Consider the following 144,179-nt stretch of genomic DNA (forward strand, 5'->3'; position numbering starts at 1 on the left):
AGTAAGTCTATGCTATTGTCTGGGAATTATGGTAACTTTAGAGTCACATGTGAAGATCCATGTTAGAACTGATCTTCAGCAGCCCATGCCTTCCGTTAGAGGCGACTAGCGGGATAGAGTAGTCACTGGGTTGACCCATTCTTTACAAACCACCGCCATGTAGCCGATATATTGCCGAGTGCAACTTTAAACAACAACCAAACAACCACAAAACAGAGCTTCCTATAAAGGCACCCTGGACATTGGCCTCAGCCCTATAGGATATGGTCAGAATAATGTATGTACCTTATTATCGGGGTCTTGATTTATGAAAAGAAACAGTCAAACATGAAGTCGGTCAAGGGCTTACAGTTATTTTACACGATCCGATCGTGCTGCAACTCGATAAGGTTCTACAGTCGAAACACTTAAGCTAACCGCCGTGCACCCGGAAAGTACCTGACACAATTCTTTATACCAGGTTCAAAACATTTGATGTTCTGAAAATTAGATTAACATGTGTGCTTATATTCTATTCCAACTCTTCTGGATTTACCCCAAATCTTGTAATAACACAAGCTTACCATATCTTTGTACGGTTAATACCAGATCAGTGAGAACCAAATCTCAGCCATTGAAAATGAACTGAACCTCCGCAATTTCTACCTCACAAATCAAACACTTTCAATACTTAGTTTCTCATTACTTACACAAACAGATCTCAATGTATATTGCAGTAGCTAAATGCAACCAGTCTAATCTTGTTAGATTTTAAAGGAAATTGCAGCAATTTTAACCTCCAATAAATCAAACGGTTAGCCAATAAACAAGCCTTGTGTGGCGTATGGGAGAGTCTTTTTCAGTAGTTGGGCTGTGCTTGGTTTAATTGTAGAGAGGCTTCGGCCCTGCCTGGAAGAGTACATTTTGACAGACGAGCATGTCAGGCCCGACCTGGGGGTCAGGAAAACGTCGGGCAGATCCTGACAAACGACTGCCTCTCCCCTGGGGGTAAAGCTGTCGAAAGCTCGACTTTAGACTACCACCATAACATGCAGCTACCAATAACCAAAGTTTTACACGTTGAATAATAGTAACTCGTTTGTTGTGTTTTTAAGACGCCAAATTGAAACCCCGTTCTTCCGAAAACATGTCAGTACGGGACATTTCTATCTACACATTCAAACACCTGGTCTTCTGCAAACGATACTTGTAAAACATGGCGACTAACGGATACGTGTGATCAGGCTTCACTTACTTGGTCGTTGTATCCCAATTGCGTAGATCGATACTCATTTTGTTAATAACTGGATTGTTTGGCCCTTTGACCCGATTATTTACAGACCGCTGCCGTGTAGCTTGGACGGTACATCATAATCATCATGGGTAGGTTAGTTTTCTAAGGAGTTGAACTTCGCAGAATACTCAAGAGTGGTAATTGTGTAGATAATAATTGTGTAGATAATAATCTGTTCTTACCTATGGTAATACAGGTTCTGGTTGTAATGACAGAAGTAGGTAACCTGTAAATGGGAGAGTCCACTGTTCAAATCAGCAGACACAACATATGCCATATTTGGGATTTCACTTTCTTGTAAAGTACAAATTCTAGTACCTTTTAGTTATACTAGAAAACGTACTAGAATTTGTGCTTTACTAAGAAAGTGAAATCCCAAATATGACATATGTTGTATTTGACCACTTTCTAAAACGGCGTGTAATCAAATCAATAGATAGTTTGGTATAATAGGGATCTGGGAGAGGGAGAGGTGTTCCACAAAGTGATTTGAACACCACGTAACTCTAATAGCACCTGTGCCAAGATCACTTTGTCCCCGGATACACACAACCAAGGCTGTGTTGAGTCTCCGTGTGATATATCTGTCATAATGATAAGTGTTGTTGATTCAGTGTCATATATATCATATCAATTACCCAGATGAATCATGTATTGATGATTTACATCATATTGATCATCTGAATTGTCCTAATCGTGGAAAGGATCTTAACATATAAATATATTCAAGCATGGAGAACCCTCATTAGTAAGTGGTATGTAATTCACTTGCAAACTGTCGAAAGTGCATAATGTTGTTTCCCATTAGTATTCAGAGGACGGTAATGATGTACTAGGTAGTATATGTCGAGTGGGGGTCAAGAGTAACCTGGAAGCTTGTAGAACAGTATAGCTAAAACCAGCTCAGAAAATATGTTTCTTGAAACATGACTTAATTCAATAAAAGAGTGAGCGAGTTACTCCAGGATGATATCGGTATGCCGTCATGCCACACGATGTGGGCGACCTTTGATACATCTAACCAGAGGAAGACCTCCGTCACCTCACATTTTATATACTGGCTGATGTTTAAAGATCTATGGACCCTGGTTCCATGTGCCGACAATGGTCAATGTTTTGTCATCAAAATAGAACTACCGCTCTATTTTCACACCATTTGTCATTCGTGTGCAGTGTGTGATTTCTAAACCTAGTTAATTTTACAATATAATTACATTTGTTTTATTTTTTTCGGTTTCACCGTGAATTTGAGCTCAGATTTCTTAATCTATACATAACGATTCATAACGGTAAATGTCATTGTAATACTTCAGAACAATTTAATGTGCCCGCGATATAAGTACTGAACATGTCCATCGTGTGAACATTAAAATTTGCAGATACTGAACACAAATCTTTATCAAAATGTGTCTCTACATACTTTTCCACGCAAACCGTGGAAAGGGAGGGGTACGGAGATTAACCCACAGGGTGAAGACGCTTGTTGGGATTCTTAGCTAATCCCACTTCAAATGCTTTCTAAACCCTGGCCTGTGTGCGTTATACCTCATAGCTATCGCCATAAAATATGCATGACTTAATTCTTGCCTTCGTAATACCTGTTGTGGTTTGCAGTTGACCTTTTTCTCTCGGTGTAATGTTTTCAAAGATTATGCTGATTTTTGTGATACTGATGAGGGTCAAGCTGTCTGACATACAACGCGGAGCGATGTATAATGGTATACCAGATGGCAGAACGCCAATGGTGTGTTTTTTTATATGAAAGTTATTCATCAGAAGTAAAGTGCAGTAAACTTATAGCGAACTGTGTTTTGTTTCCAGGCCATTGCATGTATATTACAGTCGACATGCCTATAATGATAATTGAATGGTTTAATAGTTGTGTAACTGATCGCAATCAGTCAGATTTTGTTAATGAGTCGTTATCCAAGTCTATGGAGCAGGAGTTCCCCAGAGATTACGTTTAGGCCCATTTCGTTTTATTATGCATATAAATGAGATAGAAGATAAACTACAGTGTATAACTCGGCTCATCAAAGGGCAAACAGGTGACAGAAGAGATGAAAATCTAGAATTATTAAGTGCTATGTCACATGTCTGGTTAATTTCTTACAATCTGGAAAAAAATCTGAAGCTATAATATTTACTTCAAAAGACGGCCGAAAACACATTAATTTGAAGTTTGAGAGCTGCGATGTAAAACAGTCGATTTTCATAAACGTGCTGGTTTAGAGGGAGCTGGCATCATCATTTTGAAAACATTGACAAAAAACATCGAACATTTCGGAAATTAAAGTTCCTATTAAATATCTGTCAAAAATATATACTGTAAGGCCACATCTTCAGTACGCATGCGGAGTATAGGATGGATGTTCGATTGAACAAGCCAACAGATTGGAAAAACTTCAACTTGAAGCAGTTCGCAAATTAACATTATTTTATGAAATTAAAAAAAGGTCTGGCGCCTTGATTTCTTCAGGGTTTCTTTCCACCTGAAGTAGCAACCAGACACGTTATTTAAAAACTCCGATAGTTGTAGCATACCACGTAACAAGACTGAGGTACACAACATCATGTTTTAATCCATCAGCAGTTAAAGTGTGGAATAGTATTCCCTTAGTAGTTAGAAACTGCAACTCTGTTGCACTGATTAAATCATATATCCATGTGCACCTATAATACTCATATGGAATAAGGAAGTCGAATGTTTTGCGCACTCGATTGCGATGCATGGAGAGCACACTTAATTATGATGTATTTGGAATAAATGACGCATCGTTACTTTCTTGAATGTCCTTTGTATACTGTTGAAAGACGTAATTTGGTACAATGTTTAGAAAATATAGTTAACAATAGAACAGTAGATTGCTATTAATCCTAACTTACATGCCACTGTCTTTCAGGGATCACTCATCGTTTCGCGAATACATTGAATGATCATTTTCATAGTGATTCACAAACAATCCAGAATCGTACAATGGCGTATCAATTTTGTGAAAAACAACAACAAACAAACAAAAAACCACACAAACAAACAACAACCCCCAAACAAACAAACAAACAAAAACCAAAACAAACAAAGCAAAACAGAAACTATTTTCAAAATTTTATTCAGGTTCAATCTGTGTATTGTTATGTAGATTAATCAGTGACCTTCAACATCTAGGTCAAGGACGACCGCTCTGACAAAGAAACACAACCAGACAGTACTGCATTTCAGACAATAATCCGCTGCCCCTTACATTCTGTGTATAACACCAGATGGCACATTTATACAGTACAAGAAACAAAACAAAAATAATAGAGTTAAATAGGCATATTTTACGTGAAAATTGATATTTCCAAGATTCTACTTCAGACACAATAACAGCACTCAGTGCTTGTGACATGCCTTGAAAATAGCATTTAAAGGAATGGTTTAAATGACCGTTTGTCATTATTTTACGATTGTCATTTGTATCACAATACATGGTAGATGAAGTTAAATGTTATTTGGCACCATTCACATTCACGTAACAATCTGGAGTACAGAATCACAGTTGTGTAATGGATGTAGATAAACAAAAGAGCTAGGGATATTGCTTGTTTTGTTATAATTGCTGTATGTCTATTGCGATTGTTTTTATTGCAGGTGATTCATTTGGCATGGCATTGAAATAATATAAATCGCTCATCAATGATCACTGTTACTATGATCACTAGTTTTACCGTGAATAAGATATAATATTTTTATGCATGCCGTTATCTACACCGTGAACACAAAAAGCTGTTATGAGGAGATAACTCTGCATGCTTCAAAACTAGCCTTCTGATTTCTGAAGCAGTCGCCACCATCCGCCCCTTTCCGTACCCTGCACGCTTGTCCCGGGACAACACGAGTATAGTTATCATAATCATGATGAAATATCAATTACTGGATTCTGATACGGCTATGAAACGCAACTATTTGAATAATGGCGGCACTGACATCAACTCGAAAAAAAATTGAAAATATTAATAGAATGAACCTGCGCCATCTGTAATGTTCCAGCCATATGGTGGCATTGAAGGTCAGTGTTTGTTCTCTCATTGTACCCATGTAGAGAATCGGACATAGGTCTATTTATATAGATCTACATATTAACCTAACCAAAAGGTACCTTGAAAAGAAAGGATTCTTGACACAGGCCAAAATTATTCCAGTGAGACATCAAACTGTCTTTTCGTTCTCGCGTGGGTCATTACAACATATGTCCGGTAAAAATATTTTAATATATTGCGTATTTTAACATAAGAGTTGTCTTTTCTTGTCGCCATTGCACCACCATGATACCAGTGGGGAAAAAGGTGTAAGAACCATTTTGAACTGTATATCCACGAAGAGGAACAGCGAAAGAAATATAAGGAAGACTGCACTCAAACCAAGATACACTTGTATCTTGCCTACAAAGTAGAGACAATTAAATAAAATTGGATTTTGTTAAGAAAGTGTTAAGAAAACCCACGTCACTTACACAGAACTGAAATGGAAAAAGACAATGTGCAACTAAAACAACACCTGACAGAGCCATACATAACAAATGTCACACACACGCACACTACGTAATACTCACAGAGAATCACACGGAACTCAACAACAAAGTCAATTCAACTTTCATGGCACTGAATATAGGACCTAGCATCCGACTTAGGAGAACCTTTCGTATTACCTAGGTCAGGGTATATTACAGGAAAAGGCACGTGGCAGCCTTAAAGATGAAACACAGTTATTTTAATATTATTTACAAAACAACAATATGTTCAAGTTATGTACATTCAGATCTGATCCAACTCAGTCATAACTTCGATCAGTGATGACGCAATGTTCTTTGTCTCTGGCAGTAGGCAGCCCTGTACAATGTCATCTAATATCTAGTAACCAGTTTCGTATATTACGATGCTGGTAGACGCGTATATTCTGTTAAAACGAATCCAGTCGTAACCTGGATCGCTGTTAATGAATACCTGTAGTCAGTTTAGACTTGTCCAACTGTTATACCATTAGTGCTATCTGCGTTACTGGACAGCTATTCTCGAAATGTTCGTAGCCTAACGAACTTCTTAAGCCCATTCTTAACACATTGGCTACGATCAAAGTTAAGAATTCTTAGAGTTACGAACGTTTCGAGAATAAGGACCCTGGCCATGAGAATAACCAGCATCTAGAATAACGAACATATATTCTCGAATAGACGAACTCGAACCTGTTAAAACACACGGGAACTAATTATTTTGTCTTCACCGTCTACTTATGCTTACCAGTTGGAATTCCCGTTTTTGTCACGTGAATGTGGGATTCCTGACGCTAGTTATATTGCTTGTTTGTACGGATGATCATTCGGCTAATTAATCCTGACAATTTTGATATGTACAATGTATCTTTCTTACACCAATATAGACTTTAATTGGCTGCCAAATGGAATGTCAGTCATGCAGAAAGACTGGGCACAGTCTTTTCGATCTTGAAATAGCCAGTACACACGAATTTAATAACGGTTACTTGTAACGGTTTTTAACGGTTTTTTGTAGGACCAAGAGAAGTTTGAAAAACTCATAAGACACTACAAGTTATACAAGCATTTGGTTATTTCATTTAACACATTTAACACATGGATTCTACGTGAATGGAAACAACAATTTAATTTATTTTGTAATAATAGTTGGAAACAATTATGTTTATTTTTATGTCGGAATGGTTTAGGGAGTTGCATATTTATGAGACATTTCAGTACATATTACGTGTTAGCACTTTAAACCTACCTTTACTTTCACATATATACACAATTATCATAAATATCAAGAAGACATTTAGAATCAGAGGCAACTTTACATAAGAAAGCAGAAAGCTAAATATATTTACATATTACACACTTAAAATGATGTTTGTTCCGAAGTGAGGATGCAAATCTGTACACATAACACCAGGTAAGATAGTCATAAGCTTGCATGAACAAAGCATTGCCAACAATAACTGCAGAATTTCTGCTGGTGGGGGTCATGGCTAAAACACAGTTTTCATACAGTTCGCCTGGGAGAGTCCGGTTGGTTGAAGACTTCCAGGAGCAACACATATTTCCATGCAGTCGGTTGAAAAATGATACCGTAAGTTCTGAAGTGATGCCAATGCTTTCCAGTCCGGACGATCGATTGCTTCATGGTTTCAAGAATGCTTGGTTACTGCTGAACTTCTGTGACAACTATCAGGCACATTTATGGCTAGAAACGGCATTCATTGGCACTGGAATCACACTAGTGATACGTCAATATTAGTTATCCTTTAACCACCATGAACAAAGACTCCAGCTAAACTCAGTCTGCAGCAAGTATTTGGTGATGCAAATGCTGGTAGGTCATTTTTGCCTAACGTCTAGAAATCCACTACATCAAGATAACCAATACGTAGATACGTAGTTGAGATAATATCTACATGCACTCTGGTGGGCGTTTTCCATTGTCTATCCTTGTGCAGGGATGTTACAATCAAATCAGGACATCTGTATCTGGGAGAGATCATCTTTTCCAACACATGTGTCTTACAGTTTAAGACGTCCGACCTAGGTGTGTTAGAAGCAGCCCTTGTTTGCCTCAGACATAAAGACGGTGTTGATGGAAGGGAGGGGACCAGGGTCACCATAGCTAGTGGCCATGTCGTGGTCCCCAGCCATCATCCCAGACATGCTCAGGAAGTCCTCGCCCAGCTGGTGAACAGGCTGGTGAACTGGAACAAAGGAGGTTAACACTTGAGGTCGTGGAACCAATCACTGTACGAAAACTAGGCCAACAGTGACGTGCATAAACAGATGGGTTGCTATATCAAGTGTTGATACGCAAAGAAAACAATCCAACGGACCTTGATGATATTAAACAAATAATTTAATATATCAATGAACAGTTGATAGGAAAAGTAAATTATTCAACGAACTTTGACGATACCAAACAAACGGTCTGATATATCAATGAAAAACAGTTGCTGATAAGTAGAGGAAATTATCGAAAGCTGATCATATGAAACAACTGTGCTGATACATCAATGAACGTTTGACAAATATAGAAAACCATCAACATAACCCTGACGATATCAAACAAATGATCTGATATGTTGATGAACAGCAGATAAGTACATGAAATTATTCAACGAGTCTTGATTTCAAACCATTGAACTGATATATCAGTGAAAGGTTGACAGGTAAAGCAAAGTATGCAACGAGCTTACTTTGACGACATTAGACATCAGTGATGATATATTAATGAACAGTTAATAAATAACGGGAATTATCCAACAAATATTGACAACATTAAACAATTGTGTTGATACATCAATGAACAGAAAAGGAAATCATCCCAGTAACAGCAAACCTTGACGATATTAAACAATTATGCTGAAATATGAATGAACAGTTAATAAGAAACGGAAATTACCCAGCCAACCTTGACAGTATTCAACAGCTATGATGATATATCAATGAACAATGATAAGAAAAGGAAATAAATAATACATGATGTCCACTAAGGTAAGGCAATTACCAAAAAGAACCTTTTCGATGTTAACACCTGTGCTGACACATCAATGAACTCTTGATAAGTAACGGAATCAAACCAAATGTAAGAATGTTTGTCTCCACCTGAGATATGCGTGTTTTTAATTCCTACCTGCGTGAGGTGGGGTGTGACATGTTGCTGGGCTCCCGTTTCCATACATAGAAGTCGGGTCTTTTGATCTGTGGTTTCGTTCCAGGATGTAAGGCGGTGCATCCCCGATATCTGCTGGGTAATGATTAGGTGTGGGTCTCTGTTGGATCACTGACACGTGCTCTACAAGCTTCGGCTGAGGGTAAGACGGACCCCCGAAAAAATCTGAAAGGTGTAAACATTTTGTTTTCAAAGAAATAAATACTGTGAATGAAACATCGTTAAAGTGAACGAATGGTTAAGACACGAAAATATATCGTGAATATATCGCATATATCAGCATATATTGTAACACATTTTGGTGGATGAGCGGGGGTGTTTGGTTTGATGCTGCATAGTGAAATATATAAGCTGCATCACAGTGTCAGTTCAATGTGTTAGCGACACCCAAAATAATGCAGATTGTAGTCGTAAAATATACACTCTGGCACTTAATGAAACAAATACGACAATCCATCTGACCAACATATCCTAACACAGCTAGGGGACATAACTCTGCAGACACGAAGCGTGTCAGCCAAGTCCCCAGGTCCTGGATCAAGGCTTTGGAATATTCATTATGGCAGGCATTCAGATAAGGAAACGATAAAAAACACAGAAAGCCTTGTGTTTGAAAACCGTTAAACTACGGTAAATTTTACCAAAATTTCTATTCATTTTTAATTCGTCAAAATATACATATATCCATGAAGAAAATATCCACAGTGTTATTTCTTACCTTGGTTCTGGTAACCGCCTGGGTTGTTGAAAGCGGAAGTACTTTGTACAACATTGAATGCACTTCCGCTTCCGGTTGAACTATTGTTATGAGACGAGTAGTTTGACTGGCTAACTGGTGGGTATCCCGTCATGCCTGAAGGTGGGTAGTAGGCGTCCACGGGGAACTGCTGCTCCGGGTAGCTGTACGGCTCCATGTCATTCTTCAGGCTGTAGGGACTAGAGTTGTAGGGCAGGGAGTTGGGGGGACCCCTGAATGCTGAATTGTAGGATCCTGGGGGATAAGTCACCGAACCCATATATGGTGCGTTAGCAGGGCCATAATCACCGTGTTGAGCTGTAATAACGTGGCATGAAAAACGACTGTTCTTGGATTAAAGTAGACTGAGACACGTCGTCTGTAAGCTTTTGCGATCAAATTTCTATCCTCTGTTGCATCGGTATATGACATTTAATCAGACATAAATTTACTACGCATGATACATTATTTGGTTTACAGTTATACTAGATTCAAGAAGATGTCTTCGCCTGTAACATCCGTATTGAATGAAACTTCAAAGTAGTGGAGCTGCATGAGGAGATAATAAGTTTTATTTATAGCAAAGGGATTTACAAAAAATACAAATCCCAGGCTGCTCGACTCTCGGCTAATTTTATTTGTGCCGCATACAATAATATTAGAGTCGACTCTACTCGAACCAGTGATCAATATAGCACCGATCCCTTTCACACGTAATGAACTAAGTTACCAAGAAACCTGGGCCCCGTTTCTCAACGCTCTCGTAAGCCTGAGATCTCGTAACCTTTCTCGTAGCATTCGTACCTCCTATACTGAAACATAGGAAGTAGTGATGCTACGAGAAATGTTACGACACCTTTGGCTTAAGAGAGTTTTGTGAAACGGGGCCCTGATCTGTTTAATCGGGTCTTACCATAAGCATACGTTTCATATGCAGACTGAGATACAAACAGAACAAATACAAGTGATGGTTTACCTAGGTATGCGTATGACGGCCCACTCTGCGACGTTGGGTTGTAGCCCATGTTGTTCTGGTTGATGACGGAGCTGCGGATGGGGTTGACCACGATGGGTGAGATAGGAGGCGTCAACATCTGGTTGTTGCCGGCAGAGGCAGTCTGTAAGTGGAAGAACGTGAGTGGAGAAAAACTTCGAAGACGTTCCACCTTTGTGGTGACTGAGTGAATATGGTTTTATGCCGTTTTACCAATATTCCAGCAACGGGGCACATCTGCAACTGGCTTTACATATTTTATTCACTGAGTGGAGTCGAACACAGGACTCTGGTGTACCTGGCGAACACATTAACAGCTGTGTTGTCCAGTCACCCTTTCCTCAATAGTGGCACATATTATTACTTGATCACTGGACAGCATGGAACGCAACTAATCTTGAATCGGCATCGATAACAAGAACGTTTCAAATTAAATATCTCTCACAAGGCGATCTCAGAAGTAAGAGTGCATTAGGCGGAGTGTTAGTCGGCTCCGGATCGAAGAAGACCACGTGCACGTAATGAATATTTAAATAATGTTTACGTTTACCCCTAATTAATACACACTATAAGTACACATTTACCATTCATGCAAGAAACTATTTTGCCATTTAGAATGTGGTCAAATGCTAGATATGCCATATTTGGGATTTCACTTTCTTAGTAAAGCACAAATTCTAGTACTTTTTGGGTTGAATCCCATTCTGGGTTCGTACCAGCTCTCACGACACACGACATATAAAGGCCTGAGACTACATTTACCATGGAGGTGAGAGAACTAAGATGAGGCGAGATTGGGTAAGGGTCACGGCCGTGCATTGCGTTGTAATGTCCATCAGGGTCAAGGTAGTTCTCGCGCTTCACACTTCCGGGTCTCGAGGGGTTGTTCCTGTTTGGATTGGCAACAAAACACGTACTTGGTCCTTGCGCTAGAATAGGTTTCGTGCCTTGATCATCTGAAATATCATTGGACAGATCGGTAGTACTGCGATTGGTATTAGATGCTACCACGTTTCAGGTGAGTAAACATATCAGACATCAAGAATAAATACACCTTTGCTACACTTTCATGTAAGTGTCCAATACCCCGCTTCGTGTAAGTGTCCACTACCTGGCTTCATGTAAGTGTCCACTACCTGGCTTCATGTAAGTGTCCACTACCTGGCCTCATGTAAGTGTTCACTATCCAGCTTCGTGTAAGTGTCCACTACCCACCTTCATGTAAGCGTGCACCTACCTGGCTTCATGTATGTGTCAGCTACCCAGGTTCATACCCCGGCTACCTGGCGTTGTGTCCACGACCCAGTTTCATTTAAGTGGCCACTATTCAGCTTCATGTAAGTGGCCACCATCTGGCTTCATGTAAGTGTCCACTACCCAGTTTCATTTAAGTGTCCACTACCTGGCTTCATGTATGCATGCACCTACCTGGCTTCATGTGTTTGTCCAGCAGTGTCTGCAGCTCTGCTTCCTTCTCGTTGTGGAGTTGAGACTCCACGGCCAGGAGGACATACTCGTCCAGGAGCATCCGGATTAGGTGGAAAGAGCCTGTCATGAAGTATATGATTACATGCACATGAGACGGCAGTGTCTCAGCTTCCAGCTCGTACTTTCGACTTAAATACTGCGCAAGTCTTACAATTGGGCAATATGACAATCCTAACGTATGTTTACTTTAATTCTCTCAGTGCAGAGGCGCTCATCTCGTCATGACGTATCGAGTTAGCTTAAATGTCACATTTTCACGTAATTGTTGCAATGGCATATGTCAGTCAGGAGACGTGTGCTGACATCTATGTTACTACAGACAACGTGAGATAGTTTTAGTGAACTTGTACTGCTCTAACTTAAGATATCAACAGATGGATAGCTACACTTGGCATGAACAGTGCCTGATAGTGTGTCCTTACCGAAACTTTGAGCGTTGTTTAATGTCAAGTTGTGCATGACTCTTGCTCCAAAGAAAGACCACTTTAAGAGAAATTCTTGAGCTCGTTTCTTAAAGGATCGCCCGTTTTGTTTACTCGGCTGAAATATAACAAAGGTCTGTTTGAACACAAAATGGTTGTCGCAGGTAAGACGTAGAGCTACCTGAAAGGTATGAACACATGATGATTTGGTTTTACTGACTGTTGGGTCATTTTGTGTGTTACTGGCAGCAACATACCACCGATATATTTGCTGTTTATAAGTGTGAAACCAACAAGCGATCACCAGAGTGACACCTCCAGAGTACCCAACTGTTTGTGTCAGACAAAAGTCACAAGGTGTGGCTGACCTGGGTACGCTACTGTGAGTATCAGACAAAGGTCACAAGGTGTAGTTTATGTGGGTACCCCACTGTGTGTATCAGAGGGTACCCCACTGTGTGTATCAGAAAAAAGTCACAAGGTGTGGCTGACCTGGGTACGCCACTGTGAGTATCAGACAAAGGTCACAAGGTGTAGTTTATGTGGGTACCCCACTGTGTGTATCAGACAAAAGTCAGAAATTGTGGTTTGTCTATACCCAGATGTGAGTATCAGACAACAGTCACAAGGTGTGGCTTACCTTGGGTACCCAGCTCTGTGTATCAGACAACAGTCACAAGGTGTGACTTACCATGGGTACCCAGCTCTGTGTATCAGACACAGACAACAGTGACACAGTGTTGTTTACCTTTGTACCAGCTCCGAGTATCAGACAACAATCACAAGGTATGGATTGGGTGCCGGGCTGTGACTTTGTGTGGCTGATATTTCACTGACATGGTGCATCTGATGAAATATCCACAAGATTGACCATTTTCCAAATCAGAACGCAATGCATGCGAAGTAAGTAACCGAAGCGGACGTAAAATCCCCGCCATGTTGACAGTTAACCCTCCAAAACTCGGGCACCGTTTATGTGGACTTTACACGAACCATCAAGGACCCTCTCAAGCTTGAGGTTTTGCGTGTACAAGTGGCAGTTTTTTTTCTCATTCTCCCTGTCAGATGTACGACTCGATGGGATATAAGGGCTAAAGACGGGCGCCAGGTCCTCCTGAGACCCACTTCAAGGGATATTGGCGTGCATGCTGTTCTATAAACAGGGACGTTTATGACATTTAAATCAATATAAAACTTTTGTTTCAGCCCGAACCAAGACTGAACAAGCTATATGCATTAAAGTACGCACTCTGAGATAGTAAGTACTAAGGACTACAATAGACGTACTGGGTGTTCCTATACCGGTATGCATGTCAGTTAATTTTATGAACTGTTGAACATGATGTAAAATCATGAAATGTTTAGATGCATATTCGCGCATTTACACCGATAATTAATTAATTAATTAATAATTACCATCTTAACATCTATAAGTACCATAACAACCAATATTTTTTCACGTACACATTAATTTAGTTTTTACGTTTTATATTCCAACAATGTCACGGCGTTGACACCAAAAATGGGCATCACACACTGTACCCTGTTCACACACGAACGCTTTAACCACTGGACTACAATACCGTCACCACGTGCATATTAATATGAAATGTTGGTGAGTATATCTTTTTAAAAATAAAAAAATAAAAAAATATTGTACATTGATGTGTATATTCATGTATTTTCAAAGAATGAATACATCGACTTTGTTTAGAATATCTGAATATGTGAATTGTTAAAATGGTATTGATGTCCATGCGTAATGCAGCTGTAACCACAACCGTCGTCATATGAGCGAAATATTCGTAAGTACTAGGTGAAACACCATCTCATCTAAAAGAATTACCAGGCGCAGGCCATGTATAATTTCTTAAATATTTGGGATTTGTAAAATATGAACATATGTTGAGCAAATATATACGTCAGTATTTCAGATTTTAGATGCCACATGCCATTATGTTGTACCTAAACGTTTGTTTTTTTTATTTCGGCGAATCGCTTAATAGGCGACCTTAAGTGGCATTTAGAACTTGGTGCGATGAAAGGGTGGTTGGGGAAGGGGAAGGGGAAGGGGAGGGGGTTGGTGGTGTTGGGGTGCTGGGGTGCTGGGGTGCTGGGGTGCTGGGGTGCTGGGGGATGTTTTACTTCTTCATTACGATATATGTATTCAAGTACACACACACACACACACACACACACACACACACACACACACACACACACATGTTTGTAATTTCTTCAACAGTCACCATTATCCTTACAAGCTTCTGATAAAAATATTTTAAATGCAATGACCTGTTTTCTGATCCTTACAAACATTACTAACTTTGAAGCGATGCATTGTGTTTTTGTGAAGTGAAAATAGTATATTGTCAGCTTCTGAAAAAAAGGTCTTCGCTTTATATTGTGAACCCTGTTTTAACGTTCTTTCCCCATAAACAGCACAAACAAAACGAAATTTCTACCAAGTAAACCGCATTTTGAATTTTATGAAATGTTTGAAATGAAAACCACTTGAATATAATGTTGAATTTGGTATAATGTTTCAGTGTCAGAATAATTTGAAATGCTGATGTTCTTAGTGACGTTTCACACAACATAAGGGGTAATATTTATTCGCCAGCTTATACTTCCTAAATTCCACTCTTTCCAGTGCAGAATATCCCCCTCGCCGATTTAACAAGATTACGCCCCTGTGTCATCATATCAATAGCATCCTGACTGATGGCCGCGGAACACCAATACCAGAGTCGCGAACTTGAACATGAGTTATCACCCACACGCCATGCCGAATGACATAATCCCTTCATACCCCAGACAAATCTTCTCCAACAAACCAACGCTGTGGAATACGATATTCTTAATACACACGCGCCGTATGCTCCAACTAAGAATGCGATAGTTAAAACGTGAAAACAAGTCGGCTAAATTCGAATAATGTCATGTCTTAACACTTTAGCAGTTGCTTGTCGATCATGGACACTCGAAACAGTCTATCTGAGCCCGATTATGCTTTGGAGTTTTTACATGTACAATGACTCCCTCTATCAATATTTGACAACGGTATCGAAAATATTCAGTGGCTTTTATAACCCTCCGAATTTGTTTGGCGCGATTTAAAACTCCTGGACCATCTAAGTCCTCTCTAAAAGGGTCTAAGTTGTCCCCTTAAAGCCAAATTAGGAGGGTTGGTGTAATCCTTTAAATACTTTACTTAAAAGCTTATCCTGTTATGGGTGAGATACATATAAAATCACGCGTCAGACTAAGACCGCATTGGCCTACCTAATGGACTGGTAAGTGAGTTGTGTAGATGTTCGTTTGATAACAGTGACAGCGCTCCTTATTGTTCAAATATCAACGTTGCTTGGATCAAAGTAACAAAAACAACCCAAGTATCACTTGTGTTTGTTTAAGACCTGAGTTATTCATTTGGGGAATAAACAAAACATATAATTACCATTTGCGTTCCAGAATTCCAGAACAAAGGCTTTCACAACAAGGAATATACAAGAGACATTCGATTTGCTAATGATGTCTTTGCACAAGAAACACTAGCAGTAGGGTGTTAGGCGGGATGATTGATTGGTGATCATGTGGATTAAAAAGTGTCCATCGGCTACTCGGGTAAAGATTATTAGCCATGTCTGTGATCATCCCCTTTACTATTGGAATTACCATTTGATCTCGTTGAGGTGATTAGGGGTGGTTGTGGTTTTGGTTGTCTGTTCATGGTGATGTTATAGTGGAGGTGTTTAGTGGTGGTTGTGGTTGTGGTTGTAGTTGTGGTTGTAGTTGTGGTTGTATGTTCATGGTGACGTTATAGTCACCGTCATGGTCACTAGTCAATTTCACTTAAACAAGCCACAGAAAATGTCAGCTGGTTATTGTGGGGCAAAACCCAGAGACAAGTGACCTGTACATCAGTATTCAGTAAAACCAAATATTTTCCAAAATTCAGCCTCCGATTCTTGTATATTTCACTTTGAGCATAACACTCCGATCTCACTTTTGAATCTTTAAACCCCTATGGCATTTTAGTTTTGCACTCATCACAAAGAAAATAAATCACACATTATGTATGGCTTTTGAATAGTCAGTTCAAAATTACTATGACATTTCAGGACGTTAAGAGTGTGTACATGTAAAGGTTGAACTTGGGGCTAGGGGTGGGGTTCGGTTTAGAGAGGTGAGATGTCTATAAAGAGAGCGTACCTTGATGACCTTCTGCTCCACCACTGTGTCAAGCCACTCCGTGAACGCCTCTACGGTAGCCTGTTTCCGTAACAATTCTTTAAACTCTCGTAAAACTGAAACAAATATAAAAACATATCCAAACATGCACGAAATTTACCTGGACTGTCTAATTATATGTTATGGGAATATTTGTGGACTACTGTGTGTGTAGGTGTAGGACAGGGTTGCCTAATCTATTCCTTGCTCCGTACACAGTTTGCCTGCCATTGTTTCCCCAGAAAGTGACCTGTTCTTCCACGAATTCCCCAGAAGGAGACCTGTTCTGCGATTAATTCCCCGGAAAATGACCTGTTCTTCCACGAATTCCCCAGAAGGAGACCCGTTCTGCGATTAATTCCCCAGAAAATGACCTGTTCTACCGTGAATTCCCTCGAGGGAAACAAAATCTACAAAGAATTTCCCAGAAGGTGATATTCCTATCAGGAATTAAAGACCTATCCAATTCTAGCCAGTAAAACATCATTGTGTGTTACGACAAAAGACTGTTGAGCTAATCCATCTGCAGTGGTATTGGGGTACGTATCAGAAGATGGTGCCCTCCCTGGATGGGATTCAAATAAGCGTTCCACATTCAGCCCCAGATCCATTAATGGGTTGCCTAATCTGTCATGGACACTCCCCAGGGCGGGTGACCTATTTCAAGCGGGAAGAGGGGTCGATGTAGGGGTGTGGTGTTATAATGAAGTCGTCGTGAGACACAGAAATTTTCAGTATAGTCAAACTGTCTGTTTAACAGCAAGGAATAATCACTAATTATTATTTTCTGAATCAGAGTCAGTTTGCGAACAAAGAAAGAACAGGAAAGAATGCACACAAGAGTGACAGTATTTTAAACGTACAAATATACTTACTCTCTCGATACTTACATTCAGCGTTCACTTCCGTCTCCTCACCGTCTTTAGAGTTATTAAGAGCCTGCGAACCGATGCTGCTGAGATCGATGCGATCAATATCGGCTATCGATTGATTGACTAGTTGAGCGTCGTACAGGACTGGTCGAGCGGTCTGGGGGGTAATTATTTGAAAGCATGACTTGTTTGTTGTGTCAAACATATACTCAAGAGAAAACGTGATCTCATTACTTTTATGTTATTGTAATATTTAGAAGCATAATCCAGACTAGTTTCTTAGAAGCGCACAGCAACAGCACACGTTGATATATAACGGGCATACAGACTGACCCCATGAGCATCACACAGACTTTTGTTTTTCTCAATATTATTTCAAATATCTAAGAATTGCAACAACTTTTCTTTTGTGAAATGTGAAACCTGAAGTGCGACTTTCTTGTGTACTTCATGTGACATCAATCCAAGAAGGTCGATGATCTTAACATTTCATCCGCAAGGTCAAGGTTATTTGGTTCAAAGACCACATCCCAATGGTGCCGATATACACATTACCATACTCGATGATTCCAGAATATAACTCGTGTCTACGGACTTAGCGACGACGTAGATAAATGGCTCATGGAGAAGATGAGAATCATAAGCCTAAACGTTATGACGTTGGAAATATGACGTTTTTCACTTTGTCCAGGGATATTAGAGTATAGTCACTATATCATTAGGGAATGAGCGTTTGAGTGATTGGTAGCGTGGTTGGGTGAGTGAGTTATTGAGTTAGAGAATGTATCAGTGAGTGAGTGAGTGGTTTACGGAGCGTTACAATAATACAACACTTAATGAAGCGGAACTAGAAGTGCTGCGATGAGACCAATGACTACAATTCGGGTCTGACAAAACAAGAATCATAATCAGGCCATCATTCGATTACGGCGCAGACAATCTTGGCGCCATAAACAACTTGGCCCAGTTCGATCGACTAGACTCATTCTGATACTAAATTCTCCTCGTGCAGCAACGGAGTAAGGGACATGTGTGATTCACCCATAGTTCCATTACTGTAGATAAAGCTGCCCACAGTTGAAAACAGCTGTGTCATTGCTTTTCAGACCTTGGGTCCAAGCTGTGATTTGAAAGCAATTACAGAAAGTTAAACATGAAATAAATGCACATTTGCTGATAGTTTTTGTTCTGAACTGTGATAGTCATGTGCACGGAAGGAGTTTCGATATGGCTTCCTGCCGAAGTTATTACAATACCCTCCGAGTACACCGATCCGTGCCACGCCTGCAACAACTTTATAATGGACTACGTGGTGATTCTTACTTGGGCAAGATGGAGAAATGATGTTTGTCGTTTCAAAGATGAGGCGAATCTCCTGGCTACCGGAAGTTTGTTGTTGGCGAGGACTTCGGGAAGGTTTTCTAAAGACGTTGTTACCCAATTCTCCCAGTGCTTGGCGAAATTCCTGATATCGCATAGCAACCTATGGGGAACAAAACATGTCTATGAGCAAATGATGCAACCAAATAAAACCAAAATACAACCAACCTCTTCTGACATAATATGCAAGTCACATTCATTTATAGGCCCGTCTCCTATTCTCGCGGGTTTCGAATTCTCGCCGTTCTCCATGAGATCTGGTGATGCTCACGTTTTCTGCCGAGATCGCCAATGCGCGATACTTAGCGGTTGTTTACATCACTGACCGGTAACTTGAAAGTGACCCAAGTCTGCCAATGATAAAAATTTTGGAATGTAACGAATATTGGTGAGCTTTAACCAACTTGGACAAATAATAACTTTCCGCCGCCCTTTCCGACAGGATTCCTCTTCCTTACACTTCATATCTGTACTCTCCTAGTATTGCCGCGAGAATGGGAGATGCCCCAGCAAGTCAGTAGCGGACGACCTTGTTCTTCACCGAGCTCAAAAGTGGTAATAAACCTGATTGATCAAGCCTTTGTTAGATGCAGATGTTAGAGGAGGAGTCTCTTCATTTAAAAACTACAAGCATTCATACGATAAAATCTGTTTGTATTAATTGTTTTCAGCCGATATCTGTAAGTACCGCGAGAATTGGAATCGCCAGTATATACGTGTCATTATTAAAAAAGCACTTATCCTGATCAGATACCAGGATCTGCTGAAATGCAATTTGTTCCTCGATCAGTGTATACATGTGCGGGTATCCTTTCCAACTCCCTGGGGAGTATACAACATGTGTTGTCTGGCGCTAGAGGCTTTTGTATTAGAAACCTTACTTATGGGTATCCAGTCCCACCTTGGTGAACAGTTGCACATATGTGTGAAACGAAGCAGCCACGAGGAAGGATCGCAGTCGTCGACATTCTGGAAACCTGTGAAAACCTAGTTACCACCCGTATCCAGGTAAGTATAACAAATTGAATATTATTGCTTACGTTTCGGGCATTTCCTGCATGGTAGCCGGGATCAGGACTTCTGTTAAAACCTGTAATAAAAAGTTATCGGTATGAAACAATACCAAGAAATGTGTCATATAGATTTAAGAATAACGTTACAGAAAACCAAAAGTAGTCTCATCAGTGTTACTCGCGGTAAAAATTTCAAAACTTTAAAAGAGACACATAGGTAGTTTAAAATTACGTCACAGGGGTGACATAAATGATGGAGCTCCCCGACCTGACACATTTTCAGGTGAAAAGTTGCCGTGTTTTGCATGTGTTTGTGACGCGTGCGATGGGCAGTGGCAGTTTTTCGTAACGTTAGGCTTCTGATAACGACATGTAATCTCTATTGATGACTCAGTCGGAATCGTACAATAAACTCTTGGCAGAGATTTCTTATGAGTGCATCATGATGATAATTATTTTCACTATTCTTTCCAGATCACGTTTTTGTGCCTTTTTGTTTTTTTAAAAAAACTAACATTATTATACAACAATCGATCATGACGAGCTCAAGAAATTCTTGCTTGGATCTTCCTGTTGTGTACTGCTATGCTGGAAGAGAGAATGGTGAAGAGTTTTTGAAAAGTCCATTGTTGCATCGTTTGGGTGTCGCGATAAGGACTGACCTTATACAAGATGGAGTCACACACACAGATAATGTCAATGATGACGGGGTTCTCCACCAGAGGGAGTAGATGTTCCGGAAGTCCCTGCCAGAAGTGCAACAGGAAGTTCTGAATCTGGAAGAAGATCGCGCAGGTTGAAGAAGGAAAATATACATAAATCTTATAATATATAATTTCAAGGTAATCACGGTGAGCTATAACAGAATGTTGTATCATCAGTTAGTTATCCATCGAATGTTACCGTATTAGTCTCTTTTAGTTCCTCATTTGAGGTCATCTATAATGTTTCCGAAAATATGATCTTGACACTATGTATTCCTTCAATTTTAGGTGTCGGATGAATACCAAACCAAATAAAACTTTATGGAATTTCGTTTTACGAACGTTTCTAATAGGAATAGGGGTGGCATATCCAGTCGTCAAGTTGAAAATATATATAATGCTATGATTAAGCATATAATTATAAATATTACAAATTACAATGTAAATATTTACGAATTACGTATAATTATAAATTTTTACGAATTACAAAAAACAAAGAAAACCCATTCTGTTTAAGACATGCTCGGTTCATTCTTTGCCAGTTAGCATCTAATCCCTGTATGTTCAAACCCTCAGTTCCGAAAGTAAAAATTCATTTTTTATATAATGAAAGAAATTGTTTTGGTTACCCAATACAGTACAACTAAAACACATTACGTTCATGCATATTACCAAAGTATATGCCAAACATAATTTATGAGAATCGTATTACATGAAGGAAAATTGTCATGCATAAATAATTTACCTACTTATCATAACCTGCAGTGTGATATGTAAATATATTCCAGATAATTCATTTTCTTTGGGGATATATTGCTTGCAGAACAACGTCATAAGAGGATATATTGCAACTCTAAATAGCTAACGATAGTGGCAGGTATGGAAAATTGGACGCCGCCCACTCTAAATACCCACAAAATGGATAATTTATTACTATTTGGGTAGAACTCAAGTAAAACTGAGATTAGAACGGGGATGTGGGGGACGCTTGTCCCGATATTTTCCCAATTAATCAACCCCAGTGTGCAAGAGGTCGGGTGATGCTATCTTTTCTGATAATAAATGGCGTCTAAAACGAACCCGGATTAATATCGGGCGATTTGGTTGTTTGCAGACTTGAGCAGCATGTAATTATTAAGAACCATTACAGTGCGGGGCAGATGCTGATGTCAACAGCAGTTGCAAGGAACATAGTATCTTTGGACCATACATCAGCAGGTAGTGTTGAAAAGTGGTATTTTTGTGGCATATTACTGATGTGTACTGATGATTTATGTGTAAGTGTGGAGAGATATCCTGAATGGACGAATATTTGAATCATTACTGCAGCACGCAACCATATTTTACTCAATCGATAATGGGTGGTTAATGTATAATTTTTCATTTTTTAGGATAACTAGACATAAACATATTCTTAAGATGATTAGCTAAAATCTTATAAGTGACCGGTGGGTACCCGGTGGGACAAGGGAGTATGGGACATCTGTATGTATAATATATTCACCTTAGCGGCAGCTTAGCATACATAGTTACAGTTTGTGTATCATTCTCTACAGGGTCCGTAATCATGGTCATCATCGCGATCATCATCATCATCATCATCATCATCATCATCATCATCATCATCATCAATTGGAGCGTAAAGTGTCCTGTACGTCAATCAGTTACTTGTTATTATCTAACAAGTAATATTTTACATAGCTTTGTCTTTGCATCCCTGAAATCATTCTAATTTCGTACAGTGCGTTGTCACTTTAGGCCATTATACCCGTAATACGCTATATTAAAAAAGTCTTACCTCTTCAAAGTTTGAGTTTATTGCCGTATCAAGGATACATTGACAATGGGTTTTATACATCATAATAAACGTCTCCACCTGCAAAGATGGGAATGGTATATTGATTACAGGATGTATCACAGAAGAGGACAAACACATGACTAAAAACACGAGCAACTATCCACGACTTGGGGTCAAGGTGACACATACATGTATGTACATACGATCAGCCAGATACCAAACCTGATCCATAGAACGACTCTCAGCATTAATCTGGGAATAAGCCCAATTCATGTTCATTTGCTTGTTTGTTTGTTATTTAACGCTACACTCTGCTATATCCCAGCTATTTGGCGGCGGTCTGTATATACTCAAGTCTAAACCAAACAATCCAGTGATCGACAGCATGGACATGGATCCACACAACTGGGATACGGATATATGTGTCTGACTACCAGACCTGTCTGTACTTGTGAAGACCCGGGTTCGATTTCCATATGGGTACAATGGTTACAGCCTATTTCTGGTCTTCCCCGCGGTGATATTGTTGGAATATTGCCAAAAGCGGCGTAAAACTAAATTCACTCCTTCAAGGTGTTGCTCTGATAACCAAATGACAAGACACTGGCGTATCGCCATTACGGCTTTAGATTCGCCCCCGCTACAGAAGTGACGCAACAAAGTGTGTACAGTGTATCTACATTAATCCCTCCACTATCGATCTAACATCAAGGCAACATGACAAGGGAGGATCGCGAATCTACGTAAGCGGACACGCAACTCTGTGCACGCGCGCCGTGCCTCGCCGCTTCTTTTCTTATCAACGTCCACATCAAAGGGACGGCTAGAGTCTTCCCACGTTGCCTAGGGTACGCACTGGTCGCTGCCGGACCGTAGAGAATGTGGTTGAAGCTGCCAAATCCCTACTTAAATCGCGTGCTTAAATATCACGGTGGGAAACCGTCACCGTTGTCACGCTTCTGGCGATTCCATCACAGGGACCTGACGTCCAAAGACAACGTCCAAACAAAATAACGAATAGAGGAACGTATCTATTGGAGACGGGTTCTCTCATTGCCAAAGGTCGACATGTTACAGAAAAGGTCAATGAGATTCCGACACATTTCAATATGGCGGACGATTTGCCTCCACAAAAGTATTATTGTCTCAAGAAGAGTAAACAGAGCCACACAGAGCAATTGTTAACCCATTATAGTAGCATTATGTTTTGGTAATGTTCTAGGAATTGTCATCCAAGGCATCCATACACACCCATCCTTCATGATAATTAATGAGTGAAGCATGTGAACAGTTTATCATTGACCTATATAGAGAGACACACTTTCCATGTTTCATGCTTGACACTTTTTCTAAATATTGATTTGATTAAGCAATGAAAAGACGTTATAGCTGCTGCAGATCGGAAAGAAAATGATTGAGGAAATGTTCCATTAGCAGATACCCAATCCTCTCATATACAAATACTCCCACACCCCACCTCGGCAGGTACCCTCCCCTTTCATCAACAGATAACTCACATCCCCTCCCCCACTCCTCATACAGATAACCGCCCTCCCATAGGCAGATACCAGCTCCTTCCCATCTCCAGATACCGACCCTCCCATATGCAGTTATCCTCCCCACTCATCATCAGATACCCGCCCCTCTCATCAGCAGGTATCCGCCCTTTCCATCAGCACATGCACACCCCTCCCATCAGCAGAAACCCTCCCCCTTCCCCATCCCCATGTTCCGGCAGCTCACGGCTCCGAGGAAATTACAAACCAAATAAATCTCCTAATCATCACGGCACCCCTTGAAAACAGCCTGCCCATTGGGCTCCGTCTAAATAACGCGTGTTTGTCGAGGCTTTGAAGGTGCTCTCGGCATTTCAGACTGGGAATAAGTCGGGATTTTAGAACAATTAATAACAGCGCGGGGACACTTGGTTTATCAATGTTACAATAAATGAGAAATGAACCACGCAAAATGAAGGCGGTGACGTGACTCGCGGTTGGGGAAGACAGACATAAATTTACTACTTCTTGAAATTTTAATGGATTGTGCGGTGAGGCCTGTTATCTCGCATATCATTTAGTTATTAATTTTCCTACAGTTATGTTCCTAGTCTCTTTAATCATTGCAAATGGAATTAATATCCCCGGCTGATTTCTGTGTGAGTTCGTGAATGAGTGATGGCAGATCCAGACACACTGGATTAAGATTGATGGTCGACTTGTACGGCCATTTGAACACAAATGCACTTAATATTCGTTATTTGTGCATTGCATGTTTGGTAAATGACTGCGTCAGGTGCTATTGCATGACATAAGGATAGGTACCGGGTTGTCGTCCCTGACCTTTTGTCAAATGAAATTAGAACGGTTTCGGTTTAATATTACGCCGGGCATAATAAATGTAACACCTCGTCTCTTTCACATGTGAGTTCAGTTTTACGCTGTTAGCAATATTCTAGCAATATCATGCCGAGGGACACCAGAAATGAGATTCACACACTGTTCCCTTGTGGGGAATTGAACCGGGTCTTCGGTGTGATCAGTAATCTACCCCACCACCCCTCTTTAACAAGAAGAATAAAATTAGCATTCTTGAATTATTCGCGGTGAATAACAAATCATCATCATCACCATCATCACCACCACCACCACCACCATCATCATCATCATCACCATCATCATCATCATCATCATCATCAACAATAACAACGCCGCGGTCGACGACGAAAACAAAAACATTCAATAATTAAATCTCATGACGGTGGTGTGTAAATATTCGAGTGTGGCAAAACAAATCCAACAGCTGACACTTAGAGAATGGGATTACGCCATTGGGCGCACCAACCAAGAGAGCGAGTCTGACCATCCACTATGTTAGCTGCAAACCAATTCTAACTCGGATTTTCATGCGTAAGTTGTTACAATGTGGATTTCATAACCGGGAAACAATGTACATGACATGATTGCTCTAATTTCAAAATAAAACATCCGTTCTTTAATTGGTTTTACGAAATGAATATTTACTTAACAGAAAGCTATGAGTCTAAAATAGAAATGATGATAATGAAGTTCTTGCTTACCTTCTCGCGCGGTATAGAGAGGGGAAGAATGAGGAACCGAGCGTTGGGGAAGTCTGGCAGGAGAGTTCCAGTCTTTGAACTTAAGGAATACTTCCGGGTGAATCCGCCCTGGAACATGCATTTCAAATTGCGATTACATGTTCTGCATGCATGTAACTTTGAAAACTTTTTTGTCTACTTGATGCGTGTCTGTTTGTTGTGGGAGTAATGCAGATTATAGACGTGCACTAGAAAAGTGAGACATCAATCCCCCACTCCTCATCCAGATACCCGCCCTCCCGTAGGCAGATACCAGCTCCCTCCCATCTGCAGATACCGACCCTCCCATATGCAGTTATCCTCCCCACTCATCACCAGATACCCGCCCCTCTCATCAGCAGGTATCCGCCCTTTCCATCAGCACATGCACACCCCTCCCATCAGCAGAAACCCTCCCCCTTCCCCATCCCCATGTTCCGGCAGTTCACGGCTCCGTGGAAACATTATGAAATATAATCATGTGGCTAATATCAAATTTTCTTTTGTTGTATATCCATAAAAATTGCCATCGTTCTTCATCAACTCAACTTCTAAAATGTTCATCAAAGAAATTACACTTCTGAGTTGATACATGCACCAGTGTGACATTTCCAAATTTAATTGACTTACTAAGTTTGAGAACCTTCCCGATCGCACATTCTTTTTTCTTGTAACTTTCTTAATTTTCCATGAAAATCGACTTAAGCCATACACAGTAATTATGACATCATTGATGTGCATACGTGTTCTACGCGCCCAGAACAAAGAGACGATGTATGGAAGACAATGTTGTTCTCTTTCATATAAATACTCTCACTTGAATTTCCAAGATGTCGCGCAGATATGAAATTGTATAGATTGTGTGCTCGACTGGGTGTGTATGTTACCTGTTTCTTTCGAAACAGATGAAAAAAAATATTTACAATGTGTGGCAACAGAAACCAAAATATGTTTAACTTACAAGAAATTAAGCGACGACTGGCGTAAACCATTTGGTTTAATTTGCCTTGACATTTTGTTAAGCATTACGAGCACCTGAAAATGTCTTTATATATCTTTGATCTACAGGTAGTTTTGTCAAAGTCACGGTGCCTGTGCCTGCGGGTGAAAAATGACCCCTTACAAGCAAGTTAATGGTTTAACAGCAGTGCTAATGCGTTGCCTCTAGTCGACAGGTATGTACAAGGCAGTTGGTCAAGCAAATAATTACTGACAAGTCTTGGTTGCTAGTATCAAAATCAAGTCATTATCTAATCTCGCCGGGGATTAGCCTCAACTTGTACATCTTCATGTTGACAGATTCTAGAAAAGCTGAGCAAACGCTCTTCAGGAGGGTTTAAAATTCCTCATCCCAAAACTTAGATGATGAGAGTTGGTATTTGACTTCAGTTGACAACGGTAGATCAACACAGCGATCAACACCGAAATGAAAGTAGAAGGAATTAACGTTTGACTTGATCAACCCAGATTAACATATCTATTTAATCTAGGAGTTATGTATACACATGAAAACGATGGAAATACTTCTCTTTCTCTGTTTAAATTGTAAATAGTGAGCAGTCAGATCTATACACCTGCTCTTAAAGATACTCTAAAGCTTAAAATATATATAATGATATTCAAATTCTCACATATAAACTGTGTGTGTCAGTTCTTTTGTCATTCAAAAAAAGGTTATGATGACTTTATTTTTATTTTCTAAAGTTTCAAGGGCAAAAGCTATTTAAGTGCAGTTGTCGTTTTGACGCCAGCACGCAAAACCCCACTTTTCTCCCCGGGTTTGTCTTGACAAGTGGGTTGTGTATTTACAGGAGATAACAATCGGTAAAGTCATCTCATCATAATTTTTTAAAGCTTATGTTTATCAGTAAATAACAAAAGATGTTTTTGTTCTCCTTGAATATTTTTTGTTCGGTTATTGTTGTTATGAGATTTTTGGTGATTGTTCAAATAATATATATCATAACTATTGTTGTTGTTGTCGATATATTTAAGACCAAATAACCAAAGTAACCATTTAAATGTAATACACAAAGCCCTTTAGATTGTGTTTCAAAATCAAATATATTGATGTTATGCAAAATGCAAACTGTTTCAGTCACAATTTTGTAGTGTACAGTAATGTAGTTTACTAATGTTTTAATCATTTCCGAAAATAAGATAATTCAGTTTACAATTCTACCAAGAATGTAAATATATATGTTTATCAAATAGTTAATAAATAGCATTTGAAAAAATATTGATCGTAAAATGCCTCCGATTTGATATATTTAGTGTCATATAGTAACAAATCGAATGTCGAGTGTACCCAGAAAACCAGCGGTATAATTTCAACCAAGTTAGCGTTCATCACACAATTACGAGAAGTAATAGATCATTTTGCTTCTTAATGTTTCTAACTTCACAATCTAGTTCAAACCATGAAAAGTACAACTACAGAAAATTATCCTCTACGACTTTCATATATACATATCGTAACAATCTTACGAGAAATTATTGCTACATTCTTAACGCGAAATAGTCTTATAGAATTGTTAGTACACACAGCTCTGATTATTATTATAATCATTATGGGGTATTTATACATCGCAGTATCAACGCAACTTGCTCAAGGCCTTGGTATTTTTTATTATCATTTTTCTTACTGCATATGTTGTTGTTGTTGTTTGTTATAGGAAAATTTGAAATTAATTCATGAAATGATTTCCTTAACGGGACGTTGTCTCTGGAGGTCAGAGGTTCTTCTACTGCACAGCTTCACAGCGCTCGTACATTCTCGTCTCGCAGTCGTCAAATCACGTTCCTTGGCTGTCGGCGACACCACCGTTAGTTATCACAGAAGAAAGTGATGCTTAATGACAAATGACCCCCTCCCCGAAATTGATCCCTGCTCCTTGCAGTCTCAGTTTAAAGTAACTGCTTATCTTGTCTCCACTCCAACACACTCAAGCCCAGTACAGCACTAATTAAGCCTGGAGTTGAGGGAGGATTAAAAGGATTTGACTACTTTGTTAGACAAATCTGCTTCTTGATTAAACAGCAATACCTTCTGTATAGGACTAGGTGACGAGGAGTGGTAGAGAAAGGTTTTCGGTTATACAAAGATTAAGATGTCTGGCAAAGCTTAAATAACATTCTGTCATCAATATACGAGACGAAAATCGTAAAAACCGTCTATATGTGAATATACATCATTTTTGTAATTACATCAGTTTTGATTGTGACTGAGAATGTCAAGAATATTGTGTCGGTATTGTCAACACACCACAAATACACTTTATAGGGGAATAATGAAAATCATAGAAAATCTAAATATTTTGTTATCTTGAATGATGGACGTTAAACAATGTATGCTGAGTTACATTTAATCGAAATGTAGGGTATCGTTACTACCAAGGTGTGACTGAGTGAGTTTAGTTTTACACTGCTTTTAGCAATATTCCAGCAATATCACGGCGTGGGACACCAGAAAATGGGCTTCACACATTGTGTCCATGTGGGGAACCGAACCCGGGTCTTCGACGTGACGAGCGAACCCTTTAACCACTGGGCTACCCCACCGCCCCTACTACCGAGAGATATATCCTAAACACGCCCTAAGACGTTTTGATTGTGGCTTACATGTCACAAATATTGTTTGTATTGTCAACACACCACAAATATACTTTATAGTGGGGAAATATTGAAAATCTTATTAATGTTTGTTTATCAAAATTTTGATACCCAAAAATACAGCTTGAATTGCCATATTAACAACTATACCTAAGGCGGAGTTTAATCAGGAATCGCTACTGGCAGTGATAAAACCCCATAATCCTTAGAATTCTGGACGTGAAAATACCCGCTTCTGTGGTCTGTCAGCATAGCATTTGAAACTGGGATATCAGGATATACACAAACCAAAACAACCTTTTCTTGCATTTTCAAAATAACATCGTTATTTATCCTCTTTAGACTTATCTCTAGTCAAAATCACCTCAGGTGAATTCTAATTTACATGTAGAAAGTGAAGTTTAAACATAAAGTTTTGACGGTTTCAACACAAACACTAAAACCGATTTTTTTCTTAAGAATGAAACCACTTTTAAACATTATTGACCGTCCCTAAATAACTCGAACAAACAGCATGATAAGCCCCATTTAAAAACCTTCCATGGCTTGACGGGATTTTCTTTTTAAGATTTCGCGGTCAATACCATCTTTATGTGCAAAATGTCGGAACTAAAGCGATGACGTCATCGTAAGCTCTTACGAACAGCACCCATATCTATCATTTATCAGGTATTATTACAGCGATAGCCGTTGAGTCTGGTCCCTAAACCCGGGTAGTTCTTCTACCCGAGTTATCAGGTAATGGTTTAAAACACTAACCACCTAGGCATCATAGGTCTCAAGCGTGTCACCACAAAGTTGACTCTAAGTTTCAAAACATTAAATGTTCTAATCTCGAGATTTGTCGCGAGATTTAGCGTTACTTTAGATCCTAATCCGTGTAATGTACATCTGAGAAGGATGCGGATATCACTATCAGTGTGACCTCCGACCTTTGGAGCTAAGCTGTTAAATAACAGCTACGTTTTATTCAGGGATGGTGTAAATGCTGTACTAGGAAGACCGAGAATAACCAGTGGAACGACTCTTGTTGGGATGGAATTTTCTGCTCGGGTACCTCACCCCCCGGATACCCGTTATGCTGATTTCTGACATCAAATTTGTAAGAGATGCAATATATTCTTCAGCTTGGGTGCTTAAATTTCGAGGTTTTCAATATCTTGACACTTATTATATTCAAATAGGTGACTGTGAATTATGTTTAAATCTTCAAAGACAATACAATCTTTTAATCATGAAAGGTTAACATATTACATTGTATAATCTATTTGTCACATGATCATAACGGGTATTGAGATGGGTACCCTGGTCCAACTAATTACCCTTCCGTCCCGTGTATCCAGATTACCTGTCCCAGTCTTAGATTTTCTGCTTCCAGTTAAAGCTAAAATCAATTATCAGATTCTCAAATTCGTTCAAAAAGTAAAAATTGTAACGTGTGACTGGTAAGGGTTAAATGTTAGTTACAGCAATTTTAAATCTTAATAAATGTTTTCCCGTAATTTAATATAGATAATTTCAGGGAATAATTAATAAACTAGTTTACATAATATCTCCGCGACAGGGTCTCAGTTCCCGGGTTCGATTCCCCACATGGGTGCTATGTGTTAAGTCCATTTCTGGTATCCGCCACCGCGGAATTACTGGGATGTTGCTAAAGGCGGTATAAAACTGTAATCACACACTCACTCTCATTTGAGTACAGACTTTCATAGAATGAGGGTAAAAATGCTGGAAAATTCGAGCCTGTTTTTAATTCCAACAAACGAATGTATGTCCGCTCAGTTTGTCTACAGTAACATGTTTAGTTACAATTAACAGATTACAAGAACAATGCCAGTGATCACTGAACCACGTGCCGAATGGTTAGAAATGATTCAGAGATGTACGAAAAATGTTGCTGACTGTCTACATGATTCGAGTCCATAGCTCGATATATGCTTATGTATCTAAATGCAACACAACGATAAAAAAATGTATCTTTAAAACTAGTGAATCATGCGGTTGGTATATTATATTCTTGTGAACTACGGCTTCTGTATATAAGTCATATCAACGGTAATATATTTCGAATAAACCGTTATTTCGGAAAAAAGCCTTTAAACATCAACGTCCTGGTTAGCTCATTCGAAGTGACTGATAAAAAACCCCAACAAACCAAAACCCCCAAACAAAACAAAAAACAAAAAACAAAACAAAACACCCCCCCCCCAAACAAAAACCCCAAAAACAAACACCACCACCCAAAAAAACCCAAAAAAACAACAACAACCAAAAAAAAAAGGAAAGAAAAAAAAAAAATCAACAAGAAACCCACCCCAGACTATTTGGATGTAATACAGCCCAAATAACAACTGCAAAGTGCATGTTTACATTAAGCGCGTTTGTCTTACATTACAGTTATTTGAAATCTGGCATTGGTTTATCACAAACAACCTTTGAAGACGCGGGTATGAATAGATCTTCAGCCATGCTTCTAAAGGGCTGCTAACAGTATCGCGTGGTCAGACTCGCTGACTTGCTTGACACATGTCATCGCATCCCAGTTGCGTAAATGTTGTTGATCACTGGATTATCTGGTCCAAACGTGATGATTCACCATACTTTGCCATATGATATCTTCCCACTGTGGCACTTGTCTCCGTCACACATCACTGATTTCATACAGAGGGAAACTGAGTAGAGGCAGAGTGCCACAGAGGTGCAGGTAACCAGTTTCTGTTGACTAAGTGTGGATAGCTCAAGTTTAATAAACTTGCTTTGTTAACTAGGTGTTAACGCGGTATAATTGATTAATTGTTTAATTGCTACTGACGGTGTTGTAAATGCTACTGTGAACAGTGTATGAGCAATGTGCCATATAGTTGGAATTTTGCTGATTGCGGCGTAAAACTAAACTCACTCACTCATAAAAAACCTGAAAATCAAAAACACTTAAATTCATTTAATACGGACACAAAAGTCAGTTTTTATTTGGGGCGTTGGGGTAGCCTAATGGTTAAAGCGTTCGTTCAGCTAGCCAAGGATCTGGGTTCGATTCTCCTAATGCGTACTACGTTTGAAACTGTTTTCTGGGTAATGCTGCTTGAGTGAGTGAGTTGAGTTTTACGCCACACTCAGCATTATTCCAGCTATATGAAGGTGGTCTGAAAATAATCGAGTCTGGACCAGACAATCCAGTGTTCTACAGCATGAGCATCGATCTGCGCAATTGGGAACCGATGACATGCGTCAGCCAAGTCAGCGAGCCTGACCACCCGATCCCGTTAGTCGCCTGTTACGAGGTTAATGCTGAAATCTTTATAAACTTACTGAAGGTCATCTTGAAACATCTCGCACCAGCTACTTGCAAGCAGGTAGGGCCAATTACACATCTTAAGGTTGAAATGGTTTGACAAACCATGTTAAATCATCTCAGCTTATCTTTAAAAAAGTACCCCTTGTTAAGTGAAATGCTTGTCACCCCTAGAAAACAACCTGCCACGGCCCGAGAAATATGTTTGAAGGGGTAATATACAGTTTTATAGCCCCCAGGAAGCGGGGTGGGGTCACTGACGGAGTGCGGGGGTAGTAAATCTCGCATGCAATGGTTCATGTTCAACTTGACTTATCACCTTTAGCTTGGTATATGCTTGCTGTCATGAGGTGCAGTGAATATGGATTTTGGAGAGAGTGAATGAGTGAGTTGGGTTTTACGGCGTTTTAGCAATATTTCAACAATTTCACGCCGGAAATGGGCTTCACACATTATGACGAGCGAGAACGTTAGCCACTATGCTACAAAGCCGCCCCTTGGATCTCGTGGGTATAGTAAACATGTATGTATATACGATTAAACCCATTTTAATCGCTCAAGGGAAATGAGTGAAAATGAGTGAGTATGACTCAACGTCACTCTCAACGATATGTTGGTTACGTCACAGCTGCAGTTGGAGCGGTGGGGTAGTCAAGTGGTTAAAGAGTTCGCTCGTCACGCCGTAGACCCAGGTTTGATTCCTCATGTGGTGAAAATGTGTGAAACCTATATTTCTTATGTTGCCCTATGAGATTGCTGGAAGAAAAGCAGCGTAGTGGCATTATTGAACACGAGTATGGTTCAAACAAACCAAGTATATACTGGGATTGGAACCCAGCAACGTCGGGTCGTGACGTCAAGAACCAACAAGATTCAGATTTCGAACGTAGGTGCAATGTGTAAATCTCTTTACTTGTGTCCTTCATCCATTTTGGAAACAGAAGTAAAGCACAATATAATCGACGTTGTCAGCAACGTTATTTGTTTCAGTTACCCTGCATGGTACCATCATAGATTAGACCATCATAGACTAAAGAAGACCATAATTATACAATCTATGTGGATATATGAAAAATCGTTATAGCATTTACCGTTTGTCAAATAGGGTTTCAGTGGATGTATAAAATCTTGGAGTTCAGCTGATTTTCTTTGGTGAAAATGCTGAAGACATTATAAATCTTTGAGAAGAAAAATCACATTTGGTCACGGACTTTCTCTTTAAGTTCACAAATATCATTATTTTCAGCCTGGTATGTTAGACCTTCACTAATTCACTCGCAGCTGCATCAAGGTGTCATTGCAATCCGGAGATTTAAGTCCATTCCTTTGTGTATTTTGGAAATCAATTTCTCATCCTCAAAACTTTTTATCTGTAGGCCGAAGTTCTCCACTTCCGGGTGACAGTTTTAAACACGTTTTTTCGAACTGCATACTCACTGCATAACAGGCATGCTACAAGATATAAAACACCTTTATTGATTTTATACTATTTTAACAGGATCAAAGGAAGTTACACCTCTACAAACATCCTCCGAAGCTAATTTGCAAAATGTCTGACAGCTCCGCCTGTCAGCAACTTCCGGTACAGACAGCCTCGGAGCCAAGCGCGAGACAATACTAGCATCGTGAAGTCTCGCGGAAGCTGGGCGTCGGTTAGCGAGAAGTGGCAGGAATGCTCGCCATGCTTGTTATTTCATGTCTAGCCTGTGTTCTTCAGTTTGGAGATAAACCCTTAATCGATGTTTTAGTTTTCCTTAGCCAAAGACGGATAGCGAAAGAATGAGGCTATTTAGTACGTGGGCTAGAGGCCAATGCGGCGGTCAACATGGCACTTTAGGGATAGATAAGTCCTTTGTTCATCGTCGTCAATGCTTTTGTCCCCTTTTGACGGCCTGTGTCGGACAAAGGGCGGTGATAAAACAGGCTTAAAAAATTACAAATATGTCGATGTTGATTCGTCATCACGATGTTTCACGTCTTCTGATAACAAAATATCAAAGTATGCTGCTCTAACCCTTGTATGCATAATGACAAAACAAGACATATATTTACAAGATATTGATGTACTGACGTACCTCGTTCTTTAACGACAAGAAGGCAACTATATTTACAAAATATTGCTTCATTGACTTACCTCGTTCTTTAACTTGCATCCAGAGAACCTGGTAAAATAAAAACAACAAATAATCAATGATGTCATCTGTATAGCAATTAGATATAGCATATTGAGGTGAATACCATATGTAGCATACCAATCCGCGGCAGCTTCGTTGGAAAAATCAGCCCACACATCCGTCAGGTTCTCGACATCAACAAGAATATGTATCCATACCAAGAGTCAAAATGTAGACACTTCTTGTTTTTATATACAATTTTTTTTCCAGAGACCGTGTGCAAAAGTATATTTGCCATTTGATTTTTCAGTGCATAATTGTTTACGATGTATAATGTCAACTAATTGACCTACTGTTCATCATAAACGCTGGGTCACTGATGCTGCTGCTACACCAGCTACTACTACTCCTGCTGTTGCTTCTATTACTACTACTTCTGCTGCAGCTACTACTACTACTACTACTGCTGCTGCTGCTGCTGCTGTTGCTGCTACTACTGCTACTACTACCGCACCTGTTGCTGCTCCTATTACTACTACTCCTGCTGCAGCTACTACTACTACTACTACTACTACTACTACTACTACTACTACTACTACTACTACTGCAGCTGCTGCTTTTATTACTACTACTCTTGCTGCAGCTACTACTCCTACTGCTGCTACTACAACTCCTACTCCTGCTAGTACTACTACTACCCCTGCTGCTACTACTCCTACTCCCGCTACTACTACTGCTGCTGCTGCAGCTACTACTACTACTACTAGTGCTGTTACTACTACTACAGCTATTGCTACTATTTCTACGACTACTACTATATTTTTACTACTACGACCATCACCAGAACGACAACTACTACTAGTGTTACAACAACAACAACTACTACTAATATTGCTCCTACTATGACAACGACTTCTACTCTCATAGTAGCAGTGTAGTGCCTATGAGTGTAAGCCTCGGGCAGTGGCGATGTTATCAGTAAACATGGCGTGTTTCGAGGACCAGGGTACAACAATAATTACTGCTTGCTACAACCCAGTGTAGGGAACTCACTACTGCTAGAACTCACAGTGTAGATAGTATACAGACGGTACACGCTAACAATCAGTCACAGCACGCTTAAACACTCTCGTATGTAGGCACGCAAGCATCCCTCCAATCCCATGTCGCATAAACAAATTGGCATACTATGGCCCCATGTGGCAATAACATATTGGTGTACTGTGGCACCAAGTGGCAACAAGATATTGGCATAAAGACATACTGTGTCAATTATATATTGGCATAAAAAGCCTTGTGGCAATTACATAATGATATACGATGGCACCCTGTGGCAATAATATATTGGCATACTATGGCGCCATTTGGCAATAACATATTGGCATACCGCGGTGCCCTGCGGCAATGGCATGTTGTCATACCATGGCGATATGTGATAAAAAGACATTGGCATACTCTGGCGCCATGTGGCAATTACATTTTGGCATAACATGGTGCGATGTCGCAACAATTATATCGGCATACCATGGCATATAGTGGCAATAACATACTGGCATACTATGGCACTCTGTGGCAATAAGATATCGACATACTATGCCATGCTGTGGCAATTACCATGGCGCCCTGTGGTAATAACACTGGCATGGTATCCTGTAGTCCTGGCATTTTGATATGTCACGGCACTCTCTGATAGCGACGCGTATTCACACTACAGTACCCCTTTGTACGAACATATTGATAAAATATGGGCCTCCTTAGTAATTACATACTATGGTACCTGATGATGCTGACACATTGATAAAAGGCTACCCATTTGGGTAATACGATACTGTCATACTATGGTACCTGATGATACTGACATGAGTCCCAACGTCATCGACATGGTTTCATTTCATTTCAATGACACATTTATACACCATGGCACTGGTATTGAATAACGGGAGATAGGGTCATACCATCTCCTCCAGGCCCGTGAAGATCCGGGTAAGAACTGACCTTCAGCAACCCATGATTGTCGTAAGAGGCGACTAACCAGACCGGGTGGATAGTCTCGCTGACTTGGTTGACACGTCATCGTATCCCAATCACGTGGATCGATGAGCATGCTATTGATCACTGGATTATCTGGCCCTGGCTCAATTACATACAGACGGCTGTCATATGGTTGGAGTACGGTGTAAAACTATACTCAACCAAGCTACTGACTAAATCATGTCTTTTGCGTTATATAACCTCTCTTAAAATAGAACTTTGCGAGTACCAAAGGTCGATGTCGACTGCAAGCTCGCCGAATCCCGGTACAGCCAGCGTGTTATAACCTTCTGTTTCAACGACGGAGGTAATAATGGATCACAAATCTGACTCGACCACCAGAGCAAAAAAATAAGGCACCCCACAACGTTATTACTCAAACAAGAAAGGTATTCAACGACATTTTTCTTCGAACTCATGTACAACAAACAGATGAGTCATGTCCCAGAGAACGAAGACACACTTTCATGTTAAGGCAAAGTAAGAAGTTTATCACGGTAAAGCGTTAAGGCGCTCTATTAGCTAAAAACCCCCGCAGGTTTGGTAAATCCCAGTAGAGGGCACTGTGCTGGACGAACATCATGGCCGCCAGGTGGCCTCGCGTTTAATCTCCCATATACAAGAAACAGCATGGAATATATGGGACCAGGGGGAACTTATTGACAAGAGATGAATTAATAACCCATAAGAATGATTTGAGCGTGATTTCAGGAACACTGTGTATGAATGACTTTAAATCGGTTTGTGTGCAGGAGATAAACTGTTATCTCTACAGCTTATATTTCAAGCCCCTTCATTGTCCCTATATTGCAGGCGCCAGGTGCACCCGTATCAGTTTGTTGCCTCCCTTTAGGAAAACCAAATATATTTCCCTTTTAGTTGATGAAAGCAATGATTCACACCTCGAGGTATTAATGTTTGAACGCGGTATCTGATAGAGTTGTTGTTGTCCCATGGTAGATTCGTTACACGCGAGAACAGATATTGACAATGTTGATATTGATTGATATATTGATATTTATTATATATCATCATGCTTCACGTCCTGATAATGTCAGGTATAAGATACTAGTATTTTTCAGTGGGTGCAAGACATATGTACTTAAACAGAGGTCGATCTACAATCTAGTCTCATAAGAATGTGCTTGTATGACACAATCAAAGATAATAATACGGTACTGGCAAAACGATACGCGTATCCTCCTGTGTCAGAAACACATGCAAAGCTGTCATCCTCAAAAGGATCATTTTTGTGACATTTTGGTAGAAAAAGCATGGTATTATGACATTATTTTAAGTATACATGTTGTACATCTTACACACATGTTCCCATCTTGTGATGCTTCATTTCTAACTCTATGATTGTATGTTGTATTACAATATACATGACTGTAGCTCACCTTAATCGAATGTGGCTAATCTATATCTTACATAAGGAAGCATTGGGTCACCTGTGTCCCGTTTCTCAAAACGATCATAGCGCTAAGGTGATCGTAACTCTCATACGTTAACACAGGCTTATGACAATCGTAGCAATTCGATCGCTTTGAAGATCGACATCGAGTCAGGGAACAAGACTGTAATGACACCCCATGCCTCATATTGAGATCTGTGCCTAAAACGAAGTGACAAAACACTACCCACGAGGCTTCATGACAAAAACGTCATACGTCTTCAACTTTCTACAGGTGAAGACCCTTGATGCACCCTTGATGTACCCTTTATATTGGGCAATGATAGTCCAGACACTCTAACCTTTGGTGTAGATATTTCACAACTGATCATGACGTTTCTACGAAGATTTCAAAGAGGGACACACGTCTCTTGCTCAGTGTTGCAGAGGTCGTGTGCTTCTCTCAGTGTTTTGACGACACTTGGTACTACCTAGCATTAGTATGGGTGGAATCGTAAACGGGTTGTTAGGAGAAATATCCAATGATCATGCAGACTGCCTTTTAGATTTCATTAATTTAAAGCGTTGAGAAATTCGGTTGCAGCGTGACACACGTTGCCAACCAATTCTTGAGGTCAGCAATGATCTGCTGCCTTGAATGTTGCCAACAGTCAATAACCCTATTCCGCAAGTCCAATGATACCAGCACGGTTTTGATTTTAAAGTTAATCTCGAAGGATCTCGGTTCGAAATAGAACCCATTGTTTATGGTAGACGCCAACTTAACGTTATTTTGTCATATTGTTTAATCGATTTCATCGTAATGATAGATCCTAAAGAAACAGACTTAACTCACTTGTGTCAACACTTGTTCAAACACTAATGACAATAAATCGATTCCAAGTTTAATGAGACAAAAGAAGCAATATTCGCTAACCTGTACACCAGATGTCAAAATGTACAGGTTCTAAAAAGGCAGCATTAATCCGCTGCAGATGTTCGTCAACTGAAAACCTAATAAAGCTTGCTCTTATTCCAACTGGACAAGCGGTTCTTTATGCTGAGCTTTTGGGCTTGTACCAAGTCCCCTGATACCTTTATAGGGTGATTTGTGAACCATAAACACTTCCAAATATTATATAACCACAAAAAACGTCCCAACAAATATTTCCTTTTATGTCTCTAAATGCGCATCTCGCGGAGGTTTTGGCACGTTCGTGTGTTGACACATGGCAATAAAATCTTCACGTGGACTCGAAGCGACCAAGGAGGCAAACAAAAATCACCCAATGATTGGCCTATAACAGTTGTAAATATTTCATACCTTCTGCATGTTAGGTCGGGGATAGTAAAATCTAGAACCTGCACAATTTGAAGGCGTCAATTGCGTAACCCCGGACCAATCTTAAGTGTTTCAAAAGTTTAAAGTCGTGTGAATTTCACTGTAAATTTGTCAATAATGACGTCCACGATGACAGACAAGGGCTTGAGGGAACGAGTATTTCGCCAGCAATGAACCTCATGTTGATATTTCTTCTCTACCAAATGATTGGTTTGATATACGACAAGCACTTAGGATGCATTTGTGAAGTGAGACGGCGGCAAACGAAGTACTGCAGAGTGCCTCGTGTGCACTTTCAGCTAATCCGCCCGTCTATCCAATGAGACATTCAAGTTGCGAGACACGCAAAGCTCTTTACGGGTTTAATACTGGCGACAACAAAGACTTGTTGTAAAATGGTGTCGGTTACTTCTTACCAACAATAACATACTCTTCAAGTCTCGTAGTCTCCCGACAACTCTCGATACTTCTCGTTTATTGGCTTATCTACTTTTGCTAGTTCCATGCTGTAGCGATCGAAACTATAATTATTTATCTAAATCAATTATGTAATTTGGACTTATGGGGGATATAAACTCATGTTTGAATCTGGTCTTTTTAAGTATATTATCTGAACTGTATCAGGTCCAATAATTTGGATCTGGTTGAATCTTTCTTGAACTCGTCTTTAAGTAATGATCTGAAATTTTGTAACGATTTAAGTTTTCATAATGGTGGTATGTATATATTAACTAAGTTTCCAGTATACTAAATTAATAGTGAGCAAACTGCGATGTGATAATGACATTGAATGTAATCAACATATATTTTTTGCTAATGTACCATAAATATTATAGAAGACGAAGTCCAAATGGTATTCGTGTGCCTTGTTATAATGTTTTGAGGGAACACTTTCTACGCTTACTAAATCACACATTTCCCTCTAAGAATGCGCTATACCAACTCTCGTCATCACAAACTGTGAAACATGTTAAAAAACTTTGTATATTCCTCAAGAGAAACCTACCAGATTAATTATGTCTCCAAAACTATTTTTTTTATTCGCAACTATCATTCTGTACCGTGCTGTACCATGTTTTCGGGGGAACCATGTTTTCGGTGTATTTCATTTCCCCGTAATTTCTTGCGTACAGTGAGATGACAGCGCCACCTGTCAACATCGTCTCGTGTGAAGAAGCTTCCGTGGCAATCGGAACAGAAAATGTTTGACATGTTCAGCTTTCACGGAAATTGTGGCCTAATTTCTGTCAAAGCACTAAAATTCTGGCATAGAACGTAATGTACTTTGAGAAACTTCGTAAATGTGATCATAACTTATGAAATAACGCTCGCAACTTGTCAAGCGGACCATCGTCTGCTCGAGTGAAAAGCCAAATATAACTATCCCGGGACTCGAATGGAATGTTGTCGACGTAAGATAAAAATGAACACCGAATTGGTCATCTCTTACATGTATTTTTCTCGTGCAGCAAAACTCGTACCAGGCATGTGACTCCTGGGTTCATTTAAACTACTACTGCGATAAGAATGAAGATTTTATGGATGTAACTTCTTTATATGAGAACAGTCTGGATCACAATCCTGTGACTGACATCAGGAACAGATATGCAACGATTGACCAAAGTCTGAGCACTTCGTACAACCAGTCACCTATTCGAACCAGTTTGGGTTTCAAACAAGCATCCCAAAGGGCGTAGATCTGATCTTATCATCCCGCGAACATTATAATTGCTGTTCAAAAGTTCAACTGAAATTGTCCCAAATTCCACACGTGTTCTTTGTCATTTTTCAAACTAAGTTAATATATGTTGACAACAATACGCTCTTTAACATAAAAGCTGACTGGGAAGTACATGACGTAACGCAGTCAAATGAGTGATCAGTAGAAAACTGCGTCACCGAGCTTGTGACGTCACGTATTACTAAGGACATATTTGTGACGTCATAGATACGCGGGCACATCTCAGGAAGTTTAGTTTCATGATCTGTGGCAAATGAAATCACATTTTTAAAAATTTTGAAGTAAGTATGACATTGTATGATAAATTGTATGATTATCATACTCGTGTGTTTTGGGATGGTTAATATCCTGCATTAGGAATAAACACTATGTATTTAGCTTGCCAAGGTTCGGTAAATACAGTATTTATTCCCAATGCATGATATTAACCATCCCAAAAGACACTCGTGTGATAACCTGTGTAAGCCTTCTATAGTCGTCAAAACGCTTGTCATATAGCTCATGCTTTGTGAAGAGGTTATGGTGACATTGTGAAATGATTAATTGTAGCTATTACATTAGATTAGTAATGTGTTATGGTGGAAAATCTCAGTATAATGACCCTAACTCGTGTAATTTTATGAACATATAAAATATTGCTGAGGTGAAAACACAAGCATGACACTCTGTCATATGCACCACCAGAACCATATCAAAGTGTCTTCATAGTCTTTTTAGTAGCTGACTTGATGAAGATGGATGTCACGCTTTACGGATATATGTCTCCTTTTATCTTGTGAAAGGCGACGTTTCGACATAGAGTCTAATACCATTGTCAAGCACATATATAAGTACAAAATCTAAGAGTTCCTACATATCTTTCTGATTACATGGCCTGATCTCGTCAGTTTCAGTACAGCCATAGGCGGTCTATATTCATGTGTTCTTGTTCTGCCAACTAGAGACTAAGGTCAAATAAAAAATGCGCAGTGGTGACCTACCTGGTCAAGCCTTTCCCTGAATACACAGAGTGATAATACTGACTCGTCTCCCGGATCCCGATACCGTAATAGTGGTACCTACAACAGAGAGTACGTGGACCTTTACACCAGCTCAGGGGTAATGCGAACGTCCACAAATTCTCACTTTCACATCATGATTTCACACAATGTCATCATGATTTCACACAATGTCATCATGATTTCACACAATATTCCTTTGACGTGCCAGAAACTAGTGGACGATAGCACATGTAACAATCAAATTAACTCAAATACAACCCAAAGTCATTGTGATCATCTGACCCTCATTTTTATCTCTAACGAGATGCATATGGCAGCAGGAACCTGAAAATAGAGTCATTCTAACAAAATACCTGTGCCATGGCGATATTCACCACACCGGCCTGAAACCTATAATTAAGAGGGTGTACACGTGCTCTTCATAACCATTATATTTCAACACTTACTTAGAGTGACCTCTTGTTCCAAGACGTCTTGTGGTCAGGTGTGGAAATTTTTGACGTATTGTCTGCAAGTAAATGAATGATTTACACAAATCGGGTTAATTATTAAACGCACACGTACAAACTGCGGTCGTTCGTTGTTCCAAGTCAGTATATGACAATTGAACTTTGACGTAACTATGACCGTTATGTATTGGTAATATCTCCATAACAACATTACCATCAAACTATTTAACTGGAAAGGTCTGATAAGCAATTCACCTCTTCAGATTTTTTTAAAATTGGGGAGAAAACCATTGATTCTTTCTGTGCCATTGCATTCATGAAAATATTACACCATGAACATTGCCGATAGTGTTGAACACAAAAGACACGAACCATCAATGATTACGTCATACACTCGGGTAGGATAACCGATAACTCAAATTCTTTGTAATAAGTAACCAAGGATTGTTTTCTATCTATAGTTCCGTGTTTTTGGAATTGCAATTTTATTACTCACATCTAAATAGTCGCAGTTGTGTCTAAATACGTCTTGAGGTAGAATAAATGTACTTATTTCCTTACACTCTTCAAACAATTAAGCGACTTTGGCAAACAGTCGACTCCTGTCCCTGCCTGAGTGTACTATCAACAGCAACAGGGACGTCTTGTCCCGACGGCTCTCATGAAATTGTCATCAATAGTTTTTCACGCAGAAAAACAAGTAGTATATAAATACACGCAGTATTTAAAAGCCAGTTTGCAAAGTACGGAAGGCGAATTCAAGCCGAAAATATTTTTGGTCAAAAATGCTTTTCAGAGACGACGTACCCATTTTAAATACAAATTAATTGCCTTATTTACCTGGATTTATTTGCTTTGGGGGAAACACAACTTTATCTCCCTTAATTAGACTTTTAAGATCTTTCAGCTAACAGACTGCGTATTAGGCAAATTCTGTATAAGTGCCCGGTTAGAACATACATGAACCCTTGGCTTTTTCAAGCACTTGTAAATTTTGAAAGCAAATTACAAGTAGCAGCTACTACTTAGGGAGACCCGCTGTTTTGAACACCGGGTGTTTCCTTTTACACAGATCTTCAAGAGTAATGGTTAGATTTGGAAGTATAGCAAAGGAAAATTTCAAAATGGTTTTTGATGCGAAGTTTGATTGTAACAGAAATATCTTTTAGGCAATGGTTTTAATTGTTGTTAATTGTTTAATTAGTTTGTGGGTTTTCAGCTATATTACTGTACGTCTGCATTTAATCTGTTGGTGTGAACTGGACAGGAAATGTACAAGAAAGGGGGTACTATATACAGGGATCTGTACACCCGGACGGTAGTGGAACTTAACACAAAGCGGCATTAATCCAGGGTAATGATAGATTATCCGTAAATGAACAATCTGCACGATTTCGGCATCCATGTTACAGTTTTTGTAAGCGAGATTTCCGTACACAATATCCTATCATTGCTTATCCGTATGCCAGTGAAGTTAACAGTGATTAGTATGCTTTAAAATAAAAGTGTAGACTGAACTGCATCTATGCAGCACTGGTGTGACGGTGGAAGAATGCAGTTACCTTTCCAAATGTCGCCGCACACGCCGGCTCAAGATTTTCCTTCCTGCAGAAATCTAGGTAGTGAGCATAGAGGATGCACCGCGGCAGACATACACCTTCACACATGCAGTAGTTCTCCTCCAGCCTGAAACATTTACACCAAATATGAAACATTTACAGTCAATTTGAAACATTTACATTCAATATAAAATATTTACACTCAATATGAAAAAATGGTAAACATTAAAACACAACGTGAAACATTCAAACTGTGAAATCATACGACACACTGTGAAACATTTGAATACACTGTGAAACATTACCACATTGTGAAACATTAACATTCTCTGTGAAAAATTAACACTGTGACGCACTAACACAATATGAAACATTCAGACACACCATGAGACATTAACGGAAAATTAACAAATTGTGAAACATTAATACACATCGTGTGTTACTGTTTCACACTGTATGTGAAATGTGAAATATGTGGAATGATACACAGTGTGTATTAATGTTTCACAATGTTTGTTAATATTACACAGTGTATGTTAATGTATCACAGTGTGTTCATATTACACCGTGTGTCTTAATGTTTCACAGTGTTTTTTAATGTTTCACACTGCTTTGATGTTTGACAGTGTGTTAATGTTTCACAGTGTGTGATAATGTTTGACTTTGCGTATTAATGGCTCACAGTGTCATAATGATTCACACTGTGTCTTATTGTTTCACAGTGTCTAAGTGTTTCACACTGTGTTAATGTGAATGATGTGGAATAATACATAGTGTGTCTTAATGTTTCAAAGAGTGTCTTAATGTTTCAAATTGTGTGTTAATGTATCAGACTGTGTGTTAATGTTTCATAGTGTTTCCTATGTCTCACATTGTGTGTTATTGTTTCACAGTGTGTTAATGTTTCGCGGCGTTTGCTAAAATTTCACAATATGTGCTAATGTTTGACAATGAGTGCCAATGTTTCACAGCGTGTGTTGTAATATTTGACATTGTGTATTAATGGTATACAGCGTGTGTTATGTTATCAGATTGTACGTTATCATTTCACAGTGTGACTTAATGTTTCACAATGTGTGTTAATGTTTCACAGTGTGTGTTTATGTTTTACCATGTGTGTTAATGTTTCACGAAGTGTTTTAATGTTTCACTTGTGTCAATATTTCACAACGGGTTTTAATATTTCACACTCAGTGTAATGTTTCACAATGCGTGTGTTAATGTTTCACAGTGAAACATCAACACACAATGTGTAATAATAACACGCAGTATGAGGCATTAACGTACAAACATTGAGACAAATATACAATATTTACATATACTATGAAACATTATCACCTGATACAAAAGCATTAACATGTGTTTACTAATAATAACACACTATATGAAACATTAACATACAAACTTTAACATACAGTATCAAACTTTAAACCAAATATGAAAGTGTACATGTCATGTAAACGTAACACACATAATAATAACATTGAATAATGACCAACACGACGAAGTAATAACACACGGTACGAAATATTATCGCACATATTATAATTATGAAAGATTGACACAGACTATGAAAGCCACACAATAGAGAAACTGTAACACAATGTACAGAAATAACTTACAATATGACATCTTAACCCAAATACCTTGATCGATGCTCATGCTGTTGATCACTGGATTGTCTTATCAAGACTCGATTATTTACAGACTTCCACATTGCTGGAATATTGCTGAGTGCGCCGTAAAACTAATCTCACTCACTCACAAGGTAACACTCAGTATGATGCATTAACACAAAAGAACTGACACACAATATGAAACATGATCACACCCATATGCATTATACGAAACATTATACAATATGAATCTCAGACACAACGAGGCGTGCATGGAGCAAGTAGTTTCGTGTGACAAACAGACGCGAGAAGCTCTCTGTGTGTCTCTGTTTGGAGCACTGAATGATCCCCATGAAGACGGTGGGACCTTACTGAAATATGCTGGTCATTGGCCTCGCATGCATGTTATACTCAACAGAGGACGGTTCCATTTGGATGATGAGTGATGGATGGTAGGACTCTTACACTATTGCCCACGTCGAGAATCCAACCAGGATCTTTGTCGTGACGAAGAAACCCTTTAACCACAAGCCAAACCAACTGAACTGAAATTGATCCACGATTCAATGACACTGGGATATTTTGTTCTATGTTAATTGATTTGGTTTTAAGGTGTTATATATCTATTTAGTTATTAACATAACAATTTGGCTGAATATTTAGAATACAACGTAAATGATATAGTATATATTTCGGAACCAAATTTCTAGATTTGTGTGCGAAAAGGGTTTTTAATATTATTTGTCATCGTTTTAAAACAAAAGGTATTCCGTGAGATCTCGTCATAAAGTAGCTATTAAACATACAAATGTATCATGATGACAATGCACTGCTCGATTTACCTCATTTGGTGTTGAAATCCTGAGATCAAAGAGCACGTTTTAATCAGGATCAAGTCGCATTAACTGACATGTTTATTTTTTTCTCTCAGCAAGCCATTATGTAAGGACAACACAACTTAAGATTTGAGATAATGTTTTAAAGTGTTTCAATTCATGTGTTTGTGCATTTATGAATAAATGTATTCAATCTACGAGTAAAAATGACAATATAATTATGTAACTGTGATGTTTGTGTTTAATAATGTAACAATGATACACAGTGTTTCATAAATGTAAAATGAAGCATAGACTAACAAATATGACATTATAAACAAATTGTGATAAACTCTAGGGCTTAGTTATAGAATAAAGCATAAATATGATGATAAAACCTGAAACATTTACACGAAGACGATACAACCAAACAAATTCTGTTCGCATGGTCCAATATATTAAATTGACAGAGAGAAATGCAGCTTTGAATTAACGTGCTTTTAATGATGCAGTTTTCACACTTTTGTGGATCCGTCTTTCACTGCAAACCATCAACGTTCCACAGCAACGCTGGGCCAGATCAACTACCTTGCAATGCTACGGCGATTCATCCGTGCTGTCGTGAAGAGCATGAAATTAATTCGGCTTCGGACGCCCTTTAACGTACAAAAGGATCTGAGTAAACAGATAAAGATATGTCTAAGTGGGAGTGGTAGCATCCGTACAAAAGATCACTTCATAAAGATGAAAAAATGCTTTTAAACTTTTGCTCCACTTAATCTTAATAATCCGAAATCTAGAACATGGCGGGTGCAAGAAAAATGTGGATTACTTTGACTTACATTAAAGAGAAAGTGAAACTGAGCTGAAGGATGTCGTATTATATGAGGTTTTAAATAACAATTTATATATACGTATTACTGATTATTATGAAGCAATGGGCTTAGATACGTGGTACAATTCTCTAGGACACACATCATCATGCCTTGGATGTAAGTAAGGTTCTGGAAAACATATCTACAGAGGTATGTATTTCAGTTCTTTTCGTGGCAGATATACTTTTTAAGTGCAATTAATTATAACTATTAAGTGTGCTTTAATATCCTGCATACAGTTAGTGGCTTAAACGTTTCAAAATAAAAAATACTTTGTGTAATAAATTATTTGTACATGCTGCCCAAATTTGTACTTTTAATTTGAATGTACATTCTTGATATAATCAGTATCACTCTATTCTGAGGGAGGGTTTAGTGACCCATTGAAGATTTTTCACTCCCCATGTTGCCCAGGCAGCAGCTTAGATCCCTGACCCGCGTCACCCCATTAACGTGGGGTTTATCTTTGTAAATTTTGAAACAGTGTTGTTATTGATTCCAGCAAAATGAAGAAGATCCTAGTCGCCAGCGAGTCAAGAAATAGATCCTCTCTCCCACAGTCCACAGACAGAAATATGTGTGTATGTAAATCACATTCTATCTGTATTGCATATTGCTGTGTAATTGCAGAGTAGAAGAATGCTGTTAAATTAATGAAAATTAATGAATACTATTATTTATACAGTTTGTATCCATATAAGACGTCATAAAATATTTTTGGCTAAAGAAAAATTACGTTGTAATCGCTCAAAGATCTAAATAACAGGGGTAGTTGCTGTCGTCGTTAATTTAGTAGGTAGTTTAGCTTGTTTGAGTACCACCTACAAACAAAAGTCTTGTCAACACACGTTTAGGCTGTGGTCGAGGCGAGATGCGTATCTATGTGTTCCATCACCGGTGTTGAAATATTCTGGCCTGCTGCAAGGGTAGATACTACCTCCTTGTCTTTTTCCGAGATAACCAGCTGACCTCCCCCTAACTCCCCCTACCCTAAATAATTTATCCCCCACTCGATTCCCCGCAGTCACGTGCATGTTAATCTCTTCTTGCATCCACACGACAGGGTATTAGTTCATCTTCAGCTCAGACAATTTCATTATTAGGATTTTACACAATCCAAAAACCATCTCACCTACGTTGTTGTTGGTTGCCCATACAAACACGAAACTCAAACAGCCCACTTCACAGGTCACCATCCACCCTCACCACCACGATCGAGTCCATATCTTATCATCATATATCTTCGTAAATTTCTTTTTATATTTTATCGTCCACAATGCAGTGTATCAGCCCACCCAGTTCATCCTCCACCCTTAACCACCATCATCCATCAATTCACCTTACATCATCATCCACACCAATCCCCATCATATTTGTCAACCCACGTCTTACACTTCTTCATCATCTCCCAGTCCTCGGTGCGCCTCCTACGGTTCATCTGATGAACCGTAGGAGGCGCACCGAGGATTGGGAGTTGATTCTCCAAAACAGGGCAATCATCGTTACCCACCAATCTAATCGTGTATCCGCCACTACCACTCTCATCTAACCCCTTGTGTTATTCCAAAAGCGTTATCTCCCAACGCCACATGTTGAGTGTCAGTCAGATTGAAGTTGTTCTTGAAACAGAGTTGCACCTGTCTACACAGCTGGTTAATGTTTGCTTACAGGTATATACTAAAGGAATAAAGTAAGGGAACGCATACGAAGACAGGCATCTATAGACCTGTATAAATGCAACACTTTCTCCTCTAGTGTTGATATATTACACACTTCAGTGTATCTTTTAAAAATTACCTTTTACATATATTTTGATAAATTCATAAGATGAAACGTTCACCTTTCAATACATGACACAGTTTACAAATGTCTATTCCACGTAGTTTGTTCATAGGTGTATATTTGACTTGATTACCCGAATATACCTCAATGGCGACCAGTCATTGCTTCATTGTGATATTTAATAAAATAAATTTGACTTATTGTTATCACTTGACAATTCGCGTAGCAGTACTTCTGTATCAAATACATGGTACTTCAAAGCGTATAAATTGTCAGATATTAAACAGAGCTAATTTGTTGAACGAATGGCAATCATATTTATCGTAGTATGATGTCAAAATAATATATTGATATTCAAGACACCAAGCAAAACTCAAAATGAGAATGAACGTTAATATTCACGATACAATGTTCAACATATTTCTAACGAAGCTTTGAGAAATGTTTACCATATCTTCACCATTGGTATATTGAAATGTTAACTTCAAATAACATGAAAAATTGACTTTTTCTTACAAATAAAACTTCCAATTGAATACCACGATATGAACAAAGTTATGAGCCATCTATGTCACAAACAAGTGTGTTAATTGCTTTTTCCTCTCGTGCATATTTTGATTTTCGACTGCATCACTTCTGATGCATCATGATTTGGAATTACTCATCAAGATTTTCTAAACATTAATAAATCACTTGTTCTTCAGATCACATTGAAACACATTTTATATACACTGTGGTTTCCGAAATGCTACAGCTTTAATATAGAATAGACATGTCAAATTGACGTAAATTTACACAAAAGTTTATACAATTTAATAATGACAGTCTGTAAACACTGGAATGTGTATTTTACTCTAAAACTGACATCTCCGTAACCTTGGCTTACGTCTACTCCGTAAATCAAGTCAATCCCGCTGTGTGGTAACACTGTTTCGGGTGGACTCAGTTATCTTAACGATTTATGCAACAGGGAAGACTAAACAGCGCATAAAACAGCCAGACCTAGTCCTGACATTGACTGCACTGCCTCCGTTATCATTCGATAACGCTAGTCAATATACACACATGGCCTCTAAGTATAACACGGACTGGTTTCTGTCTTGGAACAATGGCAGAGATAAAGTACGACAGTCTCTTTAGAGAGCCGAAAGTGATCTATGTTTGGCTTTCATTCACGTTAGACAAGAGAAAGATAACGCCATTTAGTCCGCCATCTTTGCAAATGGCCGCCACGGTTCGTGATAACTCGTTACATAGAAAGGACAACATATCGCTGTCAAATTCTTAACAAAATGAAGGGTGGAGATTAGAAACGGGAGACTACCGATTTCATACAGGATATTGAACACGGTAAATCATCATTCAGTGACGAGCTCTGAGATATGGTGATTAATTATATTTCGGTGATATTCAACCATCGAACAACGGATACATGATGCAATGTTGTACACGATGAAACAAAAGCTTAAATGCGTGTCCTAGGTTTGCCATTATACCATTAAAGACGGACCACTTGTAATTCAAGTGGAGCCTGAGATTTTGTATGAAAGCTGCATCCTCAAAACCCGATATTTCTCTAATATAGAACTGACAGTGTCAATAAAAATATGATAAAACAAAACGGTAATTGGTGATTTCGCGTTTTTGGAGCACAAAATTTCTTTCTTCATCTACCCTTTGAAGATGACTTACTTTTCATTTAAAATTACTGGGACAAATTATGTGTTTGGATGAAAACTCGATTTAAATGAAACAAAAATGCTTAAGGAGAGTGTTGTTTACATTGATCACCTTGAACAAAATATTTAAAAATGTAATCTTAATCGACTGAGAGATAATCTTTGAACAGAAACGCTAAAGAGATTCAAAACGCAAATTTAAATGTGCCCTCAACCACATAGGTTGATATGTCCTTCAAATAAATATTCCCACGGTTAAACGTGAACATTGCTAGACGGGCAAATCAGAATAACCTTTACTGTGGGGAAAATAAACATGAACAATCTTTTAATAACAGCTAGTTGCTTTATCGGACTGATGTGGCGACAATTCAGGGGTCAATGGAAATCGTATCTACGTGTGTAAATCCATTTTCAATTTCCAGGCGTCTCGAAAGTCCATAATATTAACAGAAAATCTTCTCTGACGCTTGTGTAACTGGGGCCTATAGTGAACACCACTGATAGCTACAACACAAGTTAAACACCTTAAATCTAGCCCGTCCAGCTGGTTTCAAATGTGTTTGATATTGGTTTTGAAGGTAACCCTAGCTTAGTCGTCAGCTAGGAATTCGTGACTCATCTGATGAGATATAGCGCTACAAGGTAATAAGTAAAGGGGCTAGGGTTACACTAGGCTGGGAACTGTCTCTGACTCCTAAAATGTCTCAGTCAAGACTCGGATTCTTTTGCATTAACGTCCCATGTTTAATTTTCAGGAGTATGTCACTTAACTTGTTTTTGGTACGTTCCACATAAATTAAAATTGTCATTAAAACATATACATCATTATTTAAGGTAAGAGGGTTATTTAACTCGAAAGCGTAACCTCTACAGATCAGGTGTTTCTGATGAATTTATCGGGACAGCATCGTTGATTAATACTGACCCTCGGGGCATGAGGGGTAGCATGGTGGGTAAAGTGTTCGCTCGTCACACCGAAGACCCGGCTTCGAAATCTACATATGGATACAATGCAGTGTTTGCCCTTAACCCTGAAAAGCAGCTAGTCTTAAAGACCCAGAAGCATGAAATTCGTATATTGCAATATGGCGATAATGCTCTTAGTTATTGGAATGTAAAAGGGTCTGAAGAAAACTAGAGCTGTGGGTTCGAGTGGTTTTCAGTTGACCTGGGGCCTATGGACTTATGTTAATTTCGATTGCTGATACAATTTGTCAACCCATTTATGGTGTCATCCTGCGTAAAACTAAATACACACACTCTTTGGTGCATGAAAACGTTCAGATGTGACTTTGAGACATGCACTATACGAATGCAACGGCACACTACCAATGAGGCGCCTGGTGCCATAAATACTCAGTCATTGTTTCATTGAGACAGATTGCACAAAATCATTTCAGCGTTATGAATATTCAGTCGAATCACTCTTTGTACAATGCATTCATACGTCACACGACATACTAGGATCACATTTTGCACAATGCCTTCAAACATCTCACAACACTAGAGGATCACATTTTGCACAATGCCTTCAAGCATCCTGAACACTCTTTATGTACTCAACATTCATGGAGTACAATGTTTAATGACATTTTGCACAATACATTCATGGATTACACATCACGCCATGATTACATTTTGAAAGACACAATCATAAAACACGACATTCTCGAGTATATTGTTTTGTACCTACTACTACTCACACAGCATGCAAGCATCACATTTTATATTATTCGTTCATCGCACGACAGGCTGAGATGTAAGCAAAGGGACCAGGTTTACACTAGACTGGGTACTCGACGACAGGATGCACATTTTACACACCAAAATAATACGACACACGACGGAAGCTGTGCGTTTTGAAATCTTTTATCTTTCATTTTTGTCACAAAATAGAATGATTTATCAAGACCAACACTGATCAACGGTGACCATACAGCTTTGGGATGATGGATTAAAATCCTTCAAAGGCTTCCGAAAGGCATGAACGTGACAAATATTGAATTTCGCGAACAAAATTATCCGACCACGTGTGGACGAGTGGAGGTTTGTTCCCTATCATATCTGTTTGTTTGATGATCATATCAGAACCGCCCATCCACTATAACAGACCTAAGACCTGAGGATCCCTCACAGCATAGGCAAGTTAACCCATAAGAATGTTTGATAGAGATTCCTGTTCCGCCTACATTCCCGGTGAGGGTTTTGGATACAACACGTTACTAAATGTTGGCACAGCAAGGCGCAGCCGGCCCAATGATACGAACTCGGAATGTATAAAATATTTTTACCAACCACTCTGGTCAATATTTGACTACAAGTAGTCCTCGAGTCTGTATTATCAAAATGCGATAGCGAGATGTTCGGCACATTGCTGACATTGGTTGTAGCCCTGCGCATGACCATAGTGACACAGAGTATCTTCCTGACGAAATATACGTTGGTGACAAAGTTTTAGTTCTGAAGTCAAAGTAATGATGAGGGCAAAAGATATAGATAGACCTCACAACAAAATCTAAATATGATTTTTTAACAATAAGTAATTGCATGAAACATTTCTGAGCTGCAGCATTCCATCACCATAACAACCGACACGTATCCATCACCATAACAACCGACACATAATTAAAATGATCGTTAGGAAACAAGGAAAACGCGAATGCAGAGCAGAAATTCTGCATGACATATAATTAATTATATGTGAAATTCCACTGCTCTGCTATTGAATGTAGGATTATTTGGGGAATTCTAGTGACCTACTGAACTTCAATGTTCTTCAGCTGAATGTAAACTTTAAGTATATTTGCGAAACATTACAGTCCATCAGCAGAATGTATAGTATACTTGTGAAAAATCAGTATCCTTTACCAGTCTACAGATATATTTGTGAAACCTCAATGTTCTTCACCAGTCTGTTGAGATATTCATGAATCCTAAATGACCATGGGCAGAATGTATGGTATATTTGTGAAACCCCACTGTTCTTCACTAGTCTATAGAGATATCTGTGAAACCCCACTGTTCTTCACCAGTCTATAGAGATATCTGTGAAACCCCCACTGTTCTTCATCAGCCCATAGAGATATCTGTGAAACCTCAAGAATATATAGAATGTATCTGACGCACATCAGACTACTGCTTATGTGAAAAAGTGCATAGCAAAACAATGTCCCATATGTTAGAAAGATCTGTCACGAAACAATGCACAATGTCATATATTTATTACAAAGTATATGAATATATGTCTATATGATCATGATTTTGAAGATGTGACCACGTCCTCAGCATGCATCCAGTGCGTGACCATGCACTGGTCACTCATGTCGATTTCGTCACTTATGAAACCAATTCTAACGCTGTTGATATTGTGCAGAGATTGACATCAGCTGTTGATGACGCGGCATATATTGAAGTAGAAACTCCTCAGGAAGCTGATAAAAAACACACGTGCATTGATACGTATCTCAAACCTCACACACGCTCCATCTACAATTATTTTCCTCAGCGAAATCTTGAGATGTCCTTCTCGTGATAGTGCTCAACTCTAGAGGTAAATCAACGCAAAGCAATCTCACTTACTCTACGGGAGTTTACGTGAGTGAACCAACTCTCCAGTTGGAAGTTACCGATGGTACTTGAGCGTGTTTGCTTTCTTGACTTCATAAGTTGAAGAGTGAAGATAAGGGACATTATCAGTTACTCTGTCTTACTGTTAACTTGCAACACCTTGTCGGCAACGGGGACCTACTGATTTCAAGTTTGAAAACGGAGTTTTTGTTGCAACAGATGTTGAGGTCAAAAAGGTAGCTTTTGAAAAAAAGAAACTTATCTTGTCACTTGCAATAGATTATATGTCTTTAACCCCTTTTTTGAGCAGCGTGAAATCTGTAAATGTGTCAGGACACACCTGAACTAAAAATCTGCATTTAAAAGAAAATTGTCACGGTTGTATGTTATTACCTCTAATAGAGACGACGGTGATGACTTTGAAGACGACGATAATGATGATAATAAGAACAATTGTGTTTTATACATTACTATTACATTATAATAAGAATTTTAAAATAAGAATTAAAAACATATTCTTTTCAAGGAGCCATATTAACCATTAGGCTATCCTACCGCTCCCTGTATTGTATGAGGCTGTGACGAACGATGTCTGACGATGTCAGTCAGGGGACTTCAACAATGCTATGTTGGACGATGAATCGAACGATATCTTGGCCAAAGGTGGGGTGTTTTCATCTATGTTGATTTAACCGCATACGCCACGTAATAACCTCTCTGGTGTATGCCACGAAACAAACTCGCATTTACAAGTGCAAACCAGCAGTGACCCTTATAAGAATGAATCACTGAAAAATATAGTCGCAAAAGGAATTTTCATTCTATGAGGAAGCATTAGATACGGAATAACATTTTCAAACTGGGACGACGACTGGATCAATAGAAATCAGTTGTGACATCATGTGTCTGTTTGTAACACAGGTATGAGTCTAGAACTCAAATTTAGGGGACAGTTTTGCAGACTACGTCTCGTGTAACTTAATTGACTCACCATATTCTCTCCACCTCCCAAAACATAAATCGACTTTTCGACTATTTTTTAAAAAAATCATTTTAAAAACAACCATACCTTCTTTCAAACTGACATACAAATCCAACATATCCCCAAGAAATTTAACGTTAATTCTGAAGTTTATAGCCAGAGAAATATATACATATTTCATTAACATTTTTTTTTCGTTCTAAATATATTCAATTTTGTGATTATTTAGTATGAATAAGCATGGGCATATCGGGTTTCAAACTCGTTGTACTTATATTTATATCTCATTGCCTTACCGCTCGCAAAAATTCCACATTGCAAATAACGTAAAACATGTTGCATTGTGATACTACAACGTTATTCGAGCAACCATCAGTGTTGCGTTTATAGTAGTCCATTCATTCACAACTACAGCTCAAACACGGAAGTCAGTGTTAATTTCAGCGTTAAGTAGCAACACTGGTTAGGCAGTGTATGTTGTTGGTGTAATATAATCTCATCCATTCATTCACTATGTCTATAGCCAGCTCGACAACTTCGACCTGTTCCAGGATACGAAAACTTGCCGTTGACAAATATCCTCCATTGTAACACGTTTGAAATATACCACACATCGCTACAGTCGACTATCCTCGCCGTAAGGGTATTCACAAGCTCAGTTAGGGTCGAGATCGATCGGAATGGTTTGGAATCCATGTTCGTTTTAGTTAGGTGTTAATATTTACATCACACCACTGAATTTTGTTGTCAGAGATTAAAGTAGGCAAAGTAACCGTAGTGAAGGGCATATGTCTATATGGTCATAAGCGCTTAATTTACGTGTTTAGATATACAAGTATTTTCACTATTAATTGATTACTGCACTTCTCAATGACTGTTAAATATGCTAGTAAAGATTAACTGTCTTTTGAAAAAAAAGAACCAGAATGAATAACAGTTTTCTTTATTTCAAAGCAGTAGTACATTACACAACCATTCTGTTAAATAATGAAACCATATACACACTGTCTCTCTAGTCAGATGCAATTTGTTTTTGTTTTTGTTTTTATTGACTCATTGGCGATTTTAAAGCAGTAGGATTTGGATTCATAACAAAATCATTCTGTGAAATAACGAACTTTTATCAAACATACATACACTTTCTACCTGTTCAGGTGAAATTTGTCTGTTTCTTTTATCGACTCATTAATCAATGTTGTAGTCATGTGATTGTGGCTGGTAAGCAAACGACGCACAATTGAAAATTTAGACTTATCCTCGGCAGTCCGGATGACTGTTACAAGATTTTCAATAAAGCTCGTAACATGTCAGTTTTAGATTTTGCTGATTTATTACTTTGGTTGATTACACTTACTTCAACCGTTCAAATTCCAAAGTCATAAAAAATATGATGTAGCTGTCTTTGTTTGTTTGCTTTTAGAAAATCAATTGTGTTTTTGACACGCAAACAGTGTGTTTACTTTGTCGAAGCTTACATCGACGTTATTGTTTATTGTTTACTTTAATTCGTCCTTGTGTGGTTAAATATTTGTGTTGGTAATTACTTTTCAGGAAATAAATAGAACGAAACAAGTTAATCCTGATGTAGTTCTACACCTGTAAACATTTCACAACTGTAACACGGCCAGGTGCATGCACCAATTTCAATAGCATGTAAATATCATCTGTAGTAATATGTTGGCTATGTTGCTTTTCATCGTATCGGTTTCTCCCTCTTTCATACTGCTAAGAATTTCCAGTTTCCATCATAAAATCTTAATTGGACAATAAGATGTTTTGAAATTTGCATTTATTTAAATTACAAACTGACGTGGAGATTCTTGTTATATATCTTATATAAAAAACTGACACGTACCCAGGAATATGAAAATAAATCGTGCGGGTGTATACTAAGTTCTACCTTTAGAAGATAAAAAGACAAAGGAAGACGATAAAATACAAAACAAAACAAAAAAGTAAATAATTTTAAAAAATGAAGAAAAGAAATGACACGTACGCAAGAATATGAAAATAAATCGTGCGGGTGTATACTATGTTCTACCTTTACGAAATAAAAAGACAAAGGAAGAAGGTAAAATACAAAACCAAACAAAAAAGGTAAACAATTAAAAAAAAGAAGAAAAGAATGATTGAGAAGTTGCGACAAGAGTTGTGATCTCAAGTCTCTAAGTATATATTACAATATAGTTCAGTGACATGCGGTGTATGTTTCATCATATCGCGAGGGAATATCCCCACTGGTATAATTCCTTACTTCATTTCTCACCTCATACATATAATCACCAATAATCCGAGTGCTAGACTAGGCTTAAGAAACTGACAAAAAATCCTCACCACTCACGAGCCCTCCACCCTCTTCCCGGGGGTCGAGCTATGACGGTTTTAACCACATTATTTCACCTAACCCGTAAGTAGCGCGGTCAACCCTCGTCTCTTTGTGTAATTGACAACGATTTTTACTGTTTAGCCTGTCAATTTCACTTTTCAGGGTGGTGCTATGTACATATCGAAAGGAGATTAGAGTTACACAATACAACCAGGGATGCCGCTCTCTTCAAACCAGGAATTTATTTCATTTACTTTGTATAAAATGAGTTTGTTTACCTTAAAGTGTAAACAATGGGTCACAGGCATGACTAGTGCTAAGAAACCAGGAGGTGTTTCTACTCATATTTGAAATTTGATGTTTGACAGATGACGCGGCTGACGTGATGCATTTCACAAAATGAGGTGTACTGACAGTTTTGTCTTTCACAAACACGTGTATATGGAACTGACGAATATACAGAACTGATTTTGTTCCAGACAACTTGCTGCATATTTTAGGTGAAATGCATATGACGAACTATGGTTATTACGAATTACTATTAGCAGTCCTGCCAGTAGCTGAAGTTTAGTTTATTACAAAATATGAGATATGCTACACAGAGTCAGGAAGTGTGTTACACAAAATAAGGACATGCATTTCCCAAAATGCGGTGACCTTTTACACAATACGAACCAAGTCTTGCACAATTTTGCAGTTAATAGTAAAACGTCTCAAACATAATCTGCGATGCACAATTATGAATACAGCAAAACTAAAGCCAGTTTGGAATGAACAAATCAATATTGCAATTTTAAAGGACTATTCGTTAGATATACCCATAAATTGATAAAGAAATAGTATTCCATATATAGGCAGACACTTGTGATGTTCACCAACATGGTAATACAGCATGGGATAAGCACAACAATTGGTTTAACTTCAATAACATAATTCGAACAAGTTCCGACTCATACCCTCTCGTCAAGAGCACCATACCCCCACCCCCACCCCTTCCCGCTCCCCTCATTTTCCAGCCCTGATCAGGAAGATAAACTTCTAGTCCTCTAAATCAAGCGGCTAAGAAAACTGTGCATACGTCTAACCCCTCGGTCGTTTCTTGACAAGATAAATGAAAAATCAATGCTACCACACGGGTCGGTTTGTAACGGTTGGAAATTGAGTTCACGCTCGGCGTTGTCACTGACTGACGGTTGACGTGACATTGTGACATGTTGTTTAACTCACATGTACATATAGGTGCACGAATGCCCCCTACTTGGGAAAAATCTGAATGGTCTATATAGCACAGGTTGGATATTATCAACAAACATTTTAAACAAAATTCATTTTCAAAATAAAATTGGATTAACTGGTGAGATGCAAGGCGTATTTGAATGTGTCTACCTACAAGGAAATTGCGCATCAAGTAAAACAAATATGTAAATAACTTGTCCTTATTTTCACAGCCTATTATAATGATTATATGCAACAGCGAGCTACATGTTCATTAGAGCAGCATTAACATAAACTAAATAGGCTTCATAGCCAATCCTTTTAATTTCTTTATGATTCGAATAAAGCGTCGGAAACCAATTCAGATTAAGTCTGACTACTACTGAAAATGATACAAACATGCAGAGCGCAAATACTAAGCGTCACACTTGTGATGTATCTTGATGACTCGACCATATCCGGGCAACATGCATTCTGTAATGTCAAACTGACATGTAAGAAGCAGAAATTATTACAGAGTAAGGAATATAGCGGTCATTACATGAACGCGTACACTTCTTGTATGATATATGCCAAGATAGTGGATGCGTAACGTAAAGTATGTCGTATTGGTTAGTTTCGCTCCTCCGAGTCACTGCATGTGAACGCTGTATACTGCTAAACTTGTAATTAACGACACAAAAAATAGAAAGAAAAACACTTCTCAAAATGACATGTCACGTTGTACGATCAATTTAAAGAAGGATCTGCCGTAATTTAGCATGAAATGGGGATACTGGATTCACGAGATTAATGCCAAATATGCCAAAGAGAATACAGATCATTAAGAAAAATGAAGGGAAAATGTGACAATTTATTCCATTATTTTGGAAATGTGTCATCTGTATTGATATGTATTTAACATTTTCTCATATGCATTGGCATTGTGTAGTGGCATGCTCACAAAATGGAATATCCTCTACTTTTTTAATCGTATATTTAAAGGAAATATACCGTCACTCCTGCAAGATGCACCATTTTACATACGAACAATATCATTATTACAAGAACAGTTCATCAACACCATAATCTAATGAATATTCAACCAACATCTTGATCAATAATATACATATACTTCTGGAATCTTTGAAGACTTTGAAACACCTTAAAATCCATGCTGGTACTTTATATTCATAAACACCATATGAAAGGATTAATGACGAAAGCCTCTGTTTTTTTCTGACCAATTTGGCGAAAATAGTTTCAACTTGTAAAAACACATTTATAATGTTTTCTTGTAATATTTCAGAAAGTCTTCTCTGGAAGATTTATAAATAAGATCATAAAATAGACACTTATGCCTCATTTCTACCACGCGCCATTGTAGAATTTCGCACCTCTGTTTAATGGCCAACCTACTGAGGCGCGTCACCAAGGGTTTCAGCAAAAAGCCGAACTCTTAAGCGAAAAGAAAACATCTCTGACAACTTGGCAACTCGTAACCACTCTCAGGCGATTCCACGTCTACCCGAACACGTTGTAATAAGCTCGTGCAGGTCTCGAGGTGGTCCTAGTGATGGCTGATGCCCATTCCGAGTCTCCCTCCTACTGCGTTTCAAGCACTCCATATTTCACTCGAAATACAATCGGGTGACATGAAAATTACCCCTCGGCGAAAGCGGCACTGTTTGCATTAAACATTGGAAAGAGACTTTAAACTATTCTGATGTGTAAACACTGTACCTTTTCTTTGTTAAAATTGGGTTTGATAATGTAACATATATACAATCTGATTTAAGAGCAATGGGTTCTTCTCATCTGTGACGTATTTGGATGTCGTAAATGTCCTCCAGGCGCCAATGATTGGTTGTAACACTGTCAGACTAAGATATACCAGCGTAGGCTCTACAGCCAATGAAACAGTCTCTGCAAGATGTATCTTAGGTTGCGTGGGGCGATTTAAGTATTACTTGAGAAAAACATTTTACCTGTTATTGAAATAAATATATAACGTTAACTCTTGAGACTTGTGATTTTCTGCCCAAACAGATTCCTTGGATGCAAAAAGCAATGTCAGCAGATTCTGTCTATGAAAATTACTTTATCAGCTGATTATGGTTGGTCCATTGCTCATTCAGTATTGGTCTTTGGTAGGTTCTTGATATCGATTATGTACAGTGAGACCATTATTTGTGAACCCTACATCCCGCACGATTCGCGCAGGAATCATCCATGCATTATTAAAGGTCATTCTGAAGTTCATTTCGTCTATACTGAACAACAAAAGAAGCGCAAGTTTGGAAAAAAATGAAGTGTCATGAAAGTAAGCGTTCTTGTTTATGTCTTCCATTTAAAGTCGTGAAGAAGAGTGTTGCGTTTACTTTGCTGCTCAGTATACCTCTTGCATTTTGTGAAAGCAGAATATTTCACTTTAAACTGGCATGTGTGGGTTATCGGAATTTCTCTGTGACAGGATGTTCGCATTGTTATTGCATGAAATGTGCATGTTTATCCATTTATTGTTTCTTTACAAGGGCATTCCCGATGTTGATACACCAAGTGTTGTATACGAGTCCTGTTTCTAGGCATGGGTACATATATACTTTGGATTCAAAGATGAAAATTATTTTATGTTTGAGAAGATATGTTCAAACAATTGCCAAGCTGATGCTCATTTATTCCATAGAGGAAATCTAGAACAGTAATAGCGTAGTATCACATTGTGTGAGTGAGTGAATATGGTTTTACACCGCTTTAGCAACATTCCAGCAACATCACTCCGGGGGACACCAGAAATGGATTTCACACATTGTGGGGAACTGAACCCGGGTCATCGATGTGACGAGCGAAAGCTTGAACTGATAGACTACCCACGGCCCCTATCACACCGTGTCAGCATGAACCACCTTTGTGAAACCCACCATAACCAGTATATGAAACTGACGAACCTTAACACAATCTTTTCGACTCTGGAATTCGCACCATCGATCACAGGTTTTATGAACTCAACTTTCCCGATCTACAAATTGCTTGATAATTACGCAAGCAAGTAGGTGGCAATAGAAATCCTCGGGACAAGGGCACGGGTTATTGGAGATGAATTCTAACCAGGATATTCCTCAGTACAACTCCCCCCTACCCCTACCCCTCCCCATACACACACACACCAACAAACCAATAACAATATTATAGCAACAACAAACAATAACAAACAAAACAAATACACACTTGAGTACGGAATGTGGACTTGACAGTTAATGACACGTGGACTCTGTGACAACAAATACAACAACAACAACAACAACAACAACAACAACAACAATAAAAACAGTACATTTCTTGTCTCTAGTGAATCATAATGGGATATAACTCCTCACAGCGAATGTCGGCGACAGTAGCTGACGTTACCCCACTCCGCAACCACCCCTACCCCATCCTTCTCCACCTGTGGTCAATCACAGGGACTTGTATCGCTTAGAAACAGCGCTCGAAAGACATATGTGTATAGACCCTACCCTAGTACTATATAAAAGGAAAGGGATGTAACGAAGAAACCACCCCCTGTTCGATCAAAGTTACATGTCACCGCGTAAAATATTTTTAAGGCAACGTCGAGGTCAACGGATCGAACGCTAGATAATTTCCCTACAAAACGAGCCATAAATGGCCACAATCGGATCATTATTTCAAAAGTTATACTCCACGAATCATCGAAAACAGCTACCTCCGCAATTTCACGCCAAAATCATGGATCACCAAATACGGCGAAAACTCACCTTTTAAATTAGTTTATTAATTCCAGACACGTTGACAGCACCAGCGCTGGCTGGATTCGATCGGCTGCGGCATTCCGTGGGTCGGAAAACTTATTGCAACACCTACATGTCATTTTCTCGACAGTAAGCAAAACATTTTCACCAAAATCGCTGGCAAACCTACTCACTTGTCGGCCATACGTGACCTTGACATTCATTGAACTGAGCAGATCCGCGCAAACAGACTCGGGCCATCCGACTGGCCACTGCCACTGTATATTTTATTTCCCACCAATCGGATGGCCCGAGTCTGTTTGCGCGGATCTGCTCAGTTCAATGAATGTCAAGGTCACGTATGGCCGACAAGTGAGTAGGTTTGCCAGCGATTTTGGTGAAAATGTTTTGCTTACTGTCGAGAAAATGACATGTAGGTGTTGCAATAAGTTTTCCGACCCACGGAATGCCGCAGCCGATCGAATCCAGCCAGCGCTGGTGCTGTCAACGTGTCTGGAATTAATAAACTAATTTAAAAGGTGAGTTTTCGCCGTATTTGGTGATCCATGATTTTGGCGTGAAATTGCGGAGGTAGCTGTTTTCGATGATTCGTGGAGTATAACTTTTGAAATAATGATCCGATTGTGGCCATTTATGGCTCGTTTTGTAGGGAAATTATCTAGCGTTCGATCCGTTGACCTCGACGTTGCCTTAAAAATATTTTACGCGGTGACATGTAACTTTGATCGAACAGGGGGTGGTTTCTTCGTTACATCCCTTTCCTTTTATATAGTACTAGGGTAGGGTCTATACACATATGTCTTTCGAGCGCTGTTTCTAAGCGATACAAGTCCCTGTGTGGTCAATTACATTGATGGCTATAGCAGGCATCGACACCAACTGGTACTCAGTTACCTCCCCTGACTCCATAACAACGTCCGAAACAGTCGACGCAACTAGGCGACGGCTGTCCAAGCTTGGCATCATGTGAAACTAAGTCAAGGCGATAGAGGTGCTCATCATAATATCGCAACAACATTGTGATAGTTGATTCCAGGTACGACTGCAAAACGTCTCATCGTCACACCAAAGTATAGAGTCAAAGCTTTAAGACCTTTAAACTGTACACATACTAACGAATAAAAGTAATTTATGCTTGAAGAAACATCTGAAAAATGTCAAACTTCTGCTAAATGATTTACATAATCGAAGTCTCTTGCTGTAATTGTAGATAAATGTTTTACGAGATTTATTCCATACACATATTAACAAACAACATTAGTGCCGAAGTCAAACTTAATCAAGTTATTTGTGTGTCTTTTTAGTCGACTCGTTTGTGATGTTTTATTAAAAGGGAATCAAACTTGAAAAATCATCTTAATAAATGATAAATGTCCATGGTGAGATTTTGTGCCTCGCAACATACTGCAATAGCGATAGAGATGTCGCAACAGCATTGTGATAGTTGATTCTAGGTACGACTGCAAAACGTCTCACCGTCACACCAAAGTATAGAGTCAAAGCTTTAAGACCTTTAAACTGTACACATACTAACGAATAAAAGTAATTTATGCTTGAAGAAACATCTGAAAAATGTCAAACTTCTGCTAAATGATTCACATAATCGAAGTAATTGTAGATAAATGTTTTACGAGATTTATTCCATACACATATTAACAAACAACATTAGTGCCGAAGTCAAACTTAATCAAGTTATTTGTGTGTCTTTTTAGTCGACTCGTTTGTGATGTTTTATTAAAAGGGAATCAAACTTGAAAAATCATCTTAATAAATGATAAATGTCCATGGTGAGATTTTGTGCCTCACAACGTGACCTGGGGAGAATATATATCTGTATATATTATTCACATGCATACATTATATTATTCATATGTCTATATCATATTATTCATATGATCACTACAGTATGACCGTGGTCACTATAGTAAGGACCTTACTCATCATAGGAGTAGAGGATAAAGGAGGTGACGTCATGATTTTGTATTACACCACTACGTCCGTGACATCAAAGCAAAACCATCATTCTGGATGTTTGGATTGTATTTTGCGTTGGCAACATTTCGATACATCTTTGCAGGACAGGTGCAACACAGGTGTCATGCACTGTACCCATTCCTGAATTGAACCCGATACTTCAACATACGGGTAATACAGTAACATGACATACAATGTAAGATGGAATTCACAAATGTGAGACCATCGTAATTTATCTCGTTTGAATTTATCATTAGATTTCTTATACTTATTCTTCTGTAGCATGTTCTCTGCCCTAGCGTACAATATTTCTATTTTGCGAACTCCAAACAACTCCAAACTGTTATACGTGTATTTGCATTCACTACAGATTTGTGAAAATAGCACGTCTAGTCAAAACCGAATACCACTGAACGGAATTTTGAAAAAGGTTATATAACAGATGATAAATTCACCTCAAATGTTATCACCTTCCATTGTCTGAAGGCACGTTTCTAATGACCTGTAGCTTTCGAATAAAACATTGAACACTATACGGTGTTGGCGGCCCTTCTGATGTTCTTTGAAAAAGGTTATGTATCATTGCACGTATTTTTATTCAATGTTTAACTGTTCTGACAATTTCTTGGTAAAATGAACAAACTGTCAGTTGCCATTGTTTACTTTAAATCTGTATGTTAGATACAAAATTGAGCCCCAACGTTGAACTTTGAGTTTAAAGATTTTTTTCTGGTAACAGTTTCAAAGGTCTACATCCTAATGTTGCAAAACCAACTCACATGGGATTCTGAAAAATCACATGGAATACAAGTATTAACAGGCCATTTCAGTGGTCTTTTCTCTATACACCATTTGTTTTATACCATTTCCCTCTGTTATCATTCAGTCTATCTGTTTCTAATAATTTCTTGTGATGTAATAAGTGATTGTAAATATCTTTGGAGAGGGTTTTATAGGTTGAAAGAACTTGTCCCCAATCCTTTTCACACTGTGTATAAAATATGCTTAAACCAGCGGGTCATTTGACCCCAAACACGTTCACGCCAAGTCGTTACAAATGGTTTGTTTCAACTCTAGTCGTTTCACCAGGGTGTAATGTCTCTATGTCGACTTGTTTGAATGTTCATTCAAGTTTTAAGCGTGATGAGATGAGATGAGATGAGATGAGATGAGATGAGATGAGATGAGATGAGATGAGATATGTGCCATGTCAGCATACCTGATTGTTGTTAAAACATTGCCTAATTAGGACTAACAGGTCTGAGCATTAATACCATTTCCATATCTCATGCATACTCATTTAGTTGGGGTGATATCATCCTTGATTAGTGGTGAAACGACCCCTAATGTGGAATGAAAGAGCTGGGATGAAACGACCGAGGTGAAAGGACTTTGGGTGAAACGACCCATTTGAATCCGCTTGGCTTGAAACAGTTTGGGGTCAAATGACCCGTTAATACTTGTATTGCATGTAATTTTTGCAATTAAAATGACCATATATTTGATCACATGACAAACTGGACAAGTAACCATACCATACATGATACTATATATTATCATGCCTGACCCTACCCCATCAGTACAGGCAGTGTAACAATGACGACATAAAACAAACTAGTTCGTCAAGAATCTGGACCCCGACCCGAAAGGAGTGACTGTAGTGGAACTCACCACTGCAAGGTCAAGTTGGTCTGTTTCTTCTTGTCTCTCATGATCTGAGCCACGGTCTTCTTCTGTTGTTGTGAGATGCTATTGTCCTGGCAACTGTTCTCGTGACCCCCGGGCTTCTCCTCATCCTCCATCATACTGTCGTCATCTGAGAATACCTGGCTGTCATCTGTGTCAGGCTCTGGAAACAGAGACGTATGTACAGAACATGTGCCTAACTAGGTGAAGACCACATTCGTTGGTAATGACTAAAATGACGTAAGAAACTAAAAAAAGTATACCCGGAGTTTGGGCATTATTACACAAAAATACAACTAAAATAATTAAAGAAAAACAAAAATTATCACCCCCATCCACCACACACCCCAAAAAAGCACACACACACACAAAATAAATAAATAAATAAATAAATAAATAAATAAATAAATAAATAAATAAATAAATAAATAAATAAATAAATAAATAAATAAATAAATAAATAAATAAATAATGTGACTATTTTCATCTCAAGTCATAAGGAATGCTTTCATGTCATTGAAGTTGTTATCGTATGGTAGCTTCTTCTGTGGTAATGACGTCACGAATATCATGACCGTACAGTGATTAAAGTGAGCATCATTACCAGACGGGGGATGAAATGGGTGTCTTCAAGGCTATGTTGTTTTTACGGGTATCTTCAAGCTGCTGGTGTTTTTACGGGTATCTTCAAGGCGATGAGGTTAAATGGGTATCTTCGGGGTGTTGAGGTTAAAATGGGTATCTTCGGGGCAGTGGGACCAAATTAGACATCTTTATCGCACTGATGTATAAATAAATGGATTTGATGTAAATGGGTATTTCCTTGGTGGTTAAAGGACATTTAGGGTTTTGATGATTTACATGTACGAGGTTAAATTGAGTATATTAGCCGTACTGAGGTTTAAATGAAAGTTTCTGTGCGTTCTACAGGAACACCTGAGGATCTGACGAGTATTTATGCATGTCCTGTCAGTGCAACTCCTATAATCCCGTACGTTCACGAAGTAGACAGACCCTGAATTTCGAGCCTCGCTATTCAAGACAAACCCCATACCTTGTCCTTATCCTCCGGACCCCATCCCATCCCCCGACCCAAAACCCCAATGCCATGTCATCACCTTACCCATCCTCATGCAGCCACGCCCTCAACCGCCAAATTATTCTCCCGACCCTAAAACCCCATGCCATGCCCTCGACCGCCAAGCCCCTTCCCAAACCCATATCCTAACCCCCCCAAACCCCATGCCATGCCATCAACCCCCCACCCACCCCATGCCCCTACCCAAAACACCATGCCATACCCTCAGCCCCACACCTCATGTCATGCCCCGACCATAAACCTCATGCTATATCATCAAACCTCAGATCCCTGCCCATGCCCCGTCCCGAAGCTCCATGCCGTATCCCTTCTCTGACTACGGCAGACAAAAGTCTGATTCACAGTAATGATAAGGGTAGATTACATGGCTTATCTCGCCAGCTTGTGACCAGTTGATAAAATTAATGTCAAGATATTTTAATGTGTTAGAAATGTCTGCCAGTTTGGCGATAAAACAATTTATTCATGTTTTGGCGTGAAAGACTTTGTGTCAAACTGAAAGAGATTATGAAAGTTAATATCTCCGGATGACGTATGTATGGATTAAGTCGGGGTCTGTTTCGGGTGGCAGAGTGTTTAGGTGATACAGTGGTCGACGGTGGCGCTATTTGCGATGCAACGCCGCCTTCTTTGACTACATCAAAAATATGAACTGATGATTGGTTCCATGTCCGTTCCACCCCGGTTATCCATGACGGCACCAAAGGGACAATCCATGCTTTGTTCAAAATATGCTACTATCTGATTTTAAATATCGAATAGTAAAGTACTCACAAAACTAGACAAGCGACGTACATGCGTTGTTTCTCAAAGAAAAAGACCATGCTATATGAAAATGTCCTTCTAACAGTAAAGACACCGGGTGTTCACGTAGAGATATGCGTATCCTTGGTGACATCCATCACAAACACTTACAAAGCCAGGCCAAGTATTAACATAACCAAACAAACAACTCCAAACTTTCAAATAAAAATGCCTTTAGCAGAAAATTCTTTTTCGTTGTTTTTTTTATTTGGTTACGTGTTCACTATTACAATCTACGAAAGACCCGTCTTCGATAGGCCATAATGAAGCACAGTATTGGGCATTTTTAACATTTGTGTGTGACTTTAAACCATGGGGGTTGTTGTCACAAAAACGCCGCTACAGCTAGCGGGTACGGGCTTCTTTCCTCATTCCAGTATAGTTCAAGGAAATAAGGAGCCTACAGACGCCACAAATGATAATTACTTCTATCTTCCTTAATGTGTTTACAAGCATTTTCCTCTATTCTGTACCTGATGTTTGCATAATACTGCGTCAACATTACTATTTTACGGTACAGTGCACACTATCGAATCTTGGAAGAGTGCTTGAGGAGGGACTATCGGTAAATCATTGATCAATGTGAGTGAGTGAGTATGGTTTTACGCCGCTGTCAGCTATATTCCCTCAATATCGCGATGAGGGACCCAGAAATGGGACTTACACGTTGTACCCATACGAGGAATCGAACCCGGGTCTTCGGCGTGACGCGAGAATGCTTTAACCACTAGTCTACCCCGAAGTCCCCGTTGATCTTTGTACATGTACTGGTTAGTCGTAGTTCACTATCCCATCTCATATGAGCTGCATCGAAAACACTCGTTGCAGAAAATATAATTACCTAGAGATGAAATTAGAACAAAACATGAACCACCTAGAACTGCAGATCCGAGATTTGAAGACTGGATATTGTATTTGAAAGTGGGTGAGTGAGTGGGTGAGTGAGTGAGTTTAGTTTTACGTCGCTTTCAGCAATATTCCAGCTACATGGCGGTGGTCTGAAAATAATCGAGTCTGGACCAGACAATCCAGTGGTCATTGATCTGCGAGCATTGATCTGAGCAATTGGGAACCGATGACATGTGTCAACCAAGTAAGCGAGCCTGACCACCCGATCCCTTTAGTCGCCTCTTACGACAAGCATAGTCGCCTTTTATGGCAAGCATGGGTTGATGATTTTGAAAGGAAGACAAAATGGCTTGATGATGCAAGATTTATGTTTAACAATAATTATTTGATCCTATGAACGTACGGACGTAAACAACGGGTCGTAGGTCCCACTCAGTCTTACTGAGTCGACTACAAAAATATAAAAAAATGTGCTTGGTGAAAGGGAATATTTACCACATAGTCTGCTTATATAATGCGTGACCTCAAGCACTTATAATTCATGTAATATATGCTGCTGCAAGATCTAAGGCAGGATTACGTAATTATTTATTACCGAGAGGAAAACAAATGCAAAGCTACAAGTCTGTGCATTGTGATCATTTCGGAAAGGGATCGATGCGATTTAATTCGTGATTCTGTTATCTTCTAGGAAGGAGAATGTGATATTTTTTTATCTGACAATTTCTATGCAAACATTGTAAAAAATACAAAACTAAGTTTTCGACGAGCTTTCTCCTGCTTCCTTCTTGGGTGTTCAGTCAACAATACTGTTACTACACTGATTTATAATGCATTAGCATCTTTTTCTTAAAAAAGAAATCTAAACCATAAAAGTACAGACAGTTACTTAACTGTTTTTGAAACGGGTCGTGCAGTCGAAACATGATCTTCAGTGTGATTCAACATTGCTTTACCTTAATACATTAGTTATACATGCTGCCACTGCAAAACATGATTAAGCCCAAATCTGAAATATCAGTGCAATCTGTTCGATAACAAAAGCTAGTTATTGACAAATAGTTTCACTGGACACATTGGGTTAAGACACCCCCTATCATCTGAACCTTATCTCGCAGTGTCTGTCCAAACATTCTGGCAGATGTCACAGTACGCCTACCCATGTCAATATACACCAGAGGCCGCTGGCTCGATTACAGGCAGATAGATTTCTGACAAGAATTGATATACATGAAGCAAGGGTTGGGAAAATTAGATGGAGGTGTGTGTTTATTAAACTTGAAATCTTTGACCCAAGACAACATGATTTATGTGTTTGTAGGGGAATTATGGAGTTATCAAGTGCATCTAACACTAAAATTGAAACAGGGCATATTTTGTACAATACATTGGTCAGCTTTAAAAGTGAACCTCATCTCGTTTGTCTTATATTTCGAAGATGTTGCCATGGTTTTATATGTTGCTGTGTTTCTTCCCATTCCAGATAAGGAAATAATTTCGATAGTTGAAACACAAAGTCATTAATTACTACACATTAACCGACATTAATTTCTGAACATTGCCCTATATCAATTTCTATTTTATATTTGCTTATCATGTGTGTCGATTGTCAATGTTTCCCCTCCAAGTTTAACTGAGAATTATGTCATTTTGAAGGCGGAGTGATACGTACGTTTTGTTTCAACGTTGAAAATTCCTAATATCTGGGTCTTAACCTACGAATCAAGACTACGGCTTAAATATGTGGTTAACCTTCTTTACGTTCATATTGCATTTAGATTATGGATGGTTACCGTCTAGAATTTTCCGTTTGAAAATTCCGCGCATATTAATTTCTATACGTGAATTTTGCAATGTACGTAAAACCAATTAGTTTCCAAAGAGAAGTTGAACATTTCATTACTTTGATATGAGAATCATTAAAAGGACGTCAACTTATTTTACTTCAATCGTTACACATTCCTTCCAATTTTAATTTATTATACATTTGTATTGCCTCAGGTAGTCATTGTGCTCTTCTTTGGATGTTTGACGTGGGCGTGGTCACATATTTTGCTTCAGGTTATCGTTGAACACTTTGAAAAAAGATTGATAAAGGAATTTATCACTTTTTGGAGGATTATTCGCCTTTTAGTTTGCGTTTTGGGTTACTCACAGCGGTCACATGTAAACTACCATAGGCTTCAAATCGATGACTCACGGTGTAAACTGTGCACTTTGGACAGATACATCTGTCTGAGATAAAATGAAATTCGTTTTTTATAAAGCCGAATTTATGGCATGAAGTTTTATCTGCACTGATATACAGGTAACATATGTCACATTGTACTTAGGCACAACATGGCGGAATTTGCAAACGTGAATGTTATGAACATGATAACTACATCGTAGTTCAAGTTTGTTTCCTTGTTGCATTCACGTGAACCAAATCTATGATAGGTAAAGCTCCACTGTATTCTGCCCACATTTGAAATATCGTTTTCCGGCTCATAACTTTGCAGGTACTGGGAGGTGTTGTATTGGAAGGAGCCGTCACCCACATTCTCTTCAGCATCGTCATCGTCATCGTCATCGTCATCGTCATCTTGATAATGAGGTCAGGGTCCCGCATTTCAATAATGCTTTACGACCTATAGTTTATCATATGCTTGCGAATGTCGCAGCGCTGCGAACGTGTTGATGAGTGGGATCCAGCTGTAGTTAAACATTCTTGTCGTAAATTAAAAAAAGAACATTCTCCATCCCTTATCACTCTTTCTCTCTCTACCCCTCCCTGACGGTTTAGTTAATCATAGTCTTATATTTAGAAATCTCACGCTCGCATTCCTTTATCTTTCTCTCCCTCTCTTTCACCCGCACCTTTCACTCACTCTCGCGGTCCCTCACTCAGTGTCTATATCTGGTTCCCTCTCTCATCTTGCACGCACTCCCTCACTGTCCTTCAGTCGCTCTCTCTTTCTCCCTCTCTCATCTGGCAAGCACTCTCTCACCATCACTGTTTGTCGCTGTCTCTCTCTATCATTCTCTGTCTCCCACTCAGTCGCTCTCTCTAATTTGACATTAACATTATGCAGTTCTCAATAACGAAACAATATTTACAGAAACAAAAGTTACAATGAGGGACTGTGAGTTTACATCCCGCTAATAGTCACGTAGTGCAAACCAACGCGACCTACAGGGACTCCACGAGCCGACCGATTTATTACTTTATGACACCTTGTTGTATTTCACGCAGGTGTTAATTACCCATTCAGTACCTTGTTTTACACCCGATAAAACCTCCTTAAGTCAATCAACACTTCGTAAATCACTGTTCATCTTAATCATTAAGCTTGTGTTATCTTTCATTGACTTTGCATAGCAGTCTACTTACTATTGCCGAACTACATGTATCACAGGCACATGCTGCATTTGGGATTTAGCTCCCCTTGACTTTAAGACGCGACTACAATATAAGGTACGGTTTTGTGGATGATGTATGATCGGCCAGTCCAGAAATGTAAGTCTCGAGGAATCAAATCTTATTGCTACCTTTAATTATGTTTCTGTATCAAATAAAGGTTGTCTATCAGGATCCCAAATTACAACACAAAACAAATCCGCATGAGAAAAACTAAGCGCTTTTGAGTAGCTGACATAACATATATTGGAGCTATACAAATATCATATGATAAAATATCATATAATAATGCACGTCATTCATGTAAACTTTGGATCTGTTGGATCTGAATTCGAAGGTTTTGACATCAACATCTGCGTAAGTCTCTCTCTCTCTCTCTCTCTCTCTCTCTCTCTCTCTCTCCCTCCCCCTTTCTCTCTCTCTCTCTCTCTCTATATATATATATATAGTTGGAACAGATTCCTGCCTTAATACATATTGCTTTAATTCTCATCTTTCCCCAGACAAAATACTTTCAGTCCTACTAAACTATATTTCATCACAAAGTTATTTTGACCATGCTTCCTAAGAATTAAAACTTCATTCATTCATCCAAGCCATCTTATTTTATTTATTTCAATATGTCATACTTGATATCCTAAATTTTAAAATCATCCTAGGCCTGTTCCTTTCATTTCATTTATTGGTGCCATATAATACCAAATGTTTACCATTTGCAGTCGGACGGGACATGCAAACATAATTATTGTTTTACGGAAAGAAAGATCCATTCATGAAGCTTCTGGCTTGAATCAGATGTATGCGGTGTACATGCTGGTTATCGCGTTCTAACATTTTGTATATAGCGTCCAATGATGATGATGATGATGTGATGACGAGTTGGACAATAATAATATTTTCATATGTATCCACCTGAATGGTACCTTTTATTAAGATAATGGTAAATTTGTTGATATTTATTTCTGTTTTATATCATTATTTTTTTATTATCCACAACAATGCCATATTGCGTGATGTTTATACCAAATTGTCATAACCTCAACCACTACAAACATCAAATATCGATAAAATATACATTTCTTAGATGCTGGACCCATCTTATTTAAAGTATGCGCATTCATAATCTAACCCGCTTCATTGTTGGTGAAGCATTGATCTCATGAACGCTGTCACAGCATCTGCTGCAGGCGACACAACTCGCCTCACAATGTATATAACTCGTTGTGGTGTTATTACTTTATGACGATCTAAGATGCCACATTTACATGCTTAAGTTCGTTAGCTTCAGACGCATGCACGGGGCACTGGTAATAAAACAGTGATTATAAAACTGGCGGACTTTCCAATGGAGGTACTAAAATCCGAATGTTGGCACAAGTCCGACTGAAGAGGATTCAGATTGTTCGTTTTATATCATTCCAAATTTTCATAGAGCTCCAACAAGCAGTCGGAGCAGTTTATAGAGGCAGGTGCTTTCCTCTAGCGATAATAATGCCTTTGTTTGAAAATAATGGTCGGGACCATTACTTCTGAACTTTAACGATTTTCAATAAAAAACTATTTAGTAAGAGACTAAATATAATATATATTTCATTTAAAAATCGGACGTCCGCGTTTTACATAAAAAACGCAAACGAAAATGAAATCAAGTTGGTTAAAAAAGTAATAAAAATATCTTTCACGGGTGAAGCAAATACACGTTACACAGTAATTCAAAATGATTTCATGAATGATAGATAAACAACAGAAGTTGTTGAACAAACATTACTGAGATGTGATGAAAATTATTCTCCATACTGATGACACATATTACTGCCTATGTGAAATATCAAAGTGAAAGGAATAAAAAGAATTTGAAGAAAGATATGGAAGAAGCATTTCCGCTGCTGATGACATGTGGCAGTTACTTCATCAACAAGCATGCGCAAAAAGTAAAAGTGAGAACACTTTTTTTAAAAGCAGGTCCCAACATTAAACAAGACAGTATTCCAGTTCACTTTTAAAAACGACTTCGGGGATTTATCACAGCTACTCCAAATACCACTGTGTTAAGTTATCCTATATGATCTCTGCAGCGTAAACCCTGTATGGAGTAGAGCATGTGTGCGATAGTGAAGTCTGGTTCTGGGTATTCCTGCAGTATTGCTGATAGCGAGAGTATGTATAATTCGACACAGTTTGACAAAGAAGAACATATATTACATTACGTTGGTTCAATACATGTATACAGTTATTTACAGTTATTTTTTCATTGGTAACAGTGTTCCGTAGGCATAAATTTCGATTAAAACTTGGGAACATGATTCTAATAGGCAACACTATTTACAAATTGTTTGATCGGCATTCTAGAAGTTTGTGAATAAAAAACCACCACTCCCTGTTTTTTGCATAGATGGACGTTTTGATGTAGATTCTTAAACCTTTATCAAGCCAAAATGTATTTACAAAAAGTTAATTACTCAACGTAAACAAATATGATATCGGGTCTAATGGAGAATGGCACATATTGCATGTTTAGGGTCCGTAGGAAGTGTTCTCCTTCGACCACTGCTCTTAAAATTAGTTCCAGGATTAAGCAATATTGTATTCAAGGAAATATCAAAGTCTGTACATGACTGTTCCTGCACATTTGGAACCACGTGTTAAACGCATTGACATGATGGTGTCAACGGTATCGACGCGGTTGTCCTTGGTGTAATGCAGGACACAATTAGGCATAGTGAAGGAAATAGGGTCTTAAATGCGTCCCATAGCGCCACGACGAACACTAGACTATGTTAAATAGGATCGGTTTTTCGTTGTGTATCAGGAGGCATGCATTTTGTTCTGTTGAAGCAGAACCTTTCAGTGTTTCTCATTCAGTTACATGATCGACAAAATTATGTGACTTGGGGAAAAGCAATTTTCTATTTTATTTCGTTTTCGAAGACTAAAAGAATAATTAATCCATCACGGACAATAATAACTTGACATAATCTCATGATGTGGAATCTGGTTAAGTAAACCTGTGTCTTGATATAGTCATCTCCGCCATATGATTTGGCTGTTTTGATTTTCGGCGTATCGTTCCCTTTAAACTTAAGAGAACAGTGACAGCTGCAATGAAGGAACCCTTCAGCCTGTCAACGCCCATCTATATCATCTCACATTAAAAGAAGTTATACAACTATGTACGGCCAGATTTCCCCTGCTGTATGCTATGATTTTGCAACTTGTTTAATTAAGCATCTGTCCAAAAAATAACTTTAAACGTATTTTCTGTAAGATCCGGAGATATTTTAAAAATCACAAATAGATTAGTATTTTGGATAAGTGAAATGCATTTTATGTTTATTAAACAGGGTATTTGAACAATTTGAGATAACCGCGAAAGGTATAAATATTAGTACATTTCATCATATAATCAGATTTCCATCGTTATTCGTCATTAACTCCGTCAGGGAAAACTATAATAAACTATCCATCACAACGTAAATACTCAAAGAAATACTCTGGCAGAATACACATACAGTAGACATTTAAAATCGCAAAAGGAAAAGTCAAGTACAGGAAAACATAGCCATTGTCAACCCATAGACAAACGTCCGTCAACTTCAGAGATCGCTTGAAGGCAGAGAGGCAGTCTTGAAACACAAGAACATGTTCAACTTACAACACAGACAGCATAAAAATGCAATTACCGTGAGCCATGCAGTCTGATCGTGGAGGACACTGTACCTGTAACAGGTGAGTACAGTCGGACAGGTATTCCAGCTTGTTTAAACACACACAACCGCAGAGGAAACGGCTGTCTTAGGTCGATGTTTGGAGCATGATAGCGGGTAAGTGGTTTCAAGTATGAAGCCAAATCAGTGATTTAAGTCAATATTTGGGCAAGTCATTGGACAAATGTAGCTCTTCGGGGCGTCAAATCTGAATATGTAAGTTACCCGTGAACTCAGGAGATAGTTCTACGATGTAGCATGAATATGCAGGTTCGTGATACACACCAAGCTTATGTGGGGGTCTGTGTGTGGTACCCACATTGTAGATATGACTATGTATTTGTGTTGACTCCTTAAACCAGACCTAAATGAATGTAACTGTCCAAGTTTCATTTGTCACCTTTTTATCTGTAGATATGTCATTACCAATAAATATATGGATATCGTTTTTGCCTCAGTCTTCACAGAGGTGACAATAAAGGCACAAACAGAAAACATAGACCTTTGATTTAGAGCAATGCTATAGACAAATAATAATTAATTACATCATCATGAAAATATCCTGTTTTTCTTGTGTATTATGGAGTTTCGGCTTGTCTCGTGCGCCTTCCTTCCCACAAAATACCGTTTAAGTCGTTTTGATGTAAATAACTCTTACATATAAATCATAATCATTTGAATTTTACTAAAATTTTACTGAAAGCCTGGCATTAAAAAGCCCCCTTCACTACGAAACTTTGAGCGGAATTCTTTGATTTTGTGAAAGTGTCTGTCTTCAAAAGAGCAAAGATTACCATTCTCTTTTTCCTTTCATGAGTTCTAAATGGGTAAAGACGATTTATATAGGTACAGTGTTTCGGTGGCAATTCTAAGAATCTAGCCAGTTTTGTGTGAGTGTGTCAGTTTGAGGGTACCACATCCTCGCTGGAGGGGCTGGGTTCGTGCAGGAAGCCTGCCCCCACAAGTGACCTGTGACAAGTCTCAGTTGATAATAGTCAGCGCGTGGCGGACTTCGAGGGGGCACTCTTAACGCTGAACCTCTCCGTAACTCACCCGGGAACAAAGTCCAGATAAAATAGCAGTTTCAGTAAACTGTTTTTATTGGAAAAAAATGGCCACTTTTCATAAAGATAACTTGAAAGAAAATACATATCTCGTTTATCTAACTTCACCACGGGTACATATATTACGCTTCTAAAATTTATCTTACTTTACTCGATTTATATGTTTGTATTCTTTTTCAGCGCAAAAAAATCCCTTTAGGTTTTAGGGATTAATTACTTTTTCCGGAATCGGGTACATAATTTCCATCGATAGTTCTTAAGGCATTGAGCACTACTTGATGTCAAAATAACACGAACTTGACTGAGAAGTTAGTTCATTGTCCTATGTATTTTGTTCAATAGCTCCCCATACGAAAAATCGACCTATGTCGATATAATGTCTCTTTATCCGTATTACAGCCAAATGTCAATCAATGCAACATGTTTCTGTTATGAATGTTCCACAATGCGATGGTTTGCCACTCACTTATTCTTTCTGTATAATAAAATAATGCTTGCATTAATAATTTTTTAATACATGTGGAATACTTCTCCCCATAATTTAAATGTGTATTGTAATATTAATGCTTGTATTAATATTGTTTTACAGGATAAGTGATGGAAATGACGCGCTGGATGCTGATGATGTATCTGAAGTCAAAATATGTCACCTGACGAAATATCTTACCGATGGAAAATATATCCCAGACAATCACCTCTGACAACTTGGGTAATGTTTTTGTCTCTACAAATGTGATAACCCAGAAACTTACGCGATTCCGTTGGTATTTTGTATTTAAATATCAAAGGTTCAAATGCAAATAAGATAAAACATGTTTCCAAGTATAATGATCCGTTTCATTTGAGAGGATGCCTGAACTGGACATGCTGATCAGGTGTCATCAGATATGATGTCCAGATATGATACGACACATGATGTCTTTCACCAGAGATAAATATTCAACAAATAAAGATTTACCATAATAAAACGGATTTCAGCGTCAAACTAGATCACTCCCCCAGCAAGTGTTGGAGGAAAGTGGCAGATCTTCACACGTACCGGACGTCTACAGTCAACGGCCGTGTTTACTCTCAAGACTCAAGGGACTAAGTCATCGCAGCTTTTATGATTTGTTGACATATTTGTATATTCAGACAATTTAATCCATTTCCCATCCCCTTACAAGGCGGAATTGCAGTCTTCATAAGGGTATTAGTACACACGAGTGATTTACAGTCGGGTATTACGACAGGTACACTATACTTCCTTCTGAGTCCAACCAGCCGTCATTTCTGGCTCACTCTATCTCGTCCTTTGGTTCTCGTAACAATATACAAAATGTAAAGATTTACAACGACGCACATGGCAATAACACGGATTTCTGATTGCATTTCGTGGCTTTGTTGTTACGCGAAGACACTGTCACATAAATGAAACATTGCGTTAAATCGACATAAATCTTTAATGTAATTTTCTGATTTTATGTACTGATACCAGATTATATTAAAAACATTTTGAAATTGTTTGAACGGTGATGACCCTATAATGTATAGAGGAAGGTGTATAGCACATGTTTAAGTACAGTTATAATTTGCTTTGGCCATAATAGAAATGGAGGCAGGCCACATTTTTCATGATATATCTTGAAATGTAGCATTCAATCGATGTTCAATAAAAACATAGATATACTCTGTACAATCCACATATAATCGGAAATTCGATTTTCGAGTCAAACGGGTAAATGTACTCAAATCCAGTTCATTTATTATTTGAATGTACAGCGATATTATTTTACGACAAACTTACCGGGGAACTTGGCAGTATACTCTCAACATCAGCATGTTTTTAAGAAATAAAATATATTATTGATATATGAAAATATGGCATTTATAGGGACAATATACCCGAAAACAAGCGCCTACCCCGATGTTGACACGAACCTGCTTTAACTCCCGACTTTGCACACTTCCTGAATCTTGTGTTGTCTGGCGAAGTGTCCGTTGAAGATCCACGTAGAGTATCCAAGCTTCCATCACGACACAAGCGTTTGGCAGGGGTGGGCATCCCGAGAGACAAGTCTACCCCTAACATCGGGGCTGGGGGCATTCAGGCAGGATGATAACAGTATTAGTCTAAGGGGTCGCGCACATGTGCCTGCCTCGATGATGGGAGGCACGCAGTGGCACGGATGGTGCTGCACCCGGTACACAGACCGTGAATCTCCTAAGCGTTAGGTACTGCTCTTGGATCCGGGAAAAACAGAAGCTGATGTTGTGAAAGGGTGGATGGGAAGTGTTGATACTATCCCGGGTGTTGCAGAACTGACTGGGTAACAAAACACACCTTGTGCAATACTTGGGCACCCAATATGTGCACTTGAAACTGCACCCGATCCCGGAGTGTTGATGTCGTGTGGTTTAGATGAGGTCGGAGATCGGCGTACCCGTTCAACCACACGACTCGTCTGCTACGGCTGTGTCGGTTGCAAGTGGGAGTCGTTGTTTACACAACACTGTCTGACGGGTAAACACGATGTATAGGTAGCTACTCTATACCCGGATATTCGGCCACTAGTCCATGAAACACCCCGAATACTGGTATTGCAGTTTCCACGATCGTGGAGGGATACAGTTTAGCAAAATACATGATAAGAGATTCTGTCGCCTAACATGGATTCTGATTGGCTGCATGGTCTAGTCACGTGACCTGATATAAATGGCCGATGTAAGGAGATAAGAGAGTTAATAATAGGCTCGGAGTTATAGTGGCAGATCTACCCGTCCCTCGCAGATAATATATTGATGAAATGCAAATAAACACGTAAGGCACAACTTTTTGGCTAGTCGTTTTGATCTTTAAACAAGATTCACTGTCGAATGACGGAATCAAAAGTTTTGTGCTTTCAAGGGAGTGGAATGATAACGCCTTTGTTTAGGTCTGAGATTGGACGATTTAGTCATTAAGAGGATGAAAACGTGTGCATTAGGGTTCGATTTTCGGGGATGAGTCACGTGAGTCACCTCTGACCCTAGGTGGAAACTGTCTTCCGTTCAAACTGTTTGGCGTTTATCCACATGAACAGTGATTGTATAAGGAGTTTGTTGTACCACTCCTCATGCAGTGAACACTGCCCATCGTGACTCTGCCTGTTCACCTGTTTACAAAACACACCGACATTGCAGGTTTTGAATATTTTTCATGTTAGCCAGTACAAATTTGTAATTTTGAAGATCGGTGAAATATAAGGGGCACTGTCAGCTGTATCTGATCGAGGCATATTGTGACAATTTTATTGCTTAAGGGCTATAAATGCGTTAGTGATATTGTCATAGTTATCACAGTATGATAACATTGTGCTCAGCTCCAGGTTAATTAACCAGAAAAGTTGGCAAGGACTGATTACATGCGCCGTAATAATACAGAGGATCAACGAAACATGCCAGCAATATATTGAATATGTCGTAATGTGCCCGTCAAATATTGGGCATGTGTGTGGCGTTGATATGAACATGCGATGAATGTTGAAACAGTGTACTTCCATTGTTTCATGATTATGAAGCTTGTAATAAAATTTAGCTCTGTGCTTCGTCACAATTTTACAACTTGACATTGGTTGACATTTATTTTTACACCTACTCACCAGTATAATATTTTCAAGCACGTGCGACAAGATAGTTTCAGTGTGGATTGTTGATTATGTATAGTGAGTTTGATGGGCATTTTTTAAGTTGAGGTGCTCACTTGCTTGATAATGACACTAGAATCAATGTCAAAGAGTTGTATATCCATGGAATTGTCATTCTTCTTTTTTATCACTGATAAAAATAAATGAACAAACAAAAAAGAAAATAGTATGCTTTGTTATATGTTTGGAGTTTGTGGGTATTTTCATTGACAATCATTAGAATTGAACCTAATTGTAATGCATGTACACAAAAAGTACGAAACATCTCATAAGGAAAAGAAGAGGCAGTTATCTAGAAAGGGAAATTGAGGTTTGTTAAGTTTTTCACACTCACCCATATAATGCAGACATGTCCAGTAAAAAGAACATAAAAATGTACCAATATGACAGTTTCTTCTCAAGACGTTCTTCGGGGTTGACAAAACTGAATAAAAGTTTAAAATAACATCCATGACATAAGGCTTTTCATATGGAAATTAATTGAGTCTAAATACCTACGTCCTCATGGGGACAAAGATAAAAACATTTTCCTGAACAATGGAATGTTTGAAGAAAGTACATTAACATTTACCGTCCTGTCTCGGAAGGAAAATCTTCATTCGGATGAAGGAAACCTGTCCCATACTGAGGAAGTCTTGGGGTCCCCTGTTGCTTATTTGGCCTATGCCAGTATTTAAAGCTAGTAACGCTCTTGTCTATAGCCAACACACTGTGTTATTTAGTGTTGCACATATATTACGATTGGACATACAGATGCTTGGGCAATATTAAACCTAGACATAAACTTTGTTGTGTAAACATTTCTTGTATATATATATAACACTTAGATACATGATTTTCTTTTAATACATTTCGAATATATCAGGTTTGAACGCATATTTTTGGGGAAAATGTAGTTTGCTTCGAAATATGTACGGTCGTGGTATATGTTATGTCATTTACTTGGATATACATTATGCCGGGACAAATCTAGAGTATAGTTTGCTAAAGCATGCATTTCGCCATTTTGTTTGTATGTAAGTACTTGGTGTGCCTGGATATATGGAAGGCTTTGGCTTATGACATACTTCGGCAGATATATCGATATATATGGAACTATAGTAAGTTTGAAAATGTATTATGGTAGGGCATATTTTCAGAGGGGCTGGGTAAGGCACCTTTCAAGACATAAGAGCACGTTGTTTGCCTAAGCACTCAATGCTATGTTGAACATCTGTTTAAACTGTTGAACTGTACGAAAAAGATTCAGTTTTCCACCCAGCATCTTTAATCCAATTTTGGATTTAGATAACAAATGAACCGTACTCCCAGCAGCTTCAACATGAACGTCCGTGACCACACTGAGGATGTTTAAATCCTTAGTGAGATTTTGGTTTATTTGGATTGGTCTTTACCAGCTTCACAATTTATATTGTGGTAGAAATGCGGAAATCATTGTTCGAAAAAATGACGTTTGGACATGTTTCCTGGATGTTTTTTTCACCGGACAATTGATCAATCTTACCACATGTCTGTGACAGATGCCACCAGAGGGACAGTATTTTGGGGACACTTGGTGTTCCTTATATGATCATAATATAGTCGGAATCGAAAATCGACATTTCATCTGAGTTTTTTAACAGTTTTGCCGTTAAGATTTGATGTGATGAGTGCAAAGTTTTTCTATAATTCTCAATGAACGTATTGAAAGATTATATAGCCACAGGATGGTTTCAGCAATAAATGAAATTGCAACGTGTGAAGAATATTGTATTCCACGTTGTGTTGGCTTTAAATTCACATCCAACATCACACCCTTGCCGGCTATATTTTAAGTGAGATTACATTTTGTTACAAAGTACAACGTATGACAATCACCTTTGTGAAAAAAATATTTTACATTATCTTTAGAGACACAATAAGGGATACTATTTCTAAGATATCTAAGAGGGTCATACAACTTTCGCGAAAAATAACTTGGCCAGGAATGCTCATTTTAATATGCCAGCAGCATGCAGTTATCTAGCCATGTGACTGTTCTGTGACACATTACGGTCTTAGAATCATCTAACGTGAACGAGATAATCCGATGATTGAATTCACTGATCAACGAGTGAGTGAGTGAGTTAATATTGTAACGTCACATCGGCAATATTGCAGCCACATCGTGACTAGAACGATTAATTATAAAAATACAAATGAATTAATAGCACATACATTGTAAAAACTGTCAACGAAGGACAGCAAAACTGACTAGAATATCACAGAGTAGAATGTAAAACTAGTGATTAGACTTAAAACAATGTATCTATAGAGAACAACACAATATAAAAATGAGCTATAGTTTGCCATCAATTGAAGGTTGATCACCATACTAAGGACCATGGGGACTTACAGTACATTTGCTTCCTGCATGGACCCTAGCTGGATTTACATCATCCCTTCAGCTGTTAGCAATTTACACAAATCTAGCCATACAGTAAAAGAACAATTATTCTACGATTAAAAACCTGGAAAACATAGATTTACATCAAATGTTTAGGGACACTGAACAGTAAAGTTTCTGCAGGCATGTATGCATGCAGGCGTTATAACGGGAATTGTGTCCAAGGTAATAACCGTGTCCAAGAGTATCACACCAGATGGTTATGGACACGCCATGTCACCTGAAGTTGGGATCAGGTATACAACCAGCTCCCATGGAGAGGAAAAAGACCAGTTGATACACATATGGTTACATTTCCATAATATATTTCCAAGTCAGTCACTCAATATTAAAATATTAAAAAGGAATATAGGAACACGAAAACAACATATCTTTCTTCAACAGCCATAAATTTCAAAATTAAGATAAATCAAATAATTGCGTAAGAGCATGCTTTCCAAGATTCAAAGCATGAGAAATGAACAACAACCAGCTCCCATGGAGAGGAAAAAGACCAGTTGATACACATATGGTTACATTTCCATAATATATTTCCAAGTCAGTCACTCAATATTAAAATATTAAAAAGGAATATAGGAACACGAAAACAACATATCTTTCTTCAACAGCCATAAATTTCAAAATTAAGATAAATCAAATAATTGCGTAAGAGCATGCTTTCCAAGATTCAAAGCATGAGAAATGAACATTGGCAAATTTGAATTGTAACACCAGGTTGTAGTTAGTAAATGAGGATCCTTGAAAAATCGATTCTAATCTGATTCAGAAACGAAAAAAGTTGAAGGTTTCCATTGTTCTTTGCCACCCCTTCTCTCTTTGCATATGACGAGTATTGTTTCTGGTAGATTATTTCACTGCATTTTATTGGGGAATATGCTACAGTGATTCGGTTAATTATATATTTAGGTTAACAGAATTACATAAAAGCGACCAAGAACCAGTAGATGGAATAAGCAGGAACACAGAAGAAACAAAAAACTTCAGATACTTGCTGTAATCCAGAAACAGAGAGCTAATATCCAGAAGTTTCCGAGAACCTTCTGACAGAAGAGACTGGAAGTTCTTCGGCGAATCAGAAAGATGATTTAGAGAAAAAATGCATATGTGGCATAGAGAACAAATAGATATGATAGATAAACAAAACAGATGACAACTGCAAAATCATAAAAATCAACTTAAAAGTAGAGGATAGTAGGCGAGAAGTAGATAACTGGTGTGTAGGGGAATGAGAGATCTGGTCAAAAGAAGAATGAGAGATTTGGCAATAGATTAATGATAGATCGATTAATTTACATAGACGAATGTGATATCAAGTACATAGAAGAAAATAGATCTAGTACAAACAAGAAACAAAGAGCTGGTACATGGAGGAAACTATAAGCTAGGACATTGAAGAAACAATGCGCAAATCCATAGAAGAAACAATGAGCTAGTACATAGAGGAAACCGAGATCTAGGACATAGGAGAAACAAAAAAAATAAGACACAGAAGAAACATAAAGCTAGGACATGAAAGGAAAGAGATCTAGGACATAGAAGAAACTGATCTAGGACATAGACGAAACAGAGAGCTAGAAAGGAGTGGAGGCAGAGATCTAGTACAAAGAGCAGAAACAGAAATCTACGACATAGAAGAAACAGACAGTGCATCGAAACACAGAGATCAATGGCATAGAAGAAACAGAAATCTAAGACACAGAAGAAATAGAGATCTAGGGCATAGACGAAAGAGAGCGAGCTAGAATGAAGAGGAAATAGATAGCTAGTACAGAGGAGAAACTGAAATCGAGGGCGTAGAAGAAACAGAGAGCTAGGACATATAGAAGAAACACAGTTAGTGTATAGAAAAAATCAGAATTCTCATTAACATAATACACCAAGAACAAATGACCAGAAGATCTAGGAGAACTAACAGATAGCTAAAACAGTGAACTAATAGGCTGCAGACATAGACACATTATGTCCTGCAGAATCAGAGCACTGGTAGGAAAGCAAGCATGCAGAAACAATCAGAGGACTGGTAAATACAAGAGAAATGAATGATTGAAGAAACAAATGAAAACAAAACAACACCTCAAAGAACAAGTAGATGGAAGAAACAGAATAACAGAAAGCACAGGACCGTTGGTGGGGGTGAGGGGTAAGAGGAGGTGTTGGGTGTGGGGGTGGTGGTGATGCATGAAAAGTAATCCGTAAAACAATTCAATTCTATGGGGGCAGCTGCACTTAACACCGCCCAACCCACGGTCTACCTACGGCCCTGCATTGCAACCCGGATTTGAATTGCGGTTTGGACACTACAAAATGTTGGTACATTAAACAAATGTGGCATAAAACACTTAATTATGTAACACATTTTTTCTGAAGAAATAAGTGTGTTACAAGTAAGAAATCACTTCTTTCAGATATTATAAATGAAGAAACAGCATACTGGAAAAGACATGGATCCACGATCGCCATAGTTCTAAGTACACAAATCAGAGCCGCTACATCAGAAAGATCTATTACCATACGGAGATGAACGATTATCAAGTTAAAGGGGTTCGAGAGAACGAGGTTTCATTGTTTTTCCTGTGTAGTATATAAAAGTTATTTTGAATATTTTATTTTCATATTTTTAAATGATTACAATTTATACCCCATAAAATAGTTCCTGTCTTTTTTCCTTGTGAAATCATCAGTCGTTTATGCCGTTTCTGGCTATCCCCAGCACAGATTTGTGTTTTTGGACGTTCACCAAGGGAAAGGTTTGCCCATCGTGCCACTATGTGTTTTAAATTTTTTTCAGATGAAACCTATAATACTGTCATATGAGTGCAAAGAACATGATGCATGTAATTTGACAGAAAACATGAAGATGTAACAATTGCACAGCTGACGTTTTAATTAAAATAACTCGATTTAACCTAATGTAGATTTTACGTACGGTTGGATGAGTGTGCGCCATTACGGTCTCAGTTTGGTTAGTTAGATGTGCTGTTTAACGCCGCACTCAGCAATATCCCCTGCGAACACATTTCAGTCTGGGCCAGACATTTCAGTGATCAATATCATGAGAATCGAATCTACGAAACTGGTATGCGATGACAATCAAGTCAGCGACCTGACCACCCGATCACGTTAGTTGCCCCTTACGACAGGCATGGGTTAACGGAGACAATTTCCAACCTGGGCCTTTCCTAGGTCCACAGCATTAGAACCCATGCTGATATAACACAGAACTAAATCCTGACAGTTGCAGAACCCCGTTTCCGATTTCTCTAGGAGCTGTTACATGTATATTCATCTTTTCATTGAGTGACGTTTTAGAAGTTGGAAAGCACGGTATGTGTATTGTGGATAATAACTTTTTTTCGATACAGATTTTTTAACCGCTGTCCTGCTTGACAACGACATGATAATCTGTATAGAAACTTGGAACCCACAGCATGTGAGGCTTACATATAGCCAGCCTCATTACAGATTCCTTGATGGCAGTGACTGGATGTACCCACTACTGGGCAAGGATTGATTCAATACAGGTATCATATACAAAACGGCAAAAGAAACGCAACTCAGACGTTTACGCTTACTTTTATGAGATTTCATTTTTTCGAAAATAGCGTTTCTTTTGCTGTTCAGTATTATTGTGTTTTTCACTTTGAGTTTACAGTGTTACGGCGACTGTTTCAGCTAATAATGTTTTGATAATGTTTGGGCTTTTTGTGAAACTCTGTGCTGATGTTTTTTCTAAGGAAGAAGTACATTATAATATGTACTTAAGCGAATACACACTGCCTCTTAAGTATGCACATGTTTCGACCAAATTCCGTTAATCTATGTGGAAACGTCGGCACCACAAAATAAAGAAGTTGTATATCCATAAAACAGTCCTCATCCTTCATCTACCCAACTTCTAGAATACCATCTTAAATAATGTTCCCAGACAATATGAAATCATTTAAACCAACAGTTAGTGAAAGGAAAGCCATTATACACTTCACCCGTATTTCTATTCAGCAAAAGACGATTAAAAACTGAACGATGATTTTAAAATCCTTAGTCTAATATGAGTTCCCATCTGTTTCCAACAACATAAAATACGAATTCAAATTAACCAGGGATCTGTACAGAAGGAAATGAGATAAACTAGTGTTGACACACACGTCTTAAATTATTTTCTTATCAATATTGTTTTCATTATGATGTTAAAAATGATTTAAAAAACAACAACTTTGAAACCTCAAAGAAAATATTTGGAAATCCCTAGGCTACAAATTATAAACTTACTATGTGATTGTTGTTAAACTATTATCTATTCAGTGCTACAAGCCACTTCATACTTATTATCTGAATAATCTGAGCTGTTACCAAAAGCTATTACACTAATGTGTTCCTTGATACTCCCTATCTTTTCATTTTTATGTTATGTTTCCATTCAGATGAAAGACACCAAGCCCCGCTCTGCCTACTATAATTCATTGATTGTATCCATTTATCAGCTTACTGTGTGACAACGCCAAAATTCTTTTATTTACCTGGCAAATTTGAAATACTAACAGTATGGCGAGGGTGTGCTTCTCCGTCTCTCCAGGTAAGGCGGTGTCTTTTATCTTCCTAACGAGCGTGTTCTACCGATAAGAATACACTGACGTAGATGCTACACCTTAAAATGGCCATAAGATAAAACGTTTAACTAAGATATAGTTTCTTGTGGTAAACCTTTCATAATCCATGACACCTACGATATTTTCCTTCAGCATGCCGCTCAGATGAGGGATGAAACGATGATGAAGCAGAAAGTCTAAACTTGTATTATGTTATCAGCCTGATACCTACCTCAAACACGTATTACCAAATCGCTGACATTTGAATATTTGGGATATTTTGTTACAATAAGATCGTATTATGAAATTAGTTTGATAACTGAATTCATGCAGGGATATGTATAACATTTGCCAAATATGCCACTTGTCAACATGGTACGCAAGCTGCCAGCTGTACGTTTAGGGGAGATTTGGGACATCCTTAATAGCGGGGGTCTACTTTCAATAATTTAAGTTACTGCTACCAGTAAAGAAGAAAGGGAGAAACTACTCATCCTTTTCGGGAAGGCCTGGTGTCATCACTGATCATTTCAGGAACTCAGGTATGAAATGTTCAACTACATTAAACTGATTTAATAATTTGTCTATAACAAACTGACGACATGGTTTTGGCCCCAGCCTCTTGTGACTTATTATGTCGAAATGCAGGTAAAGAACCACTTTTATACCAAACTAAGTTTAGTGCTTCAGTTCTTTATAACCGAATACTGCAGTTTACTGTATTTTTAGGTTATAGCACTGTCGCAATTTTAAATTTCAATTTATGGAAATTGTTGTATTCTTATGACATTAATATTTTCAAAAACATGTTAGTTTTGAGTTTGCCGATGATATGGTCACTTCCTTATCCCATTCTGTTCTTGTAACAAAGTTCAACTGACATAAAAATGAAGCTATGAAGTAGTGAGACAGTGCATTTGGCCAAGCGTGCCTTAAATACTGGTTTCCTTGGGGCATGTTGAGGACTTGCAAAGAAACAACCCTTGAGGTAGAGGGATCAGTGTTATAAACAAGCCCAAGTTTAAGATAACGGAATCCCTGCTAATGCCGTGCTTTACGGTGACTTTACCCATCAACCCTGCTTATTCCGGGTAGGAGTAAACATATGTACAGCATGACTCATGTTCCGTCCCTCAAACCTAAGCTAGCGAGAGTTTATTAATCATAATTAATCGTGAACGTGTTTTCATCAGACAAGGGGGGTTAGCGAACGGATCCTTGCCTGCCGCCTGTTATATGATTCACGAGCGGTGGTTTAACCATGTCGGGATGGCACAGTCTGATTGTTTTTATGACTAAAGTATGTCCTATCTTTCATCGGTACAACTAATTGAAAAATACATAGGGAATCACTCGGCTTAAGGTTCGATCTTTAATATCGTTCTGAAACCAAGGAGTTGAGGCCGAGGTAAAGGGTTGTAGTATTTTTATATTTCATGGTGTGCTTTGGTACATTATTGACTTACAGATCTCTCCGACATACGGATACATATGGATTATTTATAAACCTTTGAAGTGACAGACTTCTCACTGTTTGTGACAGTGACATTGTCAGTTATCCATTAATTGCATTACTTTTTCTCGGACAGACGAATAGCGATAACATATGGTAACAAAGGGAAAACTTACCGCACAGCCCTCTCAATTTCTTATTAACAAAACCTAATCACCCCAGCTTCCTACCCTACCTCAGGAAATACTTCACAGAATCAAACCCGTGGTAAGACGATCCTATCTCTCACTACCCAAATTTACTTACACCCCATAGAATGCGGATATATACATGTTTATTTGAAGATGTCCGCAAAATGATCTGCCACCCCTCGATAGAAGTGGTGGCATGCAAGGAAATACACTAGCGCCCACCTTTTCACTGCTCGTAGACTTAGACTAACAGACTTGTGATAATGTCGACCCTTGCCATCTGCACATCATTAATGATTGACTGTGTGAATTTCAGGGAAGATGTTGCAAGCTGGTAACTGATATTTTCTAATTTTCACCACTGCTTAAAGACAGAAAATTCTCCTTGCGGAAGAACTAAGTACTGGAGTACAGTGATCCAGTCTGCTGTATACTATTTTATTTGTATTTCAAGAAAATTCTAATTCTAACAATAAATGTGGAAAGTAACTATGACATGGTTAATTAAATCTTTTAATCGCTACACCCCTTGGCAAAATTTACCACAAGTATCGTTAACATATGTAGCGTTAACAAGGATGCATGAATGTCTCAGCCAGAGAGGAAACGTGTTCGAACTAGTCCCTGGTACTAATGTTTGTCAGTGTGGCAACTAAATGGTGTGGTTGGTGATGATTGGTTACTTGACTGACCTCGTCTCATCCGATTACTCTTGGTCATAACATCAGTCACTATTTCGTAGGATGAGTGTCGGTTATTTATGCGTCATACAGCTTACTGAAGCGTTCGATAAGATACAGTCTGCTGCAGCCATCTTTGTACAGTACACATGCAAAACTGTGTACTACAGTCACCTTTCTCCAACACACATGTACGGCTGTGTACTACAGCTAACTTTTTACAACACACATGTACGGCTGTGTACTACAGCTAACTTTCTACAACACACGTGCACGACTGTGTAATACAGCCATCTTTGTACAGCACACGTTAACGACTGAGCACTACAGCCACCGTTCTACGAGCCCGCTCGTAGAAGTCGCGGTGGCTGAGCGGGCCAGGCGGCGGACTTTGTGTGCTGGCGATTAGGTGCATGACTCTGAGGGTGCGGGTTCGATTCCCGGATGGGACTAAACCGAAAAGGTACTAGAATTTATGCTTCACTAAGAAAGTGAAATCCCAAATATGACATATTCTACAGCTACCTTTCTACAACACACATGTATGACTGTGAACTACACCGATCTTTCTACAACAAACGATGAAACGATGACAAACCTGTAAACATAATCCTACAGGACCGGGATTCGAACCTGCGTCCGAGGTTCTGGCGTGTCGCAGGGACACGTCTTTGGGCAACGAATCGCGCCTGTAGGCTGAAACGGCAACCTGTGATCCGCTTTTGTGAGCGGGGGTATGGCAATATTCCAGCAATAAATTAAAATCACTATTGGTGACACCAGAAAGGGGCTTCACACATCGTACCCATTTCAATAATCGAACCCCAGTGACGAACGAAGACTTCAACCACTAGGCTACCCAACCGCACATTGCTCTACGAAAGCGTAAATTACATTACAAATATATTTGACCTTCCAGGCTGAAAAACGCGTAATAAACACGTTATGAATTGTATTAATCTACTGAAATCGGATATGACGGTATTCAAGCATTGTTTCAACATGAATGTTGATCCCCCACTGAGTTTGGGCTGTTCCAAGATAAAGAGATATTGCGTGATTTGGTTTAACGCCGATTGAACGGTACTTAAGTCCTATAGTGGTGGCATAGATCAGCTCGGTGGGAGATAAGCCTGAAATGATGTAGGTGTTAAACGTTCCCAACTTAGTTAGATTTAACCAGCACTAACTGTGTAAAAAAGGGAGAAACATAGTCATTGAGAATTTAGGATTTGAACCTATTAACAGCAGGCACGCCTAACGGACGCAACTATCCCAAGAGCGTTCTTGCCACACTTGTGCTCCGGCAATCTATGGACCCTATGAATTTCATCCACATTTGAGTTCTCTTTGCTTGTTATTGATCAGGGACTTCTTTGACGTAGCAATCTCAACTAAGGTTAGCCTTTACTCCATTCTTTAACACTGCACTGCGGTTACGATCACCTTAGTGGTTTGTGAAAGAGGGCCCATCATTGTAGCATATCCTGCGACAAGGCCAACGGTAGAATGTCTCAGTGCGTTGCGAAAGAAGGCCCATCATTGTAGCATATCTTGCGGCAAGGCCAACGGTAGAATGTCTTAGTGCGTTGCGAAAGAAGGCCCATCACTGCAGCATATGCTGCGGCGAGGCCAACTTTAGAATGTCAGTGCTTTGCGAAAGAAGGCCCATCACTGTAGCATATCCTGCGGCAAGGCCAACGGTAGAATGTTACTGTTATTTACTTACAGTAAATTCCTTTCATTAACGAAAAAAGTTCCGATCCACAAAACGCTCGTTACGTTACGACCTGTCGTAACTCTATGGCTTACGAATGTCGTAGTTTTAATATAAGGAATATAAGGAACGGATGATTTAACGAATTATGTCTGTTACCACTGTTTGCTGCAGTATTAGTCGAAATGGATATAACGAATTCCGGATGTAACGAAATATAATTAGTGGTAACTTTGACTTAGTTGTAACTGTAGCTAACTAGGGTAACTGTAGCTAAACAGTCAAGATCGCTTTTCTCGAAACGTTAGTAGCCTTGCGAACGTCTTAATACATTGGCTACGAAGACTTCGAGAATAAGTTCTTGAACATGACACAAATAGCTCGGAAAAACAGTTTCAAGCCTACAAGTGCTTCATTTCAGAAGGTAGATAGTTGCTGGTTCGATCCCAGGACAATACCAAAGGACTTTGAAATGTAGTGTTCTGTTGTCAGCTGTTTTCACATACACAGGCGCACACGTTCGTACGCACGACCAACGCACGTACACGCACGCGTTCGTTAGAATGGGGATTTCTTTTCGGTATCAGATATAGGCAAGCTACCTAAAGATCAAAATATAATTATGGTTTTGATATACTGCATTATTCAAATTAAAGCTGAGGTTTCGGAATAGAATAATCTAGGCCCTACAATAAAGAAAAACATCTTTTATGAACATGCAAATTGCCTGTTACCACAGCAGTCATGAACGCTTGGTGTTTTGTTCTTAATATAAAAATATATCCAAGGTCATTTGTTAGTTCTACTGTGCCATATGGCCACACATTTCACATCAAATTTAACCAAAATATGGTTGAACTGATTTCATCGATGACTCACCTGTGCTGTTTCGAAATAAATAATAAAATTCAAGCTAAATGCGTATATCTATATCGTATAGGTATAGACGTCAAGTAGAGGTTTGAAGAGCAGATATATATTATTGCTCAGTACAAAAGTATCTGCACGTTTTGCATTCACAACAACAAAATAAAACAACAAAACACTTTTCAGGACAGATCGCGTTCCTTAATTTAGGGAGGGGGTAAGTGGGAGGGGTATCCATCTGATAGTAAGTATCGTCCTTGGCTATTTATTCACAAGGTAGAGTTACAAGGAGCAAAACTGTTATAGGCAACTTAAGTTTTGAAAACTCTACTGTTTAATTTAGCATAAAGTTGAACTTAAATTAATTTAAATTTGAATGTAGAATATTGTGTGTAACGGAGTCATTAATCACAAAAAGTGTTGAAAGAAAACCTGAAGTGCGAAGCCATGAATAAAATATTACTAAAGCACAATGAAGTTGAACAAACGTACGTCGTTTAAGGTTATTGGGAATATTGACATACTCACCAATTTTGGGTAAGAAGCCAAACAGTTTCCTCATCACAGGTAAAAGTTGTCTCCCTGCTAACATGTTGAATAGGATTACCAGCAACAAGCGTCCTGTGCATCACACTCATCAATCTGCTATCTCGGGGACAGGGCAAACTCTACAGACAGTTTACCCATAAAATTCTACCCTCACCATGTGATGAAGCCGTCCACACACCGTCTCCATTCTGAGGTTACCACCCAGCCCCGCTGAAGTGGAGAATTTTCCTGGTTGATTCAGAAGCTGTGTACGAGATCTGTCTTAATTTCCGCCGTTCTACCCACCTGATGTCCTTTTCCTTATACCACCATCATTTTTCAAAGTTAGAATGGATCACAATGCAGCCTAATCAAGATGTAAATACTTACATCTCATTTGCATATCCTATTTTGTGCCTAAATGTTAGTGATATATTGTGGTTTCTCGGAGGAGGACCGGGTGCCGCGTGTGAAATTTACACAGTGACGATATGCATGAGCAGGATCTCCGCTTTCCTATTGGCAGTCGAGGTTTAGTAGCTTGCAGTGGCGTAGGTTTTTTAACATCAGATCAGCAGTTTTATGATTGTTTATTACGATTTGTGAGACAATATTTAAGTGTCATACAACTCACCAGCTTATTATCACCAACACCTAATCATTGACCAGCACCAGCCCTTTGATCAGAGTTTGCATCTAAAAAAAACCCCAGTTTTTATAAGGTGTAGATGTTAACCTCGTCCTCAAATGTTGTTCATGACTGGTAAATTTGTAAGACCTTTGTGAAACTGTCATAGGGTATAAGGTAGACACAACTATCACTAAAACCATGTCAGAAGCAATTTCTAGTTTAAAAAATGTTCTGATTTGGACACTTGAAGTAAAAGCAAATGATTGGAATCCTAAGTTGGACGTTACAAACTGAGCTTTCTAAAATAAAGGAACTACATTTGCACTTGTTAATTATTGATTTACGGAAGACTATGAGAGGCGATGCACTATTTTCAGAGACTATATAGTCTTATCTTAACATCTGTAGTGCTTCCTGTCCTTCACGCGTGATTTTGGAACATGATATATATCCAAGTAACACCGAAGGAAGTAAATCACCGGGTGTATGAGTTCCTTGTGTATATTTTGACATAACAATATGTTCAGACATCAAAAACTATCCCCTGGATTTATAACGACAAGCTGAAGCACTCCCTGCTTTTATAACGACATGCTGATATTTCCCTGGTTTTATAACGACATGTCGATACGTTCCATGATTTTATAACGACATGTTGATACGTCCCCTGCTTTTATAACGATATGTTGAAACGGTCCCTGGTTTTATAACGACATGTTGAAACGTTCCCTGCTTTTATTATAACAACATGTCGATACGTTACCTGGTTTTATTATAACAACATGTCGACACGTTCCCTGGTTTATAAAGACATGTTGATACGTTCCCTGGTTTATAACGACATGTTGATATGGTCAGTGGGTATATTATGACAAACTGATATAAAGCCTGGGTGCACCATCATATGCTGATATATACGATGCAATGTTAGGATGCACTTAATTTTGGAAATCACAAGAGCTAAACCTGTATAAGTTGCAAACTGATACAGAACCCTCATAGACTAAACCTGAATCATACTGGCAGTAGTCAGTTATTAAATGTTGAATTGTAATGAATCAGAGACCCGAAAGTGCATAATATTATATATGTGCCCAAATTAAAGAGTATTCAAGTGAACCCTGCTTTACTTCTCATTCAGTCATAACATTGCATTGGTTGGTTAATATCAGTTATATACTGGCGTACATAGATGTAGTTGTTGCTGCAATCCCAAATTTGCGTTCTGATTTGTGAAATCATTGAAAAACACTGACTGTATAGAACACAAGCATCATATTTCATTTGCCAAAATGCAACCAAAAACATAATGTGGGCAAAATTGTGAATATTGTCGACCAATGTTCGTACAGAGGTATCAAACCTGTTTGTAGTGAAGACTGAACAATCACTTGAAAATCTCAAGAGAAAATGCTAAGATTGAAGTTGGCACAGCAAGAACGGGACACAGGAATGTCGCAGATGCGTGCTTCCAACAGCCATATTGCAAGGACACTTGGTTGCACAAGACAAACAAAACAAATTAACCATCTCAGTGTGACAGGCCAGACCTGTGATCGACCCAGAATTGGACGTTCCAGAGTCACAACTGCCCAAGAGAATCGCTATCGGCGGGTTATTCACCTACGCAACCGGATGTTGACGATGACGCCACCAGCAGCCACATCACTGGGTCACCGCGTGAGCCGACTCACGATGACCAGACGACTTCGTACTGCTGGTATATGGGCCCACCGACCACTACCTTGAATTCCTTTGACCTTCCAGCATCGTAGGAAACGTCCGTAGTCGCCATAATTCCAATGGATGATTTCAGAACTGGCATCTGTCCAATCCAACAAGTTGTCAACACCGACATACAATCTCAGTCCCATTCGAGACTTGTACATTTATCACCAACTCTACTGTCCGGTACGTTGTCTAAACTGGAGTTTTTCTTTAGTCCCCATGGGTGCCGTTTTGGACAGCAGTACATCGCTGTTTACTGTTACAATGACATTTTTGCTGATAAAACACGTCTATCGCAGTGTGCTTCAATATACATTTTCCATCTCACCTCAATGTTCTGTTAATTTTATCTTATTCGAGCCCGTGTACTTTCAGTTTACATTTCTCATATGATGTACCCTATCTAGAACAGACACACCACAAAGTATCCAAGGTGATCATTGCAAGGGAAAGATTTGGTGAATCTGAGAATGGAATCACATGGAGTAAAGTCCCCATCAGAGACTGCCACATGCTGTGGCGAAGTGAAACCGATTTTCATTCACGGTTGATTTAACTGCGATGTGGTATACCGTAACGTCTGAGAAATGGAACTCCTCGCTCCCTTTTGAAATTAGACCATTATGAATTGATGCCATTGTTGCTGCAGTCGAGCCTGAAGGCAGATGTTACTGGTCATTCTTAACATATACTTTGAACATTAAAACTCAATTACATGTGATCCTATGCCATTTGAGAGTAATTGTATGCCAGTCATCATCTTGACATGGTCGCTCGAATATATTGATTTGAAGGTAGAAGCAAGCCTCATTGAAACCAGGAAGACAACTGGTTTGAAGGATTTCTTCATTAGAGACTTGAATGGGTACTGTTCTTAGTAACCTTTGTATTTCGAACAAGATATATTTCTGCACTACATAAAATGTTGTTCAGTGATTATGTCATACTGAAGGAGGTTTGCTGGACTATTTAGAGAACTAATTGGTCCTACGATGTCTGTTTATGAATTCTACGTTATATCTTATAACTAATTGTCTTGCTGAGCAAAGGACGAATACAGTGTATTCTATTGAGTCTGGGCAAGGTGCAGACAGATGAAGAACGTCATTATGCACATATCAAGTTTCGGTAATCTGTCCTTACAACGTGATAACTTGGAAATTCAACTGATTTCGTGAACGGTAGCAAAGTGTGGGCCTCCTCGTCTGACAAGTGCTACAAGATGGCAAGCTATTGGCATGCGGATTACTGGCATGTCAGTGATGGGTGTTGCAAGAGATGTTGGTTGTCATCCATTGGCATTAAAGACCATCAACGTTCAGGCTGACCACGAGTGATTCCCTTTTCTTAGAATCACAGGACTTCGAATTTAAAGTCATTCGTTCCATCCCCAGAGCACAAAGCACCGCAGCTGGATCGATGTCACTGCAATTTGAGGTCGTGGGGAAAGTTCGACTGGTCGGACGACTGATGACTGATGGAGCCCTAAAACATATGCGGTTTAGTTGGGCTGTACCTCACATTATTCCAGCCACACAGCAACGAGATCAAGTCTGAATTCATACATGTGCAAAACGAAATATCTTGGAGCAGCTATCGGTTGGCGCGGATTCGTTGATGGTTTGGTGTAACCTCTTCCATGACTGTAAACTTGCATGGTCAAAGATACACCACTGACAATGCTGGACAAGGTTGTTTTACCACAACCTCTAAAGACTTGGTCAGTCTTCGTGAACGACAGTACTAGAAGACATCGTGTACATGCCGCTGATGATATCGTACGTCAAACGGTTGAGTCATGCCAGGAGTACAGATCTTAATCCAATGGCGCATGGGGGCAATATAGGTCACAAAAATGGAACGCAATGTCTCAACGAACGTCAACGTCTACGTCTGTTGGAGTCAGTTAGGCCAGGAACATTATTGCAGATGGCGAAGGTTACACCAGATATTGACATTGTGCTCAGGTGTTGATTTTATTTTTTTCCTTGAGGAATTAATGTAAGAACCTTGCAAATGGTCGAACTTGTTAACGGCATTCAACCAGTCATCGGCACTACAAAATGAATCATGTAGACATGTTTGCTTACACGTTAAAAGGTCAGTTGATGGTCAGTTTACCTACATAGTAAGTTTACTGGTGTTTGGATATGTTCCTTTGACATGGTAACATAATGGTGTTGCAATACATTTTCCTTGTGTATTTTTAATCATTATTATCCTGTACGACACCCCAAACGGTCCTTCAAACATCACAAACTCACTTAATTTCAATTTAATCAGATTGGTATCAGCAATGTACAGTAGAACAAAACTTTTAATTAAATCTTCTCACCTCTAGCAAGTTTTTGCTTCAGATGGGTGATATTTAGATTATGACAAAAGCTTGTTATTAAATTTTATTTGAAAAACACATCACCTGAAGCCTTCACCCCGCCTTTAATAAATAAGCCAGCATGTTCTCGCTTCATTTGGGGTGTGCTTTGTACTTGCAATACGTCTCGGCACGCGTGGATTCCGTCCGAGGCAGGCAACACGGTTATCTGTAAGTTTTGTTCATATGATCTGCTCTGCGTGTTTTCTTGTCGTGAGACCATTATGAATATTTTTAGCACATTCAAATTTTAATCGACTTTTTTATGTTTGCATTTTGTATTTAATAGGTTTAATCCACGAGTGACTGCAATTGCGTATGTAAAAAGAGTTCAGGGGATTTTCAAAGAAGACCATTCGGTTTAATTTGCTACTATACTGATGGATGTACTCTATGTCCGCAGGAAAAGTCAAAATATTAATCATCACTGTTGGAGAGGCGGCGAATATTTTACTGTAATTAAGATTTAATTAGGTTTAGTTTGTTTCCTGTCGTCATCGGCAATATTCCGGCTATATAGTGCCGGTTTGTAAATAATCGTGTGTAGACCAGACAATCAATCCAGTGATCAACATCATGACTAGCGACCTACACAATTGGGATACGAAGACGTGTCAACCAGATCCTCTTAGTCACCTCTTACGACAAGCACTGGTTACTAGAGACCAATTATGTTTTAATAGACGGAGGTTATCTGTCATAATTCATAATTTTTGTTGTATTTTTCAACGCCCCGCTCAGTACTATTCCTACCGGATAACGGCTGTCATATCTGTGGACAATTTGGTTTACCTGGCAATGCGCTGATTAATGTGAGGAGCGATGTACACAGTTGGTATCAATAAGATATGCATTCATAAAGTCGTCAAGCCTGACCGCTCACTTCCATTAATTGTCTTTCTAACGACCATCCTGAGTTGCTGAAGATCTGGATCTTCAGTGTGATAAAGTTCAATACTAACCATTTTCATTTCGGACCAGGAATCATTATTTACCATTCTAATTCAACCTAGTATATAACACGAGCTCTGATTGGTCAATGCACCGCTTTTAACAATATTCCAGCAATATCACTGCGGGGGACACCAGAAATGGGCTTCACACATGGTACCCATGTGGAGAATCGAACCCGGGTCTTCGGCGTGACGCTTTGACCTCTGGTCTACCCCACCACCCTTTCATCAAATTAAATAGCAATGGGCAGCATCCACTCATCAACCCCACACACTCAAACCCCTTTGTGTCGAAGCTTGTCTCGAACAAGGTTGTTCCCAGTAAGAGCTCCGTATTCCTAATGTTAATGGAAGTGTTGTGTTGTGTCGAAACACTGACAGTTCGAAGTGTTTACTTTGGTCCCTGCAACTTCGGCAGTGTTTGACTTCATACATAAAGTCGGCAACACCTTTCAGGAAATTTATCGTGAACATTTCATGTTAATAACTTTTGCGAGAGATTCTGGAATTATATAGGTGTCTGTGAATTTTTGTAACTTTTAAATTTGTTTCTCTTTTAATTTTTAGATGATCAGGAGAAGGTTCACAGCTACATGGATAATTTGCTTGGTGTGCTATAGCTCTTTCACCCTTTAAATTAAAATGTTGCCGAAGTTAAACTTTGTAGGTTTTTTATCGCGGTAACTATTTTACACATTATTGAAAACTGCAAGAATATTTTAAAATAAAACTAGACCAAAGTATACTCTCAATCCGTCAGAATTGGTCTTCTGCTATCCATACCTGTCGTTAAAGACGATTAACGGGATAAGGAGGACTTGATTGATGCATGTCATCAAATCTCAATTGCATCCCTTTATAGACTGATGTTCATGACGTCAGTCACCTGATTATTTTGTCCAGAGTCGATTATTTACATACAAATAGTTTGAAAATGTTTAGGTGCAGCGTAAACAACAAACAAGGAAAAACTGCCTTATTGTCCAAAAGGGACAAACGTATTTAAATTTTGCCGGATGGCCTATATTTCCAAAATAAAATCAATCAAATCAAACAATCAATCAAATGCAAACATGGAAAATACTAGAGGGGAATATCACACCAATACATATGCACAGCCCGAAATCTCATTAAAACCTCATCATGTTTATAATGAAACATCCTCTTCCAATTTAGAAGCATCCCAAATGCTATGGAAATGTACTAAGAGTACTACTAATTATATACATCTTCACTATGCATGAAGCCATACGAAACCCTTCTGAGTTGTCTCACCAGTACGCATGTACATTAACATCCTTGCAAGAGCCTGACGTATGTGTTCAGTGTCCAACATTTTACTCTACCCAGGACATCAGGAATCTGACAGTGGACACTGGCACTGGCCCCGGACACACACATTAATGAGATTATGCGATTATAGCTGGAACCTATCTTAATCCACGTGTTCAGTCTTCAAAGATGAGACGTTCATGTGATGTGATGGTGTAAATATGTACTCTGTGTCATTTTGTCAAACTTGGAAGCTAATTTGTCAGGTACTATTAGATACAGAGGTAAAGAATCATTTACTTGATTCAAAGGGGTATTTCATGAGAATGCATGCACCATGTATTTATTTAAAGATCGTTGATATTCATCTTCTTAAATTTTTAAAAAATATTACATTTCATTTGAATAAAATACACTTTAATATTTTGACATAAATACTAGACAACTGATAAATAATAGACAAATACTAAATCATGATACTATATGCGGATAAATGCTTTGAAATGTTGAGGCTTACAACCTGTCGTTTATGCTTATTGGTGATGAGTTTCAGTCATCGAACTACTCTAAACATTCACCTCAACGAGTGTAATTTCGCTCTTTTGTCTCCGATATCATCATGCAGCTTTGATGCCAAAGTAGAACGAAGGCGAGACTTTTCAGGTTTTAAATGAAAAGACACTAAGATAGAGAGCTTCTTTTACAAACATGTTTTATGTCAATGAGACTTACATTTTGTCTGTGTTTGTGTATATCATCATATGATTAAAGCTTGAAAACAGGTCACGCCAACTTCTTAGTAAACTCGTGCCCTACGTCAGACACACAGCACAGGAAGGTATAAATTGACGACACTACTTGTAACATGGATCCCCTATCCAGTCACATAGCAACGAGCGTTGCTCTGTATGGTGTAAAGTAGGGACACGGTGTGCCCAGTGAAACATTCCCACCTCACTCACGTATTGCCTCACGTCACTCACAGTATTGCAGGATGTGAAGTGACACAAGGTAAAACTTTTGGTGTGAAGTGATGAAACAAGGTGCCCCGTAAACATTTTCTCCTCAGTCACCTTCTGTTTCATGACACACAGAGTACAGTTGGGAGTGAAGTAATGACACAAGGTGCCCCGTAAGACATTTTGTCCTCAGCCACCTTCTGTTTCATGACACAGAAAGTACTGCTGGGTGTGAGGTAATGACACAAGGTGCCACGTAAAACATTTTGTCCTCAGTCACCTGTTGTATCAAGACACAGAAAGTACTGTTGGGTGTGAAGTGATGACACAAGGTGCCCCGTAAAACATTTTCTCCTCAGACACCTATCGCCTCACGACACACAAGGTACTGTTGGGTGTGAAGTGATGATACAAAGTGCCCCGTAAAACATTTTCTCCTCAGACACCTATCGCCTCACGACACACAAGGTACTGCTGGGTGTGAAGTGATGATACAAGGGACCCCGTAAATCACTGTCTCCCTCCTCAGTCACCTCGGATGTAAAGTAGCTGACTTAATTGGTCCGTCAAAGACATGGTGATGCTTAACATAGTTTGCTCGGCATTCATTCCGGATACATTGAGTAACATTCCCTTTTCATAAGGTAACACGGATCAAGATACCTCGGGATCAGTGAATCCCGCCCGCTTTTTATTCAAGTTGTGCATAACGGCTTTTAGAAGGGGTACAAGTCTCCATCAACAAAACAGGAAAACCACAAAGAGAAACTTCACACGTTTTATTTTCTGAAAACGACTGCAACAGTCAATAACAGAATATGTCTCCCAGCGTGTGGTAATCTCGCTTCTTGTGTAATTTATTTCTTCGTCATGTAAACTTTCTTTAATCCAGCAACGATAAGCAACAGATCAAAGAGGAGCGCCGTGTCTTTATACATCTGGCTGTGGAAGGTTCACCAGGTCTCAGTACCAGTTCTTTGGAGTCTGCTAAAAGGCCTCTACTTGTTATCCTGTTTAGGATAGTCCTGAGCTGTTGTGTTAGGCAGTGGTATGAGTCCGAGATAAAGATGACTGTTTGTTTTGATTAATTGTGACAAGATTAGTATACGCCCACTTTGCAAAATAAGGGATTATCAGCGGCGGTGAAACAGGATTAATTTGATAATCCTTGCCACTACATACACTTACAGGGGAAGTAAACTGTTCGTCAGGATGTGTTTTTGTATACTAAACAAGTTTTTAAATGTCGTTCAGGATGTAAGCATGCTCTGTGTGGGTTGATGAATATCCAAGTGTTGTTTATGTTTTGTCGAACCTGTGATAAACAGCAACATTCTTGCATTAAACTTGTAATTTTGTGAACCAAACACCATTCCCAAACAAACAATTTCTACCTCAACATGCGTATTAGGCAGCTAATAGTTATATTTTTTACTTTCTTTTTGTTAAAGTTTAGAGTATTTTCATCATAACAGCACGTGTACTCCCAGACCTTAGTGGTCCTAACTAGAATCTATCTCCACCAGCGTATTGTAGACGCGACGAAAGGGATTGGATAGTCAAGTTCAAATGCCCTTGGTGGTACTAACTTCAAAGGTTGGTCCGGTTTTGAATATTTGCCCACCAAAACCTTGGTTGTTTTGTTGTTTAACGCCGCATTCAGCAATGTTCCAGCTTTATGACGGATGTTTGTAAATATATCGAGTCTGGACCACACACTCCAATGATCAGCATCTATTAAATCGATCTAAGCTTAAGGGACATGTTATAAAGCAAGGATATTGCAACACACCTACACTTAGACATTTATGGTTCATTCACGCACTCACTTATCCAGTGTTATCCAGTATCACTAACACAAATAACAGCACGAGGTGATCGAACGCATCGTTATGATCACTTAATCAACATACTTACTTCAGGGCGGTGGGGTAGCCTACTGGTTGAAGCGTTCGCTCGTCACGCCGAGAATGTGGGTTCGATTCCTTACAATCTGTGAAGCCCATTTCTGGTGTCCCTGACAGTGATATTTCTGGTGTGAAACTAACCTCACTCACTCACTCACTCACTCACTCACTCACTCACTCACTCACTCACTCACTCACTCCTTTAACATGACCATCCAACAAAGACATGGTAAATATCAATCAATGACATTCGCACAAACAGCATCAATCTGTCTTTCAGTGCTCAGACCATGTCATTTGGCAACGCCATACGAAAAAGGTTGAAAAGGGTACAGCTATTTCCTTGCCTGGCGCTCGATAGAAATATAATAAAACAAGTACATTTTGGTTCGGTGTCTGTTTAGTGTTTCCAAATGGATTATAAGTATTTTTCTTCGCCAAAGATATCTCGGCGATTTAGCGCTTTAAAGTAGTCATACGCTCATACAGTGAGGTGATGGTAATCCATATAAACCTTTGTCTGTCGTCAAAGGCGACTAGCAGGACTGGGTGGCCTGTTCCACTGACCTGTTAGATGCATATCGTTATATCCCAGTAGGTCGATGCTCCTGATATCAATCACTGGATTGTCTGACTCAGGTTTAATTGCAGGGTAAACGACTTCCAACATACAAACAAGAAATTGTATATATGCAATTCACAATTCCCACAATATTACCACAGTATCCTCATCATGTTTCACACTTTCGTGGCGAAGATGAACTAAACTCATGGGAAAAGAAAGTGAACACTTTTTATTTGGAATTTTGGCAAAGATGTCCAGGTTAGTAAACTCCCTTTAGGCCGAAACGGTTCGCCCTCAAACTGACTTATCAAGAGCTCAAAAGCAGCATGTTGGCTGTGTAGAAGAACGTGAATTTGCGAAATTGCTTGTCGAGAACTGGTATAAAAGGGCAGCGAATCGGTGGCCATACATCTCAGCTGGCTAGGAGCTCAAGAGAGGAAGATGGGCGCCAACAACGGCCATATCGCAAGGGTCCTGAACTGTACAGTGTTACAACCGTCGGGCCGTTCCAGTGTTACAGGCAGACTGGCAGTACCCAAGACAGGCCACCATCAGGCAGACCACACGTGACGACCCCACGGGAAGATCGCCCTCTGCATACTCTTCATCTGCGCAACCGCGTCATCACGGCAACGGAAACGGCGACAACGGCTCTAGGACATGTCATCAGTCGACGGACGTGCAACAGGTATCAGAGTTCTGCGCGGAATGGCATTTGTGGTGAAATGCACTTTAGCCAACAGAGGTTCACTATAATCATAAAGGGTGGTAGCCATATAGCATCACTGTAGAAACATGCCAGTGAGAGTGACTTCCCGTGGCTTCCCTGTAATGGCCACCATGCTGAACTCATGGTTTTGATATAAAGGTACTTTTAAACCAAAAGTCCTTGTCATTTATACAAGTCTAAGACCCAGGAACATCGTCCTCGTAGGTTGCAGTGGGCAAGGAGTATAACGTCGCTGGCTGCTACGAAATTGGCAGCAAGTGGTTTTTACACACGAAAATCGATTCACCATGTTTCATAAGTATGGCCAGGAGCACGGGAGAAAGACTAGTGCCGAACTGCGTCCAAGACGTGCACCCTTTTAGAGGAGGCGGTGTGATGGTGTGGAAATTAATTTGTGGGAATCAACGTACACGATTGGTCGTTATACGTGGAAACTTGAACACCCAGCGATACAGAGTGGCAATACCATTTCTTTGTCAGCAGCAACAGGCAACACTTGTGGAGCACGGCAAACCCAGGCATCATACAGCTTCTCGTCCAGAACTTCTTGAACGCACAGAATATCCATTTGTTTCCATGGTCAGCAGATCCATTAGACTTAAACCCTCTAGAGCACTTGTGGGATCACCTGAATCGCGAGGTGAGAAGACGATCTCGACCCGCAGGGAACCGATAAGAACTTGAAGACGCTCTCGGAAATGAGTGGAATAGGGTGCCGCATGACTCCATTCGACATCGATGAGACGGCGAGTCTGGGCGTGTATTGCTGCTAGAGGTGGCCCCACTCGTTCCTAATGATGTGTATGAGTGACTAGAGGCTTGAAATGACTGAGACATTCCATGATTGACTTGTTGTATCTGTGAACTGTGCTTTTCCTATCCCTCTGTCCATTACATGACACGTGCTCATCATCTATGATGAGTTACTCATAGTCAATGTAAGCGCAGTGTCCCAAATGCTGGCTTCGTTACATGTAGTATCTCTTAAAAGCATTGTATGTTTTGCATTGATCATATCATTTATAACAATGTTCACTTTCTTTTGTCCACCTGTTTATCATTTCAATCTCTTAAAAAGGAGCAGACCCGTGAGGGTCCCGGGGTAGAATAGGCCTTCAGCAACCCATGCTTCCCATAAAAGGCGACTGTGCTTGTCATAAGAGGCGACTAACGGGATCGGGTGGTCAGGCTCGCTGACTTGGTTGACGCATGTCATCGGTTCCCAATTGGGCAGATCGATGCCCATGTTGTTGATCACTGGATTGTCTGGTCCAGACTCGATTATTTACCTACCGCCGCCATATAGCTGTAATATTGCTGAGTGTGGCGTAAAACTAAACTCACTCACTCACTGAAAAGGGTTTGTATGAGGTATGACATATGGACATAAGCGTAGCAGTTTAAACCGTTTCATCCCCTTGGGTCGTCAGAATGAAGTCATTGTTCTTCCGGTTATGTTCCTCAGTTTGCAGGTACCATGCCAGTGAGTGCGTGAGTTTAGTTTTACGCCGCAGTCAGCAATATTCTAGCTATATGGCGGAGGTTTGTAAATACTCGAGCCTGGATCAGCCCGTCAAGTGACAAACAGCATGAACGATTTACGCAAGTGGGATACAATGACATGTGCCAGCCAGCCAGGCTATTCCCGAAACGTTCGTAACCTTACGAATTTCGTAAGCCCATTCTTAAGACATTGGCTACGATCAAAGTTACGAATTGGTAGGACTACGAACGTTTGGAGAATAAGGGCCCAGGTCAGCAAGACTGACATACCCCATCACATCAGTCGCTCTTACGACAAGCATGTATATGTGTTACTGAACATCAGTTTTAATCCGGATCCTCATGGGTCAGCACCATGCCAGTGCTTATGGGATTCAACAAAAACCTTAAATGTGTGAGGCAGGCATAAAGTCGCAATTTCCTTTCACATCAAACTGATAATTCTTCCTACCGACGTGAAACGATACTCACCCACTGAAATTGTTAACCTGTGAGTGTTCACGTAACGGTGCCGATCTCTCTAGTTGTTTGGGGATAATCGCATTCAAACAGGAGGCAACCTGGACTGGAACAGGCGAATGTCAACCTTTGAAGAAATAAGTTAACAAGTCAAAACATTGATTATTCAACAGTCTCGTTTCCTGTTGACTGGGTTCCGTCCTATTGCGCAACTTAGTGCAAACATCAAGCCAGAAGTTGTCATTGATCTGGATACATAAATATTAATCAGTGTGGTTTGATACATCTGAGCACTTGTTGGGCACACGTCATCGGAATTTGCGTCACCGGAAGTGGCGAGCTGTAGTCTTCTTGGGCGAAAGCCGCTATTGCGTACGGCAGTGTGAGAGAGTTGCGACGACACGGGGAGCGTTGTGCAAATGACTGAGTCCTGGAAAAAGACTGGTGCAGAGGTCCGAGTATCGTGGTGTCCGGTGCTATTGCCCTCAGTTAGAAACTAGGCCCTATGGTGTTCCAGAATATTTGTTCCTGGTAGAGGAAATGGGGTTACATCTGCTCGCTACATTTATCAAGCGCTGAGACCCTTTGTCGTGCCACAATTTGGTTGTCATGGAAACCATGTCTCTTCCAGCAGGACAACGCACGTGCCCATACTGCCAGAGCAACTAGAGACTTTCTCCGTCAACACGGCCTACAAATTCTTCAACTTGAGACTTAAACTCGATAGAACACTTGTGGGACGAGATTCAGATATGGTTCAGTGATGTGCGACCAAGGTCGGCAACTGCAGTTGCACAAGTTCCTGTGGCCTTCATCAAACGTCTCATCCACTCCATGGACAGACGATGCAACACTGTTGTCAACGCTCAAGGAGGTCATACACGTTTCGGATCGCACTGTCGCGCCACCTGTCATCATTTTCAGCTGTAATTGTCTGAAATTCGTCTTTACGTATTTATGACTGAACATTTTGGAATCTTTTCGACAATTATGATGTTATTTATATATGTTGGAATGGAACTGATTGCAAATTTTAAAAAGAGAGTGACGTTTCTTTTGCGGCTCAGTGCATTAACCTTACACATTACAGGGCTAAGCTTGCGTGTATACGTACGTGACTTCCTCAGTTCATGAGCAACTGGTACTACATGGCATAAACATTGGGTGTTTGTCTTGAAAATACTATGGGAAGTCGTTTATGTTGTAGTATGTTGATTTCTTTCTCTATTCCAAACCCACAGCATGAGTCTGGCATTCATTAAATTCTCTGTAACAATTCTCAACTGCTCATAGGCCACCTTGCTACTTGCACTCTTAGGAACATCGGGAGTCAGCAACGTATGTGAATGTTTACGTTCGTTTATTATGAAATACAGCTTAACGTGCGTTTATTCATATTTCATTCGCAGAAATTCCCCCAACAGCAAATGGGATATAATAGTCACCGATACAACCAGAACACATTGACCAGTACATAGTGATGATCACTGATGATAATGATAATGATAGAAAGCAAATCGCCTTGGTAAAAGGAAACTACACAGCTATGTGAGTGTTGAATAAATGGAAGAATTATGAATTTACGGGTTTGTTATATCAGCGCGTTGATCACGATGCAAGGGAGATAAGTCATGCAACTTGCGATGGATTAGTAAAATCCCACTTCAAGTGAAACTTTACATTCTAGAACGGCCACATAACATAAAAGAAAGCACTTCGGTGTATGTACAACAGCAGCAATATTATGGTATCAAAGCACTTGAACCCACCCGTAATAGTTACTCAAGTGTCGCAGTGAAAGAACTCTTAATGTATACTAATGCCTGCACTCTGCACTACTTTCATTTGGGACACTTCCAAAATATACACTCTTCTGTTACATACACCCACGTCTCTATATACTCCTTCCGTTACATATGCAAACACAGAGCATACGTCCATCCCGTTACACATGCAAACACAGAGCACACACACTTTCCGTTACATATGCAAACACAGAGCATACGCCCATTCCGTTACACATGCATACACAGAGCACACACACTTTCCGTTACATATGCAAACACAGAGCATACGCCCATTCCGTTACACATGCAAACACAGAGCACACACACTTTCCGTTACATATGCAAACACAGAGCATACGCCCATCCCGTTACACATGCATACACAGAGCACACACACTTTCCGTTACATATAAAAACACAGAGCATACGCCCATCCCGTTACATATAAAAACACAGAGCACACACACTTTCCGTTACATATGCAAACACAGAGCATACGCCCATCCCGTTACACATGCATACACAGAGCACACACACTTTCCGTTACATATAAAAACACAGAGCATACGCCCATCCCGTTACATATAAAACCACAGAGCACACACACTTTCCGTTACATATGCAAACACAGAGCATACGCCCATTCCGTTACACATGCAAACACAGAGCACACACACTTTCCGTTACATATGCAAACACAGAGCATACGCCCATCCCGTTACACATGCATACACAGAGCACACACACTTTCCGTTACATATAAAAACACAGAGCATACGCCCATCCCGTTACATATAAAAACACAGAGCACACACACTTTCCGTTACATATGCAAACACAGAGCATACGCCCATCCCGTTACACATGCATACACAGAGCACACACACTTTCCGTTACATATAAAAACACAGAGCATACGCCCATCCCGTTACATATAAAAACACAGAGCACACACACTTTCCGTTACATATGCAAACACAGAGCATACGCCCATTCCGTTACACATGCAAACACAGAGCACACACACTTTCCGTTACATATGCAAACACAGAGCATACGCCCATCCCGTTACACATGCATACACAGAGCACACACACTTTCCGTTACATATAAAAACACAGAGCATACGCCCATCCCGTTACATATAAAAACACAGAGCACACACACTTTCCGTTACATATGCAAACACAGAGCATACGCCCATCCCGTTACACATGCATACACAGAGCACACACACTTTCCGTTACATATAAAAACACAGAGCATACGCCCATCCCGTTACATATAAAAACACAGAGCACACACACTTTCCGTTACATATGCAAACACAGAGCATACGCCCATTCCGTTACACATGCAAACACAGAGCACACACACTTTCCGTTACATATGCAAACACAGAGCATACGCCCATCCCGTTACACATGCATACACAGAGCACACACACTTTCCGTTACATATAAAAACACAGAGCATACGCCCATCCCGTTACATATAAAAACACAGAGCACACACACTTTCCGTTACATATGCAAACACAGAGCATACGCCCATCCCGTTACACATGCATACACAGAGCACACACACTTTCCGTTACATATAAAAACACAGAGCATACGCCCATCCCGTTACACATGCAAACACAGAGCACACACACTTTCCGTTACATATGCAAACACAGAGCATACGCCCATCCCGTTACACATGCATACACAGAGCACACACACTTTCCGTTACATATAAAAACACAGAGCATACGCCCATCCCGTTACATATAAAAACACAGAGCATAGTCCCTTCCGTCACATATGTCCACCCAACAGTTCATATCCTTCCCAATGCAACCATAGGATTAAAGATTTTGAAAAAAAAATATATAAAAATTGTAAATACCCCATCTCGGACTGCCCTGCAGTACAATATGCCATGATTTATTCTACAGTGAAGTATTTCCAGTCGGGGGGTCATCTCAAATTGTTTATATTTTATTAGAATCCTTAATTCTCGCAAAGATACAATGGTTTGTGAGTGTAACCCGCATGTTAAAATGTATGCATACGGCTCGTCTTCGTAGATTCACACTCTACATGCATACCTCCTCGCCAACACCGTATGCGCACCTCTTTTATATCCAGAAAGAACAAACCGGGACACGCGGTGGGGTAGCCGAGCAGTGAAAGTGTTCGCTCGTCATGCTGAGGATGCCGGCACGATTCCGTACATGGGCACATTGCATGAAGCCCATTTCTCCTGTTGTCGAAATACTGAAGAGCGAACACATTCACCACTGAGATACCCTACTGCCCAATCCCCTTAAGGAAACCACACGCTGAACGCGAGCCAGGACGATGCAGCTAAAGAGGGTAGGTATGAAGAACGTATTGGCTACAGAACGGGCATCTTCTTAGATATGCACCGTGTGACTAACCCTCGACCTGTGCAACCGGCACTCAGACATTTCAGTCTCGGGAGGGACGAGACTTTGTGAGAACCACCACATGCAAACATGTCGGTGCGTTTCCAACACGCTGACGCACACTTGCGTATAGTGACGCCTCCCGTCTCTTCACAGTAATTTGTTAAAGGGGGAAGGCTTTTCGATATGCTATTTTCTTTCTGGTGCTTGTCAAAAGAAAACAAATGTATCGGATGCTTTATCATGTCCTCCCCTCCGGGTCCCTGGTGTTCACGCTTATTCTACCCCGGCTTCTCTGTGGCATACACTCGTGAGCTGCAAGGTATGCATTCTGCCCTAAAAATCGAGACACGAATGGGGAATTAAGTGTGTTTTGGGCATATCTCTCTCATGGCGACGCTCCTGAACTAAAGTGTACCTATTCTGCCCAGGAAATTGCATGGGGGGGATGTACGGGTAGACAGGTATTGTTCCCGGGATTCTCATAGTAGATACTGACTGGCTTCCCATAGTAGGTACTGACTGGCTTCCAGGTAAGTACTAGTATTCTGCCCATATGTCTACATGGTAGATAGGTAAGGGCTTATAGGTACGTATTCTTCCCGGGATTCACTGAGTGGCTTCCAGTTGCGTATTCTGCCCATGTATCTACATGGTAGACAGATAAGGGCTCACAGGTACGTATTCGTCCCGTCATTCTCATTGTAGATACTGCCTGGCTTCATGGTGCATATTCTGATCGTGTATCTACATGGTAGAGAGGTAAGGGTTTATAGGTACATGTTCTTCAGGGGATTTTAATGGTAGACACTGAATGGCTTCCTGGTGCATATTCTGCTCAGGAATCTACATGGTAGATACGCACGCATGCTACATTTAGGTACGTATTATGTCGAGTACGAGTAGTTGGTACGTATTCTGCCCAGGCAGCTTCATCGAACACATGTGCGAGCTACAAACAAGTTAACTCATTCTGTAATGAACTCTGACACGTAACAAAGAAGACCGGAACGTTTGGTAAATACAAAACCACCGTTCACTGGGTAACATACGCGTTGCTTGGAAATCACTATAGGATATAACACCCCTCCGACGTTTTGGTAGACAATGTAAAACGGGAGGGGGACTCCGATGGTTTTACATTGTCTACTAAAGCCGAGGAGAAGTGTTTTCTCTAACATATATGCCGTCAGTGATGGGTAATTACAATGTAGATGATCATTCAATGAACCAACATAATAATAACTGAAGCGTGCGTAAAATCAATGTAAACGACAGTAACTTTGAGTAGATAATCAGAGAGAGAGAGAGAGAGAGTGAGAGAGAGAGAATGAGAGAGAGTGAGAGAGAGAGAATGAGAGAGAGAGAGTGAGAGAGAGTGAGAGAGAGAGAATGAGAGAGAGAGAGTGAGAGAGAGAGAATGAGAGAGAGAGTGAGAGAGAGTGAGAGAGAGAGAATGAGAGAGAGAGAGTGAGAGAGAGTGAGAGAGAGAGAGTGAGAGAGAGTGAGAGAGAGAGTGAGTGAGAGAGAGAGAGAGAGAGAATGATATATGTACAACCGTTATGATTGAGTTTAGATTTACGCCGCACTCAGCAATATTCCAGATATGTGGCGGCGATCTGTAAGTAATCGAGTCTGGACCAGACAATCCAGTGATCAACAGCACGCGCATCGATCAGCGCAATTGGGAAGCGATGACGTGTCAACAAAGTCAGTGAGCCTGACCACCTGAACCGATCGCCTCTTATGACAAGTATAGTCGCCTTTTATGGCAAGCATGGGCTACTGAACAGCTATTCTATCCCATATATTCCTGGGTCCTGGCCACAACGATGGCTCAAACACTCTGTTTTCCGTCTGCCACAGCTAAATCAGACATGAGTTCCAAGCCCCTACAAATCCACGGTGTTTGGAGTGATTTTGTACAATTGTCACTGTTGTGAGTCTGTATAAACTGAGATGGCTTAACTTTCATGTCACAGTGAACGTGGTCCATGCTGGAGAAGTCACCAGAGGACCCGCTTGGATCGAGATTCAAAAGTATAGTGACTGTCTATTATACACATTTGGTTTAAAGGTCGATCAGTCCCGTGAAACGCTGAGAATGTGCTGAGGTGCATGTTTCGCGCAACTGTTTCCTTTCCCCTTGACTGGATGAATGTATAAGTGTAGATCTAACGTCTCGTGTGAATTTGATGTCACGCCGCCTTTGAACATTTCTTCAACGCCAACATAGCGCCATTTCATATGGAGCCAATCATTCATCACTTTTCATCTTGCGATTCAAATATTTTCGTCATGTTTCGAACCCTCATGATTTCCCGCTCATTAACATATACAGGTTCTTTCTCAGAAGCTTGCGAGCACCCAGGCGGGATGTAGCTGTTACGGGTAAACGTAATTTCATAGTCGGGGTCGAAGGAGGGACTTCTGACTGCAGTCACATAGTTACTGTTGGTCGAAGCACGGGACACCCTGGTGTCATTTGAGGTGATCAGGGGAAGGGGCTCTTGTACGGGTATAATCGGGGGAGGTGGCAGTCGGGAAATTGGTATTACTGGCGAGCTTGGTCCAGGGTAACTTTTCGTCTCCGTGACGGGTAACTTTACATCTCCCGACGAGGAAGTGTCGACGGTTTGCGTTACATCTGGACATGTGTTGGAGCGTATCCTGAAATGTAGTTAAATGAGTATTAACGGACATAGTGGCTGTCTCCTGCGAAATATAGGTCAATTCATGCAAACTGAAGGCCCAGATACAAAGATGAGAGTGAGTACAATTTTACGCCGCTGTTGGCAATATTTCAGCAATATCACGTCGCGAATACCAGAATATGGGCTTCACACATTTGGAACCCAGGTTTTATGCGTGACGAGTGGGCGTGTTAGCCACTAGGCTACCCCACCACCCATACAGAGATGATACCCGTCTCACACACCTTTAGATGGAATACTTATGTCTTGTTTGTTACACATCTCTCTATCATGTATCATGGGTATATATATTCTTTTGTCCGGTAGTGTAGTTGTGGAACGGGATGTGGTTATGTTTCACTGGCAGTGAAGGAAATCGTACAGTTTGACGTTCAGTCGAGTTATGAAACACTGTTATGGAAGCAATAATGTAGACTGACTTGACGTGAGTCTGTGAAGGATCTGTTTCCGGGCTGGTTGGACAGGTCGAGGCCGTGTCAAGGTCAGTGTCCGGGTCAACTTGTACGAAGCGGGCCTGATCAGAGAGCTTTTTCTGAATGTGATGCATCGTTAGCAGCGCGTGTTTCCTTCTTCTGAAAGTCGAAGTGAGTTAGTGAGTGAGACTGCTTTTAGCAATATTCCAGCAATATAATGGCGGGGGACACCAGAAATGGGCTTCACACATAGTATCCTCATGAAGCAATGTCATAGCTACCCGTGCCTGTTACAACAGGCGTTAGTCAGCAACGTCACACTTAAACGTGTCATTTACAACAGGCGTTAGTCAGCAACGTCACACTTAAACGTGTCATTTACAACAGGCGTTAGTCAGCAACGTCACACTTAAACGTGTCATTTACAACAGGCGTTAGTCAGCAACGTCACACTTAAACGTGTCATTTACAACAGGCGTTAGTCAGCAACGTCACACTTAAACGTGTCATTTACAACAGGTGTTAGTCAGCAACGTCACACTTAAACGTGTCATTTACAGCAGGTTGTAGTCAGCAATGTTTCAGTTACACTTGCCTGTGACAGCTGCTCAAGTCCCTGATATAGCAACCATTTAGCAGTGGTATAGTATTTCCTTGGGGCTTGAAAGTTAATACTATTGATAGTCAACAATGGAAATACCTCACCTGTGCTTTCGACAGGCACGGACCACAAGGGCAATCACACCGAGGATCAAAATCAGTGCACAACAACCGACAGAGCCACCTGAAACAGCAACAATGCTCACATGCTTGAAGAAATCAGGTCGACGGAATTAACAAAAATATTACCAGTCCACCTGAGCCAGTTATATTGCTCAGCGAAATCACCAGCGTCGGCCCGCGCCCTGTACATCAACACTGCACACACACCAAAACAACAACTGATACAGCTGAGTCACATGTTGATAGCCACGGGAAACAGTATGTTGTGAACCATCTAAAACAACAATGGTACTGATACACAGGAAACACTATGTTGTGAGCTATCTACAAAAACAACGGTACTGATACACCGGAAACATTATGTTGTGAACCATCTACAACAACAATGGTACTGACACACAGGAAAAATTATGTTGTGAGCTATCTACAACAACAATGTTACTGATACACTGAAGACATTATGTTGTGAGCCATCTACAAAAACAGTGGTACTGATACATCCGAAACATTATGTTGTGAGGCATCTACAACAACAATGGTACTGATACACCGGAAACATTATGCTGTTAGCCTTCTACCACAACAATGGTACTGATACAACGGAGACATTATGTTGTAAGTTATCTACCACAAGAATGGTACTGATACACCGGAAACATTATGTTGTGAGACATCCAAAGTAACAATGGAACTGATACATCGGAAACATTATGTTGTGAGGCATCTACGGCAAAAAATGGTACTGCTACACAGGAGACATTATGTTGTGAGACATCTACAACAGCAATGGTACTGATACACAGGAAACATTATGTTGTGAGGTATCTACAACAACAATGGTACTGATATATCGGAGACATTATGTTGTCAGTCATCGACAACAACAATGGTACTGGTACACCGGAAACATTATGTTGTGAGACATCTACAGTAACAATGGAACTGATACACAGGAGCCATTATGTTGTGAGGCATCTACAACAACAATGGTACTGATACACCGTAAACATTATGTTGTGAGCCATCTACAAAAACAATGGTATTGATACACGTGAAACATGATGCTGTTGGCCTTCTACCACAAGAATTATACTGATACCACGAAGACATTATCTTCCAAGCCATCTATAACAACAACGGTGCTGATGCACAGGAAACATTATGTTGTGAGGCATCTACAAAAACAATGGTACTGATACATCGGAAACATTATGTTGTGAGCTATCTACAAAAACAATGGTACTGATACACAGGAAACATTATGTTGTGAGGCATCTACAACAACAATGGTACTGATACATCGGAGACATTATGTTGTCAGTTATCTACAACAACAATGGTACTGCTACACCGGAAACATTATGTTGTGAGACATCCAAAGTAACAATGGAACTGATACATCGGAAACATTATGTTGTGAGGCATCTACGGCAAAAAATGGTACTGATACACAGGAAACATTATGTTGTCAGTCATCGACAACAACAATGGTACTGGTACACAGGAAACATTATGTTGTGAGACATCTACAGTAACAATGGAACTGATACACAGGAGCCATTATGTTGTGAGGCATCTACAACAACAATGGTACTGATACACCGTAAACATTATGTTGTGAGCCATCTACAAAAACAATGGTATTGATACACGTGAAACATGATGCTGTTGGCCTTCTACCACAAGAATGATACTGATACCACGGAGACATTATCTTCCAAGCCATCTATAACAAGAACGGTGCTGATACACAGGAAACATTATGTTGTGAGCCATCTACCGCAACAATGGTACTGATACATCGGAAACATTATGTTGTGAGCTATCTACAAAAACAGCGGTACTAATACACAGGAAACATTATGTTGTGAGGCATCTACAACAACAATGGTACTGATACATCTGAGACATTATGTTGTCAGTCATCTACAACAACAATGGTACTGATACACCGGAAACATTATGTTGTGAGACATCTACAGTAACAATGGAACTGATACACCGGAGACATTATGTTGTGACACATCTACAACAACAGTGGTACTGATACACAGGAAACATTGTGTTGTGAGACATCTACCCGTGAAGGTCCCGGGGTAGAATAGGCCTTCAGCAACCCATGCTTCCCATAAAAGGTGACTATGCTAGTCGTAAGAGGCGACTAACGGGATCGGGTGGTCAGACTAGCTGACTTGGTTGACACATGTCATCGGTTCCCAATTGCGCAGATCGATGCTCATGTTGTTGATCACTGGATTGTCTGGTCCAGACTCGATTATTTACAGACCGTCGCCATATAGCTGGAATATTGCTAAGTGCGATGTAAAACTAAACTCACTCACTCACTCACTCACTGTGAGACATCTACAACAACAATGGTATTGATACACTGGAGATATTATGTTTTGAGCTATCTACAAGAAGAATGGTACTGATACACCGTAAACAGTATCTTGCGAGCCATCTATAACAACAATGGTACTTATACACCGGAGACATTATGTTGTGAGCCATCTACAATAAGAATGATGTTGATAAACCGGAGATGTTATTTTGTGAGTCATCTACAACAACAATGGTACTGATGCAGAGGAGACATTATGTTCTGATCTATCTACATCAACAAAGATACTGATAAAGCGGAGATGTTATTTGTGAGTCATCTACAACAACAATGGTACTGATACACCCTAGATATTATGTTGTGAGGCATCTACAACAGCAATGTTACTGATACACCGGAGATATTATGCTGTTAGCCTTCTACCACAAGAATGCTACTGACACCACGGAGACATTATCTTGCAAGCCATCTATAACAACAACGGTGCTGATACACAGGAAACATTATGCTGTTAGCCTTCTACCACAACAATGGTACTGATACAACGGGGAGACATTATGTTGTGAGTTATGTACCACAAGAATGGTACTGATACACCGGAGACATTATCTTGTGAGGGATCTACAACAGCAATGGTACTGATACACCCTAGATATTATGTTGTGAGGCATCTACAACAGCAATGTTACTGATACACCGGAGACATTATGCTGTTAGCCTTCTACCACGAGAATGGTACTGATACCACGGAGACATTGTCTTCCAAGCCATCTATAACAACAACGGTGCTGATACACAGGAAACATTATGGTGTGAGACATCTACAACAACAATGGTACTGATACATCGGAAGCATTATGTTGTCAGTCATCTACAACAACAATGGTACTGGTACACAGGAAACATTATGTTGTGAGACATCTTCAGTAACAATGGAACTGATACACAGGAAACATTATGTTGTGAGGCATCTACGGCAAAAATGGTACTGACACACCGGAGATATTATGTTGTGAGACATCTACAACAACGATGGTACTGGTACACCCTAGATATTATGTTGTGAGGCATTTACAACAGCAATGGTATTGATACATCCGAAACATGATGCTGTTAGCCTTCTACCACAAGAATAGTACTGATACCACGGAGACATTATTTTGCAAGCCATCTATAACAACAACGGTGCTGATACACAGGAAACATTTTGTTGTGAGCCATCTACCACAAGAATGGTACGGATACATCGGAAACATTATGTTGTGAGCTATCTACAAAAACAGCGGTATTGATACACCGGAAACATTATGTTGTGAGGCATCTACAACAACAATGGTGCTGATACATCTGAGACATTACGTTGTCAGTCATCTACAACAACAATGGTACTGATACACCGGAACCATTATGTTGTGAGACATCTATAGAAACAATGGAACTGATACACCGGATACATTATGTTGTGAGACATCTACAACAACAATGGTACTGATACACAGGAAACATTATGTTGTGAGGCATCTACAACAACAATGGTACTGATACACTGGAGACATTATGTTGTGAGCTATCTACAAGAACAATGGTACTGATACACCGTAAATATTATCTTGCGAGCCATCTATAACAACAATGGTATTTATACACCGGAGACATTATGTTATGAGCCATCTACAATAACAATGATATTGATAAACCGGACATGTTATTTTGTGAGTCATCTACAACAACAATGGTACTGATGCAGAGGAGACATTATGTTCTGATCTATCTACATCAACAAAGATACTGATAAAGCGGAGATGTTATTTTGTGAGCCATCTACAACAACAGTGGTACTGAAACACCCTAGATGTTATGTTGTGAGGCATCTACAACAGCAATGTTACTGATACACCGGAGATATTATGCTGTTAGCCTTCTACCACAAGAATGCTACTGACACCGCGGAAACATTATCTTGCAAGCCATCTATAACAACAACGGTGCTGATACACAGGAAACATTATGCTGTTTGCCTTCTACCACAACAATGGTGCCGATACAACGGGGAGACATTATGTTGTGCGTTATCTACCACAAGAATGGTACTGATACACCGGAGACATTATGTTGTGAGACATCTACAGTAACAATGGAACTGATATACCGGAGACATTATGTTGTGAGACATCTACAACACCAATGGTACTGATACAGAGGAAACATTTTGTTGTGAGACATCTACAACAACAATGGTACTGATATACAGGAAATATTATGTTGTGAGGTATCTACAACAACAATGGTACTGATACTCCGGAGACATTATGTTGTGAGGGATCTACAACAGCAATGGTACCGATACACCCTAGATATTATGTTGTGAGGCATCTACAACAGCAATGTTACTGATACACCGGAGATATTATGTTGTGAGCCATCTACAAAAACAATGGTATTGATACACCCGAAATATGATGCTGTTAGCCTTCTACCACAAGAATGGTACTGATACCACGGAGACATTATCTTCCAAGCCATCTATAACAACAACGGTGCTGATACACAGGAAACATTATGTTGTGAGCCATCTACAACAACAATGGTACGGATACATCGGAAAGATTATGTTGTGGGCTATCTAGAAAAACAGCGGTACTGATACACAGGAAACATTATCTTGCGAGCCATCTATAACAACAACGGTACTTATACACCGGAGACATTATGTTGTGAGCCATCTACAACAACAATGGTACTGATGCAGAGGAGACATTATGTTCTGATCTATCTACATCAACAAAGATACTGATACACCGGAGATGTTATTTTGTGAGCCATCTACAACAACAACGGTACTGATACACCCTAGATATTATGTTGTGAGGCATCTACAACAGCAATGTTACTGATGCACCGGAGACATGCTGTTAGCCTTCTACCACAAGAATGGTACTGATACAACGGGGTGACATTATGTTGTGAATTATCTACCACAAGAATGGTACTGATACACCGGAGACATTATCTTGTGAGGGATCTACAACAGCAATGGTACTGATACACTCTAGATATTATGTTGTGAGGCATCTACAACAGCAATGTTACTGATAGACCGGAGACATTATGCTGTTAGCCTTCTACCACAAGAATGGTACTGATACCACGGAGACATTGTCTTGCAAACCATCTATAAGAACAACGTTGGTGATACACAGGAAACATTATGTTGTGAGACATCTACAACAACAATGGTACTGATGCATCGGAAACATTATGTTGTGAGCTATCTACAAAAAACAATGGTACTGATACACAGGCGACATTATCTTGTGAGCCATCTAGAACAACAGTGGTACTGATACACCGGAGACATTATGCTGTCAGCCGTCTACAACAACAATGGTACTGACACACCGGAGACATTGTGTTCTTAGTTATCTACAAGAACAAACGTACTGATACACAGGCGACATTATCTTGTGAGCCATCTACAACAACAATGGCACTGACACACCGGAGACATTATGTCACCGAGCCTCCTGAAACTTCATGTTGTGAGTCGTCTAAAACAACAATGCTGCTGAACACACTTCTTGCAGACATTGTTGCCGAGAAACCTAGAACAGCAGTTTTGCCGAGCAACGTCTCAAACAACAACACCCCGAGGCGAAATGCAAAAACAGTATTGCCAAACTGCCAACAGTGTAGCGGCGTTAAATGTAAGAACACTGTCGCCACGTGACCTGAGAAAAATGAAAGTGGTCAGTCACATGAAACAACAGTAACGCAGAAGCACTGAACAACTGAAGAACTTGCAACTTTGGGGAAAAGGTTAAGGACAACGCTGAGTGGAAATAACCTGGGTTTGGTATAAGTGAGTGAGTGAGCGAGTGAGTGAGTTTAGTTTTACGCCACACTCAGCAATATTCCAGCTATATGGCGGCGGTCTGTAAATAATCGAGTCTGGACCAGACAATTTAGTGATCAACAACGTGAGCATCGATCTGCGCAATTGGGAACCGATACCATGTGTCAACCAAGTCAGGGAGTCTGACCACCCGATCCCGTTAGTCGCCTCTTACAACAAGCATGGGTTGCGGAAGGCATATTCTGTCCGGGACCTTCATGGGTCTGGGTTTGGTATAAATAGTAGGGATGACTATTGAGGGGAAACAAACATAGCGATAGCCTATTGCGACCAACTATTGCAATAGGTTTTCTCTCTCTCTCTCTCTCTCTTTCTCTCTCTCTTTCTCTCTCTTTCTCTCTCTCTGTCTATCTATCTCTCTCTGAAGTAGTTCCAGTCTCTTTAATAACTGACAAGTAACTTGAAAACTAGATCAAGCATGTTTAAGAGGTAACAGGGGCCGATAACTCTAAATCATGTTGAACGAATCAGGTACTTCCTGTATTTTGCCCTGTGTATTTATCAACAGAAGTTATAGTGTCTTTGCAGGGAAAACATACCGATAAATTTCACGTTAAACAAAAACGTAAATCGAATGAAGTAAAAATAAGATTTTGTTTGTTTTACAAGGGGGTACGCTCATTAAATGGAACACCGTGAACAAGTAGAGTTGGTTAATGTTCACATATCGCTCGTGCATTTGTTTCACTGTTCCAACTACTGTTCTTACCCCTCTGTAATGCAAACCAACAATAACGATTTTAATCTATGATCGCTTGTTGCTGAGAATTAAATTTCCACCTAGCAAGGTGAAATATGGGGATTAGCAATCTTAATTTCACTTTATTTGTTTTTTTTGTTTAAAGTTCTATTCATCGATACGTTTTCACTGCTAACAGACTATAATTACAAAGCTATCGATATCTATCAGGGAATCGAAAGTATTTCGTTTCTGCCATCGTTTAATTGTTATCGGAGACTCGTTACACTCCTATTAGATACTGAGTGCTTACCTATCACATACTCTTTGAACATCATGTGGCCCCCTGAAAATAGAAAATACAAAGCTCTTTAAAGTGAGAACATGGACGTATTACAGCCTGTGTTTTTTTTTTGTTTAAATTTGTGATCATCCGTTAAAACCATCATGATCCCAACCGAGCCATAAATTAGAGAGTCTTATACATGTATTACATAATGCTACATAACGCTAAACGTTTCATCAGTAGATTTCCATGGTTCCTTGCTCAGGAGTAACCGCGATGCAACTGAATTATATTGAGTGCTGTAGTAAGGATTTTTATGCGTACCATTTTCGCACTTTCGCATGTTTGTACTGTTCCCCTCGGCGCTACATTCACTGTCCGTGCAGTTCCGTAACAGGTGGACGCAGTTTGGCCCAGCAGTTCCCTTGGGACACTCTGATAATATACAGATTATTTGATATCTGGTGGATTCATTGGTTGGTGTGTATGTAGTGAGTGTTATACTGTTACACAAAATGTGTCATCGAATATAATCGCACTTCACGTTTCCCTATTACACAATAATGATGGGCAACCATAATTACATAGATTTAAAGCCAGTCTCACTCTCTTTCTGTCTCTGTTTTCCCTTCTTTACCCTCTCTCGCTACTTTTTCGCTTTCGCTCTTCAGCTATATCCTCCCTCCCTCCTCACCATGCGTTCCAACCCATGAAGTTATAGTGTTTCCTCCAGAGCGTTTTAGAAGGGCGCTGCGCCCTGCCTTTTTCTTCTGGCACCCTGTCCTTTTTTCTGGCGCCCTGTCCCTGTTTGATGCACCCTGCCCGGTACTTGCTAGTTGTGACAGAGCACAGGATCAGACTGAAAGTCAGCAACTGTTACAAGCATCCTATGATCAGCCTAAACACCGACAGCCACAATATAATAAACGAGGCTCAATCTGGTCATTTGGTTCTGGTTTTTATTGTGGTTTGTGCCCTTTTCAAACTAGGGTGCCCTTTTCTGTAGAAACTTCGCCCTGCCCTTTTCGTGGTATGGAGGAAACACTAAGTTAACATAATGGATTCAAACTACGAATCTTGTTTGATTAGCGGATCCTATTACGCATAAGGATCGTAATTACTCCTGATCTTAAGGAGATATATACTTACTTATTTTGCAGTTGCTACCTATAAAACCATCAAGACAAAGTGCACCAGGGCACCTTCCGGTAACTGCATCGCAGGTTTGACTTGACTTGGAAGTCTTGCACTTGCCGCAGGGGATCTTACAGTTTGGGCCGTAGTAGCCTCCTTGGCAATCATCTGAGATAAGGACGCCAATGCAAACAATTTACTTCCTTTATTCATGCATGCACATGTATACGTCTCTGTGTGTGTGCATGTGTGTGCATCGTGCATCAGAAGATGGAGATTGCATTCCTATAGTCCTTGTGTCTTTGAGACAGTTAAGAATTTAAAGTAAAAATACACAATTTGAGATGACACCGGCACAAAATGTTTCACCCCACAAGCAATTATGATGTATTGTGCCGGGATGATGAAATGTGTTTACGTCTGTAACGGGAAGGGTGTATGCTCTGTGTTTGCATCTGTAACGGGAAGGGTGTATGACCTGTGTTTGCATCTGTATCATCTGTGTTTGCATCTGTATCATCTGTGTTTGCATCTGTATCATCTGTGTTTGCATCTGTAACGGGAAGGGTGTATCATCTGTGTTTGCATCTGTAACGGGAAGGGTGTATGATCTGTGTTTGCATCTGTATCATCTGTGTTTGCATCTGTATCATCTGTGTTTGCATCTGTAACGGGAAGGGTGTATGATCTGTGTTTGCATCTGTAACGGGAAGGGTGTATGCTCTGTGTTTGCATCTGTAACGGGAAGGGTGTATGACCTGTGTTTGCATCTGTAATGGGAAGGGTGTATCATCTGTGTTTGCATCTGTAACGGGAAGGGTGTATGATCTGTGTTTGCATCTGTATCATCTATGTTTGCATCTGTATCATCTGTGTTTGCATCTATAACGGGAAGGGTGTATGATCTGTGTTTGCATCTGTAACGGGAAGGGTGTATGATCTGTGTTTGCATCTGTATCATCTGTGTTTGCATCTGTAACGGGAAGGGTGTATCATCTGTGTTTGCATCTGTATCATCTGTGTTTGCATCTGTATCATCTGTGTTTCCATCTGTAACGGGAAGGGTGTATGATCTGTGTTTGCATCTGTAACGGGAAGGGTGTATGATCTGTGTTTGCATCTGTAACGGGAAGGGTGTATGCTCTGTGTTTGCATCTGTAACGGGAAGGGTGTATGACCTGTGTTTGCATCTGTATCATCTGTGTTTGCATCTGTAACGGGAATGGTGTATGATCTGTGTTTGCATCTGTAACGGGAAGGGTGTATGATCTGTGTTTGCATCTGTATCATCTGTGTTTGCATCTGTAACGGGAAGGGTGTATGATCTGTGTTTGCATCTGTAACGGGAAGGGTGTATGATCTGTGTTTGCATCTGTAACGGGAAGGGTGTATGATCTGTGTTTGCATCTGTAACGGGAAGGGTGTATGACCTGTGTTTGCATCTGTAACGGGAAGGGTGTATGATCTGTGTTTGCATCTGTAACGGGAAGGGTGTATGATCTGTGTTTGCATCTGTATCATCTATGTTTGCATCTGTATCATCTGTGTTTGCATCTGTAACGGGAAGGGTGTATGATCTGTGTTTGCATCTGTAACGGGAAGGGTGTATGATCTGTGTTTGCATCTGTATCATCTGTGTTTGCATCTGTATCATCTGTGTTTGCATCTGTATCATCTGTGTTTGCATCTGTAACGGGAAGGGTGTATGATCTGTGTTTGCATCTGTAACGGGAAGGGTGTATGATCTGTGTTTGCATCTGTAACGGGAAGGGTGTATGATCTGTGTTTGCATCTGTAACGGGAAGGGTGTATGATCTGTGTTTCCATCTGTAACGGGAAGGGTGTATGATCTGTGTTTGCATCTGTATCATCTGTGTTTGCATCTGTATCATCTGTGTTTGCATCTGTAACGGGAAGGGTGTATGATCTGTGTTTGCATCTGTAACGGGAAGGGTGTATGATCTGTGTTTGCACCTGTAACGGGAAGGGTGTATGATCTGTGTTTGCATCTGTAACGGGAAGGGTGTATGATCTGTGTTTGCATCTGTATCATCTGTGTTTGCATCTGTATCATCTGTGTTTGCATCTGTAACGGGAAGGGTGTATCATCTGTGTTTGCATCTGTAACGGGAAGGGTGTATGATCTGTGTTTGCATCTGTAACGGGAAGGGTGTATGATCTGTGTTTGCATCTGTATCATCTGTGTTTGCATCTGTAACGGGAAGGGTGTATGATCTGTGTTTGCATCTGTATCATCTGTGTTTGCATCTGTATCATCTGTGTTTGCATCTGTAACGGGAAGGGTGTATGCTCTGTGTTTGCATCTGTAACGGGAAGGGTGTATGACCTGTGTTTGCATCTGTAACGGGAAGGGTGTATCATCTGTGTTTGCATCTGTAACGGGAAGGGTGTATGATCTGTGTTTGCATCTGTATCATCTGTGTTTGCATCTGTATCATCTGTGTTTGCATCTGTAACGGGAAGGGTGTATGATCTGTGTTTGCATCTGTAACGGGAAGGGTGTATGACCTGTGTTTGCATCTGTAACGGGAAGGGTGTATGATCTGTGTTTGCATCTGTAACGGGAAGGGTGTATGATCTGTGTTTGCATCTGTATCATCTATGTTTGCATCTGTATCATCTATGTTTGCATCTGTAACGGGAAGGGTGTATGATCTGTGTGAGGAACAATTCAAACCTGTGCACAAAGGAATTTGCTTTCCACTTATACATGATTCACAATGGCCATTTGACTTATTGCATGGCTTTGTTACACCGTTGCAGTTTCCACATCTTGCCGAACAGCTCTCGTTCCACCACCCATCTTCACATTCTGGGGAAATAGAACATCGTAGTCAGTGAATGAATATAGCTTTAGCATCACTCCAGCATGATCGAGGAAACTCGACGTGAGCCTCAAATATTCTAATCATGCGGAAAATAGAACCCGGATCTTCAGTTGATGACTGAACGTGCTAACCACTCACCTACTACACAATCACCCTAAACATCGTAAGGGCTGTATATCTAACAAAGACATAACAATGAAAAGAACAAAAGCTATACATTTACCACCGTTTTTCACTTCCAGTCATGCATAACTAAACCGTATTTTGAGCACTATTCTTTTTCATAAATCTTTGTTTTAACCGGAGTTTTATATCTAGAATCCACCGTTTTTCACTTCCAGTCATGCATAACTAAACCGTATTTTGAGCACTATTCTTTTTCATAAATCTTTGTTTTAACCGGAGTTTTATATCTGGAATCCATAAGATAAATTCTTAATAGGGTATAGTATACATTTAGAATTGGTTTTCATGATTTTAGAATTAATCATTTCTGCAAGTCCAACAGACCTTTGACTGAAAACAAATCAGTGAATAATTGTGTGTACCAAGTATTCAAATTTTACTAAGTAACTAGCCTATTCAATCATTTATAACGGCACCCGCAAGAGATAAACAAATCTTGATTACACAATGCCATTTTAGAAGATGGTCAAATGTAACATATATTATATTTGGAATTATACTTTCTTAGTAAATTACAAATTCCAGGGCTTTTCTTGTAAGTCCGGGATTCGGACTCAGAACCTTCGGAGTCAGCAGTCCAACTCGCTCAGCCGCCGCCACGATAACTGGTAGTATGGACTGAGGACTTTCTGTACACCTCTGAGTTAGCATGGATCCCACGACCGAAAGCTACGATTACACAATGTCATTTTAGACAGTGGTCAAACGTAACATATGTCATATTTGTGATTACACTTTCTTGACTCTGAGGATGTGGGTTCGAATCCCGCATGGGACTCAACCCCAAAAAGTGCTAGAATTTGATTTGTACTTCATTAAGAAAGTGTAATCTCAAACATAACATATGTAAAAATATCGTAAAGTCTTCGAAGAATATTGATGTTTTGACACCTACTGCAGTTTACTTAACACATGTTTTCGATGCAAGAAATGTCACCATGGCCCACATCTAATTGTAGAAACTGTACGTGCAGTTTTGCTCTGTAGGCCAGAAAGACTGAACACAGTGAATCTGAATCTGAACCTCACCCTAGTCTACTAGGTTCACCCACCCACCCCTCCCCTCCCTTCTTCATCTACCTTCATCTCCCAGTAAGGTCTACTATGTATATCCCCCACTACGGTCGACTACGCTCATCCCCCCACTGCAGTCTTCTACCTTCATCCCTATTAAAGTCTACCACCTTTATCTCACACTACAGTTTACTGTGTTTGTCAACCACTATAGTCTACTACATTCATCTCAAACTACGATCTACGACGTTCATCGAAAAGTACGGTCTACTACCTTCACTATCCCACTGCAGTCTACTACGTGCATCCCCCTCTACGGTCTACTACATTCATCTCACACTACGGTCTGCTATGTTCATAGCCCAACACCGTCTACTACATTCAAAGCCCACTACAGTCAACTACATTCATCCCCAAGTATGGTCTACTACATTCATCCACCACTTTAGTCTCCTACGTTCGTAGCCAACTAGGGTAGGGTCTACTACCTTTATCCCCCACTACGGTCTACTACATTTATCTCTCATTACATTCTGCTACGTTCATCTCCCACTACGGTTACTACCTTTAATCCCCCACTACGGTTTACTACGTTCATCCCCCACTACGGTCTACTACATTTATCTCTCATTACATTCTGCTACGTTCATCTCCCACTACGGTTACTACCTTTAATCCCCCACTACGGTCTACTAAGTTCATCCCCCACTACGGTCTAACACGCTCATCCCCCACTTCGGTCTACTAAGTTCATCCCCCACTATGGTCTGCTACCTTTAATCCCCCAGTACGGCCTACTACGTTCATCCCCCCACTATGGTCTACTACGCTCATCCCCCACTTCGGTCTACTAAGTTCATCCCCCACTACGGTCTAATACGCTCATCCCCCACTACGGTCTACTAAGTTCATCCCCCACTACGGTCTAATACGCTCATCCCCCACTTCGGTCTACTAAGTTCATCCCCCACTATGGTCTACTACGCTCATCCCCCACTTCGGTCTACTAAGTTCATCCCCCACTACGGTCTAATACGCTCATCCCCCAGTACGGTCTACTAAGTTCATCCCCCACTATGGTCTGCTACCTTTAATCCCCCAGTACGGTCTACTAAGTTCATACCCCACTATGGTCTGCTACCTTTAATCCCCCAGTACGGTCTACTAAGTTCATCCCCCACTATGGTCTACTACGCTCATCCCCCACTTCGGTCTACTAAGTTCATCCCCCACTATGGTCTGCTACCTTTAATCCCCCAGTACGGTCTACTAAGTTCATCCCCCACTATGGTCTGCTACCTTTAATCCCCCAGTACGGTCTACTAAGTTCATCCCCCACTATGGTCTGCTACCTTTAATCCCCCAGTACGGTCTACTAAGTTCATCCCCCACTATGGTCTGCTACCTTTAATCCCCCAGTACGGTCTACTAAGTTCATCCGCCACTACGGTCTGCTACCTTTAATCCCCCAGTACGGTCTACTACGCTCACCCACCACTTTCGTGTACTACGTACATCTCTCACTATGGTCTACTACGCTCATCCCCCACTTCTGTCTACTACCTTTAATCCCCCACTACGGTCTACTACCTTCATCCACTACTACGGTCTACTACGTTCATCCACCACTTTCGTCTACTACGTTAGTAGCCAACTAGGGTATACTGCCTTCATCCACCACTACGCTCTACAACCTTCATCCCCCATTACAGTTTACTACGCTCATCGCTCACTATACTCAACTACATTCATCCACCACTACCGTCTACTACCTTACTACCTACGTTCATCTACCACTACGGTCTACTACCTCTGATTCCTCAGTACGGTGTACTACACTCATGTCCCACCACTGTCAACTACCTTCACCTCTCACTACGGTCTACTATGGGATGACTTCTTTTTCTTCCAGTACTTCCGGTATGAGTTGGAAAGCACGAAGGAAATACAATAATGAGAAAACGAATGTCACATATAAATGTGCACATCAATATTATAAGAACTGCACCCAACTAGGTTACGATGACATGTGAGTGACAAGCCGGCAAGTCTAACGACCAGATCCCACATGCAGTCTCTTTTCACAAGCATACTTTTCTCTAAGTAGGACCATCTGTATTACAATGGCATTGCGTGCTGAAACAATACATTGCTTGTTACAATACCACGAATCATTGATATATATATATACTACCGACAGAAAATAAGGGAACCAAGAAATTGAATGTAGATGACTTTGACTGTGACAGGGTCCGTTATCGTGGCGTATCTCCCCAACGCAACATCCAATGACAATGGAATTTCGCATAATACATGCCCAGCACGTGCTACACGTGCATACAGAAGTTAACTCCTGTAAATGTACTGGAGAAGTCGCAATCACTAATGCAATAGAGATTGACACTTACTGACAGAAATGCCTCCGAGGCAGTATCTCGGTGAAGCAACAAAATGGAGAATTGTGGGGATGATAGAGGAGGGGGACATCATTATGTGAAGTTGCCCGGCAGATGGGTAAATCAAAAAGTGTAATTTCACGCCTGTGGGATAAGTACCGTCAAACGGGTGGGGTTGCAACGAGACCTGGGCGTGGTAGGCCAAAATCAACGACACCACGACAGGATCGTCTCATTACGTTAATTGCTCTACGCGATAGGTTTAAATCGGCCCCTGCCATCAATAGAGAATTCCGCACACTCACTGGAAGGCGCATTTCAACCTCAACCGTTAAAAACCGGCTCTATCAAGCTCGTCTGAAAGCAAGACGGCCTTTTAAGGGTGTCACCCTTTCAGCTCACCATAAGCGCCAAAGATTGGCATGGGCTAGGCAGCATCACTGACGTTACACCATGTTCTCTGATGAGTCAAGGTTTTGCCTACGATTCACAGATGGCAGGAAACGTTGTTGGCGTCGGAGCGGGGAGCGATATGCCAGAGCGGCAATTCTTGACCATGATCGATATGGAGGTGGTAGTGTCATGGTTTGGGGTGAGATTACACATGACAGACGATCAGATTTGGTCATCATTAACGGAGCCATGACTGGTCAGCGATACGTTGACCAAGTATTGCGTCCTGTTGTGGCTCCATTGGCTAGAGTTATCGGCCGAAATTTTGTATTCCAAGATGATAATGCCAGACCACATCGGGCCCGAATTGTGTCCGCTTATCTCCGACAAGAAGGTATCCAGACATTGGACTTGCCCTCTAAGTCCCCAGACCTGTCCCCAATTGAACATCTCTGGGACGTTCTTGGTCGAAGGGTGTACGCCAGGGACCCAGGACCCGCCAACCTGGCCCAGCTTGGTGCAGCTCTCCAAGAGGAATGGCGGGCAATACCACGGGCAACCATCCGGAAATTAATTAACAGCATGCCATCAAGGTGCCGTGAATGTGTTGCCCAACATGGTGGACACACCAGATATTGAACTTGACGCCTAAAATTGATTTAGTGGATATTTAAAGCAGTTTCAAATTCGCTATTATTTCATTAGTTCCCTTATTTCTTGTCGGTAGTATATATGATGAACAAAAATTGAAATGTGTGACTTTACGAGGGCTATCAAAGCGTAATGAGTCTTACTATACTCTCGACGACCAAAGTTTGAAAAGCTTCCATTTTATTTTTAGCATCCATTGGCAAAACCATGTCCAACTTTTCATATACATGCATGTGGATAATGGGGTTAACGAGATATTAGTCATCACAACAGATTGGGGTATAATGTTTGTGAAATAACTGCAGAAAGTTGAAGCGATATGTCATTTGAAATCTCTTGGATAATGGTATGCCCTAGAATAATGTCATATAAAATATATTCAGCGTAGTATTAGAAAATAAAAAAATCAACTTTTTTTACCTGAGTTAGATTTAGACAATGACTGGCTTACGTCATCATCTATAGCTATCCAAGCCGTCACTGCACCTGTCCAAGATTTCATTGCATCTGTACCCCTATCAAAGTCTACACTGCATCTATATATGTCCAAGTTTTCACTACATCTATAGCTGTCCAAGTCTTCACTGCATCTATATCTACCCAAGTTTATACTACATCTATCCAAAACTATCTATTCACTGCATCTGTACCGATCCAATTGATCATTGCATCTATATCTGTCCAAGTCTATATTGCATCTGCATCAGTTCACGTCCTCACTGCATCTGAATCTGTCAAACTCTACACTGCATCTGTATTTGTCCATGTCTTTACTGTATCTGTATCTGTCCAACTCCACAATGCATCTTTCTCTGTCTAAGTCTTCACTGCATCTCTATCTTCCCACGGCTTCGCTGCATCTGCATCTTTACTTCATTTTATTTGCATGTATTCACACAGCAGAGGACGGTTTTAGATAGAGAAGTCATCGATATCCTTGCATATACTATGGCGCCTACAGTTATACATAGACAATGCGTATACCACTCACCTTTGCACAAAGGCGGCATGAAGTGAGGTTTGCATCCTGATAAACAATGTCCAGTTTGGTTGTTGCACGTTCCGCTATAACACTGACCACAAGGCTTACAGCCGGCAGCCGGACCATAACAATCTGAAACATATAAATATAAGGACCCGAAATAAAGTTCTGCTTGCCAGGAGGACAAGGGGAATGGTCAGTGTTTAAAGTGATTAATGCTTTTAAGGTATGGAGTTTTCCGACGGCCGAACATAACTTTACCACCTCAAAAGTAAATATACAAAGACGTAAAACGCATCTTGAAACCAAAGCAAGACAAAACAACACCATGGATAATCATGATGCTGGTGTGTTACAGCACCATTGGTTTTTTGCTGTTTTTTACAATGTTTCATTTCACTCAAACTCAAGTAATATTGAATCGGTTGCTTCACTGCATGTTACAACATGTCGTTTAAAGTGCCCATTAAACACACAAAAAGTTGCATTTAATGAATTCACCAAGCTCAAATTTATAAATCAATATCAAATTTAAGATGTTCCCATACTTTTTGTTTGTAGTGCACACTTTACATTTGCATGCACGTACAAGTGCCCACGAGAAAATATCTGCCTTAGAGAACGACAAGGGACGAGGGAGGAAATGTGTTGTCTGCTGATATCATCTTCAACCATGTAGGTCACACGGGGCTGTCGACGACGCCGCACTACAGTACAATTTATAAAACAGCATCCTTGTCACAAGCCCAGGCCATGTGGGTCGGTTTATGACCAGTATTTCATCTCTACCAGGTTTGAGTGCTAAGATCGTCGTTAGCCCGTTGCCCCAAATGCATGTTTCCGTATGGACTAACCCAGAGGTTAAAATCCATTCCCGGTGTCCCCCGCCGTCATGTTGCTGGAATATTGCTAAAGCGGCGTAGAAATCACTCACTCACTCACTCCAGTGAGGGCTGAGACGGGGAGCCAAATGTATCTCCCAAATGGTAGAAGCAGCATCCCACTGCAGTAGAAGTGCATCGAGTCAGTGAGTGACGCTTAACGCCGCTTTTAACAAATAGGATTCACAAGTTGTACCCATGCAGGGAATCCAATCCGGACCTTTGGCGTGGCGAGCGAACGCTTTAACTGCTGTGTTGGTCCTTAGCATCGTGACTTCCTAAACCAAGAAGAGTCAAACTCCCTGCGACACTGAACTTGAGTAAACCGTGTATCCTGTATGTGTGTGTGAGTGGATATTGTTTAGTATCTATTCGTGTTTTCTCTTAAAGCATATCAAATACAATAATAATGATCTTAGCAATCGCTAAAAATTAATGTCAGTTAGATATCACATTCAAGGGTGAAAACCCTCTCAGTTAGCTGAGATACAAATTATATATTCTGCGGCTTCGTTTGATTTGATTACAAGCTGTTCTTAACGTCCAGATAAAACAGGAACACCATAATTGAAAAACTCCTAATATGTATGTGCAGGACCAACACATTGAAGATGGGAGCCAGTAGTGTCTCCCACACGTGTACATTTTAGTTCCCATCAGCAAAAGGCTGGCAACAATGAAAATGGCAGCTGTAATCGATAACATGAAATTCAGGTACACCAATATTTACATCATAAGGTATAGGAAATATTTCACATCATGAATTTCAACTGTACAGTCGAGCTCCTTATCTCGAACCATGCGTGACTCTGTAGTTAATTCGATAGATCCGGACAATCGAGGCAGGGAGGCATAAACATCAACGCGAAAGGTAACGGTATTGTGTATCACTGAACAGACGGGGGCGTACTTCCTGGTCATCCTTGAAATGTATCTGACCGCCATTGTGAAATATGTTCACCCCTTAGCGCCACTAATAGTAATGCGTAACATGAAAACACGCCCAGTCTAACACTAACCTTCCCCATAGCACCTGCCGACGAAGATCACCAACAGCAAACACGAAGCGACGAAAAACATGGGGTCGTGGATTCCTGTGTACTCGTTCAGGCTTCGTCCACATGCAGACCTGGTTATGAAATGCTCTCTCCGGAACCGGAACACTCTGAGTCACCAAGTGGTTACCAGTGTTCATGAGAATTTCTAGGAAAAGATGAGTATCTATTAGCACATCCTCTGTAAACTTGTAGGTAGGTGGTGTTCCATTTTCCTTTATCTTCACTTGCCATTCGTCGTTGTGACAAGTTTGACTGTGGGCGTTTTGAGATATGCCCACAAATGGAAAAAAAAATTATAATAGCTAATAATACAATACTATCGCTCATTTATTTGCACATCAGTTAGACTCACTGGCTCCGATATATGTTACCCATTTAATTCACTGTAACAACGCCATATTTGCTCTTGTATACAAGTATTGTATTCTCTTTCATCTAATAACCCCTTGTTTATTGTATATGCATGTTTATTGTTTACTAGTAGTATACTAGCTGTGATTTTCTAGGGCTTCAGTCCGGTCCTACAGCGAAGTACGTGTGGTCGCACCATAGGTAAGTGAGATTGTTAAAAACGCCTCTCTTCACCCAGCAGAAAATGGGTACCCGGTTGAATAAAGTCATGAGACTATAACCCTCTAGCTAACAGGCAGCTTTGGTTATCAGTAATAATAATTAGATTCCGATTAAGTGCCGCGAGCGATCAGTAGGTCTTTGGAGATTGTGCGCTATGGAAGATAGCTTATTATCATTACAACTAGTTTATGTTCCTTTATATCTGTTAGCTAGCATTCACCTGACTAAGGGGCAGGGGAAAGACCAGAAACCTTGTGTGTATTAAAGAAAACGTTGACATCCATGGCTGCATGGGTAAAACCCTGCTCATACTTAACCGGAGGTTGCGCGTCAACTATTTCCCCGATAAACAGTCGAGTGAGTCACAAACTTCGTAAGATTTTGATATTTCCGAATAGTAAATGTTTATGAAATCGATTTACAAGCTGAATTATATTTTGTGTACTTTCAAAGCATTTCCTGACATGTCTTTAAGCGCTAATCGAAAAACCCGAGAAATTGACCAAATTCGACGTCTCTACAACTTAATCAATTGAATTCATTTCACGGATGTGCAGTTTAGGCTAAATGAGATTATGTCGTGCTAAATCCAGCCAAGTGTTCACAAACCACGAACACTCGCTCAAACTCAACCCCAGCAAGCGCGTTCTGTGCACGCGCAGAATGTGTTCAAGTGACTCAGTGTTTGTCCGGTCGAGATGAGGGTTGGAGGTTGTGGGAAGTCGGGCGTCGCTTGTTCGGTAAGCGCGAATCAGATACACTAACTTGCAAATAGGACGCTTTTCTTACTTCCTCATTTAGGCAATTATCTTCTAATCAGCGGAAAGATGCAAGGCTGTTTATAACTGGCATGCTCATACCGTAAATCCCCTTAACCATGTGCCCCTACACATTCAACAAGAAGACCCACTATAGTCTTTGTGTATTTTATTTGTTTGTTTTTTTGGTTTCGAAGATATATTTTCCAGCTTTTGAAACTGGAAACGATAGGTCGCCCAGTTGTTAATGAGTTCGCTCGTCACGCCGAAGACCTGGGTTCGATTCCCCACATGGGTACAATCTGTGATGCCCATTTCTGGTTCCCCCCGCAGTGATATTGCTGGAATATTGCTGAAATGGGCTTACAATCGAACTCACTTTTGGAGCTGCTTGCTTTAAACTCGGCATTTGATTTTGAGACATATTTGTCTATGCAGTAGTAATAAATCCAAAGTATACTGACAGCAAAAGAAACGCAAATTTTGAAAAAAATGAAATCTTAAAAAGTAAGTGTTCATCTTTGTCTTCTGTTTAAGACCTTGACAAAAGGCCACAGTTACTTTTTATGTCGTTCAGCAGACATTTTCGTTATTCCAAGTTTGTGTGAGATGTGGTGCCGATGAATGGTAGTTATTTTGCGAAAACGAAGGCTCTGTAAACTGTTGTACCCAGCTTGTTGTTACAGATACGTGATATTGTTTGAGCCATGACAAGTATGGTAATACGTGATATTGTTTGATCCATGACAAGTATGGTAATACGTGATATTGTTTGAGCCATGACAAGTATGGTAATACGTGATATTGTTTGAGCCATGACAAGTATGGTAATACGTAATATTGTTTTTATTGACTTTCGTGTCATACGTAAGCACCACCCTGGAGACATCTGGCAAACAGAGCAGAGTTCTGTGTTTTATCGCACTCGGCAATATTCCAGCTATATAGTAGCCATCTGTAAATATGTCAAAACAACCTAGCACCAAGAGGATCGATATACGTGGTTGGGATACGATGACATGTGTCGACCAAGACGACCTAATCCCTTCATATCGCCCCTTACAACAAACAAGGGCTACTGAACACAATTCTAGCCTGGATCTTCAGGTGACCCATGAAGGTCCGGGCTGGAACAGGCCTGCAGACCCATGCCTGTCATAAGTGGCGACTATACCTGTCGTAACAGGCGACTAACGGGATCAGGGGTCAGGCTCGCTGGCTTGGTTGACTGATTGCGCTGATCGATGCTCTGAGTCTGATCCAGACTCAATTATTTACAGACCACCGCCATATGGCTGGAATGCGGTGTAAAACTAAACTCGCTCACTGGGTCGTCAAGGGTCCTCACATCTACGGTTATGAGTAATGACTGTGTAAAACTGCCCACCAGTGTCTTAAAATAGTTTTTTTTTTTTTTCAGATTGCCTTGATCTCCATTTTGCTTGCACTGGCTTCTGGTCAGACGGTAAGTGAGTGACCATGGGTTTGGTTTCATAAACGGTGGGGCTCGAGCCAAGCCAATCAGTTCTCAAAGGACACTTTCACCACTCAACTACTAAATAGTAACTACGATGCCTCACCAATGTAAATACACTGATAAGCTGAACTGTGTTGTTTTACGCTAATAGTCCAGATACATGACAGCGTCTGGAAATAAGTCTGGATAAGACGAACCGCTGAACAACATGAGCGTAGATCTACGCCCGACATATGTCGACCAAGTGAGCGAGCATTACTTTGAAGGGTAGCTCCCATGACGTAATAATATTCAGTGCCGAGCTGATGAAACTAGCCGTGTTAAACATGTTTTCACCTTCCTCGATGAGGTGTTCCAAAAATGTAGTAATGTAATAAACCCAAGTTCAAATATGGATGAAATATTGTCAACATGACTTCCAATTCTTATTACCCGTGAAAGTCCCGGGGTAGAGTAGGCCTTCAGCAACCCGTGCTTGCCATATAAGGCGACTATGCTTGTCGTAAGAGGCGACTAACGGGATCGGGTGGTCAGGCATGCTGACTTGGTTGGCACATGACATCGGTTCCCAATTGCGCAGATCGATGCTCATGTTGTTGATCACTGGATTGTCTGGTCCAGACTCGATTATTTACCTACCGCCGCCATATAGCTGTAATATTGCTGAGTGCAGCGTAAAACTAAACTCGCTCACTCACTCAAATTCTTGCGGTGGCACAATGGGGCTATCTGATTCTTTTGTCTTTCGATTTCGAGCTTGCACTTTCAAAAACGTAAGTTGAAAATTTAAGTGTGTGAGTTGAAATTCCACGGTGGTATGATGAAATGTTAACTTATCAAAAACGTATGACCTTGAGATGTCAATATGATATTGATATGAAGAGTTTGAATAATGTGAATTGAATACTGAATCACTTAGTAACTAGAAATTTCACGATTACACGATGCCATTTAGAAAGTGGTCAAATGCAACATATGTCATATTTGGGATTTCACTTTCTTAGTTAAAGTACAAATTCTGGTACTTTTTTCGGTTGAGTCCCATCCGGGATTCGAACCCGCACCCGACTTGTAGAAGTCGCGGTGGTTGAGCGGGCTAGGCGGCTGACTTTGTGTGCTGGCGATTAGGTGCCTGACTCGGAGGGTGCGGGTTCGAATCCTGGATGGGACTCAACCGAAAAAAGTACTAGAATTTGTACTTTACTAAGAATGTGAAATCCCAAATATGACATATGTTGTAGAAATTTCACCTTTCTTGAAATTTCAAGATCGACATTTTAAAATTTCAACTTAAAATCTTGACATTTCAGGAAAAAGAAAAACAGATGGTGATGTTATGCCACAGTACAATTGACACTCTTTAATATTAAGAAAATAGAAATCGACTCTGTTACACTATCTAATGAACCCAATGACGTCTTCTAATAAGTTATGTTTTTTGGTTATTAAGTTATCTTAATATAGATGATATCGAACAGCTCAAATGTTTAAACAGACATTGTGAGTCTCTACGTGAAATGTTCCAAAGCCTGTCACTCGTGCACCTTTGCGGGGCTGGTGAACAGCTCATTCTGGCCCAGCTAGAGCATGTTAATCAAATAACATGATGTTATGATATTTGCCCATTCTGGTGGACGTTTACTTAGATTTGTTCCATACTTTGAATTATAAGAATAAGAATCGAACTCACACGCACTCACAATGATGAAAACATGTAATGGAGGTATCTGACCCCCATTTGTGAAAACTGCAAGCACGATTGTTCTTTAAAACTGTGACAACTTGCCGGAACTCAAACGCACGATCGCGGTTTCCCGGCACGTGCAAGTGACGCAACTGTACCTTATTGCTCTGAACTCAATATATGAGAGACTTTCATACTGACTCTTTATAACGAAGTAATAAATCATAATAGATATTTAACACCACATGCTTACACATTATGTGTAATAACTTGTTTCCTTTTCTTTCCAGACTGTCAAGCCAACAGCAAAACCACTTCGAAGGGTGGTAAAAGGTAATGTTAGTGCTGGTTGAGCGTTTTGACAAGGGTATTGCTTGGTGATGTGACTGAGTTGGTGTGAGCTGTCTGCTCTAGCTGTCTTAGCCTTGATATTGCTAGTCTATACTCGTGAAGATTCGAGTTAAAAGGGTCTTCAGTAACACTTGCTTGTAAGAGGCCACTAACAAGATCGGATGGTCAGGCTCTCTGACTTGGTTCGGGTCAGAATAGATCTTCATTAACCCATTCTTGTCCCATGCTTCTCAGGCTCGCTGACACGTCATCGTATCCCAGTTGCGTAGATCTATACTCATGATGTTGATCACTGGATTGTCTAGTGCAGACTCGATTATTTACAGACCGCCGCCATATAGCTGGAATAGTGCTGAGTGCAGCGTAAAACTAATCTCATTCACTTTTTTATTGGTCTATTAAAAGTGCATTTTTTAATAATCATGTTTAGTTAAGTCAGAGTGCAGCGTAGGGAGAACTGGGCTTTCTACCATCAACGTCCTGTCCGACTTCCCTGTCAATGTCGAGGTCTTCTGCAAGAACGGCGTTGTCGTCAAACCCATCACCGCTGATGGAGTGACGTACGTCCAGAAAGTAGCCTTCGTGAAGGATGCAGGGACACCCTGCATATTCAAGGTGGATATTTTGACGTCACGTTATGTTTATAAGTTAGAAATCTTTGCAATTTTATGCAGTGACCAATTTGGATCACCATGAACTCAATTCATTGGTCCAAATGGCTTAGACCCGTGAAGAATAAATCTTAAGCAACCTGTGCTTGCCACGAAAGCGACCATGCTTGTAAGGGGCGACTAACGGGATCGGGTGGTCATACTCGCTGACTTGGTCGACATGTCATCGGTTTTCCAATTGCGCAGGTCGATGCTCATGCTGTTGATCACTGGATTGGTTGAGACTCGATTATTTACCGACCGCTCCATATAGCGGGAATAGTGCTGATTGCGGTGTAAAGTTAGACTCACTCATTCCAAATAGCGGACTAAGCAAATATTGTTTCGCTGATATCTGTATCTTCAGTTTCCATGGATGTGTCAACATAATCCAAAGATGTGAACTTAAATAAAACAAGGTACTTATATTTGGGAGCGGTCCAGGAAAGCACTCGAAGTTAAAGTTCTTCTATGGAAATACTTTGACACTGTAGATGATTACAATTATCTTGGAGTGACTTTCAATAGAAACCGAAATTTCAATAAAGCAATAAAGTCTTTCAAACAGCTAAAGCTATGTTCTGCCTTTGAAAAAGAAAATCAAACTTTAATACACCTATAAATTATCTACTGAAAGCACTGATGTTATCATTACACCGATTTTGCTTTATGGCTGTGAGACATGAGCATATGAAACTTTATGGAGATTCACTTGAAATTACTTGAGGTAACTATTAGTTCAGGCTACTCTGCCCCACAGTATATGGTATATGTGGAACTAGGGAAGGTCCTCATTAATATATTGACCGCTAAAAGAGTAATTTGTTATTGGTACAAGCTACACTGTTGGAACTACTCCAAAACTATCAATAATGTTTTATAATGATGCCCTTATCGATGGCGCTAGAGAAAAAGGATGATATTTGGACCAAATATGTAAAAGGCATACTTGATAAGTGTGGTTGGTTTGATATAATTCCTAACCTCGTAGATGTTTCTTGACAATGGTTAACTTCTCGGGGGAATCAGTCCTAAAAGATCAATTTTATCAAAGTTAGAAAGCTGAGATAGAAAATACCTCTAAAAGTTTTCATTACAAATACATTAAAAACCTATCTATGGTAGAAAAGTCTTCTGTCGTCTTATATATCTACCAATGTTAAAATGCAGACCCTGTAACCCTGCCCACTCGTTGAAGTTGACCGTTGGCATGGCATTCGTCGTGAAAATAGAATCTGCAATCTCTGCAAATCACCAGCCGTAGCCCGATTTCATTATTTAAATGTGGAGCTTTTGCTGGACAAAGCAAAAAAATACATTCCTGTTAAATACTCATCTTTCCCTAATCTAATAACTTAAAAAAAATGTCCTTGCACAATAAAAAAATATTGAAGTACGTAAACCTAGTCGATACCAGTGTGCAAAAAAACTAAATGTTTACAGTGTAAACTGTGAATATGTTGTGTTTATATTGTAAACCTGCACTTGTATTTTCTGCCATTTTGTCTTTATATGTAATGTATATGCTTCTCTTGTACACCAAGATGTTTTTTTGTTTTTTTGTTTTTTTTGTTTCTGCTTTTTTAAAATAAGAGTTAATTTGAGATAGTAAGTAAAGTCTGAACGAAACCGGATGTATTACATACATGTGGATGTTTGACCGCCAGCTGGTGTTTGATGCTAGTTATGAGGAACAATGGAACCAATTAAATTATGTCAGCGCCTGAAGGATAATGGAGCGAGTTCGAGATGTACGAATTGTTTCGTAAATCGTAAATTTTGAAACAATATTGCTGTCTTAATCGGTTTACTGATGGCAACATGGCACCCTGTTGAGATTCCTGATCTGAAAGTGACGGAGAGGTAGCTCAGTGATTAAAGCGTCGATTCCTTGCATAGGTGCAGTGTGTGAAGCCCAGTTCTTCTATCTCCCCGCATTGCTGCAATATTGCTAAAATCGGCGTAAAACGTAGCTCAATGATTAGAATGCGCCAGCGTACCCGTGCTTGAATGTTTGATATTAGCGACGTGAAAATTTATAACAGTTTTAGATAGTAAATGTCCTTGTCAAGATTGTATAACTTGCAGTTCTCCAAAATGCAGCTGCAATGTTTACTGCGTAGAACGTTCATCCGTTACAGGAATTGAAGGAGTCCCTGATTTACAAAGTGAAGGTCAAGGTCTCGTGGAAGACGAGGGTGAAGGGCATCCATATACAAAATTCCGGAAACTACTACACCGTCACCTGTAGTTATGGCGACAAAGCGTACAACTCCAGCAAAAGTACTGAAATTGACAGCAGGTTAGTAGTCGAAAGTCAGGATTTGATTCTCCATGTGATTACAATGTGTGAGAAACTTCTGGTCTCCCTCGGGAATTTTCTGTAGTATGGCTTCAGGGGACGTAAAACGCAATTCATCATGAGTAAGGCTCATTTTCATTTTTTAGAACGTTTTGCAACTTTAACTGGAACTTACTTAGCCCTCGGCCCCCTAGAATATCAAAGCTCGGTACCTATTCTTCTGGTCGCAACATGAAGCCAAAACGTCAGTCATGTCGACCCGGGATTTCCGGGTTAGAACTGGACTCCGGCAGTCCATGCTTGTCTTAAGAGGCAACAAATAGATCGGGTGATCAGGCTCGCAGACTTCACTAACTCGGATCAGTTGCATAGATCAGTACCCTGCTGGAAAACCGGGTTGTTGAGTTAATGGAGCTATTTCTCCTGTATTACCCCAGCCTCCAAACGTTCGATGAGATTATCCAGAACAAGGGGTCGTCGATGAAGTCGGATGTCAGCATGATTCTAGTGAACACACTGAATAAACCCATGGAAGGGACTATCGCCTTAGGAAGACGTCTCCGAATACAGGCTACGGTCAAGGGTATGTTTTTACGTCGGTCGCCAAACATGTACTACAAAAGGGTTTGCTATGCAACGCTCCATCCTCGAGGAAAACATATAGCCTTTTTGTAGTATGATGGTAAGATATGCAGAGGCGAGAGTGGGGAAGAGCTGTGGGAGACGCAGAGGCGAGGGTGGGGAAGCGCTGTGGGAGATGCAGACGCGAGGGTGGGTAAGAGATGCAGAGACGAGGGTGGGGAAGAGCTGTGGGAGATGCCGAGGCGAGGGTGGGGAAGAGATGCAGAGACGAGGGTGGGAAAGAGATGCAGAGACGAGGGTGGGGAAGAGGTGGGATGTGGTGAGGGCAGACAGAGATGGGTCAGAGATTAGAACAGACAATAGGAAACCTCACTATGTATATGAAATTTGTTTGATGGTTTGCTTTCAGGTAGCGTGCACGTTCGGCCTGTGAGCTGTTGGGCAGCAAGTGGGAATAAAACATACCACATTCTTGTTGGAGGGTGAGTCACTTCCATTTTTCTGATTTCCCAAGTACTGGTAAAAGTAGCTCAAGTCGGACATTGTCTCTTGGCTCAAAGATGGTGCATCATGTAAACCAGTACATATCACACGATACATATACACCCAAAGTACTGTCGGAAATAGAAAAAAAAATACTGTTTTTAGAATGTTTCTCTGTATCCCTAAAATTATGCGACTGCAAAAAGGATATGTCGAAATAACTCACTTCGGCCTAGCTCGGCATTCAGTGGATGCGTGAGAGGTTATCCAGAAAGACATGTTTACTCGTAAAATCAGGCAAAACGTACGAAAGTACGAGTAGCTGCTGAAAACCATAAATAGGGGATATGACTATTGTCTCTCAGCCAGGCACTTGATTTTTGGTTGAGTTTTGAATGGTGTGTTCTGTAGATAGATGTAGTTTGATTATTGGTAGTTTAGATTAGTAACTTGAATTGTTAATGGCTGTACCCTAAAAGGGGTTTGAAGTCTTGTAAAATTATTGCCCTCCTGAGAGGGTACGTAAGTCCAAAAACATTCACAGTAAATTTAAACTTTCCACTGTTCTTAATCGTACCATATGTGTAATTTTAATTTATGGCTAGATATATCTAAATTGCTAACAGCTATTCTTTTTGACACTATAACATGACATTTTATTCCTGTTTGATAAAATTTTCACGTTTACTGGTATACTGATGGGGTATCTACCTAATTCACCGTAAATCATTACATGTGATTGCAATAAGTATTTAAACTATAATATATATATATATATATATATATATATATATATATATATATATATATATATATATATATATATATATATATATATATATATATATAAAGTTTTGGGGCTCTTTTTGATCGCCATTATGTGGCAGGCTTTCAGGAAGTGCGTACGCCGGCCTAGCAGCGCAATATTGTCGATCATCTATTTCATTTCTGTATCCATCGATGTTCTATATTGAAAACACTAACTGCTCTTTGACGAACAAAGTGTTCTGTGTTAACAATGGGCCATGCCTCCTGTTGGTATTCTTAAGCAACTGGGCTGTTCCCACTTTCATTGTAGGGATGAGGAAGCATCTATGTGCACTCAACCATAAACTAATGTCTCACAACTGGAGGTTCTTACAAATGGGAGGACACCCACATGGCTTGATGTGCACGTGCTGCTTACGGGCACAAGGGTCATCTCAAAGATATTTCATGCTTTCGCATGTGTGTTCTCTTAGGTCTTATCTGGTGATTTACATCTTCCGTGTCTTTCTTTCATAAAGTTTGAGATGTGTAAAAGAATGATACCCACAGAAAAGCTGAAATCAACCATCTTTTCAAATGTCTCAAAATACTAGAATATAAGTGACATGACCACCCGATGATCAACTGGACATGGCGTTTGCTTCCACAGTTTCATTCCCCTAAAGGATTACCTTATCTCAGCTGATATCTCCATCCCCCAGTCGGACCCCATCCATCGGCTGTGACACCCGTTATGACACGCCGTTTGAGACGACCCCTCCTTCCTGTTTCTTTTTATAATGATAGTGGGGCTCTATGGTCGTTACATCTCTAATACTTTAAGTTGTAAAAGTTTCTTTTACGTCAGTCATCTTTTACAGTGAATCTGATTTTAATTTTAAAATTAACGTTTTAAAAGTGTCATTTGTAATACAATATCGCCGCACACTAATTTGCTTAAAGTCATGGTCCCACGTAAGTCTACGCTAACCTTTCCTCAACAAAGTCCGTTTTTCAACGTGACCAATCTCCCTATTATTGAGACTATAGTTAAACCGAACTTAGTGTAACAGATATGACACTTTCACACGTTAACGACATAAATTATAGATATAAATGC

General features: G+C 39.8%; 3 protein-coding genes across 3 annotated transcripts in view; 1 reads left to right on the forward strand and 2 right to left on the reverse strand.

Moving 5' to 3' along the window:
- Positions 1–4,369: 4,369 nt before the first annotated feature.
- On the reverse strand, positions 4,370–80,047 carry LOC137261760 (DNA-binding protein RFX6-like). Its single transcript, XM_067799544.1, has 20 exons — positions 79,361–80,047; positions 66,506–66,683; positions 44,255–44,378; positions 42,690–42,751; positions 42,223–42,300; positions 34,756–34,783; positions 25,697–25,804; positions 22,621–22,698; positions 20,781–20,894; positions 20,146–20,195; positions 19,049–19,208; positions 17,744–17,882; positions 16,836–16,930; positions 12,621–12,738; positions 12,139–12,258; positions 11,473–11,666; positions 10,693–10,834; positions 9,699–10,034; positions 8,942–9,145; positions 4,370–8,009 (listed from the first exon to the last, which is right to left on the reverse strand). Exons 1-20 carry the CDS (start codon positions 79,524–79,526, stop codon positions 7,855–7,857), a joined length of 2,649 nt encoding a protein of 882 aa, XP_067655645.1. The 5' UTR covers positions 79,527–80,047; the 3' UTR covers positions 4,370–7,854.
- A 31,578-nt stretch (positions 80,048–111,625) lies between these two features.
- Positions 111,626–133,500, reverse strand: LOC137261476 (scavenger receptor class F member 2-like). The gene is made up of 9 exons (XM_067799230.1): positions 133,414–133,500; positions 131,523–131,645; positions 125,741–125,875; positions 123,058–123,210; positions 122,233–122,343; positions 121,936–121,968; positions 114,669–114,747; positions 113,970–114,122; positions 111,626–113,506 (listed from the first exon to the last, which is right to left on the reverse strand). The coding sequence occupies exons 1-9, from the start codon at positions 133,472–133,474 to the stop codon at positions 113,101–113,103; spliced, it is 1,254 nt and encodes a 417-aa protein (XP_067655331.1). The 5' UTR covers positions 133,475–133,500; the 3' UTR covers positions 111,626–113,100.
- A 1,128-nt stretch (positions 133,501–134,628) lies between these two features.
- The window catches only part of LOC137262264 (vitelline envelope sperm lysin receptor-like), a 12,083-nt gene continuing 2,532 nt past the window's right edge, over positions 134,629–144,179 (forward strand). The window contains exons 1-7 of the mRNA XM_067800071.1: positions 134,629–134,765; positions 136,204–136,248; positions 138,235–138,277; positions 138,726–138,910; positions 141,087–141,247; positions 141,685–141,830; positions 142,239–142,311. Of these exons, the coding sequence (XP_067656172.1) occupies positions 134,724–134,765; positions 136,204–136,248; positions 138,235–138,277; positions 138,726–138,910; positions 141,087–141,247; positions 141,685–141,830; positions 142,239–142,311 (695 nt within the window). The 5' untranslated portion in view covers positions 134,629–134,723. The remainder of the gene's footprint in view (positions 134,766–136,203; positions 136,249–138,234; positions 138,278–138,725; positions 138,911–141,086; positions 141,248–141,684; positions 141,831–142,238; positions 142,312–144,179) is intronic.

Source organism: Haliotis asinina, chromosome 14 (assembly GCF_037392515.1).
Source record: "Haliotis asinina isolate JCU_RB_2024 chromosome 14, JCU_Hal_asi_v2, whole genome shotgun sequence".
In the NCBI taxonomy this organism is placed as follows: Eukaryota; Metazoa; Mollusca; class Gastropoda; order Lepetellida; family Haliotidae; genus Haliotis; species Haliotis asinina.

What these genes read in the sequence shown, in the direction of transcription:
- LOC137261760 (XM_067799544.1), bottom strand. Translation starts at nt 79,526, where the DNA reads ATGCCCCCAGCCCCGATGTTAGGGGTAGACTTGTCTCTCGGGATGCCC. An exon ending in ACCAACTTGACCTTGCAGTG is followed by an intron (nt 44,379 to 66,505) that starts GTGAGTTCCACT and finishes TAAATGTTTCAG; the next exon opens with GCTGGAGGAGAACTACTGCA. An exon ending in AGGCGGTTACCAGAACCAAG is followed by an intron (nt 9,146 to 9,698) that starts GTAAGAAATAAC and finishes TACACCTTTCAG; the next exon opens with ATTTTTTCGGGGGTCCGTCT.
- LOC137261476 (XM_067799230.1), bottom strand. Translation starts at nt 133,474, where the DNA reads ATGTTTTTCGTCGCTTCGTGTTTGCTGTTGGTGATCTTCGTCGGCAGG. An exon ending in GCAAATTCCTTTGTGCACAG is followed by an intron (nt 123,211 to 125,740) that starts GTTTGAATTGTT and finishes TCCTTATCTCAG; the next exon opens with ATGATTGCCAAGGAGGCTAC. An exon ending in CATGCGAAAGTGCGAAAATG is followed by an intron (nt 121,969 to 122,232) that starts GTACGCATAAAA and finishes TTCTATTTTCAG; the next exon opens with GGGGCCACATGATGTTCAAA.